At 50.2% G+C, this 120861-nt stretch overlaps 4 protein-coding genes and 2 long non-coding RNA genes across 11 annotated transcripts; 2 read left to right on the top strand and 4 right to left on the bottom strand.

The window, feature by feature from the left end:
• The first annotated feature begins 11355 nt into the window (after nt 1–11355).
• Nucleotides 11356–40088, top strand: FABP3 (fatty acid binding protein 3). Its single transcript, XM_039511909.1, has 4 exons — nt 11356–11596; nt 18284–18456; nt 39152–39253; nt 39835–40088. The coding sequence occupies exons 1-4, from the start codon at nt 11524–11526 to the stop codon at nt 39886–39888; spliced, it is 402 nt and encodes a 133-aa protein (XP_039367843.1). The 5' UTR covers nt 11356–11523; the 3' UTR covers nt 39889–40088.
• A 2975-nt stretch (nt 40089–43063) lies between these two features.
• Nucleotides 43064–67015, bottom strand: ZCCHC17 (zinc finger CCHC-type containing 17). Of its 4 annotated transcripts, none has more exons than XM_039511351.1 (8): nt 66877–67015; nt 64907–65081; nt 62897–62954; nt 60124–60224; nt 56714–56805; nt 55798–55898; nt 51573–51712; nt 43064–44472 (listed from the first exon to the last, which is right to left on the bottom strand). In XM_039511351.1, the coding sequence occupies exons 2-8, from the start codon at nt 64970–64972 to the stop codon at nt 44221–44223; spliced, it is 810 nt and encodes a 269-aa protein (XP_039367285.1). In that variant the 5' UTR covers nt 64973–65081; nt 66877–67015; the 3' UTR covers nt 43064–44220. The 4 variants fall into 4 exon arrangements, with proteins under 4 accessions (XP_039367285.1, XP_039367284.1, XP_039367287.1 ...); XM_039511350.1 differs by having other exon boundaries at nt 66778–66926; XM_039511353.1 differs by having other exon boundaries at nt 43064–44470; nt 51570–51712; nt 66778–66925.
• On the top strand, nt 67012–84261 carry SNRNP40 (small nuclear ribonucleoprotein U5 subunit 40). The gene is made up of 10 exons (XM_039511349.1): nt 67012–67259; nt 68219–68348; nt 69923–70016; nt 70909–71074; nt 72275–72397; nt 73565–73685; nt 75579–75661; nt 76097–76158; nt 80408–80511; nt 83610–84261. Exons 1-10 carry the CDS (start codon nt 67119–67121, stop codon nt 83657–83659), a joined length of 1074 nt encoding a protein of 357 aa, XP_039367283.1. The 5' UTR covers nt 67012–67118; the 3' UTR covers nt 83660–84261.
• LOC120389384 (maestro heat-like repeat-containing protein family member 7) lies at nt 84248–94072 on the bottom strand. The gene is made up of 12 exons (XM_039511915.1): nt 94026–94072; nt 93745–93854; nt 93227–93393; nt 92251–92373; nt 91870–91949; nt 91341–91446; nt 91037–91132; nt 90219–90323; nt 89502–89637; nt 89153–89247; nt 88853–89005; nt 84248–88195 (listed from the first exon to the last, which is right to left on the bottom strand). Exons 1-12 carry the CDS (start codon nt 94070–94072, stop codon nt 87611–87613), a joined length of 1803 nt encoding a protein of 600 aa, XP_039367849.1. The 3' UTR covers nt 84248–87610.
• Nucleotides 94073–94280: 208 nt separating this feature from the next.
• Nucleotides 94281–98096, bottom strand: LOC120389394. Its single transcript, XR_005590897.1, has 3 exons — nt 97924–98096; nt 95022–95181; nt 94281–94313 (listed from the first exon to the last, which is right to left on the bottom strand). It is a non-coding gene; the product is annotated as an uncharacterized LOC120389394 (long non-coding RNA).
• Nucleotides 98097–104365: 6269 nt separating this feature from the next.
• Nucleotides 104366–108654, bottom strand: LOC120389197. Of its 3 annotated transcripts, none has more exons than XR_005590809.1 (4): nt 108539–108654; nt 107621–107801; nt 107204–107256; nt 104366–106136 (listed from the first exon to the last, which is right to left on the bottom strand). It is a non-coding gene; the product is annotated as an uncharacterized LOC120389197 (long non-coding RNA). The 3 variants fall into 3 exon arrangements; XR_005590810.1 differs by lacking the exon at nt 108539–108654 and having other exon boundaries at nt 104366–105061; nt 105846–106136; nt 107621–108021; XR_005590808.1 differs by lacking the exon at nt 108539–108654 and having other exon boundaries at nt 107621–108021.
• Nucleotides 108655–120861: the final 12207 nt, after the last annotated feature.

Raw genomic sequence — 120861 nt, forward strand, 5'->3', positions numbered from 1 at the left:
AAGCTGCCTACGCCGAGCGCTTGACTAAGGGCGAGGGCGGGAGGGTCACTGTTCTGTTCTTAGACGCCAAACTCTGCTTCTAGCCTGACGGCTCCATAAGCTGGGCTGGGCTCAGGGTGGGTGGGGGGAAGGAGCACTAGATGGGGCTGTGGGCAGTGGTGGGGCCCATGGTAATTACACTGGCTGCGGTTTCCAGCACCCTCAGTGGAGTAAATCAGGAGTCTCTGGAGTCCCCCAGGGGAGAATCGGGCCCTGTGTGTCTGACACTTTTATCCAAACCTTCCGGCTGAACATGGGGTGGCAACAAGTAGGGCACTGCTCTGCTCCTGGTGGGGGGGTCACCCTGGCACCAGGGCAGCTCCAGGGGGCGGCGACAGTGGGACCTGCAGCTGAAGTCTCACAGACCTGGCTCTGGGCAGCACGACCTGGATCCCAGAGACCTGCAGGCTGGGCGCGGACGAAAGGGGCGTGCTGGACTCTCTCCCAGCTCTGCACCGGGATCGGGCTGGCTGCATGCCTCCTGCCCTTATCTCTTGGCACTGGGTGCTGGGACCAGCAATTCTTCCAGCTGCTTGCAACACAGTGACAGGTTAGCGTGCCCTGGGGTCAGAGCGCAAATGGGAGTGAGATGGGGCAGCGTCCTCCACCTGGCCACCACGGTACCCAGCTGGCCAAGGCTTTCCCCCAAAGGCTACCCCCCACCCCCAGACATGAATGCCGTACCCGAGCTGGCAGCTTATCTAGCACGTGAGGGGCATGTGAGTGCAGGTATTGCACCCACCTCTATTAGTGCAAATGTTATAACCAGCGGGTGAGTCTGCCCTGCAATCAGAGGTGTGGCCAGACATCCCCGAGCTGGCTCTGCTCTCGCTAGCTCCATGGCAGTAGCAGTGCAGGCGTGGCAGCAGGGCGAGCCCTTCGAGTCCCAGGCAGGCATGGATGGTCCGTGCTGCTCTCTGGTTCTGGAGTTAGACCAAAGCCAGCTCGGGTGTGTCCAGACGTGCTGCAGCCGCACCCCTGACTGCAGGGCAGACCTACTCCACAGCCCCACTCCCACTCCTCGCTCCGTCCCACCCGCGGATCTGTGCGGGGCAGGTCAGGCTCCCTCTGGCCCTGCTCTATCACCTGATCGCACTGGAACAAGAGCCCAGTGGAGAGGAGAGGTTGGGGATGGATTTTCCTGTGAGCTGGTGACACACGTGAGCTGATATTTTAAACAGCTCCTACTCTGCCTTTCCCGAGCGCTGGGCCCTGCTGGCCGGCCCCTGGGGGGATGGATGGGTCAGTTTCCTAACAACACCCGCAGCAGCAGCTCTGCCACGCCCGGGGATGGATCAGTTACTCAGCGGGGCGGCTCTGCGACCTGTGCAAAGCCCGCAGGTTAAAGGCTGCAGGGTGTGTCCCAGAGTGCTCTGGGCAGGGCTGAGGGAGCGCGCTGACTGCCTCGCCATGGGTCCGCCTGGCCCAAGCCTTGCACTACCCCGTGGCAGTGAGCCCAGCCCTTTCAAACATGGGGCCCTGCGACTAGCCCCCGGGAAAGCAGGAGCCTGAGCACCCACAGCTCCCACTGGCTCGTAGGGTCTGAGATCCACGTTTCGGAAGGACGCCCCTAGGTCCTGTATGCACGGAGGTTGGGGGCCAAGACTCCCAGACCCCTCTGGGCCTGGGCAAAATACACATGCAGCACCCACCGGGCCTGCTACAGCCACCAGCCAGCTCCTGCCCCAGGAAACACCCCAGTGGGCAGCGGCAACCCACCAGGATCCTCAGCATAGACGTGCAGCGCCCAGCCCCACCGAACGGAGAGGGCAGGGCCAAGAGAGACGGGGGAGAGCGGAGGGCTCCAGGCCAGCTCTCAGCACCTCTCCTCTCCCGTGCTCCCAGGGCAGGCTGCCATGGTCCTGTGCTGTTCCTCCGGCCCCCAGGCCTGCGGCTGGGCGGGCGGCAGGACGTCCTGGTGATGCTGGGGGTGAGCGGAGAGGATTGACGCACAGGAGGCCTCTGCCCAGCGATCTGTGGGTTCCTTGTGTTCCCTGGTCGGCCGCTGCCTGCGCCTTGCCAGAGGGGCTGAGGTGGGACAAGGGCACTTTAATTGCTGCTCAAGCTGCTGTTCTGCCTAATCAGCTTGTTCCAGCCGCAGGCACCTGTTAAACAGTAACTCTGCTGGGGGAGCAGAGGGGAGCCATTCCCCATCCCCGCCCTGCCTGTGAACGGAGACCGCCTCAGCGGCCGGGGAGCCGTCCCCTCCCTCCCCCACCAGGGTCTGTGAGCAGAGACCTCCCCAGCGGGGAACCGTCCTGCCCCCTGCCAGGGTCTGTGAGCAGAGACCTCCCCAGCGGGGAACCGTCCTGCCCCCCGCCAGGGCCTGTGAGCAGAGACCTCCCCAGCAGAGAACCGTCCTGCCCCCCCCCAGGGTCTGTGAGCAGAGACCTCCCCAGCAGAGAACCGTCCTGCCCCCCGCCAGGGCCTGTGAGCAGAGACCTCCCCAGCGGGGAACCGTCCTGCCCCCCGCCAGGGCCTGTGAGCAGAGACCTCCCCAGCAGAGAACCGTCCTGCCCCCCCCCCCAGGGTCTGTGAGCAGAGACCTCCCCAGCAGAGAACCGTCCTGCGCCCCGCCAGGGCCTGTGAGCAGAGACCTCCCCAGCGGGGAACCGTCCTGCCCCCCGCCAGGGCCTGTGAGCAGAGACCTCCCCAGCGGGGAACCGTCCTGCCCCCCGCCAGGGCCTGTGAGCAGAGACCTCCCCAGCGGGGAAACGTCCTGCCCCCCGCCAGGGCCTGTGAGCAGAGACCTCCCCAGCAGAGAACCGTCCTGCCCCGCCCCTGGGTCTGTGAGCAGAGACCTCCCCAGCAGGGAACCGTCCTGTCCCCCACCAGGGTCTGTGAGCAGAGACCTCCCCAGCAGGGAACCGTCCTGCCCCCCGCCAGAGCCTGTGAGCGGAGACCTCCCCAGCAGGGAACCGTCCTGCCCCCCGCCAGGGCCTGTGAGCAGAGACCTCCCCAGCACGGAACCGTCCTGTCCCCCACCAGGGTCTGTGAGCAGAGACCTCCCCAGCAGAGAACCGTCCTGCCCCCCCCCCCAGGGTCTGTGAGCAGAGACCTCCCCAGCAGGGAACCGCCCTGCCCCCCGCCAGGGTCTGTGAGCAGAGACCTCCCCAGCAGAGAACCGTCCTGCCCCCCGCCAGGGTCTGTGAGCAGAGACCTCCCCAGCAGAGAACCGTCCTGCCCCCCGCCAGGGCCTGTGAGCAGAGACCTCCCCAGCAGAGAACCGTCCTGCCCCCCGCCAGGGTCTGTGAGCAGAGACCTCCCCAGCAGGGAACCGTCCTGCCCCCCGCCAGGGCCTGTGAGCAGAGACCTCCCCAGCAGGGAACCGTCCTGCCCCCCGCCAGGGCCTGTGAGCGGAGACCTCCCCAGCAGGGAGCCATCCCTCCCCAGGGCCTGTGAGCTCCTTGCCACCCTACCTAGGTCCCTCCCTACCTCGGTCCGTCAGTGCCTTGTTCGCTGACCCGCGAGGGGCATGGCTGAGACCTTCAGGGGCCACACACAGCAGCTCCTTCCTGCTTTTCCAGTATCCTCTGTTCAGGGCCCCCCCACCCCGCTGATGGCCAAGGAGCCGTCCTGCTGCTCCCTCAGATGGAGTCTCCCTGCCTCTGGGGACCTGGCTCTGCCCCCGGGAGCTGAGTGCCCAGGGCAGCCCTGACCCATAGGCTCCAGCGCCCCCTCCAACCTTCTGCCCACCCTCCATCACCAACAGCTCCCCTTTCGGTTCAGAATTCCCACGTCCCTCGCAGCAAACCCCTCCTCCGGCCCAGGCCTGGCTTCCGGACACTTGGGAACCTCTGGGTTGTGCTTTTGTGCACAGAGCAATTGTCTAGAGGTCACATCACATTACCACAACAGCCTGGGGGCCGACCCAGCAGGTAATAGGCTATGTGGAAGGGTGGGTAGAGCATGGGACAGGCAGTCAGGACTCCTGGGCTCTATTTCCAGATTCCCCACTGGCTTATTGAGTGACATGTAGCAAGTCACTTTGCTTTGATGCCTCAGTTTCCCCATCTGTGACGCGATTGTTGAATTCCGTGGCTGATATGTTATCAGTGTCCATGGCGTGTCTTGCCAGATAGGAGAGCCAGGCTGGCCGGAGGGGGAGAGTACTGCAGAGCACTTGATCTCTGGAGGAAGGGAGTGGATCCCGCAGTGACACGATCTCTGAAAGAAGTTCTATCCAGATCTCCCCGCCCAAGAGCCTGGTGCAGATAAGGTGGTGTCTTGGGCTCTGGCTGTGGCTACACTTAGCACTTCAAAGCGCTGCCGCGGTAGCGCTGCCGCGGCAGCGCTTTGAAGCGCTAAGTGTAGTCAAAGCACCAGCGCTGGGAGAAAACTCTCCCAGCGCTGTCAGTACTCCACCTCCCTGTGGGGAATAACGGACAGCGCTGGGAGCCGCGCTCCCAGCACTGGGGCTTTGACCACACTGGCGCTTTGCAGCGCCGCAATTTGCAGCGCTGGAGAGGGTGTGTTTTCACACCCTGCTGCAGCGCTGCAAATTTGTAAGTGTAGCCAAGCCCTCTGACAAGGAGTGTGGGGTGCAGAATCAGCAGCCAGACAAAATGGGGCAGGGAATAAGGTCTCTCTGTACCCCATTCCCATGGCCTACCAGTTCCAGAAAGGAAGTCAGTGTCCTGGGGTAACTGGAGAGCATGGTGCTCACATTTTGCGGGTGCAGTCCAGGCCAGTGAGAGGTTGTGTCACAGCTTGTCCTATAACCCTGAGAGCCTTAAAATGCCCTGCTGCCGGAGCTCCCCGTCTGGACACTCCCAGGCAGTGGAGAAGCATGCCCTGAGTGTCCTGGTTCAGCAGCTGTTACCCCTCAGCCAGCCTCTGGTCTTCACCAGCCTCGGTTACCACCAGCCAGGGGACCCAAACACCCCCCCAGTCCTGCATTTCCCCCAAACCGTCTGCCCGGAAATGTCCAGCCCTGTCCTGGAACATTCAGAGGAGTAATAAAGGCCCATTGTGCCTTTAAAGAGACATAAGCACACAGCTTGTTGCTTTGACTGGAGCTAATAAACATTTCATAGCAAACACTGGGATGATTTAGAATAGAAGTAAAACTGGTGTATTTAATCAAAAAGAGAGAGGTCTGACGTGCGTTCAGGGATCAGGAATAAAGACAGAAACGGTTGCCAACAAATAAAAGTGAAAAACGTTTTCCACTGACTAAGACTTAACAAAACCACAGACTTGGTTCCAGATAAGCGTCTTACCACACGTCCCTCCAGCAATACGGCTGATCAGCCCTCGGTCAGGATCTCCCACAGAGTCCGAACTGCTCGGTTCCTTTGTAATCTTAGGTGAGAGATCACATGGGGTTCTTTACCCCTGTCTTGTATAGTCCAGTGGACCGTGGAAATGTCTCCTCAAAGGCCAATGTCCCCGCTGTAAGGAAAGGTGCCAGGAAGCCTGATGGAGATGGTTCCATGCGGGTTTCTTCCCCGCTGGTGTTTTCTACAATGGAAACTGCTCTGTCCCTGCAGCAGCTGAGAGGCCAATGACTGGCCACTTGACTGTGATTGCCAATTGTCTCTGGCCTTTGTCTGGAAACACCTGGTTCCCCACTCCCCAGCCCTGTCCTGGTCCCATATTTCCTTCCCATTTGCTCAGTCCTTGGTGTTTACCGTACATGCACCGTGCAGGAATATTAACGATCACGGTGTTATTGGTTTTCCAGGAATACGTCACATGACACCCATTCAACACAGATCATGACACACGTGAATTGGGGTGCACTGAACAGGTCAGGCCAGTGGAAACTCCCTGCCTGATAGAGTGAGCCCCCTGCCTTCTGGCACTGGGGTTCTCTTAGGATCACAATGGGCTCTGCAGGAATCGATAGGGGCTGCCCTGCGACCACCTGGCTGCTACAGGTACCAGCAGCTCCATCCCACAGTGGCCGGGAGCAAGCACTTGACAGCTGCTACCTAAGCCCATCAGGTCAGCCCAGTGCAGCTGTGGCCACTAACGAACAGCCCTGGGTCAGGCCACGCATGGGAGAGACTCTGGTTGAAGGCCCCTCTTCCTTGCCCCAATTCACAGAGCTCGACTTTCCAAGGCACAGACTAGGAGTAAGGCGACTGCTGCAGAACATGCGTTTGCTAGCGATCAGGACTGCTCAGTCCTATGTCATACGGGGCCCACGGCACCTCACAGTCCCAAAGGGATTTTAGCCATGCACCGCTGTGAGGTGGGAAGTATCACCCTCATTTCACAGACGGGGATCTGAGGCACAGCACAGACTACGTGACTCGGCCAAGGGCACCCAGGGAGTCTGTGGCAGAACCAGGATTTGAACCCAATTCTCCTGAGACCCAGTTCAGCACCTAACCAGCTAGAGCCCCCTTTCTTTCCATGGCCCGGATTCGGTGGCCATAGACCGGGTAGTCTCTCTGGGTGAGGTTCTGATCTCTGTCACGGTGGTGCAGACCCAGAATAACTCCACTCCTGGCAAGGTAGTTACTCCCAGCATAAGGGAGAGCAGGCCCCTGCCCTCTGGGCCTCAGTCACCCACAACAGGAGGCCATTGTAGCACCCGCGTGAACCAATCATGGGGGGAGGGATAGCTCAGTGGTTTAGCATTGGCCTGCTAAACCCAGGGTTTTGAGCTCAATCCTTGAGGGGGCCATTTAGGGATTGGGGCAAAAATCCATCTGGGGATTGGTCCTGCTTTGAGCAGGGGGTTGGACTAGATGACCTCCTGAGGTCCCTTCCAACTCTGATATTCTATGATTCTATTAATCCCTTGGGACCATCAGCAAGCAGCCATGGCTCCAAAACAGGGCCTCTGGCAGAGACAATTTAAATATGAACAACAGAGGTCTCTCCAGACCAAAAACTAGCGTCACAACACAGGCATTCCCCCTGGATCTCAGCTAATTAAATTAATGCAGAGTCTTTAGCAGCAACAGCTGCAAGGCAGCTCTACCCTGCAATGCCCCCAGGGTGTTGGCCTGGCAGGTGGAGCAGTGTCTGTCTAGGAAATGGGATGCACCACACCCCTGTGGAGAAGGGCAGTGCTATTATTCTCCTAGCACAGACAGGAACCTGAGACCCTCACAAGTATTTAGGTTCCTAAATTCTACAGACTTCAGCGGAAGTTAGAACCCTAAATACCTTGGAGGATCTGGGCCCAAGTAACTCATCTAAGATCACAGAGGAAGTCTGTGACAAAGCAAGTCCTATCCACTGGGGGTTATCACTATAATACAGGGCAGTGGAGAGAATGCAGAGCTGAAGCTAAGGGTCTAAATAGAACTGCAAAAAAAAAAATCAAAACAAAACAACCCCCCCCCCCCACACACACACACACACAAACAGTGGAAGAAATTGGCAGGGCCAATTTTCATGCCCCGTTTGCGCTCGCTCTGGAAGAATGTACCAGAGATGTGTTTGGTGGCAGGAGCGTAACCGAATCAGCACACGCTAAGTAAATATTTGGAGCACACTGACAGAAAGCAATATTTGCCACTTGTAAACATGAGTGTTTGCACCGGAAACCTGATACTGACAATAGGGAACAGGAACACAGACCTTCTATGAGATCTTTGCATCCCATCCAAACTAAGCAAAGCTGTTCTGATTGCAGATCTCGGGTACTAAGAACCTGAAATACAGAACAAGAGAGAGCTACTGAGATTAGCTGGCAAATCACTCCCTGTAAGAAACAGATTCAGAAAAATCATGTGCTGTCTACAAACACTTTGGAAAAGGAAACAAGTGACATTTGTCAAGTGATATATGTGTTCAGTGAAGGGAAAGTGTGGTCAATGCAAGAATTCGTCCATGTAAATCAGCCCTTAGGAGTAGTGAGTTTCTCAGGTCTGAGACAGGAGTTGCTTATAAAGAACAGTGAATCCTTTGCCTGTTGGAACCAATGGGCCTCTGTGTCACAAATCACTGATTTTTATTTTTTTTGGTTCATGGGCAAATCTGAAACAAAACAGAAAACCTGGTATCAAAGCAAAATGAAAATTGTCAATTTTTTTGGTGAATTTAAAAGTATAAACTTTTTTTTCTTAATTAAATATTTTGTTTGGACAAAATCGATGTTTTATTTCACTTTTCACCATTTTCAGATGGCTTTGATTTATTTTTTAAAAATAAAATGAAAGGCCATTGTGAAATGAAAAGTCATTTGGAACCAAACAATTGAAACACCTCAATTTATTTCAGTGGATTTGGTAAGGTTTCTCCACCCAAAACAATCCAGTGAAACCAACACACTGTCATGAACTGCTTCAGTGTCACTGTCGCTGCATTTTTTTCACTGAAAAATGTCATAGTAAACGTGCCTAGCTCAGCTCACCAGCCTCCCTGGCCGGGCTGTTGCAAGGATTCATTCGTTAATATCCGGGTGATGCTTTGAACATGAAAAGTGCTACAAAAATGTTAAGGGTTGTTGAAGTGCTTTGAAGAAAGACACACAGCGAATGTTTGCTTCAGGGCCTGTAAAATGTTCTTGAAAAATTACCCACATGCTCTTCGTAAAGTCCAGAGGTGAACAAGATCCACAGAGCAAAGTCTGTGGGGCGAAAGTCAGGCCCTGGTTACGGCAATGGGAGTTTCGCCATGGATGTCGGTATGATAGTCATTTACTATTTCTATTCCCACAGAGGCTAGGATCCCTAGTCAGAGACCAGAATGCCATTGTGCTAGGTGCTGTACAAACTGAAGGCCAGGATTTCAACCCTGGCCATAGAGTCTGTGGCTCAGGGCAGGAGGAGAAGGTGGCTGCTGCTGGTCACAGACGTGGCTACCTTACACAAAGGGTGCAAGGAGGGTGGGGGCAAAGCTGGGACTGTGCCTCCCCTGTTTTCCCTCTGCAAGCACTCGGTGGAGCTCCTAAAAGCTACAAGCCCCTGCATCAGGCTACACACACTCTTTATACCATGCAGCAGCCAGGCCTGCTAGCCTTTTCAGGGTGCATTCCCCCGGGGGCAGGGGGAGAGCGGCACAGAGCCTCGGTCACCATGAGATGAAGCCATGGGCTGATAGCTCCCCTGCTAGCGAGACGCACAGCTCCTTACCCCGAGCGACAGAACCGCACTCGCAGAGTCCCAGGCCAAGCTGCTGCGGAGCTCTGTTCCTCCCCAGGGTGGGGAGAAGGAGTTTGTTGGGAAATGAGAACAAAGCTCTCATCTTCCTACCCCCCCAGCGAGAAACACAAGGGCTGAAGCCTGGCCAGAATTATAATCCCAGCAGAGGACCACCCTGGAGACGTCCCAGCCAGCTTCAGCTTGCTGCTCTTGGGAGCAGGGGGCAGATCAGGCTCAAACTCCACACGGGACCACAGTGTTGCCAGTCATAGGCGGGGTCCCCTGAGCCCCAATGGGGGCGTGCTGGCTCTCAAGGCATCTCCTGCACATGTACACGCCTGCTCCCCTCGGGCCCAGGGGCCAGCCTTGCTGGTATGCTGCTGCTGCAACTTCAGGTGCAAAACGAAGCCCGCAGCCAGGACCTGCCACCGACTCACTCCATGGCCTTGGGGAAGCCACTTTGGCCCCGATCCTCAAAGGCATTTAGGTGCCTAAATGTCTTTGAGGATCGGGGCCTGCCTTGCTCTGTGCCTCAGTTTCCCCAGCTGCAACGATCTTTGAGGTGTATGGAAGAAAACCACCATGTGAATGCTATGGACTATTAGCGTCTGCATTACACCCAGGTTTACAGAGATGAGATCTGGACACCTGAATTCTTTTCCTGCCACGGCTGTGCATCTCGGGGGAGGGGGAGAGGGAGGAGAGACAATTCTCTGTGACTCACTTTACCTATCTACAGAGTGAGAGTAACGCTACAGTGCTGCGTCTGGAACTGCCGAGAGCCGATGACCAGGCTGCTGCGCTGTTTCATGGACTGAGTTAATTGACGAGCAGGAAGTGCACCCAGGCAGGGGAGGCGACTCCTGATTGCCCTTCTCCCCAGACAAGCCAATGCAGACCAGTTCCCTCCGAACACTGGGCTACGTGCCCCTGCTGGGCTGGATTCAAAGTCCTGGGGGTGGGAGGATCAAAAACCTATGGGGAGGGGCGGGGGTTAGACACTCTCACAAGGAGGAGCAGAAACTGACCCCATCCCCGGAGTTTAGGGCCGCCCTCAGGAAGCTGAGCCTGTCCAGGTCTCCACTTTGGGATGTCAGACCCTGGGCAAAGCAGACAGGCCTGCTGGCCGTTGGGTGGTCTAAACGCCTTCTCTCCTGCTCGGCTCCTGTTCAGATGAAGCTTTGCGGGGTCACTGTCCCCACATGGGTCACAAACCCCTGACAGACCAGGCATCCTGCTGCAGCCTATGCGCGGGGGACTGGAGCCCAGCACCCGCTCCGAGAGCGGGACGATCGGAGGATGCCAGCCCCCGGGAGGTAAGAGCCTGAGGCCTGATGCCTGAGGGCTGCACTCGGAGAGGCGGCCAGCCCCACACCGTGACCCCTGGGGCCGCGGCTGCACTAGTGAGTGCGGATCCATGGCACTGATGCCTTGGGTGACCGGGGCCAGAGATGGGCAGTGCCGTGTTACAGCTAAAGAGCGAGACCCCTGAGCTAAGCAGGTGGGTGTGAGCGGGGGCAGAGCTTAGCCCAGCAAGAGAAGCGGGAAGAAGTGGATTTATACCACGTGCCCTGAGGTCCGACGGGGGAGAGTGGGAACTCCCCTGACTAGCTGGCCCTGGGGGACTGTCTGCCAAATACCCCCTGCTTCAGAGGGGCAGTGGGCTCTGCTCAGGTGGAAATCAGGGGATCAGAATTCTGCTCTGAGCTCTGCCACTCACTATGTGACCTAGGGCAAGACACCTCCCCTGTCTGAGCCTCACTTTCCCATCTGTAACATGGGCATAATTATACTGGCTTTTCCTTCATGTCTTGTCTATTGGACTGTGAGCTCCTCGGGGCAGGGGGTGGCTCTCCGTGCGTGTTCACACCCCGCCCTCCAACAGCGGGACCCTGATCTCCGCTGGGCACAATCTGAGCACAGCTACAATACAAATAATCATTCGTACATCGCTGCCTAACCCAGGGCTCTGAAAAACCCCCAGAAGATCCAGCCAGGTACTAGGAGAAAAGCCAAGGGCTCTGATTCCTGACTCACATCTGTACACTGGGGTGTCACTCTGCAGAGGTCAGGTCATGTCAGAGATTTCACTGGGCTCTCATCTGAGCCGTAGGGAGCGGCGCACACAGGAGATGGGGGCAGGATGCAGATGGTGTGTTGCAAGAAGAGCCCAATCCATGCCGAGCTGGAGTGTTACTGACACAGAGTGAGGCTGGAAGAGCTCTGCCCCCTCCCAGCCCAGCGAGCTGTTCCAGTTTGACAGTTTCTCTGGTAGGCTGGGGAAATATTTCTGTAGCCGCTCGCTCACTCACTCGCCAATCATGTGATTAGAACAGTTATTTAAAGAGGCAGAATGTGCCTAGATTAGAGAGCAGTCTCCTCTCTCCTCTCCTCTCCTCAGTGCCATACGGCAGCTTGCACGGTCACAGGGCTCAGCATGGCGGAAGCTTTCGCAGGCACCTGGAAGCTGGTGGACAGCAATAATTTTGATGAATACATGAAAGCGATTGGTGAGTGATTGGCAGCATGAAAGGGGGCTGGGATCTGGGAGGTGCAGTGGACAAGCCTTTATTTAAAAGGGAGAATGATGGCTAGGAGATTATTCTTTGCCCTGGAGATACAAGGAGAGCTGCAGACTGGCCAGGAAAAAAGGCAAATAACAGACAGTGAAATCCCAGTATTGGCTGCATTCCCATTGCTGAGCTAAATTCTGTGCATTGTATGCAGGCAAGTGTCCCCTGGGCAGTGGTCTCAGTCGGAAGGGGGTATTTGGGGTAACGTTTTAAACAATGATGTCTTGTCTTCTCTGTCTATTTTACACTGAATTTCCAGTACACGTAGGGCTGGGGCAAATGCTCCTGTTTGAATAGGGCGACCAGATAGCAACTGTGAAAAAACGGGACAGGGGGTGGGGGGTAATAGGTGCCTATATAAGAAAAAGTCCCCCAAAAATGGGATTGTCCCTTTAAAAATGGGGCATGTGGTCACCCTATTTGGAAATGGAAAATATGGGACAAGTGTTATTGGCAGGCAGTGTTACTTAGTGGGCAGAATGGTTTTTCTTTTGTTTTTTAAATAGCAGTTTTTAAACCTAAAATCAAAGGCAAACAGGCTGCTGTGCTGTATTTAAAATGCACACACACACACACACACACAGATACAGAGAGATACACACACACGCAGACACAGGCACACAGATATACATATACACACATACATAGACACAGACACACACACACACATACAGAGAGAGAGAGACACACACACACACACACACACACACACACACACACACACACGCCCCTTTCCGACCTTGATGGGGGCATGGAAGTGGCAGGGTTAATCGCTCTGTCACCTGATTTCTCTGGGAGCAGCTGGGCCCGGCAGGAGGGTGTTCTGCAGGGCTGACAGCTGGATGGGTGTGGGGGAAGGTCTAAATGCAGGAGCTGGCCAGCAAGGTCAGTGTAACGGAGCCCAGCCAAGCCCGGTGTGGATATTTCTACAATCAGACACAAAGGGGAAGCCTGAGTTGCAGATGGCCAAGCAAGGCATGGCGGCTGGCCAGGCTCATCGCTCTCAGCCACAGCGACTTGCTGCGCCAGCATCACTGAGCTCGCAGGCATCAGCCACACCCATGCAATCCCCTCTGCAGGAGCAGGGAGGAGGGTGTTAGTGGCCCTTTGTGTCTGATGCAAGATCCGTCCTCCCCTCTGCCTTGTCATTGCTCTGGCAATGGGAGCTTGGCTTCACTCAGTGCCTCTCCTCTCTGCCGTGCGCCAACTGCTCGGTGCCAGGCAGCATTTGGAGTCATCGCTGGGCGTAGGCCACCCAGAAACCTGCAAGGCTCGGGCAAGTCAGCTGGGCCCAGCAGCAAGCGCTCTGTGCTGCCACCGGGGGGCGCTAGCTACATGTCCAGCAGAATCACAGTGAAGCTGCATGGGCAGAACTGAGGGCAGGATCAGACCCCCCGGTCTCCTCCTTGCGGCATCGGAGGAAAGGGGTTTGCACTGTTGCACTGGACACCCCAGCCGCTTCCAACTCGCCTGGGCTGGGCAGTGTTCTGCTGGGGCGGCTGCTTTGCATGTGACTGACTGCTGGGGCACTGCAGTCTCTAGCATCTGCAAAGCATCCGAGAGGGGCTGCCTGACTCCTCGGGGGACCCCTGCCCTGGCCAGCCTGCCTTAGCTCCCCCGAGGGAAGAGATCTGTCCGGGATGGCGAGTGGCTGCTCCAGCCTTCTCCCTAGCAGATTGTGGGGTCTGCTGTGTAAAATGGCTGCTCCCTTGAATTTGGCTCCTAGAAGCTGTTGCCATTGAATAAACATGGTGGGGACATTTTCCAGTCGTGCGGGTTGGGTGGGGTCCATGGTCCCCCCCCCCCCCGACTGTGACACTGAAATATCAGGGGTGCAAAATGGCCTGGAATAAATGAATGAAACGTTTTGTATGTCTTCCCATGCATACATGCACGTACACGCGCACAGGGAGAAGTCACCCACTTTCACCCCAGTCTGATTATTCCGGGCCAGCTCTGGTCTTCGATTATTTTGGGAGGGTTTTGGCTTCCTGGGAGCAGAGGCCAAGCTGACACTCAGTGCAGAGCCAACTTTGGGCTGCTACTGGGGGAAGCCAGACAAACGTGGGTGAAGATTTTGCAGAAGGGCCTAGTGATTCTGGGTGCCCACCTGGGCACACCTTAAAGGAGAGGGTTTGCAGAGGACAGGTGCTCAGCAACCTTTCAGGTGTCTCAGCATGGGCCCCCCAAATCACTAGTGAAAACCATGCTGCCGTGGGTTGGCGGTGGTCCCTTGCCCTCTGGCTCAGTGGGAAGCCACTCCACCTCACTATGACTCTGGGGTGCCACTCCCTATCAGGGATTAAAGCCGTAGCCTTTAGGCAGGACAGAGCAAGCAAGCAGGCTTCAGGCTCAGGCCCTTAGGTGGGCAGAGCAATACAGTCTGGCAGACGGCAGACAATGCAGGCCTCTTGTCCTAAGGTGAGGAGGCTGCCACCCCAGGGGGAGGTTGGCAGCAGGGGGTAGGGGGACCCGGGCTCACCCTACCCAAGCTGGTCCCAGCCCAGTGGTGGAGTGTTCTGCCACTTGACCAATGGGGATCTGCCCAAAACACACTGCCCGGGGTTCAGGCAACAACAGAAACCAAACTACTGTCTGATGTCCCTGGGCTACTTCCTATTCTCCCACTATAGCGTACCTGTGGCTTGGGGTCATCTCCCATCTCATTGGGGTATATGGCGAGTGGCAGTCCTGGCAGCTCTTCACCTGGTTCGGTCTCCTCCAGGAGCAGGGCAGGGCATGGCACAGCGTGGGTTCAGCTCCGGGGATCTGCAGTGGCTTGGAGACATCTGCTCCATTCCCTGGCTCAGACTCAACTGAGTTAGAGGCATTGCCTTTTATACTTTCTGTCTTGCCCCTTAGCTTCTGGCAGGAGGGATGAGCCCGGCCTGGCTGCAGTCACCGGGATCACAGAGTGACTCTGAGACGTTCCCCTGGTGTTATCTGGACCGTGATCTGCTAGATCACTCCAATCCTTGACTCTGGGAGCCACACATACCCTGCTCCGCTGTGAGAACCCCCACTCCTGGGCTGTTCACGCACAGCCTCTGGCATGTAAGCTGCTCCTTGGATTGTGCAACCGAATGACACTAGTCAATATCTCCGGTCCCAGACACAACCCTAGGAACCTCCATCTTGTAGTGTCCAGTTATGCCTGCTGGATGCTGCAAGCTTATATGAGTTTGTCAATTTAACAAAGAAATTGATATGCACCAGGCTTGTTATCCCAAGGGGAATTTCTGACATGCTTCAAACCAAACACACTGCTTCAGGTAGAATAAACAAACAAATGAATTAACTACAAAGATCGATTTTAAGTGATTGTAAGTCAAAGCACAACAAGTCAGGGGTCAAATGAAATAAAAGCAAAACACATTCTAAGCTGATCTTAACACTTTCAGTGCCCTTACAAACTTAGATGCTTCTCACCACAGGCTGGCTGGTTGCCCTTCAGCCAGGCTCTCCCCTTTGATCAGCGCTTCAGTCGCTTGGTGGTGGTGTCTGTAGATGGAGGTGGAAGAGAGGGGAAGAGCATGGAAAATGACTCTCACTTTTTTCATGTTCTTTCGTCCCTTGTGGCTTCCCCCCTCCCCCCCTTCAGAGTCAGGTGACCATTACCTCATTGCAGTTTCAAACTGACCAAAGGAAGGGGGGTGATTCACTTGAGAGTCCAACAGATCCTTTGTTGCTGCCTAGGCCAGCGTCCTTTGTTCCTGTGAGGCTGGGCTGGGTTTGTCCCGTACATGCCTGATGAGGTGTGAACTGCCCCTGTGCTCTTGGACGGTTTTTGTCTGGGCTTGTTTTAAGCCATGAGGAGACATTCTCAGCCTCATAACTATATCCATGAAATTACAACCTGTAACATCACTATAACAACAATGCTCAGTGCGTCATGAGCCTTCCAAAGGCACCTGACATGACAAACTTTGCATTGGATCCCACACCATCATATTATAAGGATGAACATACATGGGGGTGCAGGGTGGTCCCACAAGGTAGAGAACGTCACAGACTCCTTCCCCTCTACCTCAGTGGGAGGCCACTCCGCCTCACTACACAGGCCCACTTGCTGCGAAGCTCTGTCCCCTCCAGCAGTGGCTAGGCCTGCGCCGGCCGAGGAGAGCAGGTCTTGTAGCTCGGGCAGTAGAGGCTGATGCATTAGGAACCAGGCTCCCAGGTTTGATCCCTGCTGCTGCCAACCTTCCCAGGAGTGTCAGTGTTACACGAGCAGCAAAGAGTCTCGTGGCACCTTATAGACTAACAGATGTTTGGGAGCATGAGCTTTCGTGGGTGAATACCCACTTCACTGGATGCATGTTACATGAGTCATTCTTGGCCCAGGCTTCTCACATTCCCCAGCTGTCACATGCAGGGCAGCTCCAGGTTTTCCGCCGCCCCAAGCAGGGGAAAAAAAAAAAGCCGCAGCAACGCAATCGCGCCGCTCCACTATTCGGCGGCAGGTCCTTTGCTCCGAGAGGGACTGAGGGACCCGCTGCCGAAGACCCAGACGTGCCACCAAAGACCCAGATGTGCCGCCCCAATAGCAGCCGGAGTGCCGCCCCTTGGTATTGGCCACCCCAAGCACCTGCTTCTTTAGCTGGTGCCTGGAGCCGGCCCTGGTGATGTGGTCCCTGCCCCACACAGCTCAGCCCTGAGCAGAGAGGGTGCAGATTAGACCGTCCCTAACCGGTGGTGGTTTCACGGTGAGGATTGTGGCCCAGCTGCTCCTGTCCCTGCAGCAGTGACTGCTACATGTCCCGAAGGGAGGAAACCAGGCACTGAGTCACATGAAGCCAAGCCCTGTTGTGCGTTAATAAGTGCACGTTTGCTCAGGTGGTCCCCCCAGCTGAGCCAACATTTGCTAACCGCTGGCCTATCGCGGGATCACTTGCTGCTTGCCCTTGACACCGTGGCTCCCAGCAGCAAGCGCTCAGCCCTGTAATCACCTCCCAGGTGTTGTGCTAAACATCAGCCCTGGTGCCTCAGCCATAGGGGCCTTCCACATGATCCTGCTGAACTGCACTGAGTCTGCATTGAAATGAGTCTGGCGCATGCTTGGGAACAGTGCAGCTGCCACATAGACGAGGGCGGAGATAGTGGACACTGGGCCAAAATCTGTCCTCTTGCACCTTTGCAGTCCCAAGAAAATCAGCGGGTGGGCAGGGGTGTCCCAGAGACAGCAGCTGGGAGCTTGCAGGTGCGAACGCAGCAGCGCATGTGGATGCTGGGGAAGGGTTAGTGCTCAGCACAGCAGCCCTGATTCAGCAAAGCACTTGAGCACGGGTGGGGGGACTTTTGTCCCTGACTGAACCTGAGCCCAGCTTTCCGTACGACAGACCTTCCGTAAAGGCGCTCTCCAGACAAAAGGCCTGCAGCGTGGGTCCCACAGACACACCGAGCTGCAGCTGTGCGGGGAGATGGGTGCACCTTGGAATCACACAGACACAGTTTGCTTAGTGTGGGAAACCCTCTGTCTCTTTCCTCACTGCCCCCTCCTCGGCGCCTGCCCTATATCCCCGCTGCTCTCCGCTCCCCTACCCACTGCCAGGCCACGGCAGCTGCTCACATTCCTCTGGGCACATCTGTAACCACAAATCCGTTGCTGCAGACGGCCAGATGAGGGCTAGGGAGCCTGCCATGCTGCTGAGGGCTGAGGACCAGCTCCCAGTGGGTGGAAAGGAAGTGGAGCTGGGCCACTGAACAGCTGCCAAAGACCAAGCCCCAAGGGCGTCTCCCATTCTTACCAATGTCCGGAGGGTTGTAAAATACTGACTCTGGGATTCGGGCTATGCAGGGAGCCCAGCACAAACGCTGATACATTTCAGAGCACGGCCCCTCTCCGGGCTCCGGTCAGCTGCTCGCTGGCAGTGATTTGTGGGCAGTGGGCCAAGTTCTCCCTCCGTTAGCTGGGGGGAACGTCCCTCGAGAACTGTGATGGGAGAGGCAACCACGGAACCAAGCGCCCAACTGAGATAACTGAAGACAAGAGGCACCAACGCTCAGGAAATTGCCCAGTGCTTCCTGGAGAGCAACGGATGTTATTTATCAGTTGTGAGTCAGCACAGCTGAGGGGAGAGACCATTTGGGAAGGGGACTTACAGCTACTGAGATGCTGGAGGCCAGGCTCCCAAGCTCTTGGTTGTAGGGAGTCGGAAATGATCACGGGTGTGTCGTCGCACACTTGCCCGTGCCAAGGGGTGACCCATGCAGAAGGCCAAGTGCAAGTGCCTAGTGTGAACCTGTTCCCTGTGGCTCTTGTGTCTCACAAGAAATAGAAAGGAGATAATAGTTCCCCAGGAGTGCGTGGGGAGTCACCCCTTGGCATCGATGGGTGGGGGCGAGGGCAGAATCAGGCCTGATGTGTCTTGTGAGCTCCCATTGGTCGGTGATCTCTCGTCGGGAGCTGTGGGGAGAGGCAGCAAGGGTGAGCTGGGCAGTGACGTGCTGGAGGGAGCGGCCCTGCTTGGAGCTGCACAAGGAAGATCTCGGGCCAAATCTGAGGCTGGTGTCAAATGACGTGGCTCCATTGGAGTCCGTTCACGGCAGCTGAGGATCTGTTCCGCCGCTCCGCGCAGGTAGCCTGCAGCTCCCCCTCAGTGCTGTCCGCTCTTGTTTGTCCCACAGGCGTGGGCTTTGCCATGAGGCAGATAGCAAACCTGACCAAGCCCACCTGCGTCATCGAGCAGGAGGGCGACAAGATCATCGTGAAGACCCAGAGCACCTTCAAGAGCACAGAGATCAGCTTCAAACTGGGGGAGGAGTTCGATGAGACGACGGCCGATGACAGACATGTCAAGGTAGGAGGAACAGTTGGCACCGAGGACAAACAGGACACACACAGGGCAGCCCTAGCCACCAGATGGGGCTGCTGCTAGACAGCCAAGGGCTAGTTTACACTGGGCCCAGGGCCAGCTCCAGGCACCAGCGAAGGAAGCAGGTGCTTGGGCGGCCAATGGAAAGGGGCGGCACGTCCGGGTCTTCGGTGGCAATTCAGCGGCGGGTCCCTCACCCCCTCTCGGAGGGAAGGACCGATCACTGAATTGCCGCTGAAGAATGACTGGGCCACTCAGGAAAATTAATCTGAATTAAAGGTGTGAATTTAAAGTGGATTAGAGAAAACACATTAAATCCCAGTGTGGATGCTCTTATCCAGCATTCACTTTGGAAGTGAATTAAGGTAACTTTAATCCCCTGTGGGAGCACTCTTATTCAGAGTTCATGCAGTTAACTGAACCACCAAACTAATTCAGATTAACTTTTCTGAGTGTCCCCATGTAGACAAGCCCTAATTTAGATCTGTGTCCTGCCCCCAGCATAGCAGATGTAATGCAGGGCTGTGAATCAAATACATGGGTTTCCAAATGGCCAAGGGGGAATAGATATTACTAGAGATGGGCCTGAGCCAAACATCCCCACACTCTCGGGTGTATTTAGAATCTAAACACAGATCTAGATCCAACTTTGCAGTCGGCCTGATCTCTACAATGGGCCAAGGCCCAGGGTCCTTGGCCACCTGGCACCCTCTGCAATCTAGATATGTGGTATCGTAGCACCTACACCCTTCAGTCTGCCTCTCCGGGCCATCCTTCTCACCTACACTCTCTGCCTTGCCTGTGCTGTCTCACTGAGCCTGAAACTCTCCAGCTCAGGGGACGTGTCTTATCTGTGCTGTGCAAAGCCCCGGGGAAAGTGACACTGTTTTGTAATAACTGTCCTGTCAACCAGGAGATTTGTACCCAAGCTCTGTGCCCGTGGCCCCTTGCTCCGGGGGGGCGGTGGGGTGGAGACAGCGGCTCAGAGCCATAAACAGCCAGTGCAAACCAGAAGGGCTTTTGAATCAGAGAGAGGGAGGGCAGAGTAGACGTTTCAAACCTGGACAGCAACAAGTGGCTGAGCCAGGAACCTCCGCGTGCCCCAAGGATCAGAGAAGGGACAGCAGCCGAGGCTGGATTAATTCCCTCCAGTCCAGTGACTAAGGTGAGCGTTCAGATAGGCACCTTTACTGCAGCTGCCAGAGTCCCTTGGGAAAACTCCACCCCAATCTGAGCGGGGCGGGGGGGGGGGGGGTCTCCCTACCTGCCCGAGAGCCCTAGCATCCCTGGACACTGCCTCACCAGAGAGGACAGAGTGAACAGCCCTGCTTAGCGGAGCAACCAGAAAGTACCCAAGAGTTTGTTGTGGGAAAACCTCGGTCTGCTGCAGGGTCGTCACCCCACCTCCTGCGAACACCACCCCGGTGACAGTGGGCTGCTGTGTCCCCTACTGAGCTTGTTAATTGAAGCCTGGGCTGCTGGGCGTAGGTCCTGTCCTCTCCCCTCCCCTGCTGAAAAGCCCTGCCCTCTCCTGGAGCTTCTGAGATCCTCCTCGCGTGGGGCCCTGCACTCAGGTCCTTTCCTCGTTGGCTTCAGTGGGATGCTGCGGAAGAGCTGCCCCCGGGAGCTCAGAGTTGCAAAATCAGATCCTTTGTGAGATAAAATCAAGGGGAAGTTATCCACGCCTGGCTGCCAGGTGCACTGGAAGCTTGTAATGTGAAGGGAAGTTGTGCAAGATAAACACACCCAGCCACATCCAGCCCTCACTTTCCCCAGGGTAAAAGTATGGAGGTTTGCATCCCCCTTTTTGTTTTTTTATGGCACACCAGGAATGCCTGGAAGGGGCTTTCCAGAAACATTTGTTGCATTTTTTTTTTTTTTTTAACATTAGAAATATAGCTTTGCAGCCGCTGTTTTCCGCCAGTGACTGTGGAGAACTGCTGGGGTTCTGCCACCGGGGGTCTGAAGAATGGAGCTTGGTCAATGGGGGAGGGACTGGCGCTTTGATGGGCTGTTTAAAAACGCTGGTTTGGGTAGCCCCCGCTTAATCCAGCGCCTGGTAAACAGTGAAGCGAGAACCTCTCTTTGGGAAAGATTCAAACACTCCCACCCCTCTACGCCGAACGATCCCGCTCCTGATCTCCCCTCTTCCAGGAGTCCGCCAAAGAAACAGGGACGGCAAGTTGGGATATACATAACGGGGGGGAGGGGGAACCCCACAAGCAGGAAAAACCCTTTTTGAGGGGAGGAAACCTGCCTTTTCTAGCCTCTCTATTCATCAGTGGCCCCCACAAAAGGGAGCACGCTCTGGATTTCCACCTCTTCAGGTTACTGTTAGCAAAGAATGCTCCCCTCCCTGGAGCAAAGTGAGATCTGGCTGCACGGACAGGAAGCTGGCACAGGCATGAGGCCCCCAGGCGCCATTAAATACACTTCAAAGAACTCAAACAGGACAGTTTGTGCCCTTTCATTTCACGATGAGGACATCGTCAAGGTTGCTGTGTTACAAAAATAAACCCCAGCCTGCCTTGGGGCTTGTCAAAGGGCTGAGATGCCCAGCGCGCTGGGGCTTCCGCGTGGGCTGTTTGTTGTTAAACCGATTTCTCTCTCGTCAATGTTATTTAGTATCTAAAAGGATCCGGGCCCACTCTGGGTGGGTGCGTGTGCGTACGTGGGGGGCGGGTCCATACCCAAAGTCTGCCCCCTGCTGGAGCGATGCAGTCATTCCCTCGGGGTACAGGCCTCAGGCTGGCCCTTGATGCAGGAGCCAATTTCAGCCTCTGTGCATATAACCTTCCTTGCTTAATTTCTCAGAGCGAGATGGGGCTCCCCCCGTGAGAGTGCTGGGCGGGGGACGTGGGGAGACCCAGGCAGCTGCACTGACACTTCCTGCAGCATTGCAGTGCTGGTAAGGAAGGAAGACAGAAAGGAATGGGGTCAGCCCCCAGAGGTGCGGCAGCGCCCCCCGGTTTGAAGTGGTTTCCATCCTATTCAGGGTTTACAGTTTGGTTCAATGGCTCTCAGCACCCCCACTATACAAATTGTTCCAGCCCCCCAAAGAGGGAGTGGCCAGGCCCAGGACAATCACACTGAGCCCTAATGAGGGATGTAGCAGATGTTATTTTTGAACGGTCTCCACTGGCGCCCCCTGGTGCTTTCTGCCCGTCCCTACGTAGCGCCTCTGCCACTAGCGCACCAGGACTGCCCTTTTACTCACACCCGCCGCCCAGCTAAACGCCAAGACCTGCCCCTTGGCGCGCCAGAGTCCGAATGGCAAAGCTAAGCATGACAATCGGTCACACACCCACCGTGGCTCTGTCATATTCACAGCAGGGGTGTAGCCACGGGTGGGCCTGAGTGGGCTGCGGCCCACCCACTTAGCCTTCAGGCCCACCCAAATCGGGGCTGGAACCAGGGCCGGCTCCAGACCCCAGCGCGCCAAGTGTGTGCCTGGGGCGACAAGCCGCTGGGGGTGCCCTGCTGGTCGCTGTGAGGGAGGCACGCCTGCAGGAGGTCCGCTGGTCCCGCAGATTCGGCGGCAATTCAGCGGTGGGTACGCCGAAGCTGCGGGACCGGGGACCTCCCGCAGGCAAGCCGCCGAATCTCCAGGACCAGGGACCTCCTGCAGGCGTGCTGCCGAATCTCCGGGACCGGGGACCTCCCGCAGGCGTGCCGGCGAATCTCCGGGACCGGGGACCTCCCGCAGGCAAGCCGCCGAAGGCAGCCTGCCTGCCGTGCTTGGGGCGTCAAAAAAGCTAGAGCCGCCCCTGACTCAAACCCACAGGCTGGGACTGCCGACCCCAGCTTGGTGTCCGTCCCGCCGGCCATGTCCCTCTCCTGCCAGCACTGTGTGCTGCTGCCCTGGTCTCTGGCCCCAGCGCTAGCCCTGCCCAGACCCGCCCCCACAAGGCACACTCCCCAGGGCTGCCCGGGGGGGCAAGTGGGGCAATTTGCCCCAGGCCCCTGGACCCTGCAGGGGCCCCCACGAGAATAGAGTATTCTATAGTATTGCTACTTTTTTTTAATGGAAGAGGCCCCCGAAATTGCTTTGCCCCAGGCCCCCTGAATCCTCTGGGCGGCCCTGACACCCCCACCTGGGAGGGGGCGAGTCGTCCCAGCCGGGGGGTGGGTCTGGGGCCAGCGTGTGGCGCCGACAGGAGCGGGATGCAGACAGACGCCGAGGCGGGGTCGGCAGGGGTGGGCAAAGCTCGAGCCCCAGGAGAATGCCCCGCAGCCTATGTGCCCCGAGCAGCCTCAGCTTCGGGTTGGAGGGGCTGGGGGAGGCGGGCCCCCCTCCTTTCTGGCCCCCTCCCTCCCACAGCCCGTCATTGCCCGCCCACCCAAAACCTGGGGCCGCCCCATTCGCCTGCCCTCGCCATGCCACTGATTCACAGCGGGCCCCCCACCCCGAGGCTCCGGCCTTGCAGGGACAGCGCTTAGTGCAGCAGTCTCACCACCCACCAATACAAAGGCTAGAGGGGGGAGGGGTTGTTGGGGTGTCTCCTGCTCCCCAACCTCCAGTGGCTGAACCGATTTCACCTTCCGTAACGCATCCCTCCCCGAGCTGCGGCGCTGCACAGGAGCCTGGCTTGGTGGCGAGTGAGCATGTCCCCCTCTAGATGTGGGCCCAGGACTGCGTTTAATCCCCTTCACAGCCAGGGAAGGCGTTGCAGAGAAGTGACGGGCTTTGCCCACGACCCCCACAACAAGCCGGGGCAGAGAACAGAGCCTGGAGCCCCGGATAGGAATAAGGAACGGCTCCCTTCAAGGAAATTGCATGTTAAGGGGAGTGTTTGAGAGAGTCCCATAATCTATGGTACAAGCTGGAAAATCTATGTAAATAGCTAAAGATACTTAGCACTTTACATAAGACACTTTCTACCACATCACAAAGTTGGGCAAGTATCAATGCCTCCCCCCGCCCACACACCTCCTTTTTGCATATGGGGAAACTGAGGCACAGAGCAGGGACGTGACAGTAAGAGGTGTTGAAGGTCAGTGGCAGGGTGGAGAATAAATGTAGGTCCTATCCATACACATGCATGGCCATGCATGACTCCCGGTTACAGCAGGTTATAACTTGCAGTAAAACAACAGGAAAATACATTGCTATGGGGCTCTGTAAGATCCTGGGCCTATATTCACTAGCCAAAATGTTCAGCTGATTCTATTGTGTGTGGGTGGCGTGGAGGTGGGTGGTCGACTCACCCTGGGCAGCCTGAGTAAGAGCATCTCGTGATGGCACTGGAGAGCTTCAGAAAAACATACAGGGTGACGAGGTCTGATGAAATCTACACTAAACTCACCTTGGCTTCCCATATGGAGCAAGCAGGCGTGAACTGCTCAGGACTGTTCTTTGTAGGCTGCGCACGTGCCCTTCAGGTGCCCTTGGGCAGCTGGCCAGAGGGTAAAGAATAGCAGGAAGAGCAGGACGGCAGCACAATAACCTCCCGCCCGAGGCAGCCGCTGCAGAGCTGTACTGATCTCGGCCCAAAGCTGTGTGGCTTGGTGGTGAGCACCCACCAACCCTTGACCAAGGGGCGGGGCTACTCAGGAAGACCAGGGCTCTAAAAAGCCCACTCCTAAGTGGCCAGAGGAGCTAGCAAACAGGAGCAGTTAGCAGAGGAGTTTTGCAAGGGAGTTCTCCAGGTGAAGGAGGAGTGATTACGTGACTCTTGGGCAGGGCTGGCCTTACCATGAGGCGAACTGAGGCCTCAGGTGCCAGACTGGGAGGAGGGGTGCCACTAGGAGCCAGAGTGTAGAAAATGGTGTTTGCTGCTGGTGCATATGTATTCTCCCTGCTCTAGATGCACAGAGATGGTGGAGTGCTGTGCTGGAGGAAGGAGGGCACAAGAGACACAACAGGCAGGCAGGAGAAAAGGTGAGAGGGAATAACAGAAAGCAGCAGGAGCTGCAGGGAAAGAGAGGAGGAGGAGCCTCTTATGTACCTCTCCAGCACCCCCAAGAGCCTGGACTGATTCACACCAGCTTTTCAGGGAGCTTCCTGTTTCCTGCTGCTTCCCTGAACCCACTTGAGGAGAACAGGCAGTCAACTGAAGTAGTAGGAGCCAGTTAGACCCTTAAGAGGCTGATATCTTCCCTCACTCAGGCCCGGCTACCAGCCTGCTTATTTGTCCCCTTCAATTGGGTGTTGAGAGCCACTCTAGCTGGCACAGAACAGGAGTCATGAGTGAAAGAAGAAAACACCCCTCTGGGGCAGCATTCAGAAAAAGAAAGAACGCAAAGGAAGCTTTTCTATCTAAGCAGGAAGGAGCTCTCCTGAGATACAGAGACACACATGTTCACGGTGATTCTTCCGGCCCCAGTGAGGATGGGAGTGGTGAGCAGATGCCTGATTTTTCCAGTCAGTCAGAGTGCAGGTGACCTGGCAGCTACTGCAGCATCCATATCTCCATCTCAAGTGGATGCAACCACGCACATTCCTGAAGAAAAGTGTAGATCAGAGAGAGTGTGGTGGAGGTGCAAGAAACAGCTGGTGCTGAGTTTAGTTCCTTAAGTCAAGATGATCCAGGACTGTGGATCCACTTGAGCAGTAGCCTGAGGGACTTCCTTGTACTGTATGGGCCACAGCAAGTGAAAAAGTTCATGTTCCCCAAACACAATGAAAACAGAAGTTTCCATCCAACACATTACTGGTGTGAAATCTCCATTGGTGACAAAGTGGAGAGGCCATGGCTTATGTACTCAAAACCCCAGAATGCTGCACACTGTTTTTGTTGCAAACTCTTCCAGTCTAATGTTCCAGCCACATTGGGTTCTACAGGAACAAAGGACTGGAAGAATCTGGCTAGAAATCTGGCATGCCATGAGAAGGCAGCAAATCACCAGAGAGCATTCCATAGGTGGAAAGAGCTTGAGATGAGACTAAGGTTAAAGGCCACCATAGATGATGAGCATCAAGAGAAGATTGCATCAGAGTCTCTACTGGCAAAATGTTCTGAAAAGGCTCATTGCCATTGTGAGAATGCTTGCTACCCAAAACCTAGCACTGCATGGCACTTCAGATCAGCTCTATGTGCCAAACAATGGACACTTCCTTAAAATTGTGGAGCTGATGGCTGAGTTTGATGCTGTACTCCAGGAGCATCTAAAGAAGAGTCACCACCCAAGAAATGTACACACACCACTACCTTGGAAAAACAATTCAAAATGAGGTCAGACAGTTACCGGAAACAAAAGTCAAACAGAAGATTTTGGCAGATCTGAAGTCAGCAAGATATTACTCTGTTATTCTGGACTGCACACCTGACATCAGCCATATGGAACAAATGACTTTAACGGTACGTTTTGTAACAACAACAGAACCTAGTGAAAATGTCCCTGCAATCACGGCCGGCTCTAGGTTTTTTGCCGCCCCAAGCAAAAGAATTTTTGGCTGTCCCCCACCACAGCTCTGGGCTTCCCCCTGCACCCCCTGCCGCCCCAGCGCTGGGCTCCTTCCTTTCCCCTCCACCCGCACTCTCCTGCCACCCCAGCCCTGGGCTCTCCCCCACAATCTGCACCCTCCTGCTGTCCCAACCCTGGGTCACTGGTAACGCTCCCAGGCCAGGTCATTCAGCAGGAATTTTGGATGTGCACAAAACACAGAGAGGATTGGTTCGCATGTGGCTACAGAACTGCAGTAAAGTGGAACAATTTTCAGCTTGTGTGATTGGAGGAGATCTGGATGCATATTATAAGACTGTCCTCCATAAATGAGGAAAAGTTGAGGTGCCTTTATTATTCTTTTGTTCCACTCTTTCTTTCTATGGGGAATTTGCCAATGCAATATCACTGTCTTCCTCTTAAACAAATAAAACTTAAAAAAAAAAAGACAATGACTGTTGAAAATAGCAATTCCAGTCCTAATAACCACTGGGAAGCATTTCTTGCTTCTTCATTTCTTATCCTACTTTTTCTACAGCAAGTTACACTGGATCAGTATATTTGATTTGGGAGAAATGAAGTAACAGCTGCCCAAACTGAGATTGAGCACTCCTGAATGCTGAGGTGTTCAAATCTGGAAGGCAGGTGCTAGATTCCCTTTCTGAATATTAGCTACATCTGGAAAGGAAAAGTCAATTTCTGCTTCCATGGCTCAGAAGTGGAAATCCTCCTACGTGGCTGGTACTGTATCTAAAGCTGCCGAAGTCCCCTAACAGAGCCTCCCCTCCCTTACTTTTCATTTTAAATTCTAGTGGGATCCACTTACCTTCCTTGCTAGTCTTCAGATAGAGAGGGGCACTGTCCCCCCCAATTCCTTCTTTGTAGGCTGCAAGGTGAGGTCACACCAGTATCCCTAATGCAGCCTGGGGAAGTCTTCTGAAGGGGATATCTGGGGCAAAGCCTTCTACTCCTTGGGCACACTTGTTCCCCATTCACAGTGCCACCCCTTTCAACTCACAGCAAGCTGCAGTATGGCTCAACTACCTCACTCCCTCCCCCTCCCTTTCCTGTTGATAGCTGCCAAGGGATTGCTGGGAAATGTAGTTCTTTCCCTGCTCCAGGGCTGGCTCTATAGGCAGGGAGCTAGGCAAGGAACTACAGCTCCCAGGGTCCCATGGGTTCTCAGCTTCCATGCTGGATCCCCAGCTGCTCCGTGGCTCCGCTTCTGCAGGGTTGTGAGAGGGGAGGAAGTGAGTATTAAAAAAAAAAAAAAAGGATGGCCCAAATGCCGCCCCCTGGAAATGTGCAGCCCCAAGCACCTGCTTGTTTTGCTGGTGCCTAGAGCCAGCCCTGCCCGCAATGGTGACTGTCAGAGAGCCTTTTCTAGAATTTATTGACATTGATGATACTACAGGAGCTGGTATGACAAATGTGCTTCTTAAAAAGCTGGAAGATACAGGAATTGCGATAGCTGACATGAGAGGGCAGGGCTACAATAATGGTGCCAATATGAGAGGAAAGAACAGAGGAGTGCAGACACAGAGTTAAACCTTTGAGCTTTTTTTGTCCCATGCAGTTCTCATTCATTGAACTTGGTGGTCAGTGATGCAGCATCAGCTTCTAGTGAGGCTGCTGAATTTTGTAACGTAATTCAAAGCATCTATGTATTTTTCTCTGCATCAAGTCATCGATGGCAAATTTTGAAGCAACATCTGGGAACATTCTCTCTGACACTGAAACCACTGAGTGCCACATGATGGGAAAGTCGACTGGAGATGATAAAGCCTATCAAACACCAAATTGGGAAGACAGATGATGCCATAGTTGCCATTATGGAGGATAATGCTATGACAGGAACTGTTCATGGGAGAACAGTGGCAGAGGGAAATGGAATCACCAGAAACATACATAACTTCAAATTTCTGTGTGGCTTAGTGTTGTGGCATGACACACTGTTTGAAATAAATGGTGTAAGCAAGAGACTCCAAGGTGTTGACCGTGATATATCTGGAGCAGTGGAACAACTGGACAAAGCAAAGTGACACCTACAGTCTTACCAGTCAGATGAGGGATTTCAAAACATTCTGAAGAGTGCACAGAAGTTGGCAGAGGAACTTCACACTGGAGCTATTTTCCCACCCATTCAAGAATGCAAGAGTCACCGAAGAAGACGACATTTTGATTCTGAGGCACGGGATAATCCTATAAGAGACCCCAAACAACAATTCAAAGTTGAATTCTTTAACCAGGTGCTAGATTGTGCAATACAGTCAGTTGAAGAACGTTTCATGCAGCTCAAGGAACACAGCAGTATATTTGGGATGTTGTACGATATTCCAAAACTCCTCACTATACCAGAAGACCTACACCAGCAATGCAGGGCACTAGAGACAGTGTTGACACATGATGACATGTGCGATATTGATGCGAGTGATTTAGGTGATGAACTGAAAGCCCTTTCAAGATACATTTCAGCAGGATCAACTCCAAAGGCTGTTCTGGAATATATGTGCACAAATAAGATGACCACCCTCTTTCCAAAGGCTTTTGTTGCTCTGCGCATACTTCTAGCACTTCCTGTAACAGTTGCCAGTGGAGAACGCAGCTTCTCCAAGCTGAAGTTAATAAAAACACATCTACGCTCCACACTGACACAGGAGAGTCTGGTCGGCCTTGCGACCATCTCAATAGAGCTTGCGCTGGCCCAGACTGTGGACCTTCAAAGCTCCCCGCCTCAGGTGCCAAAATGTTGTGGGCCGGCCCTGCCCTTGGGGCAGGTTTGTTGTCTGTTGTGTGTGTGTTTGTGTTCGTTGTGGTGTGCTTGCTGCAGGACGGAAATATCCCATGCAGTCTGTTTGTTTGGGGGACTGTGTGCTGACCGTGTGGGTGCTGAGCCTAGTGGCCTGCTAGGTAAGGCTGGGAGCTGAGAGCTTCTTAACGAGGCTTTGATCCCTAATCTTTTAAGCACCCATCAACCCTTAACCAAGGGTGGGGGCTACTCAGGAAAACCAGGGCTTTAATAAGCCCACTCCTAAGCAACCGGAGCAGTGGCTAACAGGGGAGTTTTGCGAAGGAGTTTGGGGGATACACGTAACATTCCTTAAACTTCTTTAAACTTAAGCTACAAAACATCCCAATTAAAAACAAAACAAAACAACAAAGGCACCAGCTGCAGGAGTAAAAAGAGACTGCAGGGTAAAGTCCAGCAACAGAGTGGGGGCTACCCAGGTTATTGCACCCAAGGCAGCATGTCTGATTACCTGCCCTATGGGCAGGTGCCATATATGTGCATTCAGTGCAAGGAGCTCTTGGTCCTCAGAGACCGTGTACAGCAGGGAGTCTCAAACTGTGGGTCGGGACCCCTCAGGGGGTCGCGAGGTTATTAAATGCAGGGTTGAGAGCTGTCAGCTTCCACCCCAAACCCCACTTTGCCTCCAGCATTTATAATGGTGTTAAATATATAAAAACATGTTTTTAATGTATAAGGGGAGGGTGTCGCACTCAGAGGCTTGCTATGTGAAAGGGGTCACCAGTACAAACGTTTGAGAACCCTGCTGTACAGGCTTTGGGGGCCAGGCTGGCTGAGCTGGAGGAGCTAAGGGAGACAGAGAGGTACATAGGTGAGACACAGCAGAACGGTTCCACCCATTACCGGGTTTACCATGGTGCCAGTGGCTCCGTGGCGCCAGGCCCACACTCAGAAGGGGCCCATACCGCTCGCTTCCTCCCCTTAGTGCGTGGAGCAGCACACTGGTTACTGCGGAGTTCAGCCCCAGAGAACACCTGACCCCCACCTCGCAGGCTTGGCTAATCCCTGGGGCGAGCAGACCGCCAGCCCTCACCCCACCCCCCCGGGATATGATACACTGTATCAGGGCCCTGATACATTGTATCCCCCCTGCCCAACCAGAGACAGGCAACAACGTTCCAGACCAGCCCTCACCCTCTGCCCACAGGGATCCAGCCTGGGAGCTGAGAGCCCAAAGTACCCCCGGAGCTGTAGTTCCTGGGTCAGCTCCCTGCCTGGAAAGCTCGCCCTGGAGCAGGAAAGGAACTACATCTCCCAGCATCCCCTGGGCTGCCATCACCCAGGAAAGGAGGGGAAGCTGCCGGGGGCTGTTGAGACCTGATGCAGGGAGCGTGCTGTGAATGGGGAGCTGGCTGCTAGAAGAGGGTGGTGCTGTGAATGGGGAACATGGAGGCACAAAGAGTAAAAGACTTCTCCAGATTGGATTAGGGATGCTAGTGGCCTCGGCTGGCAGCCCCCAAAGAAGGAATTGCGGGAATGAATGCACAGTGTGCCTCTATCTCAGTGGTTCTCACAGTTTCGTACCGGTGACCCCTTTCACACAGCAAGCCTCTGAGTGTGCCCTCCCCCTTAGAAATTAAAAACACTTGTTTACATATTTAACACCATTATAAAGGCTGGAGGCAAAGTGGGGTTTGGGGTGGAGACTGATAAGTCTATCTGAAGCCTAGCAAGGCTCAGAGTTATGTGGACCCCACCAGGGGAAGTTAAAATGATAAGGAAGGAAGGGAAGGCTCTACTAGAGGACCTGGGCAGCTTTAGATACCAGGCACACAGGAGGATGTGACTCGGTTTCCACTCCTGAGCCAAGGAAGCAGAAATTGGCTTTTCCTTTCCGGATTTAGCTAACATTCAGAAAGGGAATCTAGCACCTGCCTTCCAGATTTACACCCTCAAAGTTCAGGAGCGCTCAAGTTCAATTTGGGCCACTCTCTGTTACTTCATTTCTCCCAAGTCCAATACTGACCCACTGTAAATTTCTGTAGAAAAAGTACGATAAAATTGAGCAACAAATGTTGGCATCTTCCCAGTGCTAACTAGGACCAGAATTGCTATTTTCAACAACCATTACCCTTTTTTTAGTTTTGTTTCCTGTAAAAACATAAAAAGAAGACGACAAGTTCTCCACAGAAACTAAGATTGCAACAACAGCAAAGGCACCTCAACTTTTCCTCATTATGTGGGACAGTCTTACAATATGGACCCAGATATCCTCCAATCACACAAACTGAAAATTGTTCCACTTTACTGCAGTTCTGTAACCATGCAGGAACCAGTCCTGTGTTCTATGCACATCCAACATTCCTACTGAATTCAGAAGTGCCTTGCGTTTGTAACCATACCACCTGATATTTTCAGACCTTGTAAGCTAAGCATGTTTACGTTTAGTAGAGGAGTGGGAGACCTCTCAGAAAAAGTTACGTGTTGCAGGAGGTGTTGATTATTCCACCCCTGGTCTGACAGCCTCTGTGCTGTTGAGGAGGATGAAAGTCTCAGGGAAGGAGAACATCCAGCTGTAGCAGAGGGAAATGATCCCATAGTTGGGACCCTCCTTCCAGATGATGTTGTGGTAACCTCTCGCACTGAGGATACCTCTCCAGGGGAGGGAACTCCAGTCATTAGGAAGAGACAGGCATTAGTAATGGGAGATTCGATCATTAGAAACATAGATCGCTGGGTTTGCGATGACTGGGAGAACCATATGGTGACTTGCCTACCTGGTGCGAAGGTTGCAGATCTCTCGAGACATCTACATAGGCTTATGTAGTGCTGGGGAGGAGCTGGTGGTCGTGGTACAAGTAGGTACCAATGACATAGGGAAGGATAGGAGGGAGGTCCTGGAGGCCAAATTTAGGCTGTGAGGTAAGAGATTGAAGTCCAGGACCTCCATGGTAGCATTCTCTGAAATGCTTCCAGTTCCACACGCAGGGCAAGTTAGACAGGCAGAACTGCAGGTTCTCAATGCATAGATGAGACGATGGTGTAGGGAGGAGGGGTTAAGATTTATTAGGAACTGGGGAAACTTTTGGGAAAGGGGGAGCCTATACAGGAAGGATGGGCTTCACCTAAACCAAAGTGGAACCAGACTGCTGACGCTTAAAATTAAAAAGATCATAGAGCAGTTTTAAAATTAAGGGCTGGGGGAAAGCCGACAGGTGCAGAGGAGCACGTGGTTTGGACATCCCTTAGAGGATGATCTATAAATGGAGATTCCCTATGTCCTAATAAGGAGGAGAGGATGGAAGATGATATAATACAGGTAGGATCTGATGAGAAACAGTCAAATGAAAAAAAGTCCCATTCAATTACATCCTGTAATGGCAGGCAGCTAAAAAGTGACAGGTTTTTAAAGTGTCTATATACCAATGCTAGGAGTCTAAATAATAAGATGGGTGAACTAGAGCGCCTCGTATTAAATGAGGATATTGATATAACAGACATCACAGAAACTTGGTGGAATAAGGATAATCAATGGGACACAGTAATACCAGTGTGCAAAATATATCAGAATGACAGAACAGGTCATGCTGGTGGGGGAATGGCACTATATGTGAAAGAAAGCATAGAATCAAACAAAGTAAAAATCTTAAATGAACCAAACTGTACCATAGAATCTCTATGGATAGTAATTCCATGCTTGAATAATAAGAATATAGCAGTAGAGATATATTACAGACCTCCTGACCAGGATGGTGATAGTGACTGCAAAATGCTCAGGGAGATTAGAATAAAAAACCCAATAATAATGGGGGGATTTCAACTATCCCCATATTGACTGGGTACATGTCACGTCAGGATGGGAGGCAGAGATAAAATTTCTTGACACCTTAAATGACTGCTGCTTGGAGCACTATTCCTGGCACCCACCAGAGCAGAGTCCTAAGTGGAGCACAGGATCAGGTCCAAGAGGTGAATAGAGCTGAACCGCTCGGTAATAGTGACCATAATATAATTAAATTTAACATCCCTGTGGCGGGGAAAACTCCACAGCAGCCCAGCACTGTAGCATTTAATTTCAGAAAGGAGAACTACACAAAAATGAGGTTAGTTAAAGAGACATTAAAACGTACAGCACCAAAAGTAAAATCCCTGCAAGCTGCATGGAAACTTTTTAAAGACATCATAATAGAGGCTCAACTTAAATGTATACCCCAAATTAAAACACATAGTAAGAGAACCAAAAAAGAGCCACCCTGGCTAAACAACAAAGTAAAAGAAGCAGTGAGCGGCTAAAAAGCATCCTTTAAAAAGTGGAAGTTAAATCCTAATGAGGAAAATAGAAAGTAGCATAAACTTTGGCAAATGAAGTGTAAAAATATAATTAGCAAGGCCAAAAAGGAATTTAAAGAACAGCTAGCCAAAGATTCAAAAAGTAATAGCAAGAACATTTTAAAGTACACGAGAAGCAGGAAGCCAGCGAAATAACCAGTGGGGCCCCAGACGGTCAAGATGCTAAAGGCGCACTCAAGGACGCTAAGGCCATTGCGGAAAAACTCAATGAATTCTTTGCATTGGTCTTCACGGCTGAGGATGTGAGGGAGATTCCCAAACCTGGGCCCTTCCTTTTAGGTGACAAATCTGAGGAACTGCCCCAGACTGAGGTGTCATTAGAGGTGGTTTTGGAACAAACTGATCAGCTAAACAGTAATAAGTCACCAGGACCAGACGGTATCCACCCAAGAGTTCTGAAGGAACTCAAATGTGAAGTTGCAGGACTACTCACGGTCGTCTGTAACCTATAATTTAAATCAGCGTCTGTACCAAATGACTGGAGGAGAGCTCATGTGACGCTGTGACCGGGATCCTAGTGGGGAGTCACTCAATTAGGGTGAACTGCAAAGAATGGGGCAGACAATCCCCATAAAGCTGGTGGAGATTCCAATCCTTAGATTTACCAAACCAGCATAAAACAGCTTCTTTATTCCCTCACTGGTTACTCAGAAGTCCAAACAACACAGTTCCCTTAATGTGATCCAGCCTCAGGCCTCCATCCAGGTACCCACGTCAAATATGATGAAAATGTCTGTAAATCATATTTCATCATATATAAGGAAAGGTTCTACCAATCCCAGAGGATCGGACACGTTACCTCCCAGGTTAATGAATGTTTCAGATCTTACCCAAATACATGCTACAGCCAATTCTTATTAACTGAACTAAAATGTATTAAAAAACAAAAGAGAGGGAGTATGGTTAAAAGATCAGTGTACATACAGACATGAGTTCAATCCACTGAGGTGCAGATTCATAGCAGAGATGGGTGAGCTTCGTAGCTGCAAAAAGTTCCTTTAGAACTCAGTTCATAGGTCATAGTCCAATGTCCAAATCTCATATTCAGGGCATGCCGGCATAACTGGGACCTCAGTCTTGAGACTCAAACTTCCCCTGATGAAGCCTAAGCAGATCTGAGACGACAGACTCAGGATCCAAGGATCTTTTATACAATTTCATGTTTTTTGACAAGTTGGGAGTTCAAAAGGTAAATAGGCTGACTTTGAAGGAGGTCCATCACTGGTACTTAGCTATAGAATTAACATAAGGCAATTTGCTTGTTCCTCCACCAATCACAGATTATTTGCTATCCATTTCAAAGAGAGATGAATACCAAGATATCCTGTGTTTACAATTCATTTAAATGCTAGGATCTTCTTTTGACCTCTGAATGATCAGAATACAGCATAGACAGGGACTGCTGAGTACATTGTTGACCCTACTCATACATATGTAAAAAATACATGAAACCACAAATATTATCTCCCCACATTCTTCTGTGGGTTATTTATTTTGCAGGATGCTTAACCCTTTCTAGCCATGCATCTCAGATGCCAATTTTTAAAAAGGGCTCCAGAGGAGATCCCAGCAATTACAGACCAGTAAGCGTGATTTCAGTACCAGGCAAACTAGTTGAAACTGTAGTAAAGAACAAAATTGTCAGACACACAGATGAACATAATTTGTTGAGGAAGAGTCAACGTGATTTTCGTAAAGGGAAGTCATGCCTCACCACTCCACTAGAATTCTTTGAGGTGGTCAACAAGCATGTGGACAAGGGGGATCCAGTGGCTATAGTGTATTTAGATTTTCAGAAAGCCTTTGACAAGGTCCCTCACCGAAGGCTCTTAAGCAAAGTAAGCTGTCATGGGATAAGTGGGAAGGTCCTTTCATGGATTGGTAACTGGTTGAAAGATAGGAAACAAAGGGTAGGAATAAATTATCAGTTTTCAGAATGGAGAGGTAAATAGTGGTGTCCCCCAGGGGTCTGTACTGGGACCAGTCCTATTCAATATATTCATAAATGATCTGGGAAAAGGGGTAAACAGTGAGGTGGCAAAATTTGCAGAAGGTACAAAACTACTCAAGATAGTTAAGTCCCAGGCAGACTGAGAAGAGCTACAAAAGGATCTCTCAAAACTGGGTGACTGGGCAACAAAACGGCAGATGAAATTCAATGTTGATAAATGCAAAGTAATGCACATTGGAAAACATAATCCCAACTATACATATAAAATGATGGGGTCTGAATTAGCTGTTACCACTCAGGAAAGAGATCTTGGCGTCATTGTGGATAGTTCTCTGAAAACATCCACTCAATGTGCAGCGGCAGTCAAAAAAGCAAACAGAATGTTGGGAATCAATAAGAAAGGGATAGATAAGACGACAGAAAATATCATATTGCCGCTATATAAATCCATGGTACGCCCGCACCTTGAATACTGTGTGTAGATGTGGTCGCCCCATCTCAAAAATGATATATTGGAATTGGAAAAGGTTCAGAGAAGGGCAACAAAAATTATTAGAGGTATAGAACGGCCGCCGTATGAGGAGAGATTAATAAGACTGGAACTTTTCAGCTTGGAAAAGAGACGACTAATGGGGGATATGATAGAGGTCTAGAAAATCATGACTGGTGTGGAGAAAGTGAATAAGGAAGTGTTATTTACTCCTTCTCATAACACAAGAACTAGGGGCCACCAAATAAAATTAATAGGCAGCAGGTTTAAAACAAACAAAAGGAAGTATTTTTTCACACAACACAGTCAACCTGTGGAACTCCTTGCCAGAGGATGTTGTGAAGGCCAAGACTATAACCAGGTTCAAAAAAGAGCTAGATAAATTCGTGGAGGATAGGTCCATCAGTGGCTATTAGCCAGGATGGGCAGGGATGGTGTCCTTAGCCTCTGTTTGCCAGAAGCTGGGAATGGATGACAGGGGCTGGATCACTTGTTGATTACCTGTTCTGTTAATTCCCTCGGGGGCAGCTGGCATTGGCCACTGTTGGAAGACAGGATACTTTGGTCTGACCCAGTATGGCCATTCTTATGTTCTTATGGCAGAAGATCTGTGCTGATCAGGGGTAAGAAGCTCAGGGCTTGGAAGGGCAGAGTTGGCTAGGAGTGGAATCGATCATCAGTGACGAGCATTTAGGGGGCTGAGGAGAGCAATTAATGAAAGCCCCAGTTCTGGGCAGGTGCTGCTGTCTGGAAGGGTTTGCACCAACAGGAGACAGGGATTGGGTGGGACAGTCCAAGGGGCAGCCAGCGGATGGCATTTGGGGAAGGGATTTCCCTAATGGTGAGATCTGCAAGGCTGGGGACTCATTTCCTGAGACGTCGGGTTCCTTGGGACACTCAAAGCTACCCTACACAGATCTTCCAGATATACAGCAGGGAACAACCATGCTGTGGTCCCCACCTCCTGGAGAGGGATGGCAGGGGTCTGCTGCTGCTCTCACTGTGACCAGGAGTGGGCTGACCAGATCTCTGTCATCTCTAGGTCCTAGGATCTGTAAAGCTTCCCCCAAAAGTGCTGTGAAACATCACACAGAGGCCCCCTGTCCCACCCAGCTGCTGCACCATTCCTCTCTCTTGCCTTTATGGAGCCTTCTACCCTCTGCCCCATGCTCCCACCTTGGGAGAGGGCAGGTCTTGTATCCCCCAGGTGCCTGCCGCCCGGAGCGCCACTAGGCTAGGAGGCCACCTTCTCTAGTGGGAACATGCCTGCAGCTGGTGGGTGGCCCAGACCAGGGAAGGGAGCAGTGGGGCAGGATCGCCAGAGAGAAGGGGCTTGGTGGGGGCCTCATGTTTAAGCAGTATTGGCAGCTGGGAGCCATGGAACAATCTTGGGGGCTTCGCAAGGAGTTTAGAGAACCCCAGATGCGCCTCCCAGAACATCCCAGGAGGGTGGCAGGGGGTAGCCCCATCCTACAGAGATGCGGTTCCTGGAGCCGAGTACTCCCCAAGCATTGGGTGCTGGAAAGCAGGAGCTGAGTCCTGCAGCCCAAGCCCGTCCCTGCGGGCATGGAAGAGGAAAGTTTTTCTTGCAAACACATGCAGAAGAGGGCAGAGTGACACCGGGACAGCAGCAGGAGGAGGCTGGGGGTTGCAGCACGTCTCCAGAGGGCAGGAGGCTCTCCGGCCTGAGATGGACCTGGATTGGCCTCACACCACCTGATTGCACGGGGGTTCCCTGGCTGTTTGGACAAGAGAATTGTCACGCTGACCTTAGCCATGGCCTGGCCTGGCTGTTAGGTCAGCGTCAACACAAGATGCTGTGTAAACACAGCCTTGCCAAGGCTGGGACAGGGGCAGGGGCAGGGGGAGGGAACAATCAGGCTTTAATTACACTGCTCAGAAACCCATTCGCGACACTGTGACCCGAGTCCCCTGCCCGTCAATAAGCAGCTCATCGGGAGAGGAAATTCAGCCTCTGCGGCTCTTGTTTCCAAGGCAAAACTGGCTAATCTCAGCAACCAGCTCGGCAGGGATTAAATAAAGAGGCCTCCGTGATTCGGTCCTCTCTGAACAGCCCAAACAGCTCTGAGGAGGCGGTGAAGCACGCGGCAGGGGGAGAGCAGAGAGAACGAAGTCATGGCCACTCACACACCAATGCCACAGCTATCACCAGGACCATCAGTCCTTGGGGCCTGAGCTAAGGGGGAGCGTTATTAGCAGGCTGTTCTAATTGCTGAGTGTAAAGAATAGTGAAACCTTTGCTCATTGGACCTCTGAGTCATCCGTCTGCACCCCCTCCCTCCCACACACACCGGGGGGGTGAAGAGCTGTCTGTCTGACTCATCCTGGGAGTCAGAGCAGGGTGGGGTCACTCTGTTATAAGAGACAGACTGGCTCCCTGAGAGTGGGCTAGGAACCAAGGCTGAAAAGCCCTGGGATTAGGTGTTTCAGGACAGGGTTTGCATTTGTAATTGAAGTCTTGCCGTGGGGCATTGTCAGGTTAGAGTGAAGGTCACACCAGGGGAGGGCAGGTTTAAACAATCCCCTGCTCACTGTGGGAGCGGCACTAGAACTGCACCTGTTCCCATCAGCCGCGGTGAACAGACACACCTGTCTTCCAAACCCGACCCAACTTCTGCTCTGATCTCCAGCAGTTTGGGCTTCCCCTTCCTTAGCCAAACCAGTGTGGCCACCCCCAAACTCTCACATAACAGCAGCACCCCCCTCCTTCCCTGTGGATCTCCTGAATGTTTATTCCCCCTGGACATTAATCAGCCCCTTCAATTACGGTTGAGGCGAGAGAACCCTCAGGTGGGACCAAAGGGTAGGAAAGACTCCCTCCTCCTCCTCCTCCCTTTTTTGGCATTAACTCACCAAGGAAATTCATGCAAGCTGCACCATTAAACTCAGGGTCAGTTCCAGGGTCCCATGATTGGGGGTGGCGGGGATATTTTGAGGCCCCTAGATGTCACTATTTAAAAAACAACGCACCTTCCAGAAGTCCAGGGGCTGGTGAAACTCCTGGAAAATCTTGGATTTTAAGAGTTTACAAATAAAATTTAGCTCCAGTGTCAATATTTTGCTGTGATTTAGAATTTATATAGAGGATGAAGTCTCTCCCATCTGCCACTGTTCACTGCTTTACACTGAACAACTTGGTTCATATTTTAGCCTCTCTCACAATTTAGGACTCTTTGATGATCTTTTTTTTAGGGGTGGGGTGGAGGGTGGGATGTCCCCCTTGCTCCCTGGTAGCTCCAGGCTGATTAAAATCTCTCTCTTTGCCACCATGACCATCCCTGTAAACTAATTCTAGCAGCTGGGAGGGCAGGGTCCATTCTCTCTGCAGCCACCAAGAAACTTCTTTTGTATAAGGCACCAAAATACCGTATAGCTGCTGGGATGGCCGGGCGAATGCCCTGCCCTACTCTAGTTGCAGCAATGAACAGCCAAGCATCAGTGAGATCTAAAAGTCCCCACTTCCAGCCCTGAGCTAATTCTTATGGCTCTTTCTGCAGTGACGCCACTCTGCCTGCACCACTTCCTTGGTTTCACAGTTCCCAGGCATTCACCCCTTCGATAGACATGAAAGGTCCTGCTGACCAGATTCAAGGGCAAATCCTTGGGGATGTGCGGGCAGAGACACTGCGTGTGCCTGAACCTTAAGCCCACGAAGGATCGATCTTATTACCCCATTTTAAACCACCAGTGCTGCTCCTATGCTATGAGCTTTGATCTCTCTCTCCCCCTGCAGTCTCTCGTGACGCTGGATGGAGGAAAACTTATCCATGTGCAGAAATGGGATGGAAAGGAGACAACGTTAGTCCGAGAACTGGAGGATGGGAAGTTAATTCTGGTAAGAGGGCAAAAATATTCCTAGGTTCTGCTAACGGCACCTGCCTTTCCAGTCACTCAAGGTATTGCCAATCAGTAGGTGGCATCGGATGAACGTCGGGGTTGTTTACAGCGGTAAGTTATAACGGCTTTAACTAGCCCTGTTAAAGCACTACAAAGCCCCTTGTGTGGAATAAGATACATCAGTATAAAGGTGCATATTCCCTTACAGGAAAGAGAAATAGCTATACTGATAATAAGGTACATTTATACCAGCATGTATCAGAGTGGTACCAGTATAAATATACACTCTGAACCCACAGTTAAACCAGTCCAACAAGTGTAGATCAGGCCTTGGACGGGTTAGAAGAACCAGAACAGCTGGCTGAATATCTGTCCTACAGGGATAGCTTAAAAGCTGAGAGAGAAGCCAGGGGGCAGATCTCAAGAATTGTTAATTCCCTGAACTCCAGTCAGATCCTGCCCTGCCCTGCGGGGAATGCCTGACAGAACCTGCTGGGGGGCAGGTCAGCTGTGAAGCTCCTGGCGAGGGACTGACCCCAAATCCTCCTCTAACCTCCCTTGTTTTGTTTCTGATTCCAGACTCTCACCATGGGCACTGTGATCTGCACTCGCACGTATGAAAAGGCAACATAGACACCAGGGCTCTGATGATCACCCCGTGCTGAACTCACGGAATTGCCTCCCCCCCCCACGTTTTGTATTCAATTTAATACGTGAGCATGGAACCAGTGCAGGTGAGCCCTCCCCTTCCGCCCGTGACTCTGCTTTCTGTGGTTTGTTTTTTTTAATCTTGTAAGACCCTATGTGGAAAATAATAAACCAAAGTTGTTACAGATTGGTGTCTGGCTTGCTCTGGGGAAGGCTCACAAGCCATCTCCATACCAGGACTAACTTTCAGCAGCTCTAGCTCTGGGTCTCATTCTGCTCTGGGCCAGCTGGGTGGGTGGGCACGGGGTGGGTTCTGCTTAGGTAATACTGCAGGCTTTGGACCTGCAGAGACCAACAAACCCTAGCAAGGAAGTCAGAGCAGCTTATTACAGGCTTTGCTTCCAGGCTCGCTGGGCAGCCAGAGCGGAACAAATGTTTTTAAAAAAATTCTAGGATTTTTCCTGGGAGGGAAAGGCTGTTTTCTAGCCAGCTCCAGTTGTAGCCCTGCTCAGAGCAGGTCAAAGCAGCCTGGTGGTTAAAATGTCAGTAGCCCCTGCTGGCCTCTCTACTAGTGCTCCCATCAGTGGAAAAACAACAGGACACTCAAAGTGTGGCCAGAGAATACACCTACTCCACAACGCTGTAGCCGCTGATCGACCAAACACTGTTTAATCTTGGATCAGTCCCTCCACTATCTTCTTTCAGACCCCCTCCAGTTTGCCAATTAGCTGAGCAGCAGTTGGGTCTCTTAGGATCACATGCTGGCTGCTATGTTCAAGGGTCTGCAAAACCAGAGGGATGCTGGCAGGGACAGCTCCAGGCCCCAGCACGCCAAGCGCGTGCTTGGGGCGGCATGCCGCAGGGGGTGCTCTGCCGATCACCGGGAGGGCAGCAGGCAGGGTGCCTTCGGCAGCATGCCTGCAGAGGGTCCACGGCTCCACCAAAGCCACGGAACCAGCGGACCCTCTGCAGGCACGCCTGCGGGAGGTCCACCGGAGCCGCGGGACCGGCGACCGGCAGAGCGCCCCCCGCGGCATGATGCTGTGCTTGGGGCGGCGAAATATCTAGAGCCGCCCCTGGATGCTGCTACTCAGGTGGCTACAGCTCCACAAGTCTCTCCAACTCCCTCCCCATTCCAGCTCCGAGTCGTCTCTGTTCACATTTTGCATTACACGCCCTCTAGTGGCCTTGGCCCCAGGTAGAATTGCAGCTATGGAAGGAGAAAAACATTTTCCCAGGGCTCACTTACCTTTAAGCAGCCTGTTCAGGCAACACACATTTCTACTACTCTGGGAAAATTGGATCCACAATGCAGACATACTAGGCACTGTTCCCGTTTGTTTTGTAACCAGGCAGCGACGAGGGTGCCACTGTGGTTTAAAGACAGTGTTCCACCACCATTACCACAGAGAAAAGCAAGCTGAAATTGCAATTCCAGCCTGCCCCCAAGTTTAGTATGAAGACCCCACAGTCACGCAGTCTTCAAACGTCTCTCTTCGCTCCAACCACACAGGACCCACTTCGAGATTTCATTGTTAGTGACCTCCCTGCAATGGATTAGTATCTGCTGTGAAAGCACGGGTCACAATCAAGCCTGGTTTTCTCCGGGCTGTTATATTTTTTGCACCAGCAATTCTACTAGAAGTGGTTGTTCAGAGTATAATTTATACACACACACACACACACACCATTCCACATAACCAAATCCTTACACCACAAATTCAGCAGAGAACGCTGCTGTGTAGCATAAGCATGAGACTGCCCACATGAGCAGAAGGGAAGCTGGGAAATCAAGGTTAGGAGACATGGATGCTCAGCTAGATCCCTCACACTGAGGTTTGAGAAATGAGTTTTCGATAACCACGGAGTCCATCATGCTTTGGGACTTTTCACAGAAGAGTTTGATTGTGAACTGAACCCATATCCCCTCCAGCAGGTGAGGCATATCACACCACGCCACCAGTGCTTCAAGACCTTACAAGTGGGAGCAATGTTTGGTCTTCCCTGACTTTGCTGAAGAACACGTGGAATGAAAGCTCTTGCCAGCCTGCCCTTTCCATCTAGGGCTGAATTCTTAAGCCCTGTCTACCTTGAGGAAATTCAGTCTGGTGTAGTGAATGCACTAAAATGCATGTTGTCGTAGTGGCTAGGGGCCTGGTCAGGGATCAGGGTCCCCATTGTACTCTGCGCTGTACAAACAAAAGGTTTTGCAGGGTTTCCACTCACGCAGCTTACGGTACTGGTTTAGCTGTACTGCTGGAAGCCCTGCTGTGCATCAGCTCAGTGCAGTCACATTCGAGTTGGCATATACTTTTACACTGCAGTGAATTTCCTCAATGCACCCAGGGCTTTCCCAGAGAGATTTTCTCCCTAGTGAGTTAAACAGGTGTAACAGAGTTTTAAGTGAGAGTAAGACTCACTTATCTTCTCAATTAGGAACCACCCTTCTCGTCAGTGGTGTCATTCTCTGGCCCATGTCATGCAGGAGGTTAGACTAGATGATCATAATGTTTTCTGACTTGAATCCTCCTAGTTCTTCAGTTGTCAAGAGACTTTCAAACTCGCTCTCTCTCTGTACATCGGATGAGCAAGGCAGTACAAAGCCATGTTTTCCCTTGTCAGGTCACCTTGAAGTTGACCAGTCTGGGGCAGGTTTATATGAGAAAGCTGCAGCATTTTAACTAAAGGTGGTATTTGAAACTGATGCAAACCCCCTGTGGGGACAACCCTTAGTTCAGTTTAACAGTTGTCTACTGAGGTTTGTCTTACACTGATTTGAAGCAGGTTTCAACTACTCTGAAATAAGCCACCCGTAAACCAGTGCAACTTGTATGTTTAGACAAGGCCTTTGTTTTGCTGCCCCAGACAAAAGACTATGGCTACACTAGGAGCACTTTACTGGAACAGGAACAGTGTTACACTCGATCAGCAAAGAGCTCCAGTGTGGACACAGCTATACTGGTGAAGCTGAGCTTTTGCTGGTATGGCAAGCCCCGCCCCCAAGGGACACAAGCTATAGCGGTAAAAGTGAGGTTTGGCTGGTATAACTGTGGCACAGCTCTGTCAGGCAAACATCACCCCCAACTGACATAGGTGTGCCAGCAGAGTCTGTAGTGTAGACACAACCCAAAATATCAATCAGAACAGCATCAGAAGAATATAATTTAGCATTTCAGAGGTTTATTTTTCAGAATTTACACAGCTAGCAATACTGACAAAGCTAATGTTTACCTTGAGTGTCTCCATAACATAATTTAGCTGATTTGTTACCAACCCTCTTCCACTGCTAACAGGCAGAACGGAAAGATCGAGGGGTTGTCTACACACAAAAATGGTTCTGCTTTTATTATCCCAGTGTAGTTACAGCAACACAATCCCCTTACAGTGGATGTACGTTCGTATAAAGATGACTTATACTGGTACAGCCATTCCCATATGGCAAGGGAATAAGCTGCATCAGAGGCGCCAACTTTGAGATTCCCTGGGAGTGCTGGACCCCCGCTCCGCCCCAGGCCCTGCCCCCACTCCACCCCACCTCTTCCCACCCTCTCTCCCCAAGCACCTCCTGCATACCACTGAACAGCTGATTAGGGCGGTTGGGAGGCGCTGGGGGAGGAGCTGATCTGTGGGACTGCTGGTGGGGTTGAGCACCCACTATTTTTTTTTCCATGGGTGCTCCAGCCCCAGAGCACCCATGCAGTCGGTGCCTATGATAAGGACATTTATACCAGCATAACTGAGTTCACACTAGGAGTTGTACCAGTATAACTCTATTGGTAACAAAAATCACACCCCTAGCCAGAGTTACACTGATACAAAAACAGTCCATAGGGCGGGACTGAGATGCAGAGGGGTGATAACTGTAACAATCAGCAGGGAGACAGTGCCTATGACTAGACAATTAGCTGACAGGGTGTGGGAGTGGCTCCCTCTAATGTTTTGCAGGGACTGGTTGGCAGGGACCAAAAGTGGCACAGCTGTCACCCTTTGACAGGCACTGGATACGCTGCTGCTGTCCTGCACACTCCTTGCTGTTTCAAAGGAGCTCACTGCAGCCCTGGCAGCTCACTCAGAGGAACCTGAAGCTTTACAGGATGGGAGAGTCACTGATGAATAGGTTTAATGAATCTATTTTGGCAGGTACAACCACTGGGCTCTCAGCAGGAGAGTTGCAGCCTGTGTAACTTTATAGTGGATAATTAATTTCAAAGTCAACATCTTTAACATCAATGGCTGAATGCTGCTTTTAGAAGGAAGTTCTTCATCCCTCAAACAAGCGTGTAGTGATTTAACTCTACGCTCTCCAGGTGGTTTACTCTAGAAGGCTAGAGCAGGCAGGCAGGGAGTTGACAACACCAGTGCCCCTTTCAAGCTCCTCTCCTCCTCATTCCTTGTGCTTTTTCTTGTGCTTCTTTTTCTTCTTCTTCTTCTGAGGCTTACTGGCTTTCTCCGAACGCTTGGCCCTCTTGCTGGCTGGCTGAGCCCCATCACTGTCCGAGTCGGAGCTGTCTGAATTGTCGGACTCTGATGACTTCTTGCTCTTGTGTTTCTTTTTCTTCTTCTTTTCCTGTCGGCAAGAAGGAGACAAAGCCACACGGGTTGCAAAGTGCTCACCGGTTAAGGCAGCGAGCTGCTTTTCAGAATGAGAACGTCAGGTCATTTCTTAACACACAGCCTGCTGCTATCCAGGAAGAACAGGATGGGATGCTGCTCCAGCTACTCAGCAGTTAAATAGTTCTGACATGTCAAACCATATCAGCAAACTGGGGTGAGACAGTTACCACAGTGGGGGCTGTTTGATAAAGCACAAACCTGAATCCTTCAAACTGTTACTCGGGCAAGTAATCCCTACTCACATGCCTAGTCCCACTGAAGTCAGAGACTATTCAAATACAGATGACTCACTTGGGTGGTAGTTGGCAAGATCAGGCCCTAGTTTATTCAGAACGTGGGTTTCTAAACTAGCTGGTCTAAAACCAGTCTCTGTATCTCCCCCCGCCTTCCCCAAATGTGAAAGTAACTGAACCCTTAAGCCTGTCAGGGAACCCTTGGGGCCTGTTCCTTACAGCAGCAGTTCTCCACCAGGGTTCTGTGGCCCCCAGGGGGCGTGAACAGGTTTCAGGAGGTCTGCCAAGCAGGGCCAGCATTAGACTCGCTGGAGCCCCAGAATCTGAGCAACTGAGCTTTGCGGGGCGCCCTGTGGTGTGGGGCCACAGGCAACTGCCCTGCTTGCTACCCCCTAACACTGGCTCTGGCTTTTATAAGCAGAAAAACAGTTGCTGTGGCAGAGGTGGGCTATAGAGTTTTTACAAGCATTTGTATGAGTGTGGGGGGAGAGGGTCTCAAAGAAAAGGACTGAGAACTCCTGGGTTAGAGCACAGGTGAGTGAGGGTACACGGAGGCTAGAGGGATACGAAGGGTACAAAAAAATGAAACAGGGGCATCCATCAGAATAGTTGAAGGTGGTACAAAGGAGCACAGTTAGGAGTAAGCGTCAATGGAGCTGATACAGACTGGGTGCCCCATTAGTGTGGGGAATGGAAGCGTCATTTGAAAAGAAATAGTCTCCTGCCTTTATGGCTGTGACGATAACCTCTTGAATGTGCTGTGCTGTCTAGCTCTTAATATTTCCTCCTGATTCACTTGCCTCCAGCTCCTTAATCAATGTTGATGCTCTTCTCAAGTCTTGCCAATTAATCTTTCTGTGAAAGGCGGGGACAAACACACCACCTCACCAAAGGCGCAATCCTAGCTCTCACTCATGGCTACTCAAAGCAAAACCTTGTTTCAGTGGACCTGTCCAACACATACCTTATTAGGCATGAAGCAACTTAGGATAACCTACCCTCCCATTTCTACAGCCAGACCTCTGAGGCCAAGAATTTTGCAGGATTCAAAAAAAGGACTGGACGTTGACATGGGGAACAAGAATAGCCAATGTTGCTATAATTAATATTTTTAGAGAGAGCTAGGAAAAGGATCTAAACTCTCATGTTTTGAGACATGAAGCAACTTCTGACTACTAGGCCCAGGTTACCCCATAACTGGCAGAACAGGATTTCTTCCCCTGAAGCAGTCAGACAGAGGATACTGAACTGAACAGACAGCTGGTATGATCCTGTAAGGCAATTCTTACGTTTAATTGGATGAAGAAACTTTAATGACAGGTTTATGTGATGGGGAATCCTGTTAGAGAGGGCAAGGGATTGTGTTCATATTGATTTAATTTAGTAATAAAGTGAAGAAGTAAGGCTAATGTTTACAATCAAGCACGCCTATCCCATAACACTAGCAAAATACACCTCTGCTGAAACAGGCAGTAAATAAAAGCAACTGAAGCCAAACAGTGTGTCTATAAGGTCACTTGATCACAGAAGGGAATAATCAGAAATGTAACTTTGTTTAATAACACAGACTCAGCTCAGTCATACATACTAAGGTCCTATTATTGTTAAAACAAGGAGAACAAAATGGAAGGTTTATACAGCTGTTCCATCCTGCTGGAGAACAACAGTTCTTGAGGTGACTTTGTATTGTATAATGAATGGACTATTAGAATAAGTTTAAAAAGCATCAAAGAATAGGAGTCACCATCGGAATGGTCCATATCAGCACCTCCAAGAGGAGGAACCACGTTGGATCACATGGGATAGGATAAAACAGCCTGTTTTCTTCAGCACCTTGCTCCCCAAAAGCCAAAGATGCCTAGAAAGGAGAAGACGGAGGTCCTGGGCCGGCCACCTGGGTGTCCTCCTGGTGACTCCAAGTACCTATCTTGGATAGGCACCTTTAACTCTCTCCTAATTTCCAGCAATTCAGGTTGCCTGCTAGTTCATCAGAAAGAGACTATAATCCTGTCTGTCCTTCGCCCCACCTAAGTTTGCAGCATTAACTCCTGCTGTGAATAATAACTGAGCTGAAGGCTGGTGGCTGAGTAAAGATCTGGTGAGAAGTAATACAAACTTTCTCTTGGGTGACTACCCAAATCACTCAATGACCACCTCTTGAAACAAAGTGCCTAATGAGTGAGGAAGCTTACATGCTTGTGTATGTGCTCTACAGACTGACAGAGTTAGTGTGTGTGTGTCTTTGTTTTAGAACAGGTTCCAATTAAGTTTGTGGTAAAGTAGCTTTAAAACTGAAGAAGTTACTGTTACCTACATGTACTGTTAACTACCAACTGTAGAACTGTACAGGTGTTTACCCTAGTTAATGGTTTCATACTGCTTTTCAAGTTCTCTATGTAGATATAAAATGAGACCAAGTGTTCAAATTTCTTGCACTGCTCTCAGTCTATCATATCGTAGGAGTTTATTTTCGGTAGTTAGGAGTGTTTATCTGATCCTGAGATTATCATTCACTGGGAAGTGGGCACCAGATCTATCGGGAAGGAGATCTTGGTGAACTGGAATGTAAATAATTGACCAAACTGTCTTGTGATCAAGCCTTGGTTTGTTTTTTCTCTGTTGTGTTAGCAACACCAAAGTTCATAACTAATTGGCAAGTGAGGATGAGGGACTGAGTCAAAAATCTAACACAGTCACCTTTCCAAGACAGTAACTGAGTATAAGAATTATTCTCTATTATGGGTGTGTAATTTTATTCTGAAAACCTAAACAGTTGTATCAACCAATGTTCTAATTTATGTAACCAAATCATAGTCCAATACTGTTTTTGCCTTCTATCCTACACTATTAGTTGCAAGTGTTAAGGGGGTATTTAATAAACTCTATAAATCTACTTTCAAATCATTTTTGTTTAGTTAAGCAACTGAAATTAAAAGAACTCTAAGAAATGTGGTGGGGTAATGAGTTAGGCAGCTGCTTAACAAAAGTTTGCTTTATACTCGGTCTCTCTGACAATAACGCTGACAGGTGTTGCTACCGGTGGGTGAGATTGAACAGGGAAATGGTAAATTCAGAAGGGGCCATCTGTCTTGTCCTTTTTGAGGCAGCATGAGCAAATTCCCAGATGTCTTGGCGTGTTGAGCTTTCCCCAGTTCAATCTTCCTGCTTTTACGTAACCAACACTTCCACAGAATTAGAGCATTTCTAAACAAAATTTCCAAATGAGTGCGACATTGCACCCACGTATTCTAGGAGGTAGTTAGTGAAACACCAAGATGACCAGTTTTTCCTTAAGAATGTGATGCTGCCTTTCCAGTCCATGTGCTCTTGTGAGGATACAGCACAATGTGGGAGCACATCCCACATTCTAGGCCAACCAGCACCACGAACTGGCTTTAACAATACTAAGCAATTCTGATGTGCTTTACAAACAAACATCAATTTGTAGAGCTCTGGGCGGATACAAATTTATACCCACAGATGCAGATATCTGTGGATATAAATTGGTATCCACGGAACTGCAGGGCTCTCCCGGGAACCGCAGTGGCGAAAGGAACAGAGCGTGGGGCCACTGCTCTCAGGAGCCAGTGCCCTGCACTGGCAGCTCCTCAGGTGTGGCTCTACCGACCCCAGTCCTGCCCACTGGGGTGGGCACCAGGTTCGCTGGCAGCTGTCCCTGGTCGTGCTCTTATGTTCTAGCGGCATGCGTGCCCTCACATAGTAGACACAGACAATTGCATGGAAGGGATCAGGGCAGGGCTGGGGGAGGTACAGCTACGCCGGAGGAGCTGCCAGCACGGGGCACTGGCTCCTGGGAGAGGCGGCCCCATGTTCTGCTCCTTTCACCGCTGTGGTTCCTGGGGAGAGCCCTGCGGTTCTGCAGATACAGATTTGCATCCACGGATATAAATTTGTATCTGCACAGGGCTCTGTCAATTTGGCTCCCAGCTTTGTGCTCAGTATAGACGATGCTGGCCTAGCTCTTCTGCGTGGTTTTCCATCAGCAGATCTCAATGCACTTTACAAAACGAGGTTAGCGTCATTTTATTCCCATTGTTTACAGATGGGAAAACTGAGGCAGAGAGGAAGTGACTTGCCGTAGGTCACCCAGCAAGCCAGTTGCTGGGCTGGGAACAGAACCCAAGTCTCCTGAGTCAGAGTTCAATGCTTTTATCCACAAAACTCTGAGGAATGGATCATCATGCACTAGGGGCTGTTTTGCGTTTTTCCATAGAGTTCAAGGTTGAAAAGGGGGGGGAGGGGAATGGAGGTTTCCTGGGTAGAAGGAACGCCAAGCATGCAAACCCAGGCTGGTGAAATTAAACCACTGCCTGAAAAAAAAAAATATTTGTGCCAACTGAAAAAGAACAACTTCAAAGATCAGCTACACAAACTCCATCACTCCCAGATCACAGGAAATGCAGCCAATATAAGGTTTACACTGAGCGATAGTCATCTCCTACAGATATTTGAGCGTCATTTATTTGCTGTGGGACTGTTGCACGGGTAAGCATGAGCTCACTCTTCACTGTGCCTGCTTCTGAGAGGGTCTTCTGACCTCCCCTCCCCTGGGCACTAGCAAGATATATGCTAACAATGGGCGTACTGTATCAGGATTTTCCCCAACTGTAACTTGTCTCTGCCACAACTCCCTTCTCCCCTTTGTTCGTTGCCACCCCTTGCTATGTGTATCTCATTTAGACTGAAGTCATCCAGCCACTGTAATGCTCTATTAACTGATACTAAGCAGTACACAGAGAACACAATACTTCTGAGCATGTAGCCTCTATTAACAAACATTAAATCAACAATGGGGTTAAAGAACAAGTTAACTGTCCAGTGATTAAAGCATGACAGGGCTGGCATGAAAGGAAATATGGGGTGTTGTGGGGATGAAGCTAGCCCTTGTTGCTCATGAAAAAAGTCACAAAGCAGCGGGGCGGGGGGGGGGGGGGGGGCGCAGAGTCCACTTCCCTCCTCCAGGTAAAGGTAAGACCACTGCACAGCATCCATAATGTGAATCACCTGGGCACAGGCCTGCTGGCTGGAGACATCCTGGGCTATTCGTGGTTGCTTGTCATGAGAAGAGATGAACAAGGGATCTCAAAAAGCAACAAAGAGTCCTGTGGCACCTTATAGACTAACAGAAGTATTGGAGCGTCAGCTTTCGTGGGTGAATACCCACTTCGTCAGACGCATGTGGTGGAAATTTCCAGAGGCAGGAATCAGTCTAGAGATAACGAGCGTCTCAGTACATTCTCAGTAAGGGATCTCAGTACATCTGACAAAGACTCATTTTATTTTACTTTTTTAGTTCAACCGGTTGAAAGACTTAACAAGGCTCAAGGTCTGGCTGTGAACATGCTTCAAGGAGCGGAAGGACAGAGGGAGATGAGGCAGCAAAGTAATGGGAGCCCTAACTATAACCTTTTCATTGTTTCTGTCATATAAAGAATGATTTACACTCCCTTCTAGGGAGGAATGTAACGGGAGAAGCCAAGAGTCACTGAAGCTGACAGCGCTGCTTATTATCTTAGGGAAGATGTTCTCCAGTAACCTCGAGCCCATCCCGGGGCTCATGGAGAGTTCTGCTGGAACAGCCTTGCTGTAAATCACTCCTGCCTGTCACAGCTGTTAGTGCTGTGTAGTCACTTGGTGAGGAAATAGAAATGAATAGTCAAGCCAGCTGGTATAGTTACATAATTCATGACACTACAAACAGAATGATTCCTTCCAAGCCAGCAGCCAATGAGGGGGAACATCTCTGCAGCTTAATTAGAGGGCAAAGTTAAAAAACCTGATTCAGCATAAGGAAATGAAGCACATAACTAGGAAAACAACAAGGTGGTAGCCCAGGTTCCAATATGAGTGAAACGTGTGAAAATCCAGAATAAAACTCTACCCTTTTATGGATCTGCTCTGTGTCCAATGTAACTAACTAAGAACCTAACACAGCATGTCTAGTGGAGACAGCAGGAGGCTGGGATGCAAGAACTTCAGACTTACAGTCCTGGCTCTCACACCAAACATGGTCTGTGATCTTGAGCAAGTCATTTCACTGCTCTGCACCTCAGTTTAATCACCTATATTACTGCAGCAGAGGAATGGCAGTGCTTCCTTAGATTTGTTCCCCTTCAAAAGATAAAAAATCAACCAGTGTAAAGGGACCAGACTGGGCAGAGCCCATGCGAAAAGAGCTCACTCCATATTTGCAAACATAAGGACACTGAAAAGTTGCAGTTAGGACAAAAAGTGTGTCGTTATTTAGACAAATAAAGCAGGAGTGTATCCCTCAACAGGAGGGCAGGCTGATAAGATGCTAATTGCTTATCAGTTCATATGTAACAAAAACTGAAAGCAGCAGCACAGAGACAAAAGAAAAAGTAGAGAGAGAAGAATGAGGCAGAGTGAGGGGAAGGGTTAGGGTGACCAGATGTTAAGGGGAAAATATCGGGACCGAGTTAGAGTTACTTCACTAGATGGTAGCTCAGTTCTATCACGTGTTTTTCTGGAGAAAAGAATGAAAGAATGGACAAGTGGACTACTTGGAAACCAATGAGACTGTAAGAGTATGGTAACAAGCATCTCAAATATCCAAGCTAAATTTATTAAAAATGAACAAGTCAGCTAGAAAAAACTTGCATAAATTGTCCATTTCACCACAGAAACGGTGCAAAACCAAAATCTATCCCTTTCCCAAAGCAATGAGCTGCCTGCTTGTTATCACTTTGCAATGTAGGTTAACTTCCTCCCTAGGGCCTCACTTGTAACCTGGCCCATTTTTCTGTGGTCTATCATCAACAAGGATACAACCTGTACCTTTTTTTTTTTCTTTGAAGAATTCTCAGCATGGCTGGACTTTTTATCACCTTCATATTCTGCTGTCTCCTCCTCCTCCTCCTCCGGTATCAGACTATACTTGGTTCCCCCAGGCTGCACGAAACATTCATTGGCAAAATGACCTGCAAAACGACGTTGGAAATGGAAGAGAGCAAAATGAATCCCCCTTTCTGGGCTATTTCTTTTGAGGAGCACAATGACGGTTCTACTTGGAGCATATTTCCATACTGATTACTTCAGTCTGTTGATCTTAAAATAAAATATCCTTAGAAGTGATAGAATGCCTTCTTAATACCGAGCGTTGGGCTGCTCCCCTCTATCTGCTGTGAGAGCTAAGGTAAAACACTCCCCTCCACTGTGCTTTTCTTCCTCCTCCCAGCCTTTGTTTAGACAAAGCTCTCCAGGGCAGGGCCAGTTTCTAGCTCTACTACAATGGGGTGCTGATCTCAGTTGATCTCTAGGTGTCATTATAATACCAAGAATAATTAAGGCTACGATTTAGTCATGGGTATATTTAGTAAAAGTCATGGACAGGCCATGGGCAATAAACAAAAATTCATGGCCTGTGACCTGCCCATGACTTATACTAAAAATACCTGTGATTAAATCTTGTGGGGGGAGAGATGCTGGCGAGGCGGGAAGGGCCTGCGGCCGCTCTGGCCAGCCTGCCGCCGCTCTGGCCAGCCTGCCGGGGCCGCAGCTGCTCCGACTGGTTTGGCTGTACACGGGGCTGCTCCAGCTGTTTTGGTGGCTGCCAGAGCGGCTGACCCTGGAGCCAGCTGTTTGGGCGGCCCTGGGTTCAGCCACACTGACCCTGCAGAAGTCCCGGAGCTTGTGGAAAGTCCCAGAATCTGTGACTTCCGCAACCTCCATGACAGACACAGAGCCCTAATAATAATAAATGAACTTGCTCTTCACAGTTGGAGCCCTTTGAAACTGACCAACACTAAAGATAATGAAAGTGACCAAGACACACATTTGTTTTTGTTTTGCTCATCAATTTGACCTTATGTTAGTACGTCCAGGCTGCATTCTCTACAAAGGGACAGATGGAAGATGCTGTCACCATGTTATTAAAAATCCATCACTACTTCAAACTCCATTCAGTGCTCGTTGCCTCTCATTTGAGGTTGCCACCTTATTTTATAGCTCTAAACATCCCAGCAGGAGGCAGGAATGAGAGAACTTTGGCCCCATGCAAAAGCAGAGTTTCAGGCAGATGACTCAGTGGATAGGACACTAGAATAGGACTTAAGTCCTGCATTCTGTTCCTGGCTCTGCCACTGGTTTCCTATATGACCTTGGGAAAAAGTCATTTCACTTCTCTGTCTGTTTCCTCATTCGTAAAATGGGGATAACAGTGCTTCACAGAGATGGAGGAGCATTGAGATAACTGGGCCAAAAGAGAGAAATATTAAATATGTTGGAGAATTATTTTTAAAATATGCTTTGGTTAATTTACAATTAATTGTAGCCAATTTTTTGTGTATATATATTTTATAGATATATAAAATTCAGTATTTTAAAATTCTTGGAAACTGGGACCAGAATTCTGCCCGATTTGCCTTGTAAAACTAAAGATGGTGGTTTCTCATTTCAGACATTTAAACCATTGTTTTTTCTTAGATGCAGCAGTGACAATCTCTTGTTACAATGCTTGTTTCCTTTAATGTTCAACTGGTTTAATCTGCACTGATTAACCAGCCCAGGGTACTGAATAGAACACAGGTCACTTAAGAGGGATTAATCAGATAAACCCAGTGTCCCGGTGTCTGAACAAAGAACTATGGGAGAGACTTATCTGCGCAGGGGCTTCAACAACAGAAGGGGCATATGGCAGAGGGAATAAGCCTGTGTCAGGGAAGCCCTTCATGACAATGGGAATGTCTTTCCAGCCAAGCATCTTAAGTAGGGTTTTAATCAGTGTCAATTTTACTGTACACACACAAACCAATGAAAAAAATATTTCCATTGATAATAATGAAACAAAGATAGGCAAAGTAAGAAAAATGCTGCATGAGAACTCAGTTTGATTGAAGGATATTTTGTATATTTTGACAGGCGATGTTGACAGTGTGTGTTCAAAGGTTAATAAAGCTTTCCCTTTTTGAATCTCAAAGTCTGCTGCCATTAAATAATTGTCTGATGCCCCCACAATTTCTGACAACTGAAAATTTAAATGGACAAAACTACAAATACTTAAAAAACAAATAGATATTATCAGTAGAATTAAAAAAAAAGAAATCAAATTCTGGCAAGCCATACAGAAACAACTGCTTAGGTTTGGAAATTAGCCTCATTTTGGATCTACCCTGCACACACCAATGGCTAAGCTCTAAAAATAGTACCTGCCAACACATCTTGCCTAGCTAATTTGGACCAGACAAAGCCATTTTTAAAACAATGCTTTAAAACCATTACCATAGTTAGGAATCTAGTTTAGAAAATGGTTTTTAGCAGCATTTTCAAGATGGTTGTGTGCAGTCCATACTGGACAGGTAACTATATTTAGCATCAGCAGAAACTGCTTTTAAATGTGTACTTATTAAGCTTTCTTAGCACGGTTTAAAAGTCCAGCATAACTATTAGCCAATGACCATGTAATATATGAGAACAAATAGGGCATGGTACAAATTCCACAGGCAAAATACTTAATTAGGACTAAGGTTGCTCAAGTATATGACCCATCAACAAAATCACTGTATGTTAAAGAAACCCCCAGTTAAGCCAAGATTCACTTCCCTACAACTCTCATATCTAGGCTTCGCAGAATTCAATATTAATTTTTTTACGATTTTGACAGATATCTTTATTTTTATGCATTTTCCTATTTTTATCAATTTAATGTTTACAGTTCTGAAACCCCATAATTTTGCAGAATGATTTAATAGTAGATGCTGAGATTCAAAAAGGCAAAGCTTTATTAACTGTTGAACACAAACTGTGAACTTCACATCAAAATATGCAAAGTATCTCAGACTCAGACTAAGGACAGAAAGAAGCAGCATAATCATCTAGTCTGATGATCTGCACATTGCAGGCCACAGACCCTTACCCACCCACTCCTGTAATAAACTCTTAATCTCTGGCTGAGTTACTGAAATCCTCAAATCATGGTTTAAAGACTTCAAGTTACAGAGAATCCACAATTTACACTAGTTTAAACCGGCAAGTGACCCTTACCCCATACTGCAGAGGAAGGTGGAAAACCTACAGGGTCCCTGCCAATCTGACCAGAAGGAAAATTCCTTCCCGACCCCAAATATGTTGATCAGTTAAACCCTGAGCATGTGGGCAAGACGCACCAAGCAGACACTTGGAAAGAATTCTCTGTAACTCAAGAGCCTCCCCACCTAGTGTCCTATCTTCAGCTGTTGGGGATTTTTGTTACTGGCAGTTGCCGATAGGCCATGTGCCATCGTAGGCAGTCCCATCCTACCATCCCCTCCATAAACTTATCAAACTCAGGCTTGAAGCCAGTTAGGTTTTTTGCCCCCACTTTCCCTTGGAAGACAAACTCATTTTCATGCAGCATCTTAATGTCTTTGCCCATCTATAAGTTTCATTAACATATATGGAAATCTTTTGTGCTGGTCTCTGTGTGTTTGGTGAAATCAATGTTTACCAATAAAAAAAATCTAATTCTTCCAAACTTATTTATCTCACACACATTAAAACTGAGTGTTTGGGTAGAGATTCTAACATAGAACTGCTCACAAGCATGCATTCAGTTCCTAGTAGCTGATGGAACTAAGCAGTTCCATTGGCTTTTCTTGAAATAGCAAGCAGTTAGGATGAATTAAGGAAATAATAGTTTTTCTGTTCAAGTGTAAAATTAGAACAGTATCCTTGCTGTGAAATGCAATGTGTGTGAGGGAGAAAAGTTTGGAATCTATAGCAACGGGCTCTTTAGCTAGATGAAGTTCAAAAGAGCATGGCGGTGAGAATCAAATCTTTAAGAATGAGCATTTCTAAATGTTTCCCCTGCAATAGTTAGAAATGACAGAAATTTCAGTTGTCCTCTGAAGAGTTAAGTTTGGAGACCTAAATTCAATCTTTACAGGGAGAAAAAAAAAAAAGGGTAGCATGCTTTAACTGAATATATCAACACAGCCATAACTGCAGAGTCACTACTGATACCTCCATAATGAAGGTCAAGACAAAAAACTAGAACAATAGAACAAGAATGGAAACAGCACAAATGTACCTTTGCAACCACATTTTTTGCAGACAGTGTTCAAGACAGCTTCCAGGGTAATCTTCTGACTAGTGTAGTCTCTGAATGAACGTTTCTTCCGCTCATCCTGACTGTGGAAAGAAAAGAACTATTTTTCTTTTCCAATCTGCATCACCTCTAACCCCATGCATTTACTTGGAAGCTCAGACCAAAGTGTTCAAACATGGCTGCCTGAAGTTAAGCTCTTAAATCCATAGCTAGGCAGCTAAATAAAAGCGACTATTCTGCAGAATGCAGTTGACTACTTGGTGGAGGAAGCCACAGACAGCATATTACACTTGCTCCCTATTTGTTTCTTGGTATAAGAGGACTCATTTCAGGGTCAGATTCACAGAATACAGGCAAACACACATAGCCAAAGTATAAGGCCATCACATTCAAAGCTAACTCACAGCTGCCCTAGTTACACTAATACAGACGTACACATAATATGCCCAAACATATGCCTGGGATAAAATAATTATTTTTTACGGAGTAGTAAAATGCCATCACAATAAAGGGCAGGCGAGGAGATTTTGTGCCTGGGATGGTAAGTGTTTGGACAATTTTGCAGGGCTGTAAACTCACAGGAAATAAATACACCCTCAGCACAGGAAGAAAGATTGTTATGGAGAGGTCATTATGAACAGCACGTTGTGTTAGCATGCTGAAATTTGGTATTCGAATGCAGTCCTTTGCTGACAGTGCTGCAGAGGGAACATCTTAGATTATTCTTTAGTGACTCCTCCAATTCGCTTCAGAGCGGCACTGATGGGCTCAGGAGGGAGCTGCCGCCTCCTTCCTGGCAGGAGGACTGGGACAGTCACTGTAATGGGAGGGCAGGGAACAAAAGGAAGCAATGGTCGCCAGGCTGATTCGTTATACCCAACAGAGCAGATTTACCTACTCAAGGGCAACATTGTTTGGATCAAGGTCCTTTCCTGTTCCTTGGTTGACGACCTTCATGGAAAGAGACAGCTTCAACTTGTCATCTTTCATCTGAAAGAGACAGACATGGAGGGAAAAAAACAAGTCATAGCAGAACCGAGTTACAGGGAAACCCACAAAGAATGAATGAAACTGCCAATTAGTAAAGAAGTGAACGCTCTGAAGTCAAGGATACATCACAAAATGTTTTAATTTTGACAAGTATATTTTAGTTTTATTTACACTTCAATGTTCTAGTTAATGGACTGGAGTATATAACTTAAAAATAACTGTCTCAGAAATAAGATCATAAAAATCACCACAACGGATCAGATCATAGACCCATCTAGCCAGTATCTGGTATTTAATAGTGGCCAGTACCAAATACTTTGGGAGAGGGAGGGTGTGTACAAGAAACTCCAAAATGGACAATTGTGGAATAACCTGACCACAAGGGACGTTTCTTCCTGAACCTAGGCAGGTTAGTGGTTGGTTTATGCCTTGGAACATGAGGCTTTATATCATTTACAATTTTTTGTCCTTTTATGTAAATAGGAATGTTCTAATTATCCATATAAAAGGCTCTTTTCTGAATCCTAATAAGCTCTTGCTCTCCATATTATCTTGGAGGGTTTCACAGGCGGTGTGTTGCTTGACATCTCCCTAGAGTACACAGCCTTTTAAACATTCTTGCTAACAATGTGAGTGAAATGGGCAGGTTACAGTGAAGCTCTGCTCTGATGCAATTTGCATCAGACCAAAACGTGGGAGTTATTTTTCATTCATTTACTTGCGAAGTCCATGTGTTCTTTTTGGGTGCTTTAACAGATAATGCTTTGGTACTGTCCCTCTCCCCTTCACCTTAAAAACAAAGACCAGGGACCCAATAACCATTTACCTTGCATGTTTTTCAGAGAGTAAAAAGAGTTGGTAAGGACAAAGGTTAAACTCTGTAGAGGGGTCATTACAATAGTGACATTAAAAAAAAATTGGATTTATGACCTGCAAAGGATTTTTAAAGACTCTGCTTTTTTTGTGTGTGCTTCTTTATAATGTACGCATAAGGCCTGAAAGGTCTCTGCACCCATTACCTAACCCTCAAAAAAAAAAAAGGGGGGGGGGGGAGTTATTCTCTATGTCAACTCTGGTTTTCCCTGATTTCTGAAAGACACGGTAGTGGATTTAAGATGGCACATTGTTAGCACACACACACCTCAAACAGACAGGATTGCTGAATCTTTAATAAAGACATGCTTTCTCCAAAATGTGAGTCATTCAAATTAAAGATGTGTTCGTTTTTTAAAGGCGTTTTTAGCAGTCCAACCTAATATCCCTTCCCCACTGGCTTGGTCAGCTTTCACTCTCAGTTCTTGTGATGTTGTTGTAACAGAGATTGCAACAGAATGCAGTATCTTTGTGGACCATTGGATTAAATTTATGAATGGTTTATACATGATTGTGTTCTACTATATGAGGGAGGGTTATCACAGCTCCTCCAGGAAACAGAACATTGTGGGGTGATTAAGGCAAGCCTAAACCCTGGACTGGAGGGAGAGACACTTCCACCCAAGATAAATGATGGCTGTGAACCCGAAATCTTACGTGGGTGCACTCCAATAAGGCCAAGCAGGGTTGGGGAGGTTAAAGGTACAGCTAACCCCGAAACTGAGACAGTCATCACTAGAATTAACAATGGTACAGGTTCATTACTAGATGGAAATGGAAGAATTATTAAAAATAATGCAGAAACGGTAGAAGTGTTCAATAAATGTTTCTGTTCTGTATTTGGGGAAAACAGATGATGTAATCTCATCATATTATCATCTTTACATTCTGCTAATCTCTAAGGAGAATGTCAAACAGCAGGTACTAAAATTAGTACTCTGATTAGTTTTCTCTTGTGATTTGTCTCAAGCTCTATTTGAATGGAATTTTTTTTTAAATAAAGCTATCTTAAATGTGCCAGAAACCAAAAAAGATGATCAAACCATGTTTTACACTTAAAACTAATGATTAATTAAACAATGTAAACATTTTCTGTAGCTGGTGAATTTAACTTATTGTTTCTGCTCCTGTCAAGATTTTAGAACTAGTAAATCTCATCCTCTCACACTAGTTTTTAATTCACCAATTGGAAGAGGAAAACAAGTTCACTGCTTTTGCAAGTCTCAACTGGTTTCTTAACTTTGAATGAACTAGTCCAGCGGTTCTCAAACTGTGGGCTGGGATCCCATTTTAATGGGATCACCAGGGCTGGCTTACACTTGCTGGGGCCAGGGGCTGAAGCGCGAGCCCAAGCCCCACCATCTGGGGCTCAAGTTACAGGCTCCCTACTGGGGCTGAAGCCCTTGGGCTTCGGCTTTGGCCCCCCTCACCCGGGGCAGTGGGGCTCAGGCTTTAGCATTAGCCCTCCCACCCAGGGAGGTCGGGGAGCAATCAAGTTTGAGAACCCCTGAACTAGTCATTGAACTGAACTAACCGAAATGAAAAAAATATTCTCTCTGCACTTGAAGAAAAGGCTACTGCTTTCAAAAGCTGGGTTAGTACTTAATCTGGTTTCAGGTGCCTAGTCAGTGACTTCCACCAACTGGTCTGACTTTCTTTAAAACTCAGCAGCAAACATGTGCTGTTTAATATTTTTATATATATTTAAGTGACTTTAATAGATTATAAATTCAGGTGTTCATGTAGGTTGCCATTTTCAAATTTAATTTTGAATAGATTTAAATAAAAACGGTTTTGTTTTTTTAATAAAATGTATCCACCCTGCACACACATCCCATCACACCTTCTTTAGACACCACAAAGAAGCAAAAGAAGGTACAAACCCTATTGTTTATTTTGCAAGTCATCTTTAAAAAAAGAACAAACATTAGCAGTGTCCTGTCAAAGAAAGATCATTCCCTCAAATAGAATTGAGAGAATTCTCAGCTTCTGCTAAGAATGGGTTTAGAAACCTTTCCAAAAGTGCGTAGTTTACATTTATGTAGCATCTTGCTTCCCAATAAATCCTGAAGTACTTCACATGATATACAAACACAATAGGAGGAGTCATGTAACTACCTACAGGGTGACATGCCAACCAGCAAACAGTAGTCTGAACAATGGTGCAGGGGGGAAGCAAGATGACATTTGATCAAGGATGAACTCCTACTTTTATGAAGAATGCCATGTGATCTTTCAAGCCCATGCAAACCAAACAAAAAGTTGGTTCTTAAATGCTCATGTGAGGAGGAACATGATTAGTTTGTGTTCACAACAAACAGCATCATGCACTAAACAAAGTGATTGGAACACTACGCTTCTGATAACATGAAAACCATTAGCTTGCTGTAGTTGCAATTTTTTTCTTAGTTTACACAGTGCTTAAGACACCATAAGCAATTTTACCTCTCTTCCAATAAGCTTCACCCATACTTTGTCTCCAACATCTACCATCTCCGAGGGTTTGTCCACCCGACAGGCTGACATGTGGGTTCTATGGACAAGGCCTAGAGGTAGTTTTTGGGGAAAAAAATAAAATACATTGTTTTTGGTTGAACATATCCTCTAGAAAATGAGAACATCAAGTGCTGGAGTATCCTTAGGTGAAATGAAATATCTGGGTTACTCAATCACCACTTCATGCAGAATAAAGATTTATTAGGTTTATCGGTTTTTCAAAATCATTTATAAACCAAATGCAGCCAGCTAAACCCACCAAAATCTGCTCCAAAATCACAATGGGGCAGCTCTTGCAAAATGAGAAACTGACAGCTAAAAAATGCCTATATCATTCCAATCTCATAGAACTGGTGTAATTTCCCCCAAAGAGTTTGATCTTGCAAGTCTTTGTGCATAGCAAGGTGCATGCAAATGTAAGGTTCTGGTGCAGCAACAAGCTCTGTGCAGATGGGAATCTTGCAGCCAGGTGGTACTTACTGCAAGACTGGGCCAAAAGTCTCTATGACTTCAATGGAATGTAGCCATCCGTAATCATAGAATATCAGGGTGGGAAGGGACCTCAGGAGGTCATCTAGTCCAACCCCCTGCTCAAAGCAGGACCAATTCCCAACTAAATCATCCCAGCCAGGCTTCAAACAAAAAAAAAAAAAAAACTAAGGAAGAAGGAGATTCACACCCAAGGTAACCCCCCCCAGTTCTTCACCACACCCCCCTAGTGAAGAGTTTTTTCCTAATGCAACCTAAACCTCACCCCACTGCAACTTGAGACCATTATTCCTTGTTCTGTCTTTCAGGTGGTTGAAAGCAGCTATTAACCCCCCCCCCACCCCCATTCTTCTCTTCTGCAGACTAAACAAGCCCAGTTCCCTCAGCCTCTCCTCATAAGTCATGTGCTCCAGCCCTCTAATAATTTTTGTTGCCCTCTGCTGGACTCTTTCCAGTTTTTCCACATCCTTCTTGTAGTGGGAGGCCCAAAACTAGACACGCTACTCCAGATGAGGCCTCACCAATGCCGAATAGAGGGGAATGATCACGTCCCTCGATCTGCTAGCAATGCTCCTACTTATACAGCCCAAAATGCCGTTAGCCTTCTTGGCAACAAGGGCACACTGTTGACTCATATCCAGCTTCTCGTCCACTGTAACCCCTAGGTCCTTTTCTGCAGAACTGCTGCCTAGCCATTTGGTCCCTAGTCTGTAACAGTGAATGAGATTCTTCCATCCTAAGCGCAGGACTCTGCACTTGTCCTTGTTGAACTTCAGCAGGTTTCTTTTAGCCCAATCCTCTAATTTGTTTAGGTCCCTCTGTATCCTATCCCTACCGTCCAGTGTATCTACCACTCCTCCCAGTTTAGTGGCATTTGCAAACTTGGTGAGAGTGCAGTCCCTACTGTATTAAACCCAATGCTAATTACTTCTGACTACAAATCACTCTTGTGGGAAGGGGAAGATGGGAGGCTGCATATTTTAGATCTGAGAGTGCAGTTGGTAAGAAAAGTAAGAAAAACAACTCAAAGAAAGAGCACCTTCGCTGTCTGATAGGATGCTAATTTAAGAGGCACAAACAAGTTTTAATTCCTGTCAATCCTCTGGACTTAACAGAGCTGGAGGAGAACAAACAAGATGTTAATTCTGTTTCGGGTGTTAGCAGCACATTTTTTAGCTGACAACACCAGAGGCAGAAAACATAACTTGACGACTCTGGCTTAGCATTGCAGAACTAGCAGGTAGATAAATCATCCTTTTAACTTGCACAAACTAAACATTTGTTGTGGGACTGTCCTAGCAAGATTAACTATTGAACCCATAGTGCCATTTTTCAGGGTATAACCACATCTCAAGGGAAAGCCCAGTCTTTTTTTCTTGTTTTTTTTTTTTAGTGTCACAGTTGACTCGGAAAGCTTTCCACTTATTTTGGTCACGAGTAACACCCCCTAGTACCATTGCAATGCAGAGACCAGAGAAACTTTTTCAGTTTGTTTCCCTTGTGCATTTGACATCATTTCCTGTACAGTTTAACTATTTCCCTTGTATACTCAGATTCACCTGTTAGTGCAAGTCTTTCACACAACTGATAGGAAAAACATGAAAAATAACCAAGAAAGCCTGGACCAGGGGTCCCCAACACGGTGCATCTAAATGCGCCCGCGTCCTGGCCGGCGGTCGAGCATCCGCCGAAATGCCGCCGAAGCTTCTGGCTGACGTCGCTTGCCACCGACAAGCGACGTCATCGAGAAGCATCGCCGCCGAAATGGTTGGAGACCACTGGCCTGGACTGTGTGGCAGTCAATGATTTACCATTATGATTTTCCTTCCATCTATGAATTCTATTTCATAGGAGAAATTAAGCATTCCAGGCCCTGAATCTGTAGGGAATTACTGCACTCCAGTCTAGTGCCTTATAATGCCACTCCAATATAGCCTATAATCACCTGGAAATGCACTTATTCTCATTTACAGAAAAAAATATTAAATGAATATATTCAGTATTACTGCAAGCATTTATATAGCCCCATCACTGTATCTGGAGCCCTTACATAGCATAAATGGGAACATTCAAGACCTCAGTAAGAAACCAAACCCCACACTGGGGGGATTTAATCAACTCGGGAAACTCAACTTACTTTCTAAGACGCCAAGTCCTTCTGCAAGGGGAGGATTGTATGATTTAAGCAAACCAGCATAAAACTAAGTCTGAAAATCTAGTCTGAGAAACAAACCTTGTTTCCTGCAGCCTGGAATTTTTATAAAGGCCCCATATTCTGTTACAGCAGCAACCTGTGAAGAAAATCAATATATCCATTGAATGAAAGAGAACCTTGTACATACACCCATTTTCTGTCTCATTTTTTCCTTCCCTTCAACCCACTCTCTCTGCATGCACTCATTTGGTTTCAGCTGTTTCTAATTTGCCTTCTATGAGTCTGCTTCAGGTTATCCGCTTTTGAACTGGGGAGCTACATAACAACAAATAGCGTTGCATCAGACACACACAAAAGCACAGGATGATTATTTTCTGCCCTGCAAGATAACAGACGGATCTTGAAAAATTACATTTGCTATATTCAGCAGCAGGAGCCAATATTTTTAACTTCTGTTTTCCACTATTTTATTATTTGAGTAAATTTAGTGCTGAGAGGCCAGACTGACAGCCGTGGAAACAGTCTTATGCTTATCTATGGAACAGACAATGGACAGGCAACAAAAACTTCCCTAACTCTTCAAACTAGCGTGCCTCTGAAGGGACTCACCCTAGCATTACAGGGGAATTAACCCTTCCTTCCATGCTCTATTCTATCCTAGGCCTCTCTCACGAGACTGCCCAAAAGGCGGCCAGTCAGTGCCAATAGTGGCAGTAGTGGTTTTGAAATGGATACTTGTCCACTAGTACCTGCACTGAGACCCACCAACTAATTTCACATAGTTATTACAAACAAGCATCTGATGGTAATGACGGTCGCTCACTGCTGGCTATGGCCCCAATTATTCAATAAACTCTGTGCAAATAGACACCTGAGTCTGCACTGAACTTCACTGAAGTTAATTAGTTGCTGCATGGATCCACCCATGCAGAGCTTTATTATGGAATTAGGGCCTGATGTTGGAGTTGAACCAATCTAGACTTGAGAGGCTCTTTAACTCATTCTCAGTCCCCTGACACCTATAATTCTAGCCTTTGTGCTCTTCTTACCATTCTTAAGGGGGAAAAATAGTACCCAGGGCTCTTTTGATTATAACAAGGCAGACAGGATCCCACTTCCCTTTTTAACTAGGAGAATGGGAAACTAAGGGCACTGCACATTTTCGTGTTAAGTTCAGGCACCAATAGGTGGTGTGAGCCTCAAGTATTGCAATTCAGGACTTCGAGTTGTCCCAGATTGCGCAACAAATATTCTTGATAGCAGCTATTAAACTCAAGACAGTTTCCAACTTTTAAAAGCTAAAGTCTCTTGTATTTCACAGCATGAGGCAGGATGAAAAGCTTTATCCCCAAGCTCAATATGACATCAAAATTAAAGCAATAATATTTTCAGATCCCTCACACTTGAGTTGAAAAATCAGACTTGGCTGAGAGAAAATCAGAATCAATTCTCTGAAGACAGCTTTTCTCATTCTACAAGAAAACTAGCATGTTTATGAATACACATTCTTAGCTAATCCTCTTAAATTAGTAGTTATTACTCTTCAGAATGGAGGTGTTTGCATTAGCAATGTGGCTCACCCATCAGTTTTATTTTAAAGACATCTAATGAAATAACACCTGCAATAAGAGTCTCAACCTGTTCTCAAAACACTAGTTAAAATATTTACAAAAAAAGTGTGTTAAATATTTTTCTTTAATCTGAGAATGCTGGTAAAAGGCAGTGGCTCAAGAGGCTAAAGTCCTCTTCTCATCCCTATCAATGTGCATCAACTCTAACCAAAAGGAGGAGAGGGGAATTCTCTTTATATAGCCTATGTACTCAGTTTCTATACTGGGAATGCCAGTAAGGGGTCAGTCAGAGGCAGCTGTGGTGGTAGTGGCTTTTTGTTATGTAGACACTTGTTCTCTATGAACCAGAGTACACAATAGCAGCTCATTTCACATAAGTCACTTAGCTTTGTTACCAGTAATTAGGGCTGGTTCTGAACTGGTGGTTTAAAAATGAAAGGCTCTAATCCTTTCTCAATGTCCTGCACTATTCATGTCTCCCATCTTTTTTATGGCCCTAAGCAATGACAATACATACCTCTCCTTGGAAGACGTCATAGAGTTCAGGCAATGTCTCCATTGTCTCAGGTCTCATAGACTTCATTTGGGAAGTTTTCTAAGAGCATGCACTCCACAATTCTTTCCTAACCTTGCAGTTTACTTTGATTCCATTTATGAGATGTTATCCCTCTGTGGAGCAACCCTATTCATAACTGAAATGAAGACAAGACACCACTTGTTGAAAGAAATAGCTTCACTGGTAATAAAATAAAAAAAAGCTCTTGAGGAAGCCTTTCAGGGAGGTTTTTTTACCTGCCCCACTTTCACTCATACTACAGGCAGTCATTTCTGAATATCCAATACTATGCTCCAATACGTCTGCTAGTCTATAAGGTGCCACAAGACTCTTTGCTGCCTTTACAGATCCAGACTAACATGGCTACCCCTCTGATACTTGACTCCATTACTATAGTGTCTGGTGCTCATGCTATATATTATGGCAGTACAATCCCGTGGGTAGACAAGCCAAAGAACCAGAAGACCCAGGTTCTTCTATGATACAGCTGCCAAAAGCATGCCGTGTAATAAGAAAATCACTTAAGTTTGTGCCTCAGTTTCTTCCCTCTATAAAGCGGTGATACGATACCCTCCTTTGGAAAGCTCTTTGAGGTGTACGTATGAAGAGGACTACATAAATACTAAGTATTATAGTACCTAGGCAGATACATCAAAATATGTACCCATGACTGTAAATTGCCAATTTTGCCCCATTTTCAGAATTCAGCACCCTCAGACATATGTAGTTTCTATTTTATTTCAGCGACTGTAGTTGGGGTGATTATAATCTGTTCCCTTCACTACTACCCACGACACACACCTGAAAACCAGAACGTAAACAAAAAGACCCCGCAATTCCTCGTCTAAGCCGTCACACTTTAAAAGGCGAGGGCCTGCCTAGAGCTTTCGGACTGCTTGGCGGAGCCGGAGCGCGGCGCGGCGCCACGGGGCGGCTCTCACCCAGGCAAGGAAACACTGTGGCATCCCCAGTACTGCCAACCCCAACGGCTAAAAAATAATGCGGCCAGGGGCCCAAAATCATTAGAATGGCTCGAAAAGCGCCACGTCCTCTGGGAAGGGAACTCCGCGTCCGGGATTCTTTTCATTTGCGCTCCGGTTCTCCCCCTTTCGCTTGGCCTCGGGTCACGTTTCCAGGCTGCCCTTGGCCCCACGATCTGGGCTTAGCGGGCAACACTAAACACACCAACGTGGCGGGAGGTGGCCGCACCAGCCCCTCTTCCATACCGCCCAGCGCCCACAGCGAGCGCTTACGGCGAGCCCCCGGGGCGGGGCCAGCTGGGTCTGTACAGCGCCGAGCACACGGGCCGTAACCGGGGACGGCAGGAGCTACCGCGGCCCGAGCGGGCAGCATGTGGGGTGGGGAGGCCCAGCGCCCCGCGCCGCAGCCAGGGGATGGGGGGCGAGCTCCCCGTCGAGGAAAGGGCTGAGGCGCAAGTGTGGGCAGGGTGTCGGGCCGTTTTTTTTGGGTGGGGCCCCCCAGCATGGATGAAAAAAAAAAAAAAAAAAAAAAAAAACGTCTTGTGGTACTCATGTGGCGGGTGGTGTCCCTTGGCGAGGAGAGTTCTCACTTCTGGGTCTTCTTCCACACTGAAGGAGGACCCGCCGCCGAAGTGCAGCTGAAGACCCGGAGCGCCGCCCGCCGAAATTTAAAAAAAATTACCCTCTATAGGAAGGGGATTCGGCCATTTGCCCTCCCTGGTGGCCCTGCCACTGGGCGCGGGGCCCTCTTAGGCGCGGGGCCCGATTCGGGGGAATTGGTGGAATTGGCCTAAAGCCGGCCCTGGGCTGAGGGCTCAGCTCCCCACGCCCGCGGCCCCCCACCTCACTCACCCTCTGCCGCCGCTATCCCGCCCGCGCTCTGGTACAACCTAGCTTGAGGAACCTCGCACCCGCCAATCACCACGCAGCTTGCTCCTGAGTGTCACTCACGTAGCTAATGGGCGCGCTCGATGCTAGAACTCCCTCCGCTAATCCGCTGACAAGCCTGGCCAGCGCTACCCAATCAGCGCACTGAAAAGAAGGTGGTGGCGCGGTTGGTGCTCGCCACCAATCAGAGTGGGGAACTGGGCAGTTCTGTCCAATGGGTGGAGGACGGGGGCGGAGCTTGGCTGCGTCTGAGGCCTAGCTCGGCTCGGAGCCCCGGGGCCGAGTAACTGCGGCAGGGAGCGGCGATGATCGAGCAGCAGAAGCGCAAGGGGCCGGGCCCGGAGCTGGCGCTAGTGGCGGCGGCGGCCAAGCGGCCCCGGCATGAGCTGCTGCTGGGGCCCGGCCCGGGCGGGGGGCAGCCGCCTCCGGGGGCCCTGCTGCAGGCGGTGAGTCCCGGCCCGGATCCAGGCCTCCGCCCCGGGGTCCCTGCTCCCCCCGCCGCCCCCGCCTCCTCCCCGGCTCACGGGCTCTCCCCGTGTCCCCCCGCCAGCAGCACGTGCTCTCCCCCGGTGGGGGGGGGGGTCGCTCAGTGCCAAGCTCGGCCCCGGAGTCCCCAATGCCGGGAGGGGCCGCTCCGTGCCCCCGCCGCCTTGTCAGTGCCCCGCAGCGGCCCGCTCAGGGGACGAGCCATCCCCCGGATACAGTGACACAAGGGCTTCCAGCTGCCGCTTGCTGATGGCACGGCGGCCCCAGCTCCTTCCCTGCCTCCCTCTGTGCCTTCCCATGCAGCCTGAGCAAGAGGGGCGGCGGACCTGAACCCCTCACAAGAGAGCCCTTGGGGCAGGGCAGCAGTTACCCAGCACCATTCACCGGACTCCTGTTATAATGTGGTTTAGATTCTTTGTGTAGTTCCCACGGTTGTAATATCTATACTGACACCAACTTGCCATGTGACTTTAGACAAGTTATTTCACCTCACTGTGCCTCCGTTTCCACATCTGTAAAATGGGAACAGTACTTACCTCCCCATAGCAGAGTTGTGAAGTTTGATATGTTCAAAGCTCAGGGTTGGAAGGGACCTCAGGAGGTCATCTAGTCTGACCCCCTGCTCAAAGCAGGACCAATCCCCAGACAGACCTTTTTTTTTTAAACCCCAGTTCCCTAAATGGCCCTCTCAAGGATTGAACTCAGAACCCTGGGTTTAACAGGCCTGTGTGCAAACCACTGAGCTATCCCTCCCTCCAATTTGAGATTCTTTGGTAAATGGGGACCGAGAAGTGGAAATGTTAACTTAGTAAAACCAGTAAGGGAGTTATGATTTTTTTTTCTGTCCTACTTCCCCACATCACAAACATTTTGGTTCATGTGTTTCATTATCTCTCTCTGCATCTCCTTTGTGTTTTAGGGCCCTCCACGATGTTCCTCCCTCCAGGCACCCATAATGCTGCTCTCGGGACACGAAGGAGAAGTTTACTGTTGCAAGTTTCATCCTAATGGAGCCACTTTAGCCTCTGCCGGATTTGACAGACTCATCTGTGAGTTTGTAATGATCAGTAGTTTGTGATATGAGCTAATTTTCTGACAAAATCCAGTACTGCTGTTAACTGCTTTCTTTGTATTCAAATAGCTATGGAGTGAGCTGTTGTGAGCACAGAATGCTGATAGCTTGGCATTGACCTTTTATGTACTTCTAAGAGTATTTCAAAGTGGTGACCTAAAATCATCTGGGACCCACTCATGAGACAGCCTGTCTCTTACCTTGTATCCCTCCACCACCACATCAGTTAATATTGGAGGGATTGTTCTTGGTCTCATTTTCTGAAGTGGAACTTGACAACATTAACAACAGAATTATTATTGAACTCAGTCTCTTTGGCAGTCTCCCAGAGCCCACACTGAGCATCTTTCAGTCAGGACGACTGGCACATTTATTTGATTTAGAACTTGCCTGCGCCGCTTCCCACAGCCCCCGTTGGCCTGGGATGGCGAACCGTGGCCAGTGGGAGCCGCTATTGGACAAACCTGCGGACACGGCAGGTAAACAAACCGGCCCACCAGGGGCTTACCCTGATGGGCCGTGTGTCAAAGGTTGCTGATCCCTCTTATAGAATTATGCCTTATGCTAACTCTTGTGAGTAGCAGCATAGTACTGTTATGTTTTTTGTTTTTTTTTACATTGTTATTTTTAACATGCAGTTAAATCCATATTCATACAAACAGGACTATAAAGTGATGGAAATCCTGTTACATAAGGAAAGATTGATCTGGGGCTCCTTTCACATCCCCTCATATTTGTCACCTCTCTAAATTAAGAAGTATACAGAATGAAGGGTATAGGAAAGTTGAAACAGAGGCTTCTATTTACACTTATAATACAGGAGCCAACATGACACTCAAAAGTGATGAAAGGAAATACTTTTTTACACAATGGATAATTAACCTGTGGAACTCACTGCAACAACATGCCAGTGAGCCTAGTAGAATTTTAAAAAGATTTTATATGGAAGTCATCCACATTTACATTAGATAGAATACATATTTATAAGGGAAATAAACCTTCCTGCTTCTGGGCATGGAGTAGCCAGTCATTAATGGGGAAAATTTTCTCTAATCCACTATGGGCAGACTGTTCCTAAATTGTCCACTACAGAGTTTCTTCCACCTTCCTCTGAAGAATTTGATACTATCCTGGGTCGTTAGCACAATTTCCATGTTCCTAACTGCCACTTACAGGTGGCCAAAAAAGCAAATTTTATCATACAGCTAATAAAATGGTGTATGTTTATGAATGTCCAAAATAGAAAAATATTAAGGCTTGGAGAGGCAGTGGAGGTATTTACAAAAATGTGCTTCCCTTATCTAGCTTGGTTTAAGAACACACACAAACCAATATTTAAGTTATATTTCAAATTTCAGCCCTCTCTCTCACATGGGACTTGCATTGACCATTTAAAGGCTTCCTATTCCACATAGTAAATACTTGGGTTTGGAGATGGTGCTGAATCCTATAGGTGCTTTATTTTAGTGAGCTCAGGAAGTGTCACTATAGTTACTTGGACAAATTGGTATTAAAGCATAGTTTGGGGTTTGTTTGGTTTATTTTTTACAGTGCTGTGGCATGTGTATGGGGATTGTGATAATTTTGCCACCCTGAAGGGACACAGTGGAGCAGTTATGGAGTTGCACTATAACACTGATGGCAGGTAAATATCTGATGAAACTGACTTTACCTATCATTAGCCTGCCTTGCTGCTGTTTCTGAATGAACTCTGCAAAATGTTTTGTGAGATAGTTTGCATGAAAGAAGCTGCTAAATGAAGGTCATGTTGTTTAGGTCTTGGGTAGAGATAGTAGAAGATCTTGGGTAAAAGATACTTGTAGCTGGCAAGGGGGATACTTGTTGCTGGTGAATGTAAGCTGCTCTCCAGCTCCTCTTCAGAGCCACCAGCCAAGAGGGGAAGCAATGGTGTTACTTGAACGGTTGCACCTCCCAGAAATATCTCAACATATTACATCGGTTCTAGAGAGCAGGAGCAAAGAGTAAAGTCAACGTGACAAGTTCCAAGGCCCATGGATGGGGAGCAGAAGATCTAAAACCTAGGCATTCTGTCCCATGCCTAGCAAGCAAATCTTTGAGAAAGTGGATGGGGGACTTTCAGTGTGAAAGAGAGAATGGAGGAGAGATTCGGGATAAGGAAAGATGGGGAAGGAGAAGTTGACTGGTAGGGACAGCTTCCCAAATTATCCAACACTATCTGAGGTTTTTACAAAAGATATCCCTCCCCCTTCACCATCATCCCAAGGAGATGAAATCTGGCAGGAAGCCAGCAGACACCCCTCCAGTAATTGGATTGAGGGGGTACATTGAAAATGGGCTTTTTGCCATCATGCTACCTCTTGGTCCTGCCACAAAACCTCGAGCCATCTTTTGATATCAGCCTTTGAGTATTGGGCTTAGTCTTCTAGCTAGTGTCTGCTTAATTTTCTAACCCCTAGTTTTGGCTGTGTTTGTAGAGTAACAAAAAGGGTTGGGGGCAGATATCTTATCACCCTTCAGGATTCCATAACTATGTTGTCTTTTTCCCCCCCCACTAGCATGCTTTTCTCAGCATCCACAGATAAAACGGTAGCTGTGTGGGATAGTGAGACTGGAGAAAGAGTGAAAAGGCTGAAGGGGCACACATCATTTGTTAACTCCTGTTATCCAGCAAGGCGGGGACCCCAGCTCGTCTGTACAGGCAGCGATGATGGAACAGTAAAGGTCAGTACTTCTATATGGGCTGACTTTTGCAGTGATGGAGAATCTGTGAATGCTAGATTACCCATCTGAATAAAGGACATTCAGCTTTGGTGACCTTTACAAAAATAACTAATTGAATAAACTACTTGAGTAAAACTTTGTTCATCTGAGACTGCTTCATCCAGAATTGCCTCTGAACCAAATCCCAGCCTGAGTCACTTATTCTTTAACTTCCTCAGTTATCCTCATAGATGCTGGCCTTGAAATGTTTTGGATAAACAAGACTAGATTGTTAAAACTAAAATCAAAATCCTAGAAAAGAACGTGAAACTAAACCCGGAAAATGGCTGGCTCCTTTTATGAATCAAGACGGATTTTTAAATGAGATTTTTCCTGGATCAGAGCTGCTGAGTGTGTCCAGTTCTGTCCTTAATTATGCTCCTGTAAGTTCACCAGCTAACAACTTAACATTTAAAAGATAAATACTGTTCTTCCCCCTGCCCCAAGCCCCATCACCACCATTTGGGCAGGCATTACCAAGGCACCACAGAAGTGTCCATATTGGAGCAGTCTAACCTACAGTATTAGATCCTCTTTGGGGAATGGAGTTATATTTATACAGCATCATAGAAATATAGGGCTGGATGGGTCATCAATAGGTTATCTAGTCCATCCCTCCACCCCCACACAGAGGCAGAGTTAAGAGGACCATCCCTGACAGGTATTTGTCTCAACTGTTCTTAAAAACCTCCAATGATGGGGATTCCAGAACCTCCCTAGGTAACGTGTTCATTTTTCCTAATAACTAACCTAAATCTCCCTTGCTGCAAACTAAACTGATTGCTTCTTGTCCTGCTTTTGGTAGACATGGAGAACAACTGATCACCATCCTGTTTATGAAAACCTTTTACATACCTTTGAAGACTATAGTCGTGTTCCCCCTCAGCTTTCATGTATATGGCGCTTTGTAGCGAGCTTAGTTTTAAGTTTGGAAAAAATGCAGTCTGATTTTCACTCTCTCTCCCACCACTTGAAAACATACATGTGTGTGTCAGGACAACAGGTTTCATCCGTCCTGTAGAGCCTCCACGTGTTCTTCCCCCAAATTCAGCTCTTAAGCACTTTGACAATGTGGGGGTACCGATCTGACTCCATTGTTGTACTGTGAAATATGTGGTGTGCGTATAACTTTAAAAACTTTTGCTTCCCTTGTCCTTTCAGCTGTGGGATATTCGTAAAAAAGCTGCTGTTCAGACATTTCAGAACACTTACCAGGTACTAGCAGTGACCTTCAATGACACCAGTGATCAGATTATATCCGGAGGCATAGACAATGATATCAAGGTATGTTGACTTTTTTATTGCACTTTCCTATTGTAACTATCCCAAACAGACTCCCCAAACCTTTTACGTTATCCCAAATGATGATGTGGGTAATGGGCATGATATGGTAGTGGGTTAGTCTTGATGGTTATATTAACTTTGTATCATGTGTCAGACTTCCACATTTTTCCTAAAGAGCCAGACTGATTTGGCGGTGTTGAGCGGCTTCTGTGATAAACTTAGCCTCTGCAAACCTGGCTCCAGTTTCCTACCAGGACGTGATTCTGTTAGGGAAGATAGGGATAGGCTGGTACTAAGATGTCTGCTGAGATCACCTTTAATTTAAATGAAACAGTGATCAGCTATCTTTGAGTTATGTGGTCTGCAGAACAGTTCTTACATGACTGTATTGCACAGTTGGCAGTGGTGTCTCCTCCAAGCCTCCAGCCTCCATCTTATCTAGGGCCTGGGCATGTCAGTGCTAGGCATGGGGAGTGCTGAACTGGTGAAGGGGCTGTCACGGAGATGAAGCACTAGAGCAGTGTCATTTCTGGCTGACCATTTGAAACTTAAGGGTTCCACAATCTCTTTTTCAAGGAGAACAGAGCACAGCCCTGGGTCCTGGCCGCCATACCCTCTCTCTCAGACAGTTTGTAGCTCCAAAGTGCTGGTAGGGTTATCGCTGACCATGTGATGATTGCCTCGGTCACTTTGCTGTCAGCATCTAACTCCGTACTGCATAAGGCAGGGGTACCTTGGGTGGGAAGTACATGAAACCATATATCCCCTGCCTGGGACAGATGTGCAGGCTTAATTCTTCTAATTCACCAGTTCCAATCCAGCCCAGCAGTGGGTGAGAGTTGTTCCCAGCTCATGACTCTTCTGTTCAGTGGCCCGTGTGAAAAGAGTTGAGGACTGAGGTCCCAGTCGGTTCTCTTGGGGTAGGCATGTGCATCACAATTTGCACTAATTAGACTCTGGTGAGAGTACCAACAAGGGGGCCTTTGCGGCTGTCTCTAGGTCAGGCTTGAGACAAATGGTGAGCAGAACTTTGTGCTGTTGCTGCCTCTGATGTCCCAGTTCTGTGGGTTCAGCCTCCAGAGCAGTCAGGCCAGCCTCTTCCACTCTTACCAATTGCATTGCTGCTTCCTTACACGGAGACCCAAATACCATGCGCTTTTCTTAAAGGTATGGGACCTTCGCCAGAACAAACTAACGTACACAATGAGAGGGCATGCTGACTCAGTGACCGGCCTCAGTTTGAGTTCAGAAGGCTCTTACTTGCTTTCCAACGCAATGGACAACACAGGTAATTGCCACAGCTTGCCATTGTAGGAATCTGAGTGCAGCCATGTGGGTAACGTTCACACCACTGAGAGCTACAACTGGTTAAGGAGTGGGATTGCATAGCACGGTGAGAGGAATAACTCAATGTAATTGGGTGCCAAAGGATCAAAGGAAGATAGACTGATGATAGTGTGTGTGTAAGGGGTAATTACAGTTATAGTCACTCTCTGCTTACAATGATGCTTTTTCATGAGAAGGGTGACTGCATGGGGAGGGCTCGTCATCTTTTCAAAGTGAAGCGAAGGAAACCCCAACACAAATTACTTAGGAGTGGAAAGCACTGTGGTCATTCAGGGAGGAACAACCCCACCTTGTCAGGACCCAAGTTAGGTGACCCAAATCTATCCTGCTATCTCTGATTCCATAATATTCAGCATTGCAAGAGCCAGATAATTCAGCTGACACCTCAAGCATAATGAATTGGAATGAGTGTTTCAGGGTTTACTGATCTAAAATAGCCTCCAGTTTAGAGAACCTGGTAATGTCTTGGCACTATGCACTGAAGGAAAGATGTAATTTCAGCCCTTTGTTCTGAATATCCTGTTTCTTGTGGGTTTAGCCTAGGAGCTAAGATGGTTTGAACATACTTGTAATAGCTTAAATAACTTTTATTTCTGGTAGTATATTTAAAACGAAAAAGGATTAAAAGTAACACTCATTTGTGGAGATGACAGCTCATGTAGTCACTTTGTATGGTACATAACTAATGTTCTTAAGCTAGTTGCTGACAGATGTCCAGAGCAGACTGCGAAGAGTTACAAAGGGATCTCACAAAACTGGGTGGCTGGGCAACAAAATGACAGATGAAATTCAATGTTGATAAATGCAAAGTAATGCACATTGGAAAACATAACCCCAACTATACACACAAAAGGATGGGGTCTAAATTAGCTGTTACCACTCAAGAAGGAGATCTTGGAGTCACCGTGTCTCTGAAAACATCCACTCAGTGTGCAGCGGCAGTCAAAAAAGCTAACAGAATGTTGGGAATCATTAGGAAAGGGATAGATAATAAGATAGTAAATATCATATTGTCTGTATATAAATCTGTGTTACACCCACATCTTGAATATTACTTGTGGATTTGGTCATCCCATCTCAAGAAAAATATATTGAAATTGGAAAAGGTACAGAAAAAGGAAACAAAAATTATTAGGGATATGGAACAGCTTCCATCTGAGGAGAAATTAAAAAGACTGGGACAATTCAGCTTGGAAAAGGGACAAATGAGGGGGGACGTGATAGAGGTATAGAAAATCATGACTGGTGTGGATAAGGTGACCAGATGTCCTGATTTTATAGGGACAGTCCCGATTTTTTGTCTTTTTCTTATATGGGCTCCTATTCCCCCGCCTCTCCCCCCCCAACCCCGTCCCGATTTTTCACATTTGCTGTCTGGTCATCCTAGGTGTGGAGACAGTGAATAAGGAAGTGTTATTTACTCCTTCTCATAACACAAGAACTAGGGGCCACCAAATAAAATTAATAGGCAGCAGGTTTAAAACCAGCAAAAGGAAGTATTTTTTCACACAACATAGTCAACCTGTGGAACTCTTTACCAGAGGATGTTGTGAATTCCAAGACTATAACAGGGTTCAAAAAAACCAAAACTAGATAAGTTGATGGAGGATAGGTCCATCCATGATAGGCAGGGATGCAGAACCATGCTCTGAAGTGTCCCTAGCCTCTGTTGCTAGAAGCTAGGAATGGGCAACGGGATGGATCACTTGGTGATTGCCTGTTCTGTTCATTCCCTCTGAAGCACCTGGCATCCAGAAGACAGGATACTGGGCTAGGTGGACCTTTGGTCTGACCCAGTCTAGCCATTCTTATGTTCTTATGTGCTCCATTACAGTTCGAATCTGGGATGTGCGACCATTTGCTCCTAAAGAGAGATGTGTGAAGATATTCCAGGGGAATGTGCATAATTTTGAGAAGGTGAGTGTGCTCCTAACTGAAACAGTGCTTGTTAATGAAACGCTGCAGCTGTCTAAAACCAATTTACAGACAAATTAATAAACTAAAAAATATAAATTAGAAAGGATTTAATGAGGACTAGGGGCAAGATTAATGTGTAAAGGGGGATTCCAATTAAAGCTGCAGTAACTGGCTTTCTTTGCTCAATTCAGCTGTAATTAGCTGCAAATTAAATAGTTTCTACATTTAGTATCTACTTTGTATAAAATAACAAGGCTCTGGATGTTTCCAGCCATAAAATACAATCTCTTAACTCCAGGCTTCTCTTCCGAAAGGAGATCATTAAAGTGTTCTTTGAGATATTGAAAATCCCATGGTGACTTTATTTCAGGCAAAAGGGGGAACCAAAACCTTCTCATATAAATGCGCACGGTTCCATTTCTGTTTGTTTCGCAGAATCTTCTGAGATGCTCATGGTCACCAGATGGGAGTAAAATAGCAGGCGGATCAGCAGACAGGTAAAGCTTAATCATTGTGCTTCTCTCTGGCACCTTCCATCCCAAAGCACTTTACAGTCACTAGCTGGGCCTCCTCAGAACCCTGGGAGCTCAGTTTGGTCAGACTCATTTTCCAGATGGCACAGACAAGAGATGAGCCCAAGGGCAGAGCTGAGAATGAAGCTGCAGTCTAGCACAATATACTGCACTGTAATGTAACAACGTGAACGTCGTTGTTAAAATAGCATCCAGGATGTATTTGTTTCATAACATGCAGTTATACTTTGAGGATAACAAAACCTTCAGCACTAACAGAGTGGGGTTTGCAAAGGACTTACAATGCCAGACAAACATGGTCCTTTCTTGATCAAATTACAGAACAGCTGAGAGACTGAGTAACCTTTGTGTGATGCTTCCTCCAAGTGCTGCTACATGTAATGCTAATGCTGTTATTGCTTAGACAGTAAAACAGCTGCTATTCATTAACATAGCTAGAGCTACGGCGGGTCCTTGATTGAACAGCGCAGCCTGGTGACTCAGGGGGTACGTCTACACTACCTGCCGGATCGGCGGGTAGCGATCAATCTATCGGGGATCGATTTATCACGTGTAGTGTAGACGCTATAGATTGATCCCCGATCGCTCTCCCATTGACTGCTGAACTCCAGCTCGGTGAGAGGCGGAAGCAAAGTTGACTTGGGAGCGGTGGCCGTCGATCCCGCGCTGCGAGGACGCGAAGTAAGTGATTCTAAGTCGATCTAAGATACGTCGACTTCAGCTATGCTATTCTCATAGCTGAAGTTGCGTATCTTAGCTCGATTTTCTCCCTCCCCCTCCCCCCCTAGTGTAGACCAGGCCAAGTTTAAAACTACAGCAGGGGTGTCCAAAGTTTTTTTGGTGAGGGCCAAATACAGAAGAATAAGCAAAGGCCCGGGCCACACACAAGAGGTGTACCGGAGCCCGGGGCGAGCGGACCTGCCGCAGGCATGACTGCGGGTCCTCGGTTGAGCTCCGCAGGCATGCCTGCGGCAGGTCGACCTGCCGCAGTCATGCCTGCGGGAGGTCCAGCTCATGCCTGCGGCAGGTCCACTCGTCCGGGCTCCGGTGGACCTGCAGCTCAAACGGTTGCTGCGGGCCAATAAAGGACACCCCTGAACTACAGGCTATTAGATCAGTTCCAAGGGTGCTGGGTGAAGTCCCGCAACCTGAAATGAACTTTGTGTGTAATGCATAATCAAGTGCATGTGGTCCTATCTGTCCTGCCACAAGATGGACACTGTATTCTGGACCTGTCCAGAATACTGTTCCACTAATATTTGTCTGCACATCTGTAAAATGTTTGGTTTCCTACCAGGACTTTATTTAAAAAAGAAAAGGAAATGATTCTGCCTCTTTGAGATGTAAAAGTAGGATGCCAAGTAATGAGGCTTCCTGCTACATTACATGGACCCTCAAGATGACTAAATTTAACTGGAGATCCTTATGCATGTGAAATGACTATTTGCTGAGCCTTCAAGAGTTTATTGTGGCTAAAAGAAGCAATTAAAAGTGCCTTGCCTCTTCCACAGCATTAATGAAAATAGATAACAGGGAGAATATGGGAGCAAAGATTTGTCACAGCTCTCACCTACTCAGTTGAAATAGCTATACTCTAGTTTAAATGCATGCTGCATTAAATAAGGGTTCAGAACTTACCCATGCTTGCGGAGAGCATATTTTTCTCTTTAAAGAGCTTTAATGAAGCAGGTAAAGTGTAGTTCCAGTCTGGAAAGTGACTATGGCTTGCTCAGCAGATCTGCTCTATGTGCATATCCAGAGTAGGACCTACCTACTTAACTGACCCAAAATAAGTTAACCCTGTGGAGCAACCCACATCTGGGAGAGGGAGCTGGATTCTGTGTCAGCTAAGAGTTGTTTAAATTTCTAATTACAAGGCCCAATTCTGCCCCCTGTCACTCCTGTTAAACCATACAGAAGGCAGTAAGATCAAAGTAAGATCCTTAGCTGTAACTAAGGATTTGTTGAAACTTGATTACAGGTAATACAGAAGCCAGAAATGATGTGCTGGTGGAGGCTTGGCACTCAGATCTCAGGCTGAGTTTGCAGGGCTGGCAGAAGAGACTTTTAAACAGAGCACATCTGATTTGGAGAGAGAGAAATATGGGGTCCATGGGGCCTTTTGCAGAGACCTATTTCCGAGTAGTACAACTCTGTAGGTTGCCTTTATGCAGTTTTTCTTGGCTGGTTGTTCTTTGTGCCCTCATTCTTTGCCGTGTCCCTTTTGATGGGTGTAATGATGCAGAGCAGCTGAGCCAGCCTTCTCATTCAGCCTAGCCAATTACTGCAGCATCAAAACTTTTCCCCAGCTAGCAGAATTCATTTGAGAGGCTGGTGATGACCAAGAAGAGCTCGTCTTTCTGTTAGCATTTCCGTGCCAAAGCAGAAGAGAAAGCAGTTTAAATATAGTCCATAACTGGCAGCTTTCCTGAGCCCATTTCAGTGAATTCTCTAAGATGTGAACCCTGTGGCTTTTCACATGATGATAAAGCAGTTCTGGTGTATTTGAAAGGAAGTTATTCAGGTGGGACACATTGGGGTTTTGCCTGGTTTATAATACTTTGCTTAGAGCTCTCTCTCATTCTGATTGACAACAACCCTTAAAAATCTCGCTCTAGCTAGAGTCAAGTCTTCCAGAGAAATTTGGGCATTAGCTGAACAGCTGCTTGCTCAGCCAGACTGGCAGCAAATGACACATAAATAAACCATATTTACAATAATACATTTCAGGCATTGGTCAGTTTGCATTCTTGGCTGTAGCATGATTTGCAGTGGGCTTTTTTCCTCAAAAAAGTTCTCTTTGTAAACATAATCTGCTTAAAAGCTGAACTACTCATACTGCCAGCAGTTAATTTCTGACCCATCACATGGAGATATTCTAGTGCAGGAGTAGGCAACCTATGGCACACGTGCTGAAGGCAGCGCGCAAGATGATTTTTCAGTGGCACTCACACTGTCCGGGAGCTCTGCATTTTAATTTAATTTTAAATGAAGCTTCTTAAACATTTTAAAAACCTTATTTACTTTACATACAACAATAGTTTAGTTATATATTATAACTTCTAGACTTCTAGAAAGAGACCTTCTAAAAACGTTCAGATGTATTACTGGCACACGAAGCCTTAAATTAGAGTGTATAAATGAAGACTCAGCACAGCACTGTTGAAAGGTTGCCGACCCCTGTTCTAGTGGCTCCTTCACAGTGTCCTTCAGCCAAGGTGGCACAGCTGGACAGGACCCAGAAATGGTGAAAACAGGGCTAGGGGATGGAGACTAGGAAGAGGTTAACAAAAGGGCCTTACAAAATCTGATCAGCCCCCTCATAAGCTGTCACTGGGAAGTGAATCCTGACTTTGTAACGGTTTAGGCGATGGAAATCTGTCTATAAACGGTATTAGCTGTGAGGAATTAAACTGTATCAAGAGTTGGTTTTAGTGGGAAATAATGAGCCATTCCTTGGTGGAACAACCTGCCTTTCCATAGCAGCGCTCATCTCAAAGTGCACTGACCAGCTCGCTGAGAGCAACTGCTGCAGGGCGCTGCTGGGCTGGCCGCTGTCTAGCAGCAAACGGCTGTGCTACACAATACTTTGTCCCAAACCACGGAGAATGCTGAGGTCCAGCTGAAATTTCAGGATGAATTTGTAGGCTGGCGGAATGGCAACCAGGGACTTCCCTAGGACACTGGGGTGAGCATCTCTGCTCTTCCGAAGAGTTACGTAACTGCCAACCTGGTCTCATCCAGAGCCTGCACGTCAGGCTCTCAGTGCCCTGGACTAGCATGCTGGGGCATTGGCACTCAGCTAAAATCCGCACTGACACCCCTCCCATCCCATATGCCACTTCATCCGAAATTATTATGGATGGGTTCAGAGGGGCTCTGTGGCGCGTAATTCCAGCCATCTGCCTCCCATCTGAGACGCCCTAGTTAGGGCTCTCTCCCCTTTGCAGGTATAGGCCGAGACGCTTGCTCCCTGCCCAGGCTGCCGCTCGCTGTCTGACCCTTTCTTTTGTCTGTGCCTGGTAATGACAGATTTTCATCTCAGAAGTAGTCTCTTGGCATGTTAAAGTGGGAAGACAATTGTAACTATTAAAGTGTAGCTGGGGAAATGTAAGTTACCAGGAAACCTAGACAAATTGGGGGCTGGAAGTTTTTCTTTTTTGAAATCCTGCCATCAGGAAGCTTTCGCCCTCATAACGACTGTGTCTTGCAGGTTTGTTTATGTGTGGGATACAACCTCCAGGAGAATTCTCTACAAGCTGCCAGGCCATGCCGGCTCAGTAAACGAGGTGGCTTTCCATCCAGAGGAACCAATTAGTAAGTCTTGTTGATTTGTCACGAAGCTCTAGTCTTCTGGGGAAATGAGACCGAGTGCTGCTGAAGTATTTCTAAGCCTGTGTGCTCAGTGTAGGACTCCCTCAGAGCCCAAGAGAGGGGCACTGCTATAGGGTTTCTGCAAACAGCAATGCTGTCACCAGCAAACAGCATAATAAAATCTTCTGTGCGTTTCTCCACCTCACCTGGGCTGAGCTCCCCTCACAGCATTCTCAAACATAAAAGGGAAGCTCTGGAAATTAACACACATGCAAATTCGAGTGCATGTGAGGTGACCTTTTACCTGTTCGAGGAGGTACTAACAGACTCCCTGGTACCCAGATTCAGTGGGGTGGAGGGGAGATCTAACTCAATCTGCTAGATGGTTTTGAAACCTGTCATAATCACACTGTGCTCTCTCTGTGCTTGTGCCAGCACTGCATTAGCTGGAACCATTGCCACTGTGATGGGTTGGATCACAGAAACCGCCCTGGGAGCTGCCAACTGATGTGCCAATACTACCTCTGCTCCTGTTTTCCCTGCCAGCTCAGGACTCCAGCACCCTGTCTTGCTGAGCCTGACGCTCCCGTCTGCTCCAACACAGACCCAGGGTCTGAATTACTTGCCCCAAAGCTGCAGGTTTACCTGAAAGCAGCTCACAGAAGTGTTCCTGTCTTTAACACTCAGGGAGTATGTCTACACTATCCGCCAAATCGGCGGGTAGTGATCGATCTATTCGGGATCGATTTATCGTGTCTAATGTAGACGTGATAAAATTGATCCCCGATCACTCTGCCGTCGACTCTGGAACTCCACCGCACGCGAGAGGTGGAAGTGGAGTCGACAGGGGAACGGCAGCAGTCAACTCACCGCCCTCCTCATGGCCAGATAAATTGACCTAAGATACGCCGACTTCAGCTACGCTATAGTTGCGTATCTTAGGTCGACTCCCCCCCACAGTGTAGACCTAGCCTCAGATGCCCGATTCCCAATGGGGTCTAAACCCAAATAAATCCGTTTTACCCTGTATAAAGCTTATGCAGGGTAAACTCAAATTGTTTGCCCTCTATAACACTGATAGAGAGAGAGAGACAGCTGTTTGCTCCCCTGGGTATTAATACATACCCTGAGTTAATAAGTAAAAAGTGATTTTATTAAACACAGACAGTAGGATTTAAGTGGTTCCAAGTAGTAACAGACAGAACAAAGTAAGTCACCAAGCAAAATAAAATAAAATGCACAAATCTATGTCTAATCAAACTGAATACAGATAATCTCACCCTCAGAAAAGCTTCTGTGAGTTTTTTCCTCAGACTGGAAACCTTCCAGGCCTGGGCACAATTCTTTCCCCTGGTACAGCTCTTGTTCCAGCTCAGGTGGTAGCTAGGGGATTCCTCATGATGGCTCCTACTATCCCTTTGTTCTGTTCCACCCCTGTATTTATCTTTTGCATAAGGCGGGAATTCTTTGTCCCTCTCTGGGTTCCCACCCCCTCCTTCTCAATGGAAAGACACCAGGTTAAAGATGGATTCCAGTTCAGGTGACATGAGCACATGTCCCTGCAGGGCTTCATTGTGCACTTGCCAGCACACAGGTAAACAGGAAGACTCACAGGTAAAACACCCATCTGCAGACAATTGTCGTGGCTAATGGGAATCATCAAGATTCCAAACCACCATTAATGGCCCACACTTTGCATAATTACAATAGGCCCCCAGAGTTATATTTCATATTTCTAGGTTCAGAAACAAGAGTGGTACATTTATACAAATAGGATGATCTCACACAGTAGATTATAAGCGTTGTAATGGTACCTTACAAGAGACCTTTTGCATGAAGCATATTCCAGTTACGTTATGTTCACTCATTATAAAATTTTGATAAAATCATATCGACTGCAACGTCACACCATTCTTAACACCTGTTTCTTAGCACAGTCGTCTTTGTAGTACAGACAGGTCCTCAGGGTTGCACTGTTTCCATGGAAACAAAGATTCATAGTCATGGGCTGGGTCACCCATTGCATTGCGCAGGAAATCAACACTTGTCACCCCTGAAAATGCATTTTTCCCGGGAATGAAAATCTCCACGGAAGGTTGGGTGTGGGAATTCAGTGCCATGAATGATGGGTTTGTTGCTCGGTTATTCATTGTTCTGTCTCCAGGTCAGAGAAGGTGCTAAAAGCGCAGAGCAATCTTTCTCTCCACAAAGGTGGTTTGTTGTTTGCAATTGCATCCAGTTAAGTACTGCTTTGTGAATCAATCATTCATCTGGAAAAATAAACAAGCGATCTGTCCCCTCCGTGGCCAAGGGTTTATATGAGTGACTTCTGTTAACATCAAAGGGAGTTCATCTTGTAAACCACTCCCTTCCTTCAAGACCCCCACACATCTGTATGCAGAGGCACACAGATTTCCAAAGAGTGCTGAGATTATGGGCCTGAACCAGTAATCCTTAGACAAGAAAATCTCCAATTGACTTGCATGGGAGCCTGCTCTGGGTAACGGGTACAGCAGGTCTAGAGAGACTCACTGCATTTGAGATCTGTCGTGAAGCCACTGAACAACTATGTCTGAATTAAAAATGGTTCAGTGCTTTATTATGTTGGGATGACAGCTGAATTTTTTGTTTCATAACTATTGTGGTAAACAAGAATAATGGCCCACAGAGACTTTTGATAAAGAGATTACTCCCTCTAGTGGCTAGCAACCAGAACTAGAGTACTTACATTTCTGAGATCTGAACATTTTTTTTGCAAAGAAAATAACATCTTTGACATTTGATTGGTATTTTTTTAAGGAGAACAGTAATAACAGTGTAAACATCGTGTCTAACTTAATATGAGGTATACCTGCAATTGTAACTTGGGATAGAAAAATGTCAGTCGGTGTCAGGAACATGCAAAATGTCATTAGCTAGCAGTAAACTAATAATTCTGAAAAGCAGGTTGGGGAGAGAACCATTTTAGTTCAAAAGTTACTTTATAGGCACAAGATTGAGAGCAAGTGAAATGGGTACTTAAATCCAACAGGGTGTTAACTCGTCTGTAGCTAAACTCTCCAATGGCTCTTAACGTTTTGATTTGTTCTCTCTCCTGTCAGTACTCTCTGCATCTAGTGACAAGAGACTGTATATGGGAGAGATCCAGTGAAGATGAGAAGACTGCTTAATATTTGACCTTGACACCTTTGGTTTACAGAAGTAGAATTGAATTGCTTCTAACCAATGCCAGCCCCTTCAGCCACATGTGGTAATGGAAATGGAAAATGTCAAGCCAGCTTCGTTTGCAGAGCAATATTTATGTCTTAACCAACAAGGCTTCAGAGAAGCTTTATCTGGATGCTCCTCCCACGAAGAGAAGAGAGGGGAATGTTTGGTAGGAAATGCATTCGAGTCTAAAATCGTTGGAATTTTTAAGATGCTTCATGTGTTCCCACTTCCAGCTGCTGAAGAGGTTATTGGCCATTACCAGAATCACTTACAATGTATTGTCAAATGTGTTAAAATGCAGGAAGTGATTTGTATATTTCCTGTCCGGTTTCTCTTGGTTGTTTTTATACAGAAAAACTAAATAGACAACTTTTTATAAGAATTGTGACTGGAATTTATTGCTCTGTTTTATTCTTTTGTTGTACAATATTAAATGGGGAATTTTGCTTTAATGGAATCCAGGGAAAGAATCCACTTAATCTTCAGAGGAGCTGCTTTATTTTTTATTCAGAGCAATAAAAATGACCACGCTGGAAATAATTATCTGGCAGCCGCTGAATCCTATTTTCTTGTTTTGAGTAAAAACCAGCCAAATGCTAGAAGTACACTTTAAAGGGACAAAGTCAGAGTATTTAGTACTCAGCGGCCAAAGGAACCAGTCCAGTCACTCTCCCCATTCCCTGTAGCCACAGTTTCTGCAGGGAGCATTTTTGGGGCTCTGGAGCAGAATGCAAGGGGCTAGTAGCAGGGTTTCTGGCAGGTTAGCTAGTCTCTCTCTCAGCCTGGCCTTTGATATTCCAGAAATCCTTCCCGACTGACTACATCCCCTCCACTGGGAGTCTGCATCTAGGCTAGTCCACTGCCGAAGAGCAGAAATAGAACTGCTTTGCCCAGAGATCATTCTAGAGGGAGAGTTCAGGCTTTGTCCATAACCCTCCTTTATGGTTTAAAGTAGCTGTCAAATATCAGTCCCCTAACTAGAGTAAATGGGGTTGGACAGCACAAGTGAACCCTTAGAAGTCCCCTAGCATGGCGGTGGGGTTGCCTCTCGACAAGGGTGCAGTGGGATCCGATGCCCAAACGGGTGTTCGGGTGAGCGTGGTTCCCTCTTACCACAGTTCCTCTCTCAAGTGGATGGGTTCCTTGGGCACCCCAGAGGGCTGCGAGAATCTGCAGGTCACAAGGGCAACAAACCCACAGAGGCTGGGAGCCAGCCTCTGAGGCACTTCCAGAGGCAAGGAGCCACTGCTGAGAGCAGCCCCCTTCCATTAAACCAGGCCCCTGCCACCTCTGCCTCTGCTCTCCTCTGCGTGGCATGTAGGCCCCATCCTCCAAGGTATTTAGGCACCTAACTCCTATTGGTTTAACTGGGAGTTAGGCACCAGCTACCTCTGAGGCTCTGTCCAAAAGTCCCTTGCCTAGAACAGAGTCCACCTCTGCCTAAGCTGACTGCGGCAGAGCCTATTACAGTCGCTGAAGGGACTGAGGCCCCCAGGTTCCTCATGATCAAGTCTGTCTTCAAAACAGGAATCGAGTCCTCTCGCCCGCCTGTGCATTGCTGGCCCAGCTTGGAGCTCAGCCCCGCCTGCAATCCTGCCGCTCCCCGTGTCTGCGGCTCTGGGAGAGGCGACTTTCAGCTCGCAGGGGCTCTGCTTCCCAGCAAGGGCTGGGGCTAAGGAGCGGAAGGTCAGCTCTTATCTCGGCCGAGTGGCTCTCAGCAGGCCCTTCCTTGACTGGCTACCGGCCTGCGCAGCCGTTCTGGCCTACTCTAGCCCCTCTCACATGGGGGTGGGGCAGCCACCCCACCACCCCCCTCCCCCTTAAGAATGCTCATGGGGTGGGGGGGAAGGGGGTCCCTATCGCCCCAGCTTCCCTCACAGCTGGGCCCGCAGGGCATCCCTTTCCTCTCTCAGACCCTCCACAGTCTGGAGCAACCTGCTCCGCACCTCTAGGGTCTGGGTTCCCACTGTAGACCACCCTGGTCCTACGGGGGTTCCTCCTTGTGTTTGGGTTCCCACATTGGCCCTCCTGGCTCCTATGTGGGTCCTCTCATTTCAGTGGGGCCTCTCTGCCCCAGCCCCTTTCTCTCTAGGGTCCTCGGTTTTCACCACCCCTTCCCTGGATGGGGTCTCAGACCGAACCCTTGTCTCAGACACCCCCACTTTCTGCCTCAGGGGGCAGTGCCTCCTTAAATGTCCCCCTTTGTGGCAGTGGAAGCACTTTCTGGGTCTTCCCCCTGCCATGTCCCTACTCCTGCTTGTTTGGGCCCTGGCCCTTCCTTCTCTTCAGGTGCCCCGGCTCCCCTCAGACGCAACAACCAGGGGGAGCCTTTTCTGGGTGGGGCCTCTCTGCCCCCTCCCAGGAGCGACACTCCCTTCTGTAGTGTCCCCGTCACCGAAGCAATTCAGAGTTCCCAGCCCTGGCCTCTCGCCCATGGGGCCGGATTTCGTTTGGTCTGGGGGCCGACCCCCGCAGCAGCCAGAACAACTCCCTCTGCTGCTCGGCGAGCTGAGCCACCCAGGCCTCCAATAGAAGGCTCTTTTCTCCACCATTTTCTCTCAGTCTCTCAATGTGGCACTCTGCCTAGTCCTCGCTCTTGCCCTTAGCATTGCGGCAGACCGCCTGTGCCTGCATTCTCCACCACGTGTGACGGAGTTGGAGCTCATCACCACGGCGCCTCCCGCTGGGCGCTCTGGTAATTAGCTCAGTCTATGGGAAGCGCGCTCTGCTGGCGGTGTCCTGTCCGTCTCTTGTCCTCCCTTGGCGTCTGGACCCGCGTTGCTCCCCACTTGACGGTGTCCTTCTTCAGGCCACTGCTCTCTGGCAGTGCCCCTTAGTCCATGCTCACCCCCTTCCGGAGGGATTACCAACAGTCCTTGCACCTGCCTCAGTGGCCAACCACAGCCCCCAAAGTCTAACCCATTGTCTCAAGGGCTGGTTGGAAGTTGTCTAGGCCACCGCGTGGCCTGGTGCAGTACAAGAGGGAAGGGGGGGACCTACGCCTGCCCACTACTCTGGGTACCAACCCAGGGACCCTCTAGTGGGAGCCTCCTTGCTCTCCTTCTCTCCCCTTGTCCAACTGTCCCTGGGCCACTTCCCCTCCGGCCCCTCGCACCCTCTAGGCCCTTTCTATCAGGGTCCGCAGTCTGGCAGGTCTTGGGCCGGAGCTCTACTATGCTCCCCATGAGTCTGCCCAGCACTGCTCTGTCCGAGGTTCCAGTCTCCTGCTCTGGAGAAAGACCTTCCTCCATGAAGGTCTGGGACAGACTGCCTGCTGTGCTCCTGGGCAGCCATTATATAGGGCCTAGCCTAGCCCTGATTGGCTGGCTTTAATCTCGGCCCCGATTAGCTCTCAGTAGGCCCTTCTCTGATTGGCTGCCAGCCCGCACAGCCGCTCTGGCCTACTCAAGAGCCCTCTTGCATGGGCATGGGGCAGTCACCGCACCACAGTAGTCAACTGTCGTTACCAGGCTGCGGCCTGGGCTGCAGGGCCGGCTCCAGGCACCAGCGGAGCCAGCACGTGCCTGGGGCGGCACATGCTAAGGGGCGGCAAACCGGCCATTCCTGGGGCAGCAGAGTCCGGGCAGCTTCAGCAGTTTGGGCAGCAGCAGTCCGAGCCGCCTTTTTGTTTTTCCTTGTGGTGGTAAAAATGGTAGAGCCGGCCCTGCCGGGCTGGGGTCGCTCAAGTGGTCAGCCCCCAGCACAGTCTACCAGAGTGGCTCCGGCCTGGGCAGAGCCCAAGCAGCCCACAAACAACCAGTCTTCAAGGACGGGCTCTGGCTTGGGTGGAACCAGGAAGCCAGCAAGCAAACAGTCTTGACAGGGCTGGCTCTAGCTTGGGCGGGGCTAGAGCCTCCTTGCACCGTGTAGGGGGTCAGCCACTCGGCCCACCCTACTCCACCGTGTCCCAGCACAAGGTCCTGGCAGGGGCAGGATTGGCTGCCTCTGCGTCGGCGGGGATCCTGCCCCAACACGCCGACTGAGCCGTGCTGGGCTCTGCAGCCGGCTGCTCCGGGGCTGCCCCTGGGCTACTTCCTGCTTCCCCAGGGTTTGGTACCCGCGGCCTCCAGGCCTCTTCCGGCTCCTTGGAGTAAACCGCAGCGAGGACTCCGGGCCAGTCCTCGTCCACGCCTGGGGATCCTGTCAGGGCCTCTGGAGAACAGGCTGAGCGTCCTCCTCTCTTGCAGGCTCTCCCCCCACTGTGCAGCACGGCCGGCCTTTTATACTTCTGGCCACGCCCCGGTCCTGACGGTGAGGGGGGCGGGGCAATATAGGCTCCACCCTCCAAGGGGCGTGTAGGGGGTCTCTTGCTCTCCCACTCGGAGGGAGACCACTCAGTCTGACGACACTCCTCGTTTACAGGGAGCGGGAGTATCTGGTGGCCTCGGAGGCAGAGCTCCTGCACCGCCTCAGGCACTTGGTGCAAGTTGTGGATGATATGCAGTTGTTGCGTCACCTTATAGGTGACCTCCTCCTGCTGCAAGGGAACGAGGACCCGTCAGAGACTCAGACACCCCTGCGGAATCGGGGGATTAAGGGCACCTGGGACCAGCAGCATTTCCACCCAGCACCCGCCCACCTCTGAGGGATGGAGTCCCCTTCCTGACCCCCAGAATGGAGTCTTCTTGCCCTTTCTAGTGACCTCCAGTGCCAACTCCCCTGCTTGTAGGGTGAGCTCCTGCCACCTTCCCCCCAGTGCCCCTGACAGCTGTTCCACCTCCAATCCACAGCTCAAGTTCTCAGACCCCTCTCCTCCACTCCCACCCAGGTTGGGCAGGGAGGGGGCTCTAGTGGTGGGCGGGGGGGGGGGGGAGGAGGGATTCTGGCAGCAGTGAAGTGGGATGTGGAGAGGTTGCGACCTTTCCCCAAGTCATCCCAGCCACTAATGCTGAAGCCCCAGGATGAGGCAATACTTGTCATTCATTAGCCTTGCTAACGAGCTGGGCTGGAGCTGCTCCGGGGACAAGCTGGCTCCCTCCTGCTCATGGAGGTGAATTCATCTCCCTTCCCAGTAACACCTGCTCTCGCTCTCATTCCCCACCAGTCGCCTTGCTGCCGGGCCGGCCAATGGCCGGAGGATGGGAATGAGGCCTGGGCCCCGCCCCAATCTCCGGAGTCTAATGCAGCTGCTCACCTTGTCCCCCAGCAGCTGCTGGGCTTGCCCCAGCAGGGAGTAAGTGAGGAGCAGCCCAGCCTGGCTGACACGCAGCCGGGGGTTGTGCATGGCCAGCACTGCCGTCCGCAGGAAGAAGCGTCTCTGCCCCTCCGAGAATAACTTTCCAAAGACCTGAAACCAAACGGACGTGAGGCTTCAGCAAATTGCCCAGAAGCAGGCTCCAAATCCTGCACTAGAACGGCAACTCGGTCTAGTGGCTCCAGGAGGCAGCCACCCGCACTGCCCGAGCTGTGCCATGCCCTGGCACAGCAGCCTTACCTCCCCGACCCTGGCTGTGTTTTTATAGCCGAGGAGCCTGCTGTCCTGGTGCCAGTCCCGGAGCCACAGCTCTTCGGCCTCGTGGATGGTCAGGTCTGGGAAAGAGAGACACACACACATTTGTCATTCTGGTTGCAGGGCTTGTGTCCTTCCAATCCCATTGGTGGCTGCACAGTGGGCAGAGTCCTCGCTGTGTGCCCGGCCCAACAGAATTGCAGGGGCTGGTGTAGAACACAGAAAGAGAGAGAGAGACTCGTCCTCCAGCCGGGGTCACTTGGAGACAAATTGGCTGGGGGGGGTCCCAGTCTCACTCATCTAGCGGGGGCCATTTCCCAGCTGGGTTCCTTACCCCTCTGGTGCAGCAACAGTTGGTAGAGCCGGAAAACCCCCTCCCTGGCCTGCCGGCTGATGTCCTTGTCTGGGTCACCGATGGACAGAGCCAGCTGTGCCACGTGGTGACCCATCTCGGGGAATTCGGCTGAGTTCTAATGGACAGAAGAGGGAGAGGGGACTCCATCAGCATTTTCCTGTCAGCTCCCAGTCCCCGCCTGGGCCAGGACTCCCCTTCCCTTCAGCCCCTCGGCAGGAGATGCTAGAGGATAGGAGCTAGAGCTAGACTCTTAATTTTCTCTGCCCGCAAGCAAGCCTGGAGCACAGGGATGTGGGCAGGGCCCTCCATGAGGATTTGCTTCCCCAGCTGCTCCAGGATGACAGGAAGGCATGAACCTGGAGCATGCTCCCCTTAAAAGCGAGAGTCGCCACTTCACCATAGGGTGACCAGATGTCCTGATTTTAAAGGGACAGTCCCGATTTTTGGGTCTTTTTCTTATATAGGCTCCTATTACCCCCCACCCCCTGTCCCAATTTTTCACACTTGCTGTCTGGTCACCCTGCTTCAGCAGGACAAGAAGAACTTGACTCAAGCCAGGCTCATTCTCTGCTCTGACTCTGCCTCCCCAAGAGGAACACTCCTAACCCACAGCCCCTGCAGCAGCAGATCCTACAGCCCCTTGGAGCCAGCCCACCCCCGCCTGGAGTCAGGAAGCTGGGGTCAGAGGCCACTTACGTCAAAGTCAGGGAGGGTGATGATGGAGGTGAGCAGGGCCCCGCTGCTCCTAATGGCCCTGGCTCTCTCACGCGACACCCTGGACACCATCCAGTAGTTAATGTGCTGTGGGGAAAGGAGGCAGCTCAGGATGAATGGGCGGGTGCATGTGTTGTGCTAATGAGCCCCTCCCCACCCCCGGGGGGCTGAGACATTGTATGCGGGTGAAATATCTGATTCATTGATCGCAGAGCTTTAGAAGGGGATTGTTTCCCCCAGGACGATGCTTGTATCCTGCAGGTCACAACTTGTCATTGTCTCTCTAGATTGGGACAATGCTCAGTGGCGGGGCTGGTCCCATCCTCCCTGAACTCCTGATTCCTGAACAGCTCACCAGGAAGGAGACAGACCCCTCAGCCCTCCCTGGCTCTCAAGTCCTTGGTTGGGTGAAGGGACTGAGCGGGAGCACAATCCCCCCAGGAATCTCGGGGCCTGTCAGACAGAGACAAGGGCAGATTCTCTGGGGCCCTCCTGTTTCTCTAGGAACGAGCCTGTGACTCTTCTCTGAGGACCATCTTCTGGATCTCACAGGAGGGTTCAGACTCTCACTCCCCAAGCCAGCCAGGGGCCCCCTGGTTAGTGCTCAACAGAACCAGGCAGAGCTCTGGCTTGAAGTCCCAGCTCCTTCCTCTGTCCTTCAAGGAGGAAGGGCCTGACACTGCATTGCACTGACTGCCCTGAGCAAGGACACCCCACTGGGGGCGCAGCTAGGAGGACAGACTGGAAAGTGGATCGAAGAGTTAAAGTAAAATTGCCCCCACCCCTCTCATCAGGCTCACCTCCAAGATGTAGTGGAGCTTGTTGGTATCTGGGGACTTTGCCAGCAGGTTCCCCAGCATGGCGTCCAGGAGGTCTGGCATGACCCTATGCAGATCCTGCAAAGCAAGGGAGAGCCATGGGTCAGACTTAGGGAAACTGAGGCTACACCTGCCACAGGATGGGAAGAGGGGTCTCTGGGAAGCACTGGTGAGACCCCCAAACACATATCCTGGCCTCTCTCATTCTCATCCCATTGCAGGCAATTAGCAAGGATTCATGGCAGGATGAGAGCTAGCTCCTCAATCCATGATTTAGCTGATCTACCTGGACTTGGGTGGTGTCCGTCCGCGTGTCCAAGGTGAAAACGGCATGCAGAGCAGCTCGGAGGAGGTGGGTCTCCAGCTCCGGCTCCAAGGCAGGTGTCATGGTGCTGGCAAGAGAGAGGAGCCGGTATTAGACTGTGCAGTGCGGGGGTGGGACTGGCACCGACATGGACGTGAAACTGCAGGGAAACAGGCAGAGGCTGGCGAGAACGGAAACTGAGGCACCGAACCAGGGAACAATAAGGCCAAGGTTTCCCAGACAGGCAGTGGCAGGGCAGGAATGGTGCCTGTTCCCTGAACCCTGCTGCCCCTCCTGTATCTGATCCTGGCAGTCAGCCTCTCCCCAAAGCCATTGCAATGTTACTGGAGTGAAAAGAACAGAGCAGCCAGGAGAGGGAGTGACCCTTCCTGCCACCTCTGCCAGAGGAGCCACCCTTGGGAGGTGACCTGGGAGTGGGAGGGGCAGTGACTCCCAGCCATGGCCTGAGCAGCACCGGGGTTAGGGGAACCGGGCAAGAGGGTCTCGGTACCTGAGGTTGGCCACAGCGATCAGGCAGTTGGCCAGGACGGGGCCGGGCGGAGAGTCATCAGGAAGCTCCTCAATGAGCTCCTGGGAGAGACAAAGGAGACAAAGGAGCAGGTGAGATTTGGGCCTCACTGACACTTCCCAAGGAGGAGATTACACAGCCAGGGCCCCACACAACCAGCAGTGTCCCCCCAGCTGCCTCCCGCTCCTCCGATTCCTGCCCAATCATTCTCCCGTCTCTTCTCCCCAATCTGCAGCCCCAGCAATCCCTGCCCTCAGCTGCCCCTCCACCACCAGCCATTCCCCAACCATCAGCCTGGGGAGACCCCTGCCCCTCCCGTGTCTCTGTCCACCCTCCAGCTGCCGGGCGCTGTGTCTCGCTCACCACAATCCTCTCCACCACAGCTGCCTTGCAGCAGCGCGGCTCCAATGTGTCCTGCCCTCTCTGCTGTGCAGCGAGACACGCAGGGTGGATGGCGTGTAGGAACACGAGCTGCTGCGCCTCGTCCTGCGCCCACCAGGAGTGGGGTTAGGGGAGAGAGAGCCAGTTAGCCAGGGAACTCCCTGCCCCAGCCACACTAGGAAAGGGGGATAGTGGGGACCCGCCTAGTGTCCAAATCTCCCACGACTCCTGCACAAGCAGGGTCAGGAACTGGGACAGTGCCTGTGGGGAGAGGAGACCCCGGCTGGAGTGTGACAAACACCCCCAGCTTGGGGGTCCCAGATCATGGAGGAGAAAGGTCCCCATTAAGGGTGGTGGCTCATGAGGGCCAAGACCCTCTGCAGGGTATTGGACGTCCTGCACTTAGGATGGAAGAATCACTCTTACAGACTAGGGACTGAGCGGCTAGGCAGCAGTTCTGCAGAAAAGGACCTGGGGGGTACAGTGGACAAGAAGCTGGATATGAGTCAACAGTGTGCCCTTGTTGCCAAGAAGGCGAATGGCATTTTGGGCTGTATAAGTAGGGGCATTGCCAGCAGATCGAGGGACGTGATCTTTCCCCTCTATTCAACATTGGTGAGGCCTCATCTGGAGTAGTGTGTCCAGTTTTGGGCCTCCCACTACAAGAAGGATGTGGAAAAACTGGAAAGAGTCCAGCAGAGGGCAACAAAAATGATTTAGGAGGAGAAGCTGAGGGAACTGGGCTTGTTTAGTCTGCAGAAGAGAAGAATGAGGGGGGATTTGATAGCTGCTTTCGACTACCTGAAAGATGATTTAGTTGGGAATTCGTCCTGCTTTGAGCAGGGGGTTGGACTAGATACCTCCTGAGGTCCCTTCCAACCCTGATATTCTATGATTCTATGTTGCTGGGAAGGAGCAGGACAATCTCGGTTCCAGCACAGCTGGGGAATGTTTGTACCTTTTCTCGGCCCTGGAGCTGCTCTCGGATGTTTTTGAGAGCAGCCTCCTCTGTTACCACGTCAACCCATTCCTCCTCCTCCTCCTCCTCCTCCTCCTGCTCGTCCTCAGAGGCCCTGGCGGACCCTGCACCAGGGAGAGAAGGGGACAGGGTGACTCCTGCTGCCACTTGGGGGAAGGACGGGGCATGGCGGGACAATGTGCCCCCTTCCCACCTCCGGGACATAGGGCAGCTGGGGCCTTACACTCCCCCCTCTCAGTGATGTCGTCAGCCCCCAGTTTCTTCAGGCGTCCATAGCAAAGAGACCCCCCTTCAGTCCTGGACTCCCTGGGAGCTGCCTCCCCCCGCCCAATGGCACCAAGGACCAATGTGGCAGCATCTAGTGTCAGTGGGGTTCACGTGGCTCAGGCCAGACCCCTGGGCTGGGGACCCGCCCCCAGAGCACTGCTTGAGGGCCTGGGCCCAGGGTGTTCACAGCCCCCTCCTCGCCCCTCCCTGAGCCCAGCCTGGCTCCTCACCTTGAACGAAGCAGAAGCGTCCATCGGCCAAGCTGCCGTCCGAGTCGCAGGCGCTGCTGCTGTCCCATGGGGAGCGGGCCGAGCTGCTGTCGGAGTCACAGGCGCTGCTCCTGTCCCATGGGGAGCGGGCCGAGCTGCTGGAGCTGGGAGAGGGATCCTCCACCTCCTGCCCTGGGAAGGCTGGAAGGTCCCCACTGACCAGGCAGGGCGATGCCTCCTGATGGAAATCAGGGCTGGGCTCCTGGGGCCGCTGCTGCCCACATAACAAGCCCCGGAGCCACCCTGCCCGGTTGCGCTCCTGGGCTGGGTCCCGCCTGCCCAGCTGCATCCTGGCCCAGCTCCATTTCGGCCTGGCCGGTGCCTCTCCCACCTCAGCGCCTGCACCGGGAGCAGGTTTCCTCTTCCAGAAGGCTGGGAACTTCCACCTTCTGGTCCGGCCGGGAGCTCCTTCCCCGCCAGCGGGGACGGAGGGGCCGCTCTGCTCCTGGGGAAGATGGCAGCTGCTCCCCTCAGGCTCTGGGGCCACCTTCAGAGCCTTCTTCCTGAACATCCTCAGGAGCCCAGCCATCCTGGAACCGAGTGGGGAGCAGGCGTGAGTCTGGGGTCAGGGCAGCCTCTCACTAACCAGCCTGTTTGGTCCCTCTCCATCCCTGCCCCAGCCAGAGCAGCTCCTCCTCCCCCCACAGGGGTGCAGGGAGTGCAGGCTACACACACTGGCAGGAGTTCATTGCATGATCTGCTCCCCCTCGTCATCCCTGGGGCTGCAAGAACCGGGGAGTCTCGTCCTTTTCGAGCACTGGGGTCAGTCACAAAGACCATCAGTCACTTTGGACAAGCAGCTCCCTCCTGCCAGCCCAGGCCACATTCACACTCCCCCACCCCCACCTCCCGCCCAGGCTAGAGAAGGAAGAGAAGCCAGGAGTCCGGACTTCTCCTGGGAAACCATCTCCCCTTCAAAGTCCCTCGGCATAGCAAGGCCAGGGCCCCCTCGGTTCCCATTGATTTCCATGCTCAGCAGCTCACTGGGTCTGGCCCAGCTCAGAGACTCTCAGCCTGGGGAACAGTCTCCCACAAGGGAAGGGCTGGGAGCCCCATTGCTGTGGCCTTTCCAAGCACAGTGGAGACAGCTCTGGAGAAGCCCCTCCCCGGTCTCAGAGCGAGGGGCTCCTGGGGGCTGTTTGCAAATCCAATCTCCTTTGGGAGAGATTCTCTCCCCCTCTTTCTGCCTCTCCCCGGACAGACAGGGGACACCACCGGGGAACCCTAATGCCACTCACTTGCTCTGGTGACGGAGCGATGGATGGAGGATGTTCAGGGTCGTCCCTCGCCCTTCTCCTCACTCCCCAAGCCCAAGGCAGGCTGGAGACGGGGGTGGTGACCTGAGGAGTAACCCTGCCCAGCCAGCAGGCAGGGTGATGGCACTGGGCGATCGGCTGGCTGTGAAAACAAGAGTCTGTCTTATTGCCAAGGGACGGAGAAACTCGGCCAGCAGCAGGGGGTGCAGAACATCACCCTAGTGCGGGGGTGACAGCGCTCCGGGATCCTGACATCCCAGCACTTTACACACCTTCCTGGAGCCTCCCAACTCCCCTGGGCTGTCGGGACTGCGCCCCCAACCCTACTGATGAGAAACAGGCCTGGGGAGGGGAAGCTACTGGCTCAGGGTCACACCAAGGGTCAGAAGTAGGGATGGGACCCAGCAGTCCTTCTCTCCAGGCCCCTTCGCTAACCACTGCTGCACACTCCCTCCCACAGCTGGCAGTTACAAGCAGGCCCTCATGGCCGCTCCCCCTGCCTTTGAGAGGGAGTGTGCTCCGCTGGAGTGACCGGGCCAGGGGATTGGGAGTCAGGACTCCTGGGTTCCATTGCTGGGTTTCCTATTGGTTCCACAGCTGGTTGTTTTCCTTTTCCTGGGGGACTCTGGGCAAGTTGCTCCCCGTCTAGGGTTCTGTCCACAGCAGTCAAAGGGGGATTTAATACTGGAAAGTGCTGGGAGAATCCCCCAGCAAAACCTGCTCTGACAGAGCTAAGCAGCATCTGAGCACTCCAGGTCGGAGGGCACGGCCCAGGAGGAGTGTTTGGCTCTGGGGTTTCACTTCAGCCCAGTCTAGAGAGAGGGGCCCAGCCATGGAGTGTGGCTCAAGAAGACCAATTCTCCAATTTGTTACGGGCGTTTTGAATTCCAATCCTGTGCTCCAGAGTGCTTGGTGTCATTTGCACATTTTAGCAGCATGCTCTCCACTCCATCTTCCAAATCATTAATGAAAATATTGAATAGTACCGGACCCCGGACTGATCCCTGCCGGACCCACTAGGTGCACCCTCTCCGTTGGACAGCCAGACATGGAGAAGGGCTCTTGGAGTCTGGGCTTGCAGCCAGCTCTGCACCCACATTACACTGATTGCATCTAGCCCGCATTTCCCTCCTTTGCTTGTGAGAATGTCCTGCAGGACTGTGTCAAAAGCCTTAGTACAGGCTCCCTTCTTATGACCCTTTGACCGCACTCCTGTCCCTGTTCTTTTATTAGTTGTCCCCCGAAATCAGTGGGTTTCTGAGGTCCTGTAGATCCTCCCCTTAGGCTGGGGGAGGGGATCCTCTAGCATTGGGCGGGCTTCCGCCCGCCTGGTTCCCAGAAACCCAATAGATACAGGCAAAGAACCCCAGGTACCTAAAAGACAGGGACTCACATCCCTGAATGGACTTTAAAAAAGGCAGTGGTTAAAAAGTTTGGCCCTGACCATTTCTTGTTTCCACAGACTAGACATGGCATTGAAACCATTTCTGTCAGAAAATCCCATTGAGACTAAACCAGTTTGTGTCTCGAAATCATAACAAGTGGGAGGAAAGTTCTTTGCAAAAGGATTTTGTTGCAAAACAAAAGCATCTTCTGTTAGTCACAGTGTGTTAAATTGTCTCATCGCACACAAAGAGGAGACACTTTAGATCAAAAAATTAGATAACATGATTCAGTCTGAGCTAAGTAGTTGCTGCTCGTAATTTCAAAATAAAAAAATACAAAGAAAATAGACTATTTCAGCTATTCTTGTTATATCCTTGGGGGCAGCCGGTTTAGGAAGAAATCACTTGAGGCCAGAGAGCAGACAGCTAACAAAACTACCATTTTATTTACAGACACAGAGCTCACCCAACCGGCCGAAGCTGGCTGGGCTATCCCCTAATAATCTAACTCAGTTGCCATAGGAACAAAAACTATGACAATCAAATACACAACAATTCTATTATGTCATAATCTGCTCTGGGTAAACGTGATAGGACACCTCATATTATGCGCTACTCCTAGTGACACTCTTCAGAGGATCCCCCTCCTCCACCCACCATGAGGTAGGTAGGAGCAGATCATTATTATCCCTACTTGAAAGTGGCAGAAGCTAAGGCTGAGAAAGGAGAATTGACTTGTCTTAGGTCACACAGCCAGTCAGTGGCAGAGTTAGGAATAGGACCCAAGAGCCCTGATTTCAAACTAACCATCGGATCTTGAATTTCATACATTGAATGACCTGAATAAAGTGCTCTCAGATGAGCTCCAGACCAACAACAGTGCACAGTAATTATTCAGCAAGTATTTTAGAACTGCAATGTTAGAGAGAATCATGAACTGCTCAGAGACAACTGATGTAGAGAAGCAGCAAAATTAATCAAACATAGAACTGGTTACGACTTATTTACTTGGTCTTAAAAGAGAACAACAAGGACCTGAGTCTCCTCCCTGTCAATAACCCCCTGCTCAGCCAATCAGGGTAGAGACTGAGGATGGGAGGCTGAGAGTTCTCCCCAGAGACCCCAAAGGATGGCCCAGGTCACTGGTGGGGATCACTGCCCGAGCACTATTTCAGCCCCACAGTTTTGGGTGGACCTCCCACAATGGGAGCTGGAGGGCACTCCCCTGCAACACACACACACACACACACACACACACACACACACACACACGACAAAAGAAGCACGAGATGAAGAGAAAGGAAGGAGGGAGGGAGGGAGGAAAAGGTGAAACAAAAACAACAAGGACAAACTCTAATGTCCCCAGTGATTCATAGGGACAAAATCCCAGGTGCAGAATAAAATTCTGCCTCCTTAAGCTCATGTTTTCCATGCCTAGAATTCAACTGTCACCAGATGGATCAGACTGAACAGGTTTCAGACCTCAAGGAGGCTCTTACCTTCTAAACAGGGACGGCTGTTTTCTAGAAAAATCACTACAGGGAAGGAGAAAACTGGAAAGAGGTTCCTCCTGGCGGTCCTGTACGTGAAACCGAATGCTCTTTCAGTCCTCAAAGAGAGACCTCGAGAAGGAGACTCGCTGAAGCCAAGCCACAGGAGTCTCTGAGGTTTCCCTAGCCCCTCGCCCCTGTCCTGTCTGGCTGATTTCAGCATCTCTCTGTGAGGTCACCACCTCCCCACCACCTTTGACCAATAGTCTGAGGTCCTGCAAAAGGCCTTTGAGATGTCACTGCCACACCCCTTGCTGTGCCAATGCCCTGCCCCTGGCCAGGCACTTTGGAGGTTTGAGCTACTCCCTGTGGATCACCCCACTCAAGGAGTGTTCATTCTAGGAAGCAAGCCGGCTAGACAGGAAAACATTAGACGCTGCTCCTAATGCTCCACTTCAATTTTTCAGAAATTAGTAGACTTGATGGCCATTAGAGCATCTAATCTGACCCCCTGCATATCACAGGCCTCCTGTATGACATAATAGCTACTTTGGGGGCAAACACATTCCAGAAAGGCATCTAGTCTTCATGAAATGACATCAGGAGATGGCGAATCCATCACTTTCCTTGGTAGCTTGTTCCTGTGGTGAATCATCCTCGCTGTTGAATATTTGTGCCTTATTTGTAATATGAATTTCTCTCTTTTCACCTTCCAGCCATTGGGTCTTGTTATGCCTTTCTCTGCTAGGTTAAAGAGCCCTTTAATACCCAATATTTTCTCTCCACTAAAGCACTTCAACACTTCATTGAAGTCACCTTTCAATCTTCTTTTGATAAACTAAACAGGTTGAGCTCGTTCAATAGCTCCCTAGAAAGCATTTTTCTCCAGTCCTCAGAACATTCGGTGGCTCTTTGATGCCCCAGCTCCAATTTCACAACATCTTTTTCAAACGGGGACACCAAAACTGGAGGCAGTATTCCAATATCAGTCTTACTGAGGCTGTATAACCTCCTGTGACGTTACTGACATAATCTGCAACTGTATAGATCACCGTTGTGACCACTGTTCTATATTTGCAGCCAATATTGTAGAAAGGTTGTCGTGTAAGGAGTCTATGGAGAGGTTATGATTGGCTGATTATAATTACGCTATCTGTAGATGTGTATCATTTTTGTAGTTGACATTATGAATATTGGCTCTATACTGTCTGTATTTCAAGCCTGTGCTATGCTTCCGGGGAACACCCCAGACAAGTTGGTGTCAGTTCTGCCTAGCCTGCTTGATGGCCCACTAAGGACCATCAGCTATACAATCGACCCATTGAGAGAAGGCAGATACGCCTTGTGACTCAGCAAGGTATGCAGAGATCTGTCTATGCACAGAATTCTTAAGGTTTTTCTATGCCATGTGATGGATAGAGTGTCCTTGGGAAAAAGAAAGCAAAGACCACATGGCAAGAAACTAGAAAAGGCTGATGCCTCGCCTCCATCTTGTCTTCAATCCTGCTTCATATTTCTGGAGGGACTTTGCTACAAACTGAAGCTCTATACAAAGGACTGAATGACCCAGCCCAGCTGTGGATGTTCTCCAAAGACTTGATTTGAACCTGCAGTTTATTCTATCACTGCTACAAGCCTGAACCAAGAACTTTGCCATTACTGTATGGAATTGATTCCATTTAACCAATTCTACCTCTCATCTATATCTTTCCCCTTCATGAATAAAGCTTTAGATTTTAGATGCTAAAGGATTGATAACAGCATGATTTGTGGGTAAGATCCGATGTGTATATTGACCTGGGTCTGGGGCTTGGTCCTTTGGGGTCCTTTGAGAGAACCTTTTTTCTTTTACTGGGGTGTTGGTTTTCATAACCATTCATCCCCATAATGAGTGGCACTGGCAGTGACACTGGGAAACTGCAGTGTCCAAGAGAATTGCTTGTGTGACTGGTGGTTGGCCAGTGGGGTAAAACTGATGTATTCTCTGTTTGGCTGGTTTGGTTTGCCTTAGAGGTGGAAAACCTCCAGCTTTGGGCTCTAACTGCCCTGCTTGACGCAATTTGTCCTGAACTGGCACTCTCAGTGGGTCCCGCCAGAACCAGCATCGTTCCACCTCCCTATCCTAATCACAGCTCTGCCCCCATGTCTCATGATGGCTTTAGCCCTGTTCACCACAGCAGTATACTGGGAGCTCATCTTGAGTGGCTTCTCCACTCTGTCTCCTAAATCCTTTTCAGAGTCCCTGCTTTCCCAGATACATGTCCCCATTCTGGAGGTGTGGCCGGCATGCCTTGTTGATCATTCGGCTCTGATCAAACTTCTTTTCTTTGAATGGGGCCAGCTGGCCGAATGAGCCTGATCGCTCTGTATCACTGCCCTCTTCTCATCAGTAATTACCACTCTGCCAGTATTCTGTCACCCACCAATCTTAGCAGCAGTGATTATGTTTTCTCCCAATTCACTGATAAAAAATAGTTTAAAAAATTAGTCCTTGAGAGCTTCTTCAGACTCTTAGTTCGCAGGACCTGCTCCCCACAGCACAGTGAGAAAAGGCCGTCCAGCCCTACTGGTACCTGGGAGAGAAGCACAGAAGGAAGCAGGATCTCTCCCTTGGCAACTGCCTGAATGTCCCTCTCCCTGAGGGAAGGGAGGACCTGCTCCTGTTGCACCAGTGTGTGGTGACCTGTCCCATCTAGTGACGCTGAGACCACATAGCGAGAGAATTAAATGACTCCACTCTATAGCCATAGCTAATAGCTAGTTGGCTTTTAGCTCATGCTGTAGAGGCTCAGGCACTAAGCTCCCAGGTTCGATCCTGCCTGCTGACGACCAGGGTCTATCGGTGTTATAAGTGGGGGGTTGTGATGCTATGCAACCAAGGTCCTATAGTTGCACCAAATCTTGTACCAAGGAGGTCATGTGAGATGTCCATGAACAGGCTGTAATTGGCTGGTTATGATTATGCTGTCTATATGTGTGTATCATTTTTGTATTTGAAGTTATGAGTATTGGCTGTGCACTTGTATCTCAATGTGTTTGATTTTAAGTAGCATTAGTGAAGCATTTGGTCAGTTTCTCAAGCAAGGAATTTGCAGATTAAGTGCCCAATCAAGAATCACTTATCTCACAATGGACTGTGGGAGACTCCAATCCACCTATGAGAAGCCTTCAGGGAATGTTCAAGGTAGCATGTGAGCAATGGCTGCTCTACCTGTAAAGAACTGAGTCATGCATGGACATGGGACTCCAAACTCCACCTTGCTGCTGTGCTTTTCCATAGTAAGAACAAAGGGGTCCTTCCACACAGCAGAGGATATAAAAGGCCCTAGAAATCCCTCCATTCTGGAGAAACTTTGCTACAAACTGAAGCTCTGAACAATGGCCTGAATGACCCATCCAAACCTGTGGATGTTCTCCAGAGACTTGATTTGTGCCTGCAGTTTATTCCATCACTGCTACAGGCCTGAACCAAGAACTTTGCCATTACTGTATGTAATTGATTCCTTTAACAATTTTAACTCCCATCTATATTTCTTTCTTTTTATGAATAAATCTTTAGATTTTAGATGCTAAAGGATTTGCAACAGTGTGATTTGTGGGTAAGATCTGACTTGTCTAGTGACCTGGATCTGCAGCTTGGTCCTTTGGGGTCCTTTGAGAGAACTTTTTTTCTTTTACTGGGGTATTGGTTTTCATAACCATTCATCCCCTGGGCTCCCCCACCATCTGCTGTACCCTTCCCACCCCGGAGGGCCAAAACCCTGACCACTAGGCAACATCCCCCCGAGCGAAGACCATCATGAGGCATCCGTCTTTGAAAGTTTGCAGAGGATGTGGGAGCAGAAACGGGAGAGAGGATGAGGGTGGCTCTTGGAAAGAGGGAGGGGGGGAGCCTTATGGGAATCTCTTGTTTACCCCCATCAACCCAACGATCAGATCATTGATGCCTAGAATCTTCCCTGATGTGTTGTAATCAATTGGATCTAGATTTTAAAATGGTTCCCACATTTGCAGATGGAGATATGTCAGCGAGTTGAGTGGAAGGCCATTGCAAGCTCAGCTAATTAAGCAATGTGGTTTATGCCCCATCTAACAAACTCCTTAAACAATAGCTCCCAATTTTCATTCACATTGTTCAGTTTCATGTTTTTCTGCAAAACACTTTCACTAACCATTTTGGTCAGCTTTGGAAAGTTAGCCCTTTCAGTGCACCAAATATAAATATTGCTGGTGGGGCCTGCCCTCTATTGGTCATCAGAACAGCCATACTGGACCAGACCAATGGTCCAGCCAGCCCAGAATCCCATCCTCCCACAGTGGCCAATGCCAGGCACCCCAGAGGGAATTGACAGATCAGGTAATCATCACGTGATCCATCATCCCCTGGCACCCATTCCCAGCTTCCAGCAATCAGGGGATAGAGACACTTCAAGAGCATGGTTTTGTATCCCTGTCCCTGCTGGCTAATAGCCAAGGATGGACCTGTCCTCCATCAACTTATCTAGTTCTTTGTTGGACCCAGTTATAGTCTTGGCCCTCACAACATCCTCTGGCAAAGAGTTTCCCCAGGTTGACTGTGTGTTGGGTGAAGAAATACTTCCTTTGCTTTGTTTTAAACCTGCTGCCTATTCATTTCATTTGGTGACCCCTAGTTCTTGTGTTATGAGGAGTAAACAACACTTCCTTATTTACTTTCTCCATACCTGTCATTTCCTAGACCTCTATCCAATCCCCCCCTTAGTCATCTCTTTTCCAAGCTGAAAACTCCCCTCAGTCTTATTAATCTCAACTCATACGGAAGCTGTTCCATACCCCTAATCATTTTGGTTGCCCTTTTCTGTACCTTTTCCAATTCCACTATATATTTTTGAGATGGGGGGGCAGCTCCAGTATTCAAGATGTGGGCAAACCATGGATTTATAGAGAGGCAATATTACATTCCTGTCTTGCCATCGATCCCTTTCCTAATGACTTCCCAACATTTTGTTTGCTTTTTTGACTGCTGACGCATATTGAGTGGACATTTTCAGAGAACTATCCACAATGACTCCAAGATCTCTTTCTTAACTTGTAAGAGCTAATTTAGACCCCATCATTTTAGATGTAGAGTTGGGCTCATGTTTTTCAAGGTGCGTTACTTTGCATTTATCACCATTGAATTTCAGCCTTTTTGTTGACCAGTCACTCAGTTTGGTGAGATCCCTGTGTCACACTTTGCACTCTCTTTTGGACGTAACTAATTTGAGTTGGTTTGTATCATCTACAAATGTTGCCACCTCACTGTTTACCCCTTTTTCCAGATCACTTAGGCGTATGTTGAATAGTGCTGGTCCTAGTACAGACCCCAGGGGACACCAGTATTTACCTCTCTCCATTCTGAAAACTGACCACTTAGTCAGACCCTTTCTTTCTTGCCTTTGAACCAGTTACCTATCCCAGAGAAGACCTTCCATCTTATCCCATTTTGCTTCAGAGCCTTTAGGGAAGGGCCTTGTCAAAGGTTTTCTGAAAATCTAAGTACACTATATCCACAGGATCACCTTTATCCACATGCTTGTTGACTCCCTCGAATAATTCTAGTAGATTCGTGAGACATGATGTCCCTTTACAAAAACTATGTTCACTCTTCCCCAACAAATTATGTTTATCTATGTGTTTAATAATTGTGCTCTTTACTATAATTTTACCCAATTTGCCTGGTACTGAAGTTAGTCTTAGTGGCCTGTAATCGCGGGGAGCGTCTCTGGAGCTTTTTTTATGCATTGGTGTCATATTAGCTATCCTCCAGGCATCTGGTACGGAAGCTGATTTAACGGACAGGTCACATACCACAGTTAGTTAGTAGTACTGCAATTTCACATTTGAGTTTCTTCATCTGATTCTGGTGACTTATTGCTGTTTAATTTACCAATTTGTTCCAAAATCTCCTTACTGAATAGTCAAGCCCCAGAGCAACCACGGACATCCAGTCCAGTGATCGGTTCATCTTCATCCACCAGAAGGAAGCCCACAATAGAGTCACCCCTAGGTGGGTACAAAACTTTGTATTAGACACGTATCTATAATTTTTCCAATATCTCCAAGGACGATTTACTCCTGGCTATGTCAGACCTCCCCCATCTGTCTCCCACTAGGAAGGCCCCTGTGCTAACCTAATTTCTTCCCACAAGTCACAGACAGGTGCTAAAGGAGAAACATTTCCTGCTCTCTGGTTTGGATTCAGTGAACTGTGCCAGCCCCACACCAGTTCATCTGCTGGGCTGTGTGTGTTAGCAGATCGATCCCTATCCATTCGAGGTCCTGGGGTTCTCCATAACCAGGAACGTAAAACAGGTAACGCTGTGTCTAATGCAGGGGTTCTCAAACTTCATTGTACTCCGACCCCCTTCTGACAACACAAATTACTACACAACCCCAGGAGACTGAAGCCTGAGCCCTCCCAAGCCCCACCACTCCAGGTGCGGGGGACAAGCCAAAGCCTGAGTCCCCCACGCTGCGTGGGGAGGCCAAAATCAAAGCCCAAGGGCTTCAGCCCCAGACAAAGGGCCTGCAACCTGAGCCTGACTGTCCTGGGCGGAGGCCCTCAGGCTTCAGCTTTGGCCCCAGGCCTCAGCAAGTCTAAGCCAGCCCTGGTCACCCCCATTAAAATGGGGTTGCAACCCACTTTGGGGTCCTGACCCACAGCTTGAGAACTGCTGGTCTAATGTGAAGTGCCACCTTGTGCACCACTGTTTTTACCCTCTCTCCCCTAACTCAATGGGTTGTAACCAGCGACACTAACATTCCAGTCGTACGCATCGTCCCACCGGGTTTCCCCATTCCCCTCCCCATAGAGAATTTCAAACTCCTCTTTGTTATTGCCCAGATTCCACTGCCAAGAGTGGTGTTGCTTCCCTTCACGCGTGATATCTTGGAGGCCACATACACTGCAGTACAGGATTCCCAAGTCCACACTTGTGTTACTGCAGGATGGGTTATCTGTAAGCCAGGGACAGACTCCATCTCATGTGTCCCTTTCTTCCCTCCATTGCAAGGTGCTGGGGGAGAAAGAGAACGTGTTCCCAGGGCTGAGGCAGCACGGGATTGCTGGCGTTGCAGCATGCTCTCCAGGAACCCTCAAGCCTCTGCAGCATCAGAAGAGCAGAGCCTGGATTGGAGCAAAGGAAAGGCCTGTTTTTCACAGAATTCTTCCCTCAGGCCTGGAGCATTTAGAGCAGAAATCCCTGTGGGAGTTAATGTTGCTCTAAAAAGAGCTGCCAAGGGGAGTGCAGCTTCTTGACAACACCACACAAAGTGATCTGTTTGTAGAGCTGCATAAAGCCCTGCACTGATTCTTGGAGGGGATCCCCTGAGCAGTTGGGGGAGGCAGGACCTTATTCCTTACCTCTCATGACAGGGCTCTGAAAGAGCTTGTAGGAAGCCAGAGGCAGCTTTCTAGAGGGTTAATTCAGAAATTCTCTGTGGAACCTAGGGGCTGTGGCCTACGGCGAGAAGGAGCCAGGTGGTTTGTGACTCTAGGAGGAATGCTATGGGATGGCTCTCTGAGCACCTCTTCACTCTGCTTCTTCCCACCCCCACCTTTGGGGTAAGTCCCTCACTTCCTCCTTAGTGTGGGTGGGCTGGAAACCAGATATGGCAGTAGAGAGGTTGCCCACTCCACCCATGCACAGGAGGATCCATTGCAGCTCATGTCCTCTTGCTTGTCCCAGCCCAGAGGAATGCATGACACCAAGCCTGGACTCTGACTGCATTAGTCGCCAGCAGGGGAGTGTGGCAGGAGAGGACACCTAACATGTGTACAAATAACTTTTTCTGGACTGCTGAGGTGGGGGGAGAGAGGCCAGATTCCATCTGGCTCTTTAGGACTCTGAGGAAGCTCTGGGATCTGGAGAGAGGTCTCTGGAGCCTCGGGCTGTGCATGTGGCTCTTACCTAGTCCAAAGTAACTGGACGTGCTCCCCCACAAGAGCCATATTAACAGGCAACACTGCAATCCACGCCTGTCTCCAGCAGCTGCATTTGAGTGGAAGTTCGGGGTACCATCCTCCTAGCCAGCGCTGGACCACCCAGCAGGAGGCAACCTGAGAATATTGCAGTACAAGCTCCTCTTGACCTGTCATCTGCCTTGGGTCCTATAGCAGCTGGTTACAAATCCTCTTTCTGCTCCTAGTGCCTTCTCATTCTCTGCTTTGGATGTTCCCTTTATCCGCATCTTGTCCAAACCTTAAACAGAAGAACACACATTGACGAGTGGGAGTGGATAATCACAGACCGGCTGTGGGGAACACCAGCTTCTGCAGAGTAGGGTGGGAACTTAGGGTCCTTCAAAGCATGGCCTGAGCTAAGCCCTGTGGGGCATGGGAGAACCACATGGTGCCTTAGAGGCAGCAGACCTGGGCCCCAGGCTGGGAGTGCTGCAGACCGCATGCTCACTCAGGCAGGGAAGAGCACCCCCAACGCATGGCGACACGGGCAGCCGTTGGGCATGAGAGTCTGCACATAAAAACAAACTAAACTGCCCAGGGACCAACTCCTGGGACTGAAGAGGCCAATAGGAGGGAGTGGGCGCCTTCCTTCCAGGGCAAGAGCAGTACACTGATTGGGAGGTCTGTTCCCCCACTCACAGATGGGGCTGTGTCTCCCCCAGACAGGCCAGTACACCAAGGCTCCTCTGCTGGCAAGTTACTGGGAAAACTGGCTCCCACTCCGCACTCCAACAGGAGCTAGGCTCCAGTCTTTTGCAAGCGGTTTAACCTGAGAATCCTGGGGCAGAAAGTGAAGTGAAGTGGGGCAGCCCATTAGTGCTGTGGCCTCCAGTCACTTGTGGTTCTGTCTAGTCCTCATCACAACCTCCTGCCAGCTGTGACAGTCAAGCCAGGGGAGGCCCAAGGGCTGGAATAGCAGGTAATGCTGTTTGAGAGGAGCATCAGCAGGGCAGCGTGGGAGGCTGCAGGTCAGGGCTGAGGCCCTGGCAGAGCTGGGGCAGGGGCTTCTGCCCTGCACTTTCCTAAGCACTCCGCTCATCCCGAATTGAGAGGCTTATCCCTCCCCATCATGTTACTGAAGGGCTGGGTCACTGCTGGTCTGATTCCAGGGGAGAGAGAAGATCGTTCTTAAGGGCTTGCCCTGGCTCTCCACCCCGGCGCTGGCTGGAGCAGCTCGCTTGTTGCGGTGGTGGGGGAAGGTGGGCATGAGCTCCGGTTCACAGGCTGGGGAGAAGGGGAGAGGAAATGAGTCTCAGGAAAGGCTCAGAGTCCCAGAGGCCCCAATGGCGCAGAGGAGTCACTTACGCAGGAGCTTTTCTTTGAAGTAGGAGCTCTCCAGGCAGTCTCCCGCTGTCGCCCTGGGGAGGCAAACACTGGTTATAGGAAAAGTCCATCATTCCCCACAAACGCTCCCTCTGCTGCTTCAGGAAACCTCTGTATAAGTGAGACCTTCCTTGCACCCAAGCAGCTCAGCAAAGCTGTGACCAAGCCGCTGCTTTCACTTCCTGGCCAGATGTTTTCATTGGGCATCCCCAGGAGCTGCACTATCAGCTGCCTGGGAGTAATGGCTTGTGGGCCAGCAATTCCACAAGGATACATCCCACTGCCCTGGGGAGGGAAAAGGCCTCCTGGGTTAGTGGGAATCGGGCACACGAATCTCTTGCATCAGATTCCTCTGCCTTTGCCCCCAGCAGCAGATCGCTCCTGTTGCTGTAAACTCACCTTGGCCCTGGTTCAGTAGGTGAACCAGTAGTTTAGACAGATGGGAACATTGCTTCTTGAAGTACCGAGCTGTTGCCCTGACCTCACTCGGTCCCCTGGCTGGCCTCCAGCTAGTTCTGCAAATTCATAACTGCAAATTCCTGGCCAGAGTGTTACTCTCCAATACGAGATGTTCCCAACTCTGTGTGTTTGCAAACACAGGTCTGTCATTTCCACGCACCGTTGCTGCCACTGTGCGTGCAAACATGGAAACTGAATTGTGAGCAAATGACAGCCTGTCACCACCACGGTTCCCACAGCCTGGGGGTCAGCGGATGTAAAGTGCACTGGGCGGGAGGGCGCAGGCCTGTGCGTCCAGGGCCTGGCCTTGGCTTTCCCATGGAAGACCGCAGCAGGGCTCGCTGGACCCCACCCCTGGCTCTGGATTGGAGGCATCCCCCCCACCCCTCCTTCCCCCCCGCACCCCACTCCTCCCCCATTCACCCCACGCCTCCCTTCCCCAGCCCCATTCACCCCTCCTCCTTCCCCCACACACCCACTCCTCCCCATTCACCCCACCCTCCACTCCCCAGTCCCATTCACCCCACCCTCCTTCTCCCACCCCACCCCTCCCCACTCACTCCACCCCTCCTTCCCCATTCACCGCTCCCAGTCCCATTCACCCCTCCCTCCTTCCCCCCACCCCACCTCCTCCTCATTCACCCCACCCCTCCACTCCCCAGTCCCATTCACCCCACCCCACCTCCTCCCCACTCACCCCACTCCTCCCCATTCACCCCACCCCTCCTTCCCCATTCACATTCACCCCACCCTCCTTCCCAGCACCCCACTCCTCCCTCCTTCCCCCTGCACTAACCCCCTTCCTTCCCTCACCACCCCGCCCCCGGCTCCATAGTGAGGCGCTGCCTTACCCCTTACCCCTTTCCGGCTCGGGCTCGGGCTCGGCGCACCCCCTCCCCCATTCCCCGGCGAGCACCGGGAAGAAGCAGGCGCCTGAGCCGCAGCACTTCCGGCTCCTGCTCGGAGCAAGCGACCCCCGCCATGATCCCCGCACCCGGGGTCTAAAGCCTCGCGCTTCACCACGGCGCATGTGCAGCACCCGGTGCCTCTTCACCGCGCAGGCGCAGTACTTGGCTCAGAGTCTCTGGCAACGGTTGCTATGCAGGGCCTGCTGGCTCAGGGCCGACCGGGGGCGGGGCTGCTTGGGAGGAGCAGCTGTGCTGGGGGGCGGGGATGGTCCCGAGGGAATGGGGAAGCGCCCCAGTGCGCGGTGGGGAGGGGATCTGAGTGGGGAGCGCCCCGGCAAGCCAGGTGCGCGGTGGGGAGGGGGCTCTGGGTGGGGAGCGCCCGGCAGGCCAGGTGCGCGGTGGGGAGGGGGCTCTGGGTGGGGAGTGCCCCGGCAGGCCAGGTGCGCGGTGGGGAGGGGGCTCTGGGTGATGAGGGCCCCGGCAGGCCAGGTGCGCGGTGGGGAGGGGGGGCTCTGGGTGGGGAGCGCCCGGCAGGCCAGGTGCGCGGTGGGGAGGGGGCTCTGGGTGATGAGCGCCCCGGCAGGCCAGGTGCGCGGTGGGGAGGGGGCTCTGGGTGATGAGGGCCCCGGCAGGCCAGGTGCGCGGTGGGGAGGGGGCTCTGGGTGGGGAGTGCCCCGGCAGGCCAGGTGCGAGGTGGGGAGGGGGCTCTGGGTGAGGCGCCCGGCAGGCCAGGTGCGCGGTGGGGAGGGGTCCTGGGTGGGAGCGCCGGCAGGCCAGGTGCGCGGTGGGAGGGGGCTCTGGGTGGGAGCGCCCGGCAGGCCAGGTGCGCGGTGGGGAGGGCTCTGGGTGGGGAGCGCCCGACAGGCCAGGTGTGCGGTGGGAAGGGGGCCCTGGTGATGAGGGCCGGCAGGCCAGGTGCGCGTGGGAAGGGGGCTCTGGGTGATGAGGGCCCCAGCAGGCCAGGTGTGCGGTGGGAGGGGCTCTGGGTGATGAGCGCCCCGGCAGGCCAGGTGCGCGGTGGGGAGGGGGCTCTGGGTGATGAGCGCCCCGGCAGGCCAGGTGCGGTGGGGAGGGCTCTGGGTGATGAGTGCCCGGCAGGCCAGGCGGTGGGAAGGGGCTCTGGGTGATGGCGCCCGGCAGGCCAGGTGCGCGGTGGGGAGGGCTCTGGGGATGGCGCCCGGCAGGCCAGGTGCGGTGGGAGGGGGCTCTGGGTGATGAGCGCCCCGGCAGGCCAGGTGCGCGGGGGGGAGGGGGGGCTCTGGGTGATGAGGGCCCCGGCAGGCCAGGGGCGCGGGAGGGGGCTCTGGGTGATGAGCCCGGCAGGCCAGGTGCACGGTGGGGAGGGGGCTCTGGGTGATGGCGCCGGCAGGCCAGGTGCGCGGGGAGGGGGCTCTGGGTGATGGCGCCCGGCAGGCCAGGTGCGGTGGGGAAGGGGCTCTGGGTGATGAGGGCCCGGCAGGCCAGGTGCGGTGGGGAAGGGGCTCTGGGTGATGAGGGCGGCAGGCCAGGTGCGGTGGGAGGGGGCTCTGGGTGGGGAGCGCCCGGCAGGCCAGGTGCGCGGTGGGGAGGGCTCTGGGTGATGAGGGCCCCGGCAGGCCAGGTGCACGGTGGGGAGGGGGCTCTGGGTGATGAGGGCCCCAGCAGGCCAGGTGTGCGGTGGGGAGGGGGCTCTGGGTGATGAGCGCCCCGTCAGGTCAGGTCTCTGGGTGATGAGGGCCCGGCAGGCCAGGTGCGCGGTGGGGAGGGGGGCCTGGGGAGTAAGCTGCCACCTGCCCAGGTTTTCCCAGGATTGCCCCTTGTTTGAAGCCGCTGTCCTGGATGAAGTGGTTCCGATGTGCCTTTTTTTACACCTCAGAGGTGGCACCCCCAGTGTCCCGGCAGGGCCCACCATGCAGTGCTGCCCATGGAGATGGTGGGGCCCAGGAGGGGATGTTCTATCTTGATCTCTCTGGTTTCAGTTCCCTCTGGGTGTGCTGCAGTCCCTGGGGGCTGGGGGCTTGGGCCAGACCTCACTGAACATGATGGACAGTTGCGAGCTGCTCCATGTCATACTGTTTGGGGTGGCGCTCAGAGGGCATGGTGACGAGCATGGTAGAAATACCTAGAGAGGATCTGGCCTCACGCAATGAGCAGAAAACCAGCCGATTGTGTAAGGGTCTGGCCACAACTCATTTTGCTGAGCAGAAAAAAACAATGATGCTCTTGCTCTTGCTCTTTTAATAAATTCCAGATTTGGGGGGGTTCACATATTGAAGGTGGTTGCTTGAGAGGTGTGAGTAATAGAGAGGGAAAGGAGATGGCCAGCTTGCCTAGCAGTGCATGTACTACAGACAACCCCCACCCCAGAAATGGCCACGTCAGCTATAACACACAATTAACTGGATGCTACTTTGTGGGTTTTTTTCATTTTGTTCAGTAACAATTTGTTGTAAGGCAATGCAGATAATATACAGTGCAGTGAAACCTGCTCTACCTGCTAATCATGATGGCTCTATCTAGTGGCTGGACATATTACAGCTGACAATGTTTGAAAGCTGTCTGTTGGAGAGAGGAATAGGGGCAGACATTTTAACACCATTGGCATTTCATTGGAGGGATTGGAAATCTGATAGGATTGTCTCTCTGGTAGGGACAGTTGGCAGGTAAGAAATCTCCAAGGCCTGGTAAAAGTTGCTATCAGCATCATGTTCACCTGCATTATTTAACGAGGACACCTGTGTGTCATGAGGCAGAAGTTGGACCATTCTGTCAGAAGCAATTTAGATATTTGGCAAATTAAAACATTTTCCACAGCCAAAAACATCTCCACCATGTGGAATGGACAAAGACTAAAAGCTAAGATGAAAGGCCCAGATTCACAAAGTTGTTTCAGTTCCTAACTTCCAATGATTTCAATGGAGGTTAGGAGCCTAAATACCTTTGTGGATTTGGGCAAAGCTTTTAAATGCAGAGCATATCAAATTTAAATCTGTCTGGAGTTGGGAGACATGGGCTCCATTCCTGGCTCTGCTGTCGAATTCCTGAGTAACCTGCCTCAGTTTCCTCAGTTGTAAAATGGGGATAATGATACCAACCTACCTCCTAAGAGTACTGTATGTCTTAAATTCATTTATATTTGTAAAGCACATTGATATCCTTGAATGGAAGTTGCTATAGTCATGCAAAGTACACTCATTATTTGGTGGCTGACCATACTCACCAGCAGTTCTGAATTAGTATTAATAAATTTTTAAAACTGAGTAGAATAGCCTTGCAAAATTCTACTCAGATGAGGCACATTATTTTTTTTAACAGGCAAGTAAACTGTCCTTAGTTTTGTCATTATCATCCTCTTGATACACGTGAGTGAATAGTTTTGTGATGACCAGAGATGCAGATAATACTGAATACTAGGTTGTAGTTAGATGTTTGTTTGGCTGCGTGTGTGTGTTCCCTCTGTGTGCCACCCCGGCCCTGCGCAGATAGCTGGCACAGCAGACCTCTAGTAAACTGCCCAATGACCACAAGATCCGTTAAGGGATGAAGGCATCCAACCAGGTTTATTGTCAACAAAGCATGGTATTAGTACCCCACAGACTCTACTGAACCGTTAATACATGTATACCCATAACAATGGACCAGCTCAGTGAACAGCAGGCCTTTCCATTCCTCCCTAGGCTATACAAAGATACTCCCTCTTAGATACATCTTTATACCCCATACAAAAAAGTTAGTACCGTCCCTCTGACATAGTTATCAGGATATGTTTGCATGAGTCCTCTGTGACTAGCATGTCTTATGAATGTGTATTTCTGCAATATCCGCCCTGTTCTTGCCAGATTCTGTGAGCAGGTCATACCTCATCCCAGGCCTCTGATACAAGGGCTTATGTCTCAGGCTCTCTTCCTACTACATAGGGTATAGGAAAGGGAGAGTTTATAAAACCATATGTGTTGGAAAATCAGCTTTCAGTACCAAGCAGCACTTCTTGGCAAATATTGCTTAAACCTAAAATTGATCCATCATGAAGGGTTTAAGTATGTGCCTTAAAACACATATTTCACCTGCTTTTTACAAATAAATATTTTATAACTGAGGATTCTCATGAAAATCTCACTCTCAGTCCTTCTGGTGCCAAGTTAGCAGATTACGGCTTTTACATAAAAGGTGAACTGAGGCTTTTTACTTGCCAAAACCTGAGCTTAAGTTTCTGTGTTTCCTTGGCTACAGCTGATAGCATCACTAATATCCAAAGAGTAGGGAGTATTTTCATTTTAGGTGCTTAAAATGTCATCAGTTATTGCTGGGGTAGCTCAGAACCCTAAGCATGGATCTTGGAATCTAAATGAAGGAGAAAAGGATTTTCTGATGGTCTGTTTGTCATATAACAACTGGGTCTGAAATCTTTAGGCTCCCTGGAATGACAAGGTTCAGACCCCAGCAGCAGGATCATCTCAGCCCTTCTTAGATTAAAAGAGTTCAGTGCAGGTTACTGTGTGCAGGACCCTCAAAACCAAGGTCCTGTCAACCCTGGGGAGACATTAAAGACTGCTTGAGCCACTTCACATAAAGATGGGGCCTTGCCTTGGTGTCTGGCCCCAAATTCCCCTCCCTCAGTGTTCTGCAGTGGGCTGCTGCCCTCCACTCCAAAGGTGGCTGCATTTCCAGGGTGCTGCACGTACACACTGTGGGATCATTTGGGGAGAAGAGTGCCATGATGATTATCTGTCATATGTCTGTCCGCACATGTATTCTGTTACTGACTTGCATACTTAAGCCATTGACTACATATATTTATTTTGAAGCAAGCTTTTCAGTTCACCTTTACATGTAGCTATTTCCTGCCTTTCTCCAGATGGTGTGTAGAGCTGAGGAAAGTTAGACCATGGAAGAGCTTGTTGGGTCAGATTCCTGTTTAATGATTGTGGGGTCTGGGTTGTATCGCTGGCCCTATTTGGTGGCATTCATCACATCCTTGTGTCTTTGTGTTGTCACTATGAGCAATAGCTACTCGCCAGAGCTCATGGGACTTCTTTCCTGACTTGGTAAGTCTCTATGGTGCTGGGTTTTGTGTGCACACCTCAGTCAGCTATATCCCTGATGGTTTTGGGCTCAGGGAGATCATCCACTGAAGTACTTGACATCCAAGGGCCCAGAAACAACAATTTTGGGGATAACCCTTTTCTCCATCAGTTTATCCAACGTCTCTACAGGAAAGGGGTAGAGAAAGAAAACCAAGCCTTGTATGAAGGACTGAATTCTCTCCTGCATGCTGCATATCTACACTGGAGTATAAACACAGGGGGAAACCCATATGCCCACTTGTGAGGAGACGTGATGGTACTTTATAGGGGCACACATCTAGCAACCAGGTAAATTATTTATCCTGACAAACACCCAGGCTTCAGCAGATGTTCATCCAATATAGACAGAAAGGCATATGGGTCTGAGAGATGGCATCTCCTCTAATGGGCTTGTACTGAACTAAGAGTTCAGAAAACCTTGTACTAATGACGAGAGGACACAGGGAGAGTCAGGTACAGGGGCACAGGAAACACTTCCAAAAGTGGTGGTACAGGCGGATTCAGGCAAAGTGAGCACAGGTGCCATTCTAACCTGGGGTCCCCTTTCCCCTCTCTTTCCACCCAAGCACCACAAGTCTGACCTGTGGCACCCATGAATAGTCTGAGCCTCTGATGAGCACAGCTCACTAGTACAAACTGCATGGCCCTTTTAAGAGGACTGAGGGTGGGACCTACCAAACAGGTTTCCTTGCAACTCAGTCCAGGATTTGAACCTCACTCTAGGAATAATGGATTATGCTGTATAATCCAGGGCAGTGGACTAGGAAATAGGAGCTGGGTTCCACTCCTACCTTTGCCACTGACCCGATGTCTGACTTTGGGCAACGCCCTGCCCCTCACTGTGTCTAAGTTTCCCCATCTGTAAAAGGGAAGGAGTAATAGCCTCCCTTGTAAAGTGTAGTGAGATCTATGAGCGAAAAACATTGTGAGGGCTCCGTATTCTTGTTCTATAATCCACGGATCCAGTATCAACCTATTTTGATAAGACTAGAAACTATATGTATCATTTGGGGAGAGCTGGGTACTGAAAAAGCTTGCAATTCAAAGACAATTACTATCCAGTAATGAGAAGTCCTTTCTATGGGGAGGAGAGTTGCCGTGGGTGTCAGGATAACAGCCCTGGCTGGGATGATTTAGTTGAGGTTGGTCCTGCTTTGAGCAGGGGGTTGGACTAGATACCTCCTGAGGTCCCTTCCAACCCTGAGATTCTATGATTCTATTTCCTTGGCCACATGTATCGTGTCCTTTTTCTGGTGGCTAGTCCAGAAAAGGAGGACAAGAGCTCACTACTGCTACCACCTGAGGGATTTGCAGGGTTGAGATCAGCTGGTAGAAGCAGGCAATAGCACCAGAATCTGGGACTTCAAGTCCCTGGAGTGACCTCTTATTCAACCCCCCCCCCATTTAAATTCTTGGGGGGAAACACTGTCTGGCACTTCCAGCCCTCAGGTTCCTTGGTATTGGAGAGCAGCTGCATGCAGGGCCGACTCTACCATTTTTGCCGCCCCAAGCAAAAAAAAAAAGCTGCTTGGCCTGTGCTGCCCCAAGAATGGCTGGAATGCCGCCCCAGGCATGTGCTTGCTCCGCTGGTGCCTGGAGCCGGCCCTGAGCTGCACATAAGACACTGAGGCTCAGCTTTCCACACCGCACAGTCTTGGGGAGCAGCCTGGCACAGGGGTTTCCTAGATATAAAACCTGGCACCTGTGTAGCAGGTCGAGGAGACTGTTTCTGACTCCTGTGAGGCCCTAGAGAGAGAGAAGTGGCAAGGCAGCCTCACCTGGGGACAGGCAGCGGTGCCTGATGTGAGTGTTCTGCATGAGCGAGTTCCCTGTTGGTGTTTGTAACCACCCCCTCCCAGGAAACAGGACATGTGCAGGTTACACAACTCGCCTGAGCACACACCTGGCAGCCTCAGTGATTTCTGCTCCAGGTGGGAGACTCACCTGCCAGACCCCGAGTTTCCTATCACTCAGCAAAGGAGACAGCAGTATTTTAGAGTGGGTTGTACAATCACGTGCTCATTAGGTGAGAGGCTGAACATGTGGCTAAATCATGAGCATGGGGGTCAGAACTCCTGGGTTCCATTCTCTGCTCTCTCACTGACTCCCTGCATGAACTGTCTCTCCATGTCCTGTCTGTGAAGCGGCGATAATACTCACCCCCCTGGGAGGGACACTACCAGACTACAGCCATTCGTGCCTGTAAAGTGCTTTGACATCAGGAGATTACAGGTGCTAGAGAACAGCTGGGCATTATAACCATATTGCTACGTGCAGATTTGAGAGCATCATGTGACTTCCCCAGTAATGATCCCACGGGTAAATCTTAATTCTCTAGCCCACCGCAACAGTGAACTTCTGATCCAATAACCAGGAAGTGCCAATGAAGAGTGAAGATGAAGACCAAGGCATTCAAACCATTGAATTGCTGCTGCTGCTGCTAATCACCATTTATAGTTCAGGCCAGATTGTGAGCATTGGCCTGCTAAACCTAGGGTTGTGAGTTCAATCCTTGAGGGGGCCATTTAGGTATTTGGGGATTGGTCCTGCTTTGAGCAGGGGGTTGGACTAGATGATCTCTTGAGGTCCCTTCCAACCCTAATAATCTATGAATCTATTGGATCAGGGAAGTGGGAGATAAAAAGGACTCTGGTCCCCCAGCATCTATTCCCCTGGAGATAGCAGGAAATTGATCGTAAGACACACACCTACCTGATCTTAATGAGCCTCATGATCACTGAATCATAATTACAAACAGTGTCTAAAAAACTCATTATGAATCTAATCTAACTTACTGTCATTTTCTGTATCAGGGCGGCTATGTAAAAGTGGCCCCTTCCCACTCAGCTAGTCAGCCCCCTGTGTACAGTCACACTCCAACTGGCTGACCTGACACAAATAAGTTTCAGCGTTTTTTATTCCTGTCAGCCCTGCAGAGCTAAGAAATCTCTGGTGAGGGACTTAGAGCCTGTTCTGGCTCATTCATCATCAACAGCTTTCACGATCACCACGGTCACAGATTCCGAGGCAAGAAGTGCCCACTGTGATCATCTGGTCTGACCTCCTGTGTAACACAGGCCAGAGACCTGCCCCAAAACAATTCCTAGAGCAGAGCTTTGAGACAAACATCCCAGCTTGATTTAATAATGGCCAGTGATGGAGACTCTACCACGACCCTTGGTACGTTGTCCCAATGGTTAGTTACTCTATTAAAAATCTACACCTTATTTCCAGGCTGAATATGTCTAGCTTCAACTTCCTGGCATTGAATTGTGTTAGACCTTTCTCCGCTAGACTGAAGAGCCCACTGTCAAATATTGTTCCCCACGTAGGTATTTACAGACGGTGATCAAGTCACCCCTTAACCTGCTCTTTGTTAAGATAAATAGATTGAGCTCCTTGAATCTATCATCATAAGGCAGGTTTTCTAATTCTTTGTTCATTTTTGTGGCTCTTCTTTGAACCCTCTCAAATTTACCAACATCCTTCTTGAATTATGAGCACCAAAACTGGACACAGGATTCCAGCAGCTGTTGCACCAAGAGGTAAAATACCCTCCCTGCTCCTCCTCGAGATTTTCCTGTTGGTGCAGTAGGATCACATTAGCTCATGTTCAGCTGATTATCCCCCCACTCCTGGTGATGGTTCTTGGGCACCTGGTACTGTAAGTCACCTACTCACCCCCTGCCTCCAGCAAGAGGGAGCCTTTCTTGTGCATGCTGGGGGGTTAGTTCCTGAATACCATCAGCCTATCAGCCACCAAGCCCTTTCCTCTGGGCCATGCCCCTAACTTCACCTTGCAGGTTAACAATAGGCGCCCCCAGTCTCCAAGCCCCATTGAATCATTGCCCAGTGATATCCAGCCCCTCGCACTGGCTACTCATAGACATTCCAGAGCCTCTACACCCAAAGTTACAGTGTACCCCAGGTTACCAGTTTTACCGTAAACCACCATTTCTGTATCACTCAGCACTTGTGAGCGCTTACGATAAAACAAAAGTGGGCGTATTTAAGAAGGAATAAAAATTTAACTGGAAACAAAAGAGAGTGGTGAAAACAAGTGGTTACAATACAAAACAAATCATAAAACGTGAACTTGGTTCACCTTTCCTAGCTAATAAAGTAGATTTCTCCCCCCTCCCCCACCCCGCAAAAAAATCCGTCTTTCCAGAGCTGGCTGGTTTCAGACAAACCAGGATCCAAATATTCATGGACGCCCCCTGCTCCTCAGGGGCTTTCCTCAGTGACTGGCTGCAGAGTGCCCTGCCTCTCACTCTGTTATACTGAGAACAGTCTTTTGTTTCGATTCATGGGTAGGGTGAACCCCATCTTCTTGCAGAGTTTCATTTGACCGTTAGCAGAAGAGCACCGTGTAAGCTCAAAAGCTCGTCTCTCTCACCAATAGAAGACACCTCACCCACTGTGTCTCTCTTTTCACTTTAAATGGTTTCGGCTGTGTGTTGTTGCCTCTGATGGTTTCCTAGTCAAAGCCTTAGTTCATTTGTACATAAGGCTAAACCAGGGGTTGGCAACCTACAGCACAGGTGCCAAAGGTGGCACGCAAGCCAATTTTTGATGGCACGTGGTGGCGGGCTGAGCGGCTCAGCCCACCACTGCTCTGGGATTCTGGCTGCTGCCCCATTCCTAGCGGGATCCCGGCCGCTGGCCCCACTCAGCGCCCGCTGCTGGCCTGGGGACCCCCAAGGAACCCCAGGCTGGCAGCCAGGGCTGGCTTTATGACCCGCAAGGCTCAATTGGAATATTCGGCGGTGGTCCAGGGCTTCGGTGGCACTTTGGCAGCGGGGGGTCCACTCTGGTTCTTCCGTGGCACCAAAGGACCCCTCGCTGCCGAAATAGCACCAAAGACCCCCGGAGCAGAACCCCTGCCACCAAAATGCCACTGAAGACACCCGGAGCGGACCCCCGCTGCCGAAATGCTGTTGAAGACCATCAGAGCGGGGCTCCCTTAGGTGTGGGCGCGGGGCCCTCTTCGGCATGGGGCCCGATTCCGAGGAATTGGGGGAATCGGCGTAAAGCTGGCCCTGCTGGCAGCAGGCTGAACGGGGCTGAGATCCTTGTCTGGGGATCCTTGCTCAGCCTGCTGCCGGTCTGGGGTTCCGTCCGCCAGCTCCCGCCAGTCGGTATCCAGGCCGCCGCAGGGCTGCCCAGAGGATTCAGGGGGCCTGGGGTCTTCAGCGGTGGGGGCCCCTGCTTCGGCGGCAGTTCGGCGGCAGGGGGGTCCTTCTGCTCCGGGACCCGCCGCCAAAGTGCCCCGAAGACCCGGCACTTCGGCAGCAGGTCCCGGAGCGGAAGGACCCCCCGCCACCGAATTGCTGCTGAGGACCCTGAGCAGAAGCAGCTCCGGGGGCCCGGGCCCCATGAGAGTTTTCTGGGGCCCCCGGAGCAAGTGAAGGACCCTGCTCCAGGGGCCCCAAAAACTCTCGTGGGGGCCCCTGCACGGCCCAGGACCTGGGGCAAATTGCCCCACTTGCCCCCGCCTCTGGGCGGCCCTCGGCCACCGGCCCCCCCTCAGCCTGATACCAGCCTGGGGTTCTGCTCACCCAGGCTGGCAGGAGGCTGAGCGGGGCCGGCGGCTGGGACCCCAACTGGCAAGGTGCCGGCAGCCGGAACCCCAGGCTGGCAGCAGGCTGAGTGCTACTGGCACCCCAGACTGGCAGCAGACTGAGCCACTCAGCCCCTCACCGGCCCTGCTTAGCCCACCACCGGCCCGCACAGCCCCCTGCCGGCTGAGTGAATGGAACCCCAGGCCGGCAGCAGGCTGAGCGGGACCAGCAGCTGGACCCCAGACCGGCAGCCAGCTGAGCGGGGTTGGTGGCTGGACCCCAGACCGGCAGCGGGCTGAGCGGGGTTGGTGGCTGGAACCCCGACAAGGATCCCAGGCAAGGATCACACTAAATTGATAAAAAGAACAGGAGTACTTGTGGCACCTTAAATTTGCGGATACAGACTAACACGGCTGCTACTCTGAAACTAAATTGATAAGTTCTGCATTTTATTTTAAATGAAGCTGTAGCAGAGTAGTCCTCTGGTCCTGCCCTGAAGGGCTTAAAACAGCCCTGGGGGAAGGTTGGGGCTGGGAGCTGCTAAGCTGGGCTGATTGGGAAGTAGCTGCAGCGGGGCCATGCCCCAATCAGGCCCCAGCTGGCCTGGATAAAGAGGCTGGGAGCCAAGAGCTGAACAGTCTCCCTCTGCTTGTAGAGGGAGAAGGGCCTGGTTGCTTAGAAGCTAGAGACAAGGTACCTAGAGTGGAGCAGGGCTGGGGAAAGGCAGAGGAGCTGGGGAGCTCCAGCCTGGAAAGCCCCAGGCTGTGGCCTAGCAGAAGGCCAAGGGGCACTGGGGGTTGCAGGGGGCAGCCCAGGGGTAGGCACAGGCAGCAGGTCCAGACCCCTTTGCCTGTGATGAGTGGCTGATACTGCAGTCTGCCCCAGGGCGTGGGGCTAGATGATGACTGACAGTAGCCTGATACTGAGGTGAGGTGGGAATAGTGGGTGGGGGTTCCCCAGGGAGGGGAGACCCTAAGACTGAGGGGTTACTGATAGGGGGCAGCACCCCAGTGTTGGAAAAATCATAGTGCTAATGAAGCCTTTCCGTATTAGGCCTGAGTAAACCAAAGTTATGTTATGCTTGTCCAAACTGTGTTGGAAAGCTTACAGAACTCATTAGACTGAAGGCCGTGTATCTACCTAAGTCAGCTATTTCGCTTATCAGTTTTGTTTGGCTCCCCAAGTATATGTTGGCTCCCCAAGTGTATGCAGCTGCGTTCACATGTATGCATCCAAAGTATCTAGTACAAAGGGTCAACGGATGTATCTTGTGTCCCCTTCAGAATGACAAATGTATCCTCAACAGCTGTATGTCTCTTGTAGCCCCCACAAAATGATATATGTATCCTGCGTACCCAATTATCCACAGGGTTTATAGGTCAACCAAATGACGTAGACAAACGTAGGCTAAGTTGTTTGTTTGGGTATAAAGGTAGGCCCATCTGGCCATGTAAGGTGTGTCTCTTTCTCTGGCACTAGCCGAGAGGAACACCCGCTCAGCTGACCGATCAATAAAGGGTGTGGTACTCGTCTTCCTGTCTCCGTGCCTCCTTGGTGTAATTAGGTAAGCTCCAGGGGGAAACGAGCCCTTTTGGCTAACAAATGGCGACTCCGCCGGGACTTCTCTCCCTGTTGGGGGCGCTGAC

This window comes from Mauremys reevesii, linkage group 23, assembly GCF_016161935.1.
Source record: "Mauremys reevesii isolate NIE-2019 linkage group 23, ASM1616193v1, whole genome shotgun sequence".
NCBI classification, from domain to species: domain Eukaryota; kingdom Metazoa; phylum Chordata; order Testudines; family Geoemydidae; genus Mauremys; species Mauremys reevesii.

Coding starts and splice junctions, on each gene's coding strand:
- FABP3 (XM_039511909.1), top strand. CDS start 11,524: ATGGCGGAAGCTTTCGCAGGCACCTGGAAGCTGGTGGACAGCAATAAT. Junction 18,457..39,151: donor CCGATGACAGACATGTCAAG/GTAGGAGGAACA, acceptor CTCCCCCTGCAG/TCTCTCGTGACGCTGGATGG. Junction 39,254..39,834: donor AGGATGGGAAGTTAATTCTG/GTAAGAGGGCAA, acceptor TTCTGATTCCAG/ACTCTCACCATGGGCACTGT.
- LOC120389384 (XM_039511915.1), bottom strand. CDS start 94,072: ATGCAGCTGGGCAGGCGGGACCCAGCCCAGGAGCGCAACCGGGCAGG. Junction 93,855..94,025: donor CAGGAGCGCAACCGGGCAGG/GTGGCTCCGGGG, acceptor CCCATGGGACAG/GAGCAGCGCCTGTGACTCCG. Junction 88,196..88,852: donor AGCAGCTGCTGGGGGACAAG/GTGAGCAGCTGC, acceptor GTTCCCTTGCAG/CAGGAGGAGGTCACCTATAA.
- SNRNP40 (XM_039511349.1), top strand. CDS start 67,119: ATGATCGAGCAGCAGAAGCGCAAGGGGCCGGGCCCGGAGCTGGCGCTA. Junction 67,260..68,218: donor CGGGGGCCCTGCTGCAGGCG/GTGAGTCCCGGC, acceptor TTTGTGTTTTAG/GGCCCTCCACGATGTTCCTC. Junction 75,662..76,096: donor ATGTGCATAATTTTGAGAAG/GTGAGTGTGCTC, acceptor TTTGTTTCGCAG/AATCTTCTGAGATGCTCATG.
- ZCCHC17 (XM_039511351.1), bottom strand. CDS start 64,972: ATGAAGTCTATGAGACCTGAGACAATGGAGACATTGCCTGAACTCTAT. Junction 56,806..60,123: donor TGAAGCTTATTGGAAGAGAG/GTAAAATTGCTT, acceptor TGTCTCTTTCAG/ATGAAAGATGACAAGTTGAA. Junction 51,713..55,797: donor CAAAAAATGTGGTTGCAAAG/GTACATTTGTGC, acceptor GTCGTTTTGCAG/GTCATTTTGCCAATGAATGT.